General features: G+C 38.5%; 3 protein-coding genes, 1 long non-coding RNA gene and 1 pseudogene across 4 annotated transcripts in view; all 5 read right to left on the minus strand.

Moving 5' to 3' along the window:
* Nucleotides 1–6729: 6729 nt before the first annotated feature.
* LOC140514222 (afamin-like) lies at nucleotides 6730–30845 on the minus strand (annotated as a pseudogene).
* An 8116-nt stretch (nucleotides 30846–38961) lies between these two features.
* On the minus strand, nucleotides 38962–79632 carry AFP (alpha fetoprotein). The gene is made up of 15 exons (XM_072624339.1): nucleotides 79281–79632; nucleotides 76178–76229; nucleotides 75004–75133; nucleotides 73224–73438; nucleotides 68964–69096; nucleotides 62352–62449; nucleotides 58999–59128; nucleotides 54911–55125; nucleotides 51804–51936; nucleotides 50420–50517; nucleotides 48298–48436; nucleotides 45833–46056; nucleotides 43986–44115; nucleotides 39707–39761; nucleotides 38962–39123 (listed from the first exon to the last, which is right to left on the minus strand). The coding sequence occupies exons 1-14, from the start codon at nucleotides 79405–79407 to the stop codon at nucleotides 39717–39719; spliced, it is 1869 nt and encodes a 622-aa protein (XP_072480440.1). The 5' UTR covers nucleotides 79408–79632; the 3' UTR covers nucleotides 38962–39123; nucleotides 39707–39716.
* A 16268-nt stretch (nucleotides 79633–95900) lies between these two features.
* Nucleotides 95901–116850, minus strand: LOC140514225 (albumin-like). Its single transcript, XM_072624342.1, has 15 exons — nucleotides 116726–116850; nucleotides 113201–113258; nucleotides 110773–110905; nucleotides 110222–110433; nucleotides 109081–109213; nucleotides 106565–106662; nucleotides 104945–105074; nucleotides 102822–103036; nucleotides 101776–101908; nucleotides 101080–101177; nucleotides 99912–100050; nucleotides 99323–99546; nucleotides 98733–98865; nucleotides 97593–97666; nucleotides 95901–96067 (listed from the first exon to the last, which is right to left on the minus strand). The coding sequence occupies exons 1-14, from the start codon at nucleotides 116802–116804 to the stop codon at nucleotides 97625–97627; spliced, it is 1827 nt and encodes a 608-aa protein (XP_072480443.1). The 5' UTR covers nucleotides 116805–116850; the 3' UTR covers nucleotides 95901–96067; nucleotides 97593–97624.
* Nucleotides 116851–124490: 7640 nt separating this feature from the next.
* LOC140514227 (uncharacterized) lies at nucleotides 124491–131098 on the minus strand. Its single transcript, XR_011970478.1, has 5 exons — nucleotides 130932–131098; nucleotides 130258–130294; nucleotides 129515–129647; nucleotides 128372–128447; nucleotides 124491–124637 (listed from the first exon to the last, which is right to left on the minus strand). It is a non-coding gene; the product is annotated as an uncharacterized lncRNA (long non-coding RNA).
* Nucleotides 131099–141761: 10663 nt separating this feature from the next.
* The window catches only part of LOC140514226 (albumin-like), a 17933-nt gene continuing 15515 nt past the window's right edge, over nucleotides 141762–144179 (minus strand). The window contains exons 14-15 of the mRNA XM_072624343.1: nucleotides 143455–143530; nucleotides 141762–141932 (exon numbers count right to left, since the gene is read on the minus strand). Coding sequence (XP_072480444.1) covers nucleotides 143489–143530 — 42 coding nt within the window. The 3' untranslated portion in view covers nucleotides 141762–141932; nucleotides 143455–143488. The remainder of the gene's footprint in view (nucleotides 141933–143454; nucleotides 143531–144179) is intronic.

Here is a 144179-nt window from a genome sequence, read left to right on the forward strand (position 1 = left end):
TTTACATGTGACATGGTCAGGAAACTAGGTTGAGGATCTCAGAGAAAATGGACTTGGCCCTGGTTGGGGATAGCCTGAATGAGTTTAAAAGCAAAAGAGTTTAAAAGTCTAAAACTACTTTTAAAATAGTTTTTAAACTATTTAAAGATTTAAATAGCACACTGGCTATTGAGCCTCAGAGCCAGATGGACAGAGGGCTAGCAATAAAGGAATGAATGGAAAGTCATTTATTAAATGCTAACTACATGACAGGCACGGCCAAGTGCTAAGTGTACAAGTATAAAAAGAAGCACTATCTCTGCCCTCAAAGGGCTTGTATTTTAATGGGAGTGGGGGAACACCACCTACACTGCCGTGTTTCCAGGGATGGGGTGTTTTGGTCTAGTGTTATACAAATTCACCAGTTCACTATACCTCTAAGTAGTTTTTAAGGACACAAAGTATAATCACATTGGTTTCTCCAAAGGAGACAGAAAATAGAATTGTAGGGTAACAAATGGACATACCCATTTCAGGAAAGGTCATGTTGGTTTGATTACTGTTTCTAGAGCCAAAAGTGGAAAGGAAGGGGAAGAAAGAACTCCAATGCCCAAGTACCCCATGACAGACAATGAGTAAAGCAGAGTTATGTGCTAGGAAGATGGTGGTGGTGTATCATGGTGGGCATGAGAAAGCCTAGAAAATGGGAAGCAGTCGGATGTTCAGGGTCCCAGAGCAGGAACTAGAATACTGGGTTGAAGGCAGGGAATGGAGCACTGCAGCAGGGCAGAAAACTGGGTCAGTGGGTAGAGGATGAACTAAGCTCTTGATGAAGCTCTGAGACCTTTTCCCTTATGTCCTTGGGAAGTATGGCAAAAAAGGGATAGAGGAAAGACACAAGGTTTCCGGCTTCTTGCAGAGCTGGCTCTATTCTGGATTAAGTTGAAATTCAGTTTCCAAAAGTGTTAGTTACTTTGCTTCTTTATATTTCTACTAAGGCTAACCCTACCCAGTGACCATCTCACTATCTCTGCCGAGTCGAGTTTTCTGACTCCTTCCAATGCAAAAGGGTCACTCATAGCCTAAAAATCCAAAATCCTTTAAGTTTCAGATTCTGAACCACGAAAACATTTTAAATTCATTGGAGAGGCAGAAGTGGGTAAACACTGAGGAGAACATCTGCTCCCCAGGAAAGAAGTAACCTTAGAGGCCAAAGAAACAGAGTCATGGGACTATGGTAACTAGAACTACTCAGGTTGACAATGACAAGTTTAGGTGACTGATCCTACCTTGATCTTAGAGATTTCCTTCCCAAACAGAATATTCTGGTGAGATTAACTACAGAGAAACATCCTTCTGGAACAAACCTGATCTTTGGCAACTCCTGGGATTCTAAGTTAAGTTCTGACCCTTAGGTTAACACATTAGCCCTATGATTCAACCTCCCAAACCTCCCAAATAAGGAATGTGGCTCAGGAGCCTCACCTGATAATCTCAGTCCTTTTACCTGCCATAATGTAGCCCTAAGGCTATCTAAAAACCATTTGTTTATGTGTGTTTTCCTTTGTTTCATGGGTTGTTATCCATCAGGCAACTGTCTAAAAGTTGATGCTAATTAAACATTTTTACCCTCTAGCCTTGCCTCTGCATTAACTGACTTCTAGTTAAATGGACCAAGGTAGAAGGAATCTACCTCTGAGAGGATCTTAGGGCTGCTGGGATGAGGAATTCCTCAAAAGAGAAAAACAAGAGAAGCAGTTTATGCATCTCATGAACAACTCTCATTTTTTTTATTTCTGCCACCTTTCCCTATCTCCTGATTCCACCATCTGATCCTTTGAAAGCCTTTCTCTCTTCTAACGCCACCCTCCACATGTATAAGCTGCTTATGGACTGGGATGGTGACTGTCTTGATGAAAGGCAAAGATTGATAATGTAGTGTAATATACACTAGTACTGTAACATAGTGTAATGCTTATGTTAATCAACAATAAAGGGCACAGTGGCTACAGCACTGGACCTGGAATCAGAAAGACTCATCTTCATGAGTTCAAATCCAGTCTCAGACTAGCTGTGTGACCCTGGGCAAGTCACTTAATTCTGTTTACCTCTGTTTCCTCATCTATGAAATGAGCTGGAAAAGGAAATGACATATCCCACTCCAGTATCTTTGCCAGGAAGACCCCAAATGGAGTCACAAAGAGTCAGACACAACTGAAACAACTCAACAACAATGACAACCAATGACAGGTTTGCACAGAGCTGCAATTAGCAGAAGCATCAGTGACGTGTAGGGAGCCACAAGATATGTCCCAAGCTCCCATCTCCTTTACAATGACAACATTAGTAGTCAAAGATAGTCAAAGTAGGACTAGCCACAGCTTTAGCAGTGCGATTTCCCAATGCATTACAGTAAAGTCAAGAAGAAAGGTTAAATAATATATAGAGCAAGGGTGGGGAACCCGTGGTCTAGAGGTTGCATGTGGCCCCATAGGTCCTCAAGTGCTCACACTTGACCTAGAGGGCCACATGTGGCCTCGAGACCACAGGTCCTCCACCCCTGATGGAAACAATTTTTTATTATTATCACTGTTGTTCCTGTAAATATTGTAATGAGAGTAGTCCAGTCATAGACATATTTTAATCATATAATTAAGCAATAAATATTACTCTGAATCATTTGTCAAACCACCAATCAGCAGAACTTAGTAATTCTATGTTTGTTGCTTGCAGCACAAGGAAATGTTACAGATGAATTCTTCTGTCGTTTTCAGAAAATTGTTTGCCATAAAAAAATCAGTGATAAGTAACCTTTATTCCTTTCTTCCAGCAATCTAGGGAAAGAAAATAGTATTTGAAAGTAGGAAGGCAGTAGAAACTGTTATTTCTTAAGGAATGAGGAGGGCGGAAAATTGCTTTACAGAAATTGCATGTGAAAATTGTTGTTGACTAATGACCTGTCTTCAACCCCAAATATACCTCTCCTCCCACACAGAATATTTGCACAAGTGCTTTATAAATGAAGTAAAAGAAGTAGAGACATGAAAGATGGGGAAAGTCCACAAGACCAAAATTAAAACTGTTCGAAAAAGTTCTGGCATTCATGAATGTGCCACTTCTGCCTACCCCTAAGCAATTTTTCTCCTAATACACTTAGAAAACTTGGTAGAGAGAAGAAAAATTACCTTTGGTGTTTTACAATCTCAAGACCGCCTCAATTTTATTGTGTAATTTTGAATGCTGACAGAAGTGAAAAACACTGGAAGGAAAATCCAAGAATACTGTGTTAACATTAAGGAATCTCTGAAAGAATACATTTCATATATTCTATTTTTCTCCCCCTTCCCTCCCTCTCTCTTCTTCCCACCCCCACCACCTTCCAATTCCTCCCTTCTCCCCTCCCCCATTGCTTCTCCAATGTCTATCTCTGTCTCTCTGTGACTCTCCCTATCTCTCTATCTCATTCTATCTGTCTCTGTCTCTGTCTATCTCTGCCTGCATCTTAGTCTCCTCTCTCTCTCTCTCTCTCTCTCTCTCTCTCTCTCTCTCTCTCTCTCTCTCTCTCTCTCTCTCTCTCTCCCTCTCTCTCTCCATCCTTCTGTATCTCTTTTTATCTCCCACTCCCTTTTTACCCCCATAGTGAGGATAAAAGAATGAATCTAAAAACTTTTCTTTTTATTATCACTGCTGTTCCTCTAAATTTACTTCCCTATCTTATTCTATGTTCTGATGAATTACTGACATATGTTTTTTTTTTTAAATTAATGCTAAAGAAATTAAGTTAAGCCTAGGGAAAAGTAACAATTAACTGACGCAAGAAGCAACAAGAGGAAATCATTGATTTCTATTATATGGGGGAAAGGGAGGGAGATTGGGAAAGAATTAAGTAGCTGAATTGCTACAAAGATCAGGGAATCAATGAGTAGGAACTGAGAGCCAAACAGGTAAATCCCCAAAGTGAATACAAGTTAGGATAATTTTTCCTTAAAAGGTTCACTCTACTCAAGAACTTGGTTGCTTCAAAGGACTAAAATTTCAAAACTGTTGCCACTTTCTCATCTCCTAGGTACCACAGACCCAAGAAGAATAGGAGGGGATGGGAGATTCTAGGCTCCTGGATCAAGATGGAAACTTTGCCCAAACAATCAACTCAGTGTCTATCCTCAATGTCGAGCCAGGCTTTTCCTGCTAAAGGTAAGTAAATCTCCTTTTCTTAACTATACAAGTGTCTCATTTCATCCCAATATCAAACCTAAACTGCCAGGAAAGTGGCATGATTCTGACCAGCCAGAATAAAAAGCCTTCGTGATCACAGCCAAGATTTTGTCCCATGTCATTTGTGAGTGTTGTCTGTTCCACCTTATTTTCTACCCCCTTTCTCCACCCCCCCCAAAAATGCCTAAACAGGGGTTAAAGCAGGAGGAAAGAAGGAAGAGGGGCCTCACACAGTTACCCACCCCCCCCAATCCAGCTCAGTTTTGATTTGGAAAGCCTTCTATTAAAAGTAGACATTAGTTGTTATTTTTTTTAATCACCAATAAAAAAGTAAAAATAGGAGAAGGAAGGAAGGTATGAGAAAGGCGAGTCTTTCAATAGGTGCTTGTAAGGAGAAGTGATAAGAAATCAGGGAAGAAACTTATCCAGCAGCCAGGTTATCTGAATAGTCACTAGAACTGATGTGGGCAGTTGAAGACCTAGAGGTGGGAGGAACATCAGAAGCCATCTGGTCCAAAGCCCTCATTTTACAGATGGGGAAAGTGAGAACCAGAGAGGTTAAGTGACCCACTCAAAGGCACATAGGTAGTACTCCTCTGCGGCAGGATTCAAACCCAGGATTCTTTGACCCCAAAGTCAATGCACATTTAAAAATGTAGCTCTGGTCTACATTGGGGAGAATTTTCAGGGTAAGGACAGTCATTCTACATAAGATAGGATAGGAGAGATATTGGAAGTAAAGGAGTGTCTTTCATTCCAGATTGATTCAACGCCTTTCTGTGCTCTGGTCCTATGCCCCCATATGGTCATGGGCATTTGACATCTAACATTCAATTACCAGATGGAGGGCACTGATTCCTGTACCTCTTCCTTGAAGCAGGTCACCCTCTCCTCTGTTTCACAGCAATTGGGCATCTTGGAGAAATCCAAAAGCACCTGTATCACTTGCTTTGCTGCCAAAAGAGGCTTCTGTTTTACAAGGTTCATGATCAACCTAAAGTTCAAACAGGCACCCATCAGATACCAGCAGATCTCTTTCCCCAAGTTCTTTTCCTTTTCACTTTCCTGGTCACTAGCCTTCTTTTAAGAAATATGAAGAGAAGGACCAAAGGAATAGAATGGGCCCTTAAAGAGTTACCCATAAGTTTCTCTTCCTCCACTTGGGAGGCTCATGCATATGGTTATGATTTTCAGAAGACCATGAGTTCCCGGCAAAATGATATGGGAAAGCAAGCATGGGAGGAGTTACAGTAATATGGGCTGTGAGACTAATTTGATTGAACTGAATAACTGAGGTCAAGTTCATTCCTAAACCCCTTTCCCTCGAGATCAGGGTTTCCTTCCCTTACCCATAGTCTTTCCTATGTTTCCATTTGTACAGACACAATCTGCTTTATTGTGTTGTCAATTTTACATCTTTTTTACTTGTTCCTTTTTATAAGTTTATCTTGTCCTAAAAGGCAAAAACAAATTATAAGTATGTGTTTTCACGTTGTCTCTCTCATTAGACTGTAAGCACCTTCAGAGCAGTTACTGGCTTTTGTCCCTTTTTGCATCCCCATCACTTGGCACATAGGCATTTAATAAATATTGATTGATTGATTTTTTCCCCTTCTATAAGTAAACATTCAATTAAACAAATATTTATTGAACTGTCTATTGTGAATTGAGCACTATGTTAGGTTTTGGAGGGGATGCAAAATGCAGATAAGAAATGGTCCCAGTCCTCATGGAATTTTTAGTCTGGAAGGAGAAATGACTATAATACATAACAGTATGAATGGAACCCATGAAACTCCCCAAAGAGGCAATTCTGTCTAAAGATGTAGGTCAGCACCTTTTCTGAAACTTAGAGTCTTAGTTGTCCAAAGCACTGAGAAATTAAGTGACTCACCGAGGCTCGCACAGCTTTTATATGTCAGAGGCAAGACTTTAATACAGATCTTTGGGACTCTGAGACTGGCTCCCCTTCCGCTATGCAATGATGCTTCTGCATTATTTTTGTTCGACCTTCATTTTTGAAGAGGACCGATGACATCCCAGGATGATGTTTTGATGTGTGTGAATTGGATTTAAATGAGGCAAAGTTACACAAAGTCTTGCACCTCATTCTTTCTTCTAAAGTCAGAGGTGATAAATGCTCATGATCAATGCATTGGACACTTACAAAGTCAAGTACTATGTGACGCCTGAGATGGAAGAGGCCATTACCAACTTAGGACTGTGGGTGTGGTGTGAGGATTTAGGTAGGCTTCATGAAGAGAATGGTGCTTGACTTCCTACCTAAAGATGGGTAAAAATTAGATAGGCAAAAAAAGCAAAGCAAAACATTGGGCCATATGTCCATTGAATATACCAATGTGTTTCTCCAGGAAAAGGGAATTGGAGTCAATCAAAGAATGATATTACCAGATGGGAACTCAGCAATCACACAGGCCAGTTTAATATGTTACTAGCCCATTGAGAGCCTTTCTCCCTACTTCTAGTATATTTTTCTTTCTCCTTTTAAACTGATACACAGCAAAGGGAGAAAACTTAATTGACCTTTATAAACCAAAGGTTTTGGTAGGCCCTGGGTATTTTATTTTGAAATTTCTAGGACAGAGACATGGAAATAGGTGAATTTCATGTTACATCTCTGAAAACATTTTCCTCTTCCTTAATTTGTTGGGTTTTTTTTTTTACTAAGACACGAATCATCACAAAGAACATGTGAAATTCATGAGGATGAAAATGAAAAAGACATTACATACTCTCATCTCTTTCTCTGTTGCTCTGTTTTCTGGCATAAAGTTATATTAAAGGTGAACACCTCAGTGGGGAATGTTGGAGGAATAAATGTTTCATCTGCTGTCAGATTATTAAAACACCATGATCGAAAGACAAGTGACGATTTACAGCAATTATCCACATTTGGGTTTATGGTTCAATTTTTATTTACTCCACAAATCTCTCCAAGAATTAAGTGTACCTGCATGAAGAGAGAATGAGAGGTCATATACAGTTAAAAAATACTGGGTTTTATTTTTAAAAAAAAGTAATCAGCTTAACTATTTTGATGAGCGTAAATTCATTGGTTTATTCATACATTTAACAAATACAGATGTGTACGTGTGTGTATCTGTGTATGTGTGTGTATATGGATGTAATAGTAAGGGGCTGTTGAGACAAATACAGAAAGCTTCGGAAATGTGAGTTCTGAAGGTTCAAGAAGGCTATTAAATCCTAAATGTGCACCTGGGGATTATGTGGTTCAGACTCAGCTTCCACCTGAGTGATGTCCCCTGTGTTCTTTCCATTCTGGTCCCAAACAGAGACAAAATTCAAATTGATCTCTTCTGGGGTTCCTACCTAGGACCAGCAGGATATAGGGAAAAGAGTATTAACCTCTGTGTTAGAGGTCTTGATTTGAAGTTCTCTTTTAAAATCGTATTTTATTTTTTCCAATTACATGGCAATTTTTACATTCATTTTTTAAATTTTGAGTTCCAAATTTTCTCTCTTTCCTGTCCTCTCCCTAATAAGGTAAGAATTTTAAATAGGTTACATATGTACAATCGTGTAAAACTTATTTCCATATTAGTTGTGTTATGAAAGAAGAAACAGTCCAAAAGAAAAAATTGGTTTAAAATTCTGACTGCCATTTGCTAGTGGGTGACCTTAGGCAAATTATTTGGGGTTTCTGAGCCTTAACTTTCTCATCCATAAAAAAGGAGTTCATTAAATTATCTTTAAGGTCCATTTTAGCTCTAATGTGTCAGTAACTTTCTCTAGGACTTTGTTTGTTGGGGAAGAAATTCATAGGATCATAGATTTCAGAATGGAAACGATGCTTTGAGGTCATTTCACTCAACTCCTCTTTTTACAGATAAGGGAAATGAATTGCAAGAAGAGCCCACAGGAAGTGGAGAGTGGAGCAAATTTTTTCTATCCAACCTTACATCATAATTTAGGACATTAGGCAATTTCTCTCCAAGAAAATCTTGAGGGCATTTTCCCCATTTTGATGGGAAGGAAGGGGGGATGGCAGGGCAGACTCATAGAAAAGCTAGATGTTTCCATTTTCTGTGATGAAAACAATGACTGACTCAGGAAAACAGGAAATATACCCTGGAAATGAGCAGAGCTCACTTATTCTGTCATGCATGTTTGTCTCAGTCTATAGCTTTCTTGATTCCTATATCCCACTGGCTTTCAGTAAACTTTACCAGGTCCCTTCATCAGTCAGTCAGTCAAAAAGCATTAATGAGAGGAAATAAATTCTAGATTTTACTACACATGCATACATAAGAAATAAAGACATTAATTTTTCTTCTCAAAGGGTATACCAAAAATGTTGTTCCTTAATTTGTTTCTCATATTCCCAGGAAGTCTGTGCAGCCCGTGCAGGGAACTGTAGGTCTTCCTCTTTCTTCTTCTATCACAAGGCTGAGAATCAGATGGTTCTGACTTTTTATAAATGAAATTCTGGTAACAGAACCATGAGGTGCTTACATATGGTGAACACGGGCAAATGATGGCTCTTCCCCCAGGGGACAGCATTTAGTAAAAGACGCATGAAATTTCTGCATCTGAGAGATGAGCTCTTGAGGTGGAAGTTGGGGTGCTCTTTTGGTGAGGACAAGAAGACACCTAAGGGAATGAGTGAGTATTGATCTCTGGCCCAGATGGCTTTGAGGCTTTCCCACACCTGACATCCCTTCCTTAGACACAAACGGAAGGACTTCAATAGCAGTTTGCCCCATTCCTTCTTCTTTTCCCAAATTATTGCCATGTTTGTCACTACTCTGACCTTCTCCCTCTTCTCTCTGGAATAGTCAATACCTATCACGTATTCCTTGTCCAGACTCACCTGAGACCAAGTAGCTGCTTAACGGTTATTGTCTTTTTAGATGCTCTGAACATTCAGTGTGTCCTGGGAACAATTAACTCCAACAGCAACAGCAGTTCTCTGCTATCCTAAATCATTGTTGTTCATTCGTTACAGTCATATCTGACTCTTCATGATCCCATTTATATGGTTTTCTTGGCAAAGACACTGGAATGATTTGCCATTTCCTCTCCAGCTCATTTTACAAATGAGGAAACTGGGGCAAATGGGGTTAAGTGTGCCCAGGGTCACACACCTAGGAAGTACCTGAAGCTAAATTTGAACTCAGGTCTTCCGGACCTCAGGAAGGGCACCCTATCCATTGTGGCAACTAGCTGCCCCCATCCCAAATGGACTCTTTTTGAACCTGCTAAGCCTCAAGTTTCATTTTATCTCTTTGTTCCTCTTCAATGACAAACTTCTCAAAGAAGTTTTACATTCACTGCCTCTACTTCCTGGCTGTGCACTCAGGCTTTTGATCTGGTTGCCATCCTTGCTCCTCTGCTGCATCTGCTCTCTCCACTATTTTCAGTGACTTCTCACTGAAGCCTATGGCCTTTTCTTCATTCTCCTCTTCATTTTCTGCAGCTTTTGACATTTGCCCACGTGCTTATTCCTGATACTTCCCCACCCTTGGTTTCCATCATTCATTTTGTGCTTTACAATCTCTCTTAGCTCCCCTTGATGCATTTTTCTTCCTCCTTCCAAACTCTAAGTGTGTATGTATCCCCAATATTGGACTGTTGAAATAGCCTCCATTCTTAGCTTCCACACACTTCTTTCTATCTGTCTTCCATTCAGCCATGAAAATCATGTTCTAAAAGCAGAAGAATGCTTTTAGGTGTCTCTCCCCTGCTCAAGAACCTCCAAGGCTCCCTATTCCCTGTAGAGCAAAACATAAACTCTTCTAACTGATATTGAAAGCCCTCCACAGTCTGACACAATCTTGATTTTCCTTCCTTATTCCATGATTCCTCTTCATGTGGGGGAATCTCCTACATTCTAGACAAACTTCCCAAATCTGGAAAGGTATTCCCCAAATTCAAGATTACGTCTCCTGCAATTCTGTCTTTGTACAGGCTGTCTCATATGCCTCAAATACAAATCTTCACTTCTTAGAAACTCTGACTGTCTTCCAGGTTCAACCCATGGGCTCCCTTCTCCAGCCTTTCCTGGATGTTTTCACCATTAAAAAATTATATGTATATGTATATATATATATATATATGTATGTATGTATTTGTATTTGTGTATATGTATATATGTATGTATATGTGTGTATAGTATTTATGTATATTTTTTGTGTTTGTATGTGTATATATATACATATACATATGTAGGTAGATATATAGACAGACAGACAGACAGACAGACAGACAGACAGACAGACAGACAGATAGATAGATAGATAGATAGATAGATAGATACACACACAATTTCTCTTTAGCTGTTGCATTCTACCACTCTCCACCCAGCAGAATTCCCTCCTTGAGGGCAGGATCCTTTGTATAACTTTATGCGCTAGCACAGTGCCTACATGATAACAGATGCTTAACAAACATTACCCAAATAGGATTAAATTAAATTGTATTAATATTGTTCTTCTAATCATTACACAGCACATTGAGATAGATGGGATTTAATTTTTTCATCTATAACTTTGGAAAGGCAAGGGAAAGGGGAGGGGAACTTAATAAACTTGTATTATATGCCTACTATGTGCAACACACACAGTCCTAAGAACTTCACAAATATAATTTGATAAAATAATGTTATAGTGAAGGATAGGTGACAGTTTATCCTGACTCAAAGAGATTTGGGTTCCCTTTTTGTCATTCTCTACGATATCTCTGGCCTATAGTCACCCAGTCTCTACTTGGAAATTCCAGAGATGGAAGACCTCCTACTCCCTGAAGCAATCAGTTTAGTTTTTGGACAGTTCCCTCTCTATATGTGTGTATGTACACATACACACAGATAGATAGAGATAGCAATAGAGACATAGATAAATATGCGTGTATGTATATACATATAGTGTGTATATATATATGTATATATATATATATATATACATACCACACACATATACATATGCATGTATGGATGTGTAAATATATGTGTATGCAAGTGTTTATGTATTTAAATGCATGCATGTATGCATACTCATCTACATAATCTTAATTCCATGTAATTGGGTGCCTTTGTCATCCTAGGTATTTTATTCTATGCATTAAAAAATATTCTTCTGAGAAGGGGTCCATAGACTTTATCACCAGCCTTCCAAAAGGGGCCATGACACAAAAAGATTTAAAACCTCTGGTTTAGAATAGAAGGTAAAGCATTATAATCATGATGCAAATCAGAACAGAATCTCCATAGAGAATACAGCATGCAAAGACTCTGTTGAGGCTGTCCTCTGTTTGCAAAGTAACACTAAGCCCAATGGCAGTAATCACTTCACACAGTGTACGGTGTTTGTTTTTAGTCAGTCAGTGAAATAGCATTTTTAAGAGGCCACTATATCCTAGGCACTATGCTAAATGCTGGAGATACAAAAAAAGGCAAAAAAAAAAAAAAAAGCATGGGCCCTGCCCTCAAGGAGCTCACAGTCTGTTGATGGAGACAGCATGCAGACAACTACATACAAACAAGTTCTGTACAAGATAAAGTGGAAATAATCTAAACAAGAAGTTACAACATTGGGGGGGGGGGGGGTAGGCTTCTTTCAGAAGGTGAGATGTTAATGGAGAACTGAAGGAAACCAGAAAAGACAGGAGGCATCAAGTCAACAAGCATTGTTAAATGTCTCCTATGTGCCAGGCATTGTGCTTGCCATTTGGGATCCAAGAAAAGCAAACCCTCGTGTTCTGGATCTCAAAGATCCAGAAGTCTGAATGCGGACATGCTGTGAAAACAGCTATGTTCAAGTAAGAGCTGTATCAGACAAATTGTTCCTATACCAAATAAATCTCAGTTGGAAAGCTGAGATAAAGGAGGCCCAGGAAAGGCTTCTTGTAGGTGTGACTTCAAGTGAAGCTGGGAGGCAGAGATGAGGAAGGAAGAGAATTCCAGGCATGGGGAAGAGCCAGAGCAAATGCCCCAAATCTGGAGATAGAGCATCATCTCCAAAGAACAGCAAGGGCCCCAACGTGAATAGATTGCAGAATATAGGAAGAGGAGTAAGGGGTAAGATGAATGGAAAGGTAGAAAGGATCTGGTTATGAAGGATGCAGAAAGTTAAATTGGATTTACTATTTGATCCAATAGGATCAAATATCTTCTTTAAATATCCCTGCAGTGGAAGGAGCTACTGGAATGTATTGAATAGGAGAATGACATGGTCAGACCTGCATTTTAGGAAGATCACTGTGAAAGCTGAATTGACAATGGATTATAGTGGGTAAAGGTTTGTGTCAGAGAGACCAACCAGAAAGTCAGGCACAATGGGATGAGGGCCTGCCCCAGGGAGAAAGAAGAAAGAAGAGGGACCCAATGGTGAAGTGGAAAAGTACTGGATTTGGAATGAGGATAGAAGTTCAAATCCTATATCAGACCTTGGCCAAATCCTGTCACTTTTCTGAGCCTCCTTCTCCTCATCTATAAGATGAATGGTTTCTATTAGATTACCTAGTGAGGGGATCTATTGCCTAAGGTTCCACCTTGCTCTTAATCTGTGATCCCATGATTCTAAACTATTTTGGCACTAAACTCAGTTTCTTGATCTCCTTTCTTGAGTTTATCAGATTAATTGACCAAATTAAATCAAAGACACCTACTGATGGAGGAATCCTTCTTCACCTAGCATCTGGAAATAGCCACACTCCTGTTTTGTAATGGCCATGGCTTGTGCAGTTAACCTTAGGAATTCTTCTTCCTGAAAATAAAGTTATCTTTGTGGACATTTCATTTGGGTCTGTAATAAGTTAACAAAATAGATGCATAAGCCTCACTAGAACAAATGTCCTAGAGGATATCCACTCACTGGAACATGGTCAAAATGTGTAACCCTGGCTTCAAGTCTGGAGTATTTGCATGAGACTCTTCTCCTTGGTGGAAAGTGGTGACTTAATATACCTTCCTGAGTGGCTGGGTTACCATTTAAGTGTGAGAAAGAAGAGACAGTATTCTCGCCAGTTTGAAACAGAATGTATATGATTCCATAATCTCTTTTTGGGGGGGGCAATTGGGGTTAAGTGACTTGCCCAGGGTCACACCAGTAAGTAAGTGTCTGAGGCCAAATTTGAACTCAGGGCCTTTTAACTCCAGAGTCAGTGCTCTATCCATGGTGCTATCTAGTGGCTCCTCTATACTCTCTTAAGGAAGAGACCTATGGGGAGAGAGAACAGGCTTTGAAAGACAGACCACTGATTTCCAAAATCTGTTCTTTCTCCATGGGTTTTTCTCTTAAGACAGTCTGGAATCACATGCCCTCTCTTAAAGCTCGAAAAAGAAAGAACTTCTCCCCTCTCTCAAGCTCACGTGCCAACTCATTATTGAGTCATCACTCCCTCCACCAATGAGGAGATTATGATACAAGGGCAGCAGACTCAAAGCCAGAGTTACAAATGCAAACTTTTGCTATTACAGCTTTGTTTTTCTTTCTTCAGTTAAAATTCTAAGTCAAATGAAGAGATTCCCAAAGAAGTCAGTCAGATGAATTCTGATGCCTTCTCCTGACCCTATGCTGTTTCCGTCAGTATGGAGGACTGATAGTAGTGATTTGGAAAGTGAGTCTTTTTGGCAGAGGAAGCAAATAAATAAGGCCAAGGAAGATTAGAGCTTAAACTTGGATGTATCCATCATTTCCAGTGACTCACTGATTACTCTGTGGCACCTACCCCACGGCCATAGCATTCTTTGGGGTTTTCTGTTTTGCAGCATCTTTCCAGTAGTTTTTCATATGGAGCATGTATGCTTAAAAGCATTGCAAGAGGCAACTCTGGATGGTGTCTCAAATATTCATACAGAAACTTGTAAGATGCTTTTTACATTAAACTATATGAAAACTATATGAGAAAAAGCATGTCAGTTTCCACAATTGTGGAGTGTAGTATATATAATACCAATAGTATAAAATGAACACAAGCCTATTAATAATTTTTTTGGGAACCTGGCCAAATCACTTAATATTTTGGAAATCCAGGCAATTCTAAGACTAAAAGAGGCAGAAAAGGCATCAAGACCTGCATTGGTGAAGAGAGTTTCCCCACCTGGGAATCTCATTCCTATTCCTATTCCTGTGATTCTGAAGACTTGATTTGGACACTCAAGAAGGTTAAACTATTTACATTCCTACGTTGGAAGATGATACTTCTAACTCCTAAGAATTTTCTCATTATTAGGGCAATTAGAAGGAGCAAATATAGATAGAGGGCACAGGTATGAGTTGAACATGAAGGGATGATATCTAAAAAAATTAAATTAAGGCATGAGAAAGGAATGCACTGGGAGAAAGGGAAAGAGGGAGGTAAATGGGGTAAATTATCTCTCAAAAAAGAGACAAGAAAAAGCTTTTACAGTAGAGGGGAAGGGTGGGAGGAGACGGGGAGTAAGTGAACCTTACTCTCATCAGAATTGACTCAAAGAAGAACTAAATACATAATCAGTTGGGTATAGAAATCTATCCTACCTGCAGGAAAATAGAAGGGAAAGGGGATAAGAGAAGGGGCAGGGGAGGGGGAAAGATGGAAGGGAAGGCAGGTTGGGGGAGCAAAACATCTTTGAGTAGGGACAGGGTGAAAGGAGAGAGAAAATTTAATAAACAGTATCAGGGATAGCATGGAGGAAAATACAATTAACAGTAGTAATTATGGAAAAAAATTTTGAAGCAAGTTCCTCTGATAGAGGCCTCTTTTCTCAAACATATAGAGAACTGACTCAAATTTATAAAAATAAAAGCCATTCCCCAACTGATAAATGGTCAAAAGATATGAACAGTTTTCAGGTAATGCAACCAAAGCTGTCTATAGCCATATTTTTAAAAAAATCTTCGAACTCACTATAAATTGGAGAAATGCAAACTAAAACAATTCTAAGGTACTACCTCATACCTATTAGACTGCCTAATAGGACAGAAAAGGAAAATGATAAATGTTGGAAGGGATGTGGGGAAAAAATGAGAAAAGACATTGTTAGTGGAGTTGAGAACTGATTCAACATTCTGTAGAACAATTTGGAACTATGCCCAAAGGGCTATAAAACCATGCATACCCTTTGACCTATTAATACCACATCTATGTCCATATCACCAAAGAGATAAAAAAAAGGAAAAGGACATATGTGTACAAAAATATTCATCGTAGCTCTTTTCTGGTGGCAAAGAATTGGAAAATGAGGGGATGCCCATCACCTGGAGAATAGATGAAGGAACTGTGGTATACGATTGTGATGGAATCCTATTTTGCTATAAGAAATAATGATCAGGATGCTCTCAGTAAAACCTAGAAATTCTTACGTGAGCTCATGCAAGGTGATATGTTCTGTATACAAAGTAACAGCAATAATGTAATGATGATCAGCTGTGAATGACTTAGCTATTCCCAGCAATACAAGGATCCAAGACAGCTCTGAAAGATTCATGAACTGATGGTGTCTGAATGAAGACTGAAACATGCTTTTTAACTGTCTATATTTTTCTTAAGAGTTATTTTTTTTGTTTCATGTTTTCTTTCACAACAGGACTAATATGGAGATATGTTGCATAATGACACATGTATAACCTATATCAAATTGTTCACTTTCACAATTGGGGTGGGGGGAGAGGAAGGGAGAGAATTTGGAACTCAAAGTTTTAAAAATGAATATTAAAATTGTTTTATATGTAACTGGGGAAAAATAAAATAATGAAACTCAAAAAAAAAAAGAGCGCATAAGTCTATTAGGTAGTACAGTGGACAGAGCACTAGACCTGGAGGTCAGAAAGTTGGAATTCATATTTGGCCTCAGACACTTATAGCTCTGTGACCATGGGCAAGTTATTTAACATTTGTCTGCCTCCGTTTCCTCATCTGCAAAATAAGGACAATAACGCCTAATTCCTGATGTTTTTGTAAAGATTAAATGAGATAATATTTGTTTTTAAGCATATTTTCACCTTAGTCATCTTGTAACATAGCAGAAACATAACAAAAGGGAAAAGCCACCAAAAAAAGTGAAAGTAGTGTGTTTCGATCTACATACAGACTCCACAGTGCTTTCCCTGGATGTGGAGAGCATTTTCCATCATGAGTCTTTTGGAATTGTCTTGGATCTTTGTATTGCTGAGAAGACCTAAGTCTATCATAGCTGATTATCACACAATGTTGCTGTTCATGTGTAACAAGTTACTGTAACCAAGTTCTCTTGGCTCTGCTCACTTCATTCAGCATCACTTCATGTAAGTCATCACAGATTTTTCTGAAATCCACCTGGTCATTATTTCTTATAGCACAATAGCATTCCATTACATTCACACACTACAACTTGTTCAGCCATTCAATTGATGGACACTCCTTCAATTTCCAATTCTTGGCCACCACCAGAAGAACTACTATAAATATTTTTGTACACATGGGTCCTTTTCCCTTTTTTATGATCTCTTTGGGATACAGACCTAGAAGTAATATTGCTGGATCAAAGGGTACGCATAGTTTGATTGCCCCTTGGGCATAGTTCCGAACTGCTCTCCAGAAGGGTTGGATCAGTTCACAGATGAGATAATATTTGTAAAGAGCTCCTTACAGGGCTACATAATGCTAGCCATTATTATAACTAATTACAAGTGAAGCTTTTCTAGCTATTAAAAAGCTTCATTTTGGCAATTGCAGGGTTTGGTTGAAATTGTTTTGTGCACAGGAGAGCAATATAGGATTGCTGCAGTGGTAGATAGTCTCAGATATCATCTGGTCCCACATCCTCATTTTCGGATGAGTTTAAGTGACTTACCCAAGGTCACACAGGTAGCAGAAGTAGGATTTGTATTCAGATCATCTAATTCCTGAGTTAATGACTTTTGTTGTCCACTACAATATAACTTGATTTCTTAAAATACTTTTAACTGATTTCCCATTCCACCCCTTTCCCCATTCAATTTAATCCAAGCTGCTGAGATTTTCTAGTGTCACTTTGTATGTTCTTTATAATGGTTAGTAAAGTTACATTACTTAGTCAGGAAGTTTTCTTTGTCTTCCTGCAGATGTTGGCAAACATCATCCCCTTCTGTAAATATGTCTGCTCTGAGTGAAGCATGATGCATTCACCCCTCCGGGTACTGCGAGTTGACAACAGTCTCTAATTTTGCTGGAGATGGAGTCTGGTTTGGAACAGAGGTAGTTTGTAATCTTGGCTTATATAAGATCAAGCAGAAATTCCTTTTCTCATTCACATTTGTTTGGTTTCCTTTCATAAGCCATAGCCTATGAGTAAAGCCAACCTGTGACTATCACCTAGAAATTATTTAATCAATAGGTCTCCTATTTAATAGCTATAGAAGTTCTGGTATTGACTCCATAATGAGAGAATTCTTGACTTGAGGCAGGCTTTATTCCTCAGATCTCATGATGGCACAATTTAAGAAGAAATACATCTCCTAAATTTCTAACAATTCTGAATTACAGGAAAGCTGACTCATTATTCTTTTCATTAATCTTCCCCTAAGTCTCAGAGATGTTGGAATCTTGTGAGCTTAATGGAGATCCATTTCCAAAACAGGTAAGAATAATACATTGGGCTAGCGTTTCCATCATTTACAAAGTATCTCCCACAATTCATCCATGAGTCAAGACGTCACCCCATGATGTCAGCGATCCTCTTTGAAAATGGACAACACCAAACAGCAACAACAATTCTTACACTTATTTCATTTGAGACACAATTAGCTTTGCCTTCAGTCAACAGGTCATTTTATTGTCTAGGGTTCAGAGGGCTTTCTTTTGCATGGACTGACTCTTTGTGAGCTTGGATAACATAGCATAGTTGTTTCAGGCTTACAAAAGTCTATGAGGACAAATATTGTAACTATTAATATCCTCACGCTCTAGTTGAGGGAACTGAGGTACAGAGAAATGAAGTGACAAAGTCACATGGCTAACAATGGGCAGAGCTGAGATTTGAAGCCAGACCTTTCCTTCCTCGAGACTTTGTCTTTCTAACATAGAATGCTGCCTCTTTGAGACTAAGGCATTTCAATATAGCTACCCAATGAAAAGGCATCAGGGAAAGAGTCTACAACATAGATCCGTGGATGTATGTGTTCTTACATATTTCAACTTTCTGGAATGAAGGCTGTTCCATACACACTCTCCTTGAATGCACAATTCAGCTTAAGGGGAAAGGTCTGTTTAAATTAGTTGAAAAGTCCAAATTACAGAAAATTTTTGGGACAAATGCAGCTTTCTGTCTTTCAAGTATAGACAGCAACTGGGCTAATAAAATGTTACCTAGGCAATTTTACTCATGAATAGAAAAGAATGATTTGTAATCAGCAGAATTTAAATGGAAAATCTTAAAAATTTAATAACAATATTTTCATTAATGCATGTGCTAATACTTAAATAAATAATATTTTTTTATTTCTAGACTTTTAAGGGGAGGGTTTGCTGACCAAAGTGAAACTTTCTCCCTAGTCTATTGCAGTTTACCAAAATTTGAAATGAGTAGAGTTTGACTTAATAAGGTTTAACTATATATAAAATTCAACCAATACAGACAGCATAGTATAACATATAGTGTTAGACTTGGAGTCATGAAGACCTGGGTGTGAACCTTATCACTACCATTTACTAGTTATGTGGCCCTGAATAAGCCACTTAACTTTTCTGAGTTTCAGCAACTCCTAAGGATTTATTTATTAAATCACAGAGCGGGTACTATCTGTCCCTTGGTGAAACTGCTTCCTCAATGAATGGCATTCCCATGAACAAAGTCTACAAACTGCCCTAAAATACAAGGTATTGCAAAGTATGGAAGGACATGAAGAGGAAGAATCTCCTGTCCACACAGAAAGAGGCCCCAGCAGACCATCAAGGTTTCCCTTAAGTGGCAAAAGATGGCTGTCCCAAACCAAGGAGAATATTGTTCTCCAAAATACGTTAGTGACTACTTACCTTGCTATGCAAACAGTAAACTACATCTCCTTCCCAGCATCCATCAATCATGATAGGAATATCTTTCGGGAGTATATCAAGTTCTTTAGGTCAATCTTGGGAAATTTTTGGCTGATCTCCACAGCTTTGCTGGAAAGAGAATCAATAAATATTGGTTGATAAACCACTAAAATTATTTGAAGCAGGTCAGATGGTAAAATCTATATTGATTTATTAATGTAGTCCTTGGCCAATAATAAAGATGATGATGATAACAATGGCAGCTAGGTGGTACCATGCATAGAGTACTGGGCCTACAGTTGGGAAGATATTTATTATTGTTCAAAAATAATGACCCCCTCAAAGCCCAACACATCATCTCTGTTACAGGAAGGAATATAAGCCAAGGATGATACACAGCAGAGATTCTGTACCCTGAGATCACAAGGTCACTATGGAGGCCTGGCAAGAACCCTGAAATATTGTTGGGTCCAGACCATACTGCTGATTGGATCAGTAGCCCCCTGTGTAATGCAACTGCTTCCAGGAAACTAAAAAATAAAAGGAATGCAGCAGGGCTTCATGTTGGCCCTGTCCCAACTTTCATGACGATCAGTTTGACACAGAAGATACAGAGAGGATGATTACTCCTTTCTCTTCTGGTACCAAAAGAAGGCAAGATGCACCCGTATCAGACAAAATTGACAATATCTCACCCACTTTGCAGTCAGTGCTTCGGTGTAGATGATGCTGTCCACTAAAAATGGCAAACTATGAGTGTTCATGAAATGGACTGAAGATATGAATACTTTCATGATGCTCCAGTATTAAACTGGAACAAAGCCAGAACCTAATCTTACTAATTATAGTCAAAGGTTTCATATTACTTTTTGTTAATGGTACCATCAGGTTCAAGTCACACAACTGATCAATTGCTGACTGACGCAGAGAAAATGTGAAAAAATAACTTCCTCTCACAGCCTAGATCTGATTAAGAGGGAATCAAGGCCCTGCTAAAGTCTAAAGAGACAAAAGCTAAAGACCACAATCACAGAGAAGGCAAAATCTTCCTTTAATGCAAAATCTACTGCCAACAGTAGAATATTAGCAAGGCATGTTTGCTATCTGGAACAACTTGCTAACAAATAATGACTAGAATAAACTCAGAATCTCATGAGCTGACAGATGACAACCCCTCATATGAGTAGAGGTCACAATATATCCAGCTGACTTCAATCATTACATTGTACTGGAAGGAGGCCATTAGCATAAGCTAAACTGTTGCCTACAAGTGCCTGGACATAACATGGATCCATTCATTTCAAACCAATCATGTTTTTAATAGATGTCATCATACCAAATACTTCAAGCTATGTCAAATAAGAAACTTTCAAAGATTTGGGAATTTTCAAGAAATTTAGCTAAGACATATATAACCTATATCAAATTGTTTACCACCTTAGGAAGGAGGAGGAGGAGAGAAGGAGAAAATTTGGAACTCAGAAAAAAATTTGATAGATATTCAAAATTGTCTTTACATGTAATTGGAAAAATAAAATCATTAGTTAAAAAAAAGAATCTGACTAAAGAGATCAAAATCTATGTCTCTTCCACTCTATTTCTGTTCTGTACACATCTACTCCCCTCTCTATAGTTTCTCATACCCAGGAACAAAAATAAATCTATCAAAAACTGTTAGGATTGATCAACTCTTATCATAAAGTGGCAGTTAGTGCTAACTACAGAGAAAGGTAAACAAACTATAAAGAACGGAAATAAGCTTTGGATTTAGCAAATACTCTCCAGGTGAGAGAAAATGTAGTTTGAGCAGACAAATCCTGCTCTCTCTATAGGTCATCTCACGGGGACAGCAACCATCTATTCCTCCCTCATCTCTGTTCTATTGGGCCGATACAGGCAAACAAGGTTAAGTGACTTGCCCAGGGTCACATAGCTAGTAAATGTCTGAGGCCAGATTTGAATTCATGAAAATGAGTCTTCCTGACTCCAGACTTGACCTTCTATCCACTGCACCACCTGTCAAGTCACATTTTAACAACCCTTTCAGGTTTACCAAGTGCCTTTCTCACAATAATCCTGTGAGGAAGATAGTGTAAGTCCACCTTTGCCTCTTGGTCAGTCTCTAGGCAAGGGAGCGAGAGCCAGAAGGTAATGGCTGGGCTCAATTCTGGCCTTCTGGCCTTAGCACTGGCTAGCAAGAGAGCAAGAGCCTTGCTTAACCAAAGTTGCCAATGTATCAATTGTTCCACAGAGCCATAGTCCTCCACTCTGCGAAGAAGGGAGGGAGACTCATTTTCTCATGTCTTTCTGGGACCAGGCTTAATCATTATAATTACATGACATTCAGTTTCCTTTTCATTTCCTTCTCATTTATGTTGTTGTAGGCACAGTGAATATAGTGCTGAGTCCGGAGTCAGGAAGACTCATCTTCCTGAGCTCAAATCCAGCCTCAGATACTTACCAGCTATGTGACTCTGGACAAGTAACCTGTTTGCTTTGGTTTCCTCATATGTAAAACTATCTGGAGGAGGAAATAGCCAACCATTCCAATATCTCTGCCAAAAAACACCCTAAATGGAGTCACAGACAGTCAGACACAACTAGAAAACACCTGAACCACAAGTCATTATGAAAACTGGTTTTCTGGTTCTTCTTTGGTTTGCATCATTTCTTATAATTCTTTCCATGTGTCTCTTTATGCTTCATGGTCATGGTTCCTTAAAATACAGTTACATTCCATTACATTCATGGGTCACAATATATCTTGCCATTTTCCAAATAGCATGCATCTACAGTACTCTGTTTCCAATTCTTTGCCACTACAAAAAGTGTTGCTATAATAAATATTTTCATATATATGGGCTCTTTCTATCTTTAACCTGTATAATATCAGGATCCCATGTCAAAGGACATAAGCATGTTAGTCATTTTTTTAGAATTATTCCAAATTGTTTTGCAGAAGAATTCACAGATTCCTCAATAATGTATAAGTGTGTCTTTACACAGGCATACTCCACCATTGATTATCTCCATCTTTTGCCTTCTTTGAAAATTTTGTGTCTGAGGCAAAACCTCAGATTTGTTTTGATTTGTATTTCTCATTTTATTAGTGACTTGTACCATGGGCTTGTTAATAGTCTGCAATTCTTCTTTTGAGAACGGTTTGTTTATATTCTTGACCACTGTCTATCATGCAGTGGACTTTAGACCTGGCTTCTTTCTTGCATTTTGTTTCCCGTGAATTGCTGGGTATTTCTCTTGACATTCTTTTTTCATCACTGGTGCTCTCCATGGTAGCTAGTTCATTAATTTACTAACCCTAATCCTAATCTTAATCCCACATGCAAATACCTTTCTCCCTCCCCCTTGTTGTTATTCAGTCCTGTCTGACTCTTCCAATCTAAAGCCCCTTTGTTGAAATTTGTGGAAGTTCTAGCAAATACATTTTAATCAGCCCAGTTATTTAGGATCCATTCCTATAGCATAACCCATGGACCAAAAATCCAGATCTCATTAACAGACACCATCTTCTTAGGTAGATGCCTAAGATCTGCATTTGAAGTCCTTAAAAGCCTTCACCTTCCTAAAGAAAAGGAAAGCCCTAAGAAAAACAACTCCTATTTCCATAAAGGCTAGTGTTTCTTGCCCAGGACATTATAATCTTTGCCGATGCTCCCTTTTGTCAGTATATTTGTTTTTGGTGGGAGAATTAGATCTCTGATTTCAATTATGTAGGACCCTCCTATTTGGGGTAAATCCCTCTACCAAAACTGTTAGATACATGATCAACAATTTGTAATCTTAAAGATACATGATCAACAATTTATAATCTTAAAGGGTTCACTGAGAGGTTAAGTAATTTCTCCAGAGTCACACAACCAGTTCATGCAAAGACAAAAATTGAACTCAGGTCTTCTTCACTCTTGAAGCCAACTCTATCCACTCCACCATGTTGCTGACTCTTAGTATCTTTTGAGAACACATTAATCAACATAAATGAATAATAGTTATCTAGCTTGACAAGTCCTGAGGGCTTCTCTGCAATATATAGGATACAAGCCAGTAGAAGACAATGGAACTTCCTATTGTTGTCAGGACAAGAAACCTGAATAGGGAGACACCAACCATCACTACTTAAATTCTTTTTTCTCTAATCCTTATCAGGTAATCTTTCACTGAATGGTATATTTGGACAGATTCTTATCATTTTTTGAAGAACTAGCAGCTGCCTCCTCTTCAGAGAGTCCCCTCTCTTCAGAAAGACCCTCACATCAGAGATGGCACATTGACCTGAGGGAGCCAACAGTCTCTCCTCTGATGCCAGCTGCATCCTCATATGCCTAGTCCATATTTTATTCTAGTCTTTTCTCTCCCTTTTTAACCTCCTCATACTCAAGCTATCTGCATCTGCTTTTACCTTCTTTCCACTGTTAATAAGGAGAAATCAAGAAATGAGGGAAGTGTTAGCTTTATATAGTAAACAAGAAAACCAGACACATAAAAAACTCACTGGAGTTTCACACCTTTGGGTCCAAAATGCATCAATACTCCACAGAGATTTTGCTACTTAGCAGACAGTTCTTTTAAATTATTTGTGATGGTTGTTGCCTGGAGGATGAAGATGAAAGTATGGCAAAGTAACCAAAAGACCAAAAAGAAAAATCCATACTTGGTATTTTTTCATATTACCTCCTATGCAAAGTAAGATTTCTCTACATTAAAAAGAAATAAAGGTATTCTAATTCTGATTAGAATCACAGAAAATGCTTAGAATTTTGCCTTGGAAAAGTGACACATAAAAAGACATGAATTGTGGCATATGATTTATGTCTGACTCATGACCTCTGCTGCAGGGCCTGGCCATTTCTCTTAATCATATAGGAAGGGCAGGTGAGGACTGGAGATGGAACAGTCATACTTCCCTCCCATTATCTACTCCCTGGTATTTGATTAAGTTTAGAGGGACATGTAAGCCAGAAAAGGTCCATGGAAATGAATGTCTGTGGCACACAGAGCTTGTTTCAGATCATGAGAAGATATGGCCAGCAGTTGGCAGTCAATAGATTTATCAGTTAATAAAACAAGTCATTAAGATCACACAGTAATAAAGGCAGAACTTTAGCAATCAGAGAGGACAGTACCCTAATATTTTGTACAGAGAAACTTAAATCCAAAGAGGAAGGATAACTTGTCCAAGGTGACATAAGCAGTGAATAGGAAAGAAGGAATTTGAACCCACAGTCTCTGACTCCAAATCCAGTTGTCTTGTCAAGGGGTCATGATACGTTAGCAAGAAAAGTAGTATCATAAATGAGAAGTCATTTAACAGTTATTTTAAACTGAAGAATTGGTAGGCTGTTAATTTTGACAGAACAGAAAATACTATACCTTTGTGTGGAAGCATCCATGCTTCTTTTCTTCTTGACAACAACTAGTGCTGACTTCTTTGTAGCAAGCAGCCAGAGACAAGAGTGTGGGGGCAAAGAGAAATGGGTTCTGTCTGGCTATTTCGTAGACATAGCTAAATGAAAGGAAGCAAGGAAGGAAGGAAGGAAGGTAGGAAGGAAGGAAGGAAGGAGGGGAGGGGAGGGAGGGAAAAAGGAAGGAAACAAATTGGAACTCAGGTGGTAGGGGTTTGGAGAGAGTAGAAGGTCATGTGCTCAAGGTCATAACTTCAAAAGGAAAAAGCAATGAAGGAAAAGACAGTGAATAGGATCAGGTTCTCTTGACTAAAGTTACAGAATACTTTCCATCGTTCACATTGAAAGCTAACATTCTTGAGACTAGATTCTAGAGTATCTAGGAAGGGGAAATGAGTAAGAAAGTTGAAACATTTCTTGGGAGTATTACAAACTAATGTCAGTGATATAGAAGAATGAATCAGGTGGAGGCAAAAAGGGCAGTGAGCCTCAGGTACGACATCTATACTGTGAAAGGGAAGAACAAAAAAACAGAAAAATAACAATAAACTAAACTTTAAAATAACAGGTAGAAGACAGAAGGAAAAAGAGAGAGTGAAGAAGCCAGAGTCAGATTAAATGTAAACTTGAAAGAGGATTTATAAAGAAAGCTATATACACACCCATCTACATATAGATATATAGCTAGGGAAAGAAAACAGAAACTTACCAATTACAACCATAAATGTGAATTGGCTAAATTCCTCAATTAAAAAGAAAGAGAATTGAGGAATGAATTATAATTATAAAATGCAATAATTTTCTATGAACAAAAATACATTAAAAATCTATGAATACAATACAAAATAAAACTTTTTGTTGTTCAGTCCTGTCCAGCTCTTCTTGACCCCATTTGGGGCAAATAGCAATGATTTGGCCAGGGTCATACAGCTAAATGTGAAATGCCAGAAGAGGGTTTTGAACCTTAGTCTGCCTGACTGCAAGTCAGGCATACTCTCCAAAGGCTATCTTGCCTTTATGCTGCAATAATAATTAACCAACTAAAATGCTCTTTTAAGTTTCAAATGGTTTGAAGATAATGCATCAGTCAAACTTTTAATATCAATAATCAACTCACACGTCTCTAATGTTGTTCTCCAAAAATTTCTGCGTGACATTTAAGTAATCTGAAAACAAAGAATAGTTTTTATAAAATGGTATTTACCAAAGAAGAAATCTAAGTGACCCAATAACAATGTCCAAAGCAAATAATGGGAAATTAATGGTGAAAGAAAGCTCACTAGTATAAGCATTAAGGAGAAAGAAGCAAAACAAATGAATCAAACCTGGCTCCCCACATTACATTTGTTAATCATATCCAGTCATTTATCCCCAGCAAGCACACACACATACATAGGTATGTATGCATGTATATGCATGTGTGTGTATATGTATATATGTATGTGTACGTGTGTGTATGTGTGTGTGTATTCTGACTCATTGAGGAGAGAGATCTGGCTTTATTTTACATTTTTTTATCTCCTCCCCTCCCTATGACCAAAAACCACACTCAACCTCCATGCCTCTGTCCCAGAATTAAAGATGCCAAATTCAAGCCAGATCCTTCATTTCTTTGCCTTAGTTTCTCCATTACTAAAACAACATGATGGTTATTATTTCTATAAAATATTGCCATACCAATAGTTGATCAGGCTCAATAAAATTAACACTGAATTTTAAGCAAAAATGTTTGACTTTGAATTCAGATTCTACTCTTTAGCACTTAGTATGTGCAGGCACTGTGCTCATCACTTTACAACTATCATCTCATTTGATCTTCACAGCAACCCTGGACTATAGGCACTATTATCATCTCCTCTTTACAGATAAGGAAACTAAGCAAAGTGAGGGTAAGTGACACACCCAAGGTCACACAGCTAGTAAGTATATGACGCTGGATTTGAACAGAGGTATTCCTGACCCCAGGACCAGCACTCTATACATGTGGTTCCTCCTACCTTAGCTGCTCCATCTGTACAATGAGGATGCTAGACTAAATGGCTTCTGAAGTTCTTTCCAGCTCTACATTCTTTAACGAGTCTACAATACACATGGTTCAATGACATAACAGGATATAGAAAGGGAGATTATTATATTGCCTCTTTTCCATTCCCACTCCTATCTTCTCAGACTCCCATCACCTTTTGCCTAGACTGTTGTAATAGCCTCCTAACTCATCTTCCTGCCCTGGTCTCTTCTCTCTACCTGTCTCCCATTTTCTTTCATTCAGCTGTCAAAATAATCTTCCTAAAGTATAAGTCTGCCTATGTCTTCCCCATTGACTATGAGGTGAAATATGAACTTTGTAATTTGGCATTTAAATCTCTCTAAGACTAACCTACATTTACAGGGTTATTTCCTATCACACCCTCTAAACACTCTATATTCCCTACAAGCTACCCCCTGATCTTAACCCATAGTCTCCAAGCCCTGTGAAGTATCCTTTTCTCTAGGGACCTTTAAGCTGGCTCCTACCTCTCAATCTAGGAAGGAGTATTTGCATCAGCCCCTATACACAAAGTATGTACTCCTCTCAGTCTATGAGGGAGTATTTGCATCAGCCTCTACATGCTAGGTACGCACTCCTCTCAGTCTATGAGGGAGTATTTACATCAGCCTCTACATGCTAGGTACGAACTCCTCTCAGTCTATGAAGGAGTATTTGCATCAGCCCCTCTGAACCAGGTATGTATTCCCTCTTCATGTGTGCCTATTAAACTCCTTCTCTTCCTTTAAGACACAGCTCCAGGAAACTTTCCCTGACCACTCTAGTTAAGTGTTCTCAAAGTTTTTATTTTAATTTAATTAATTTTTAATTTTAACTTAATTAAAATTCTTTGACTTTTCTGAGTGCTTTGGCTACATTTTCTCCTTTGCACCAAGCACATATTAATTTTCTACATATTTATTAGTTGCTCTTCTCTCTCCATTTAATTTAAGCTTATTTTGGACAGGAAATGTTTTGGTTTTTATCTCATTATTTCCAGTGCCTATAACAGTGTATTATGCATAGTAGGCACTTAATATTGATCAAATTGAACTAGTTTTGGTAACCTTATCAGGTACGTAATGCTGGTCAAATACAGATGTCAATGAGTCAATCGGTCAGTCAATAGGCATTTATTAAGTGCTTACCATGTGTCAGGTGCTGTGCTAAGGTCTGGAGATGCAAAAAGAGCCAAAAGACAGTCCCTGCCCTCAAAGTGCTCACAGTCTAATTGCAGACCAATATGAAGTCCTTGGCATTCAACACCAGGTTTTGCTGCCTGACAGAGACTAATGAGATTGACAGGAGTCCTGGTTAGGCCAGTAAAGAATAAGGAGCTTGCTTCTTTTACCTCCCATAAGCCAAAAAGGATCTTGGGAGTAGCTAACTCCAAATTAGACAGTTCTCTGTGACAGAGGTTTTGATTTCCACCATGTAGGATGTAAAAAGAAAGAGTTAATCTTGCCCTGGTAGTATTCTGCCTGACTTTTCTTAGCTAGATAAAATGTCTATGCCTAAAGAGCTGTCATTTTCCATGATCAGGGAGGAAATCTAGCCATTATGACCAAGAAGACTGAAGTTGAGGTGACTTGAGTGTCTCTGAAGAGAAGAACCCAAAAGCAGGGAGCAATTCTCAGAAGAGAATAAATGTCCAGAGTTACACTCATCTGAGACTATATACCGAAAGTCAACACAAGGAGCCAATAGAAAAATATGGCCCATTAAGATGCCATCCTCAATAGGGATCAGGTCCAATGGGAACAGTGAGATGGCCATCAGAAGACATATTACATGTGCTCCTTTCCTGTGTTTACCCATGGGGTCCCTGAAGCCAGCTTACACTAGTTCAAAGGAGCCAACTGTAAAATTTTCTGTGACAGCATTTAAACCTCAGGGTCAGCAATCTCTAGAAAAAAGAGCATGATTTCTTGTTTTGCTGATTGTCTAGACTTAAGAAAGTGAGGAGAAAATGTTAATTATTCATTTAACTTACTTAATAAAAGTATGTCATAAATATTTTTTCTCTAGAGGGCTGGTTGTTAAACCTTATGGCACACTGCTGTGTATATCTCATATTTAATCATATATTTTTCTTAAATCAAACCTAATCCTGGCTATCCTTCAATTTCCATCCATCAGTCTGGAGTCTTGCTCTGGAGCCAATGAACATCAACCTGCCCATCTTCCATGTACCAGCCCTTCTGATACCTGATAACAGATACCTGTACCATTCCCTCATACAACCACACTCTGCTCCAAGCCTAGTCTTCCCTCAAACTAACCAACCCCATTAAAATCTTTGTTTGTCATGATCCTAAGGCCCTTGACCATTCTGTTTACCTTCCCCTGGTTGCTCTCCAGTTTATGAGTGCCCTTACAAATTCATGACCCCACACAATACTCATTGTCATCTGCCAAAGTGTGGGCAATATCCTGGATGCTGTGTCTCTCTTACTGTTGCCTGAAGTCACGTTGGCATATTAATTTGCCATATCCGTTGTACATTCATGCCATAGCTAATGTAGAAGTACCACATTACAGCCTTACCTTCCTGCTCAGGTGCTTTAGGTAGGGTTAAGGATTCAACCAAGAAGAAGAACAAAATTACAGGACCAATGGGCCTTACTGACATCATGGCTCCAGTGTTGACTTTCATGAGATGAAGAAGAAAACTTTCATACTGTTCTCTAATAGTACCTGTTAAAAAATAACCTGTTCTCAGAATATTATATTATTTCCATATGGTCCACCAATAAAAATAAAAGGACTAGAACATCTTTTTGCTAATTGTTAACTAGGTGGGCATTATCTCTAAATCCGATTGACAAAATGAACATTGATTTCTGCACAATCCCACGGGTTAATGTTGAACAATGTTTAAATCAAATAGACTTTGTTTAAGGAAAGCACTAAAAACACAAGTTTAAAAAAAACAACAAACCTTTGTCCTCCTGCTGCTCAGTCTCATTGGCTTAAGGTCCAAGCACTGTATTAAAAGTGTATTCCAATCTAGTACAAGATACATAATTCATCCAATTTAATTAAATTAAAAGAACTATTAATTGCTTGCTCTGCACAGGGTATTGGGTTAAGTTGTGACCATACAGATTTGAAATAAGGCACATTCTCTGCTTTCAAAGAAGAGGGAATGAATGGAACAACACAAGGAAAGACAGTATATTATCAGCCTGGAATAAGGTCCAGGAAAATGTAGGGAATTGCAGACTAAGACTGGGTACATCTAATAGCCTGGTTTTGTTGGACTATAGATCGCATGAAGGGAAGTAATATAAAGTGAGTATAATGGTGGGTAAATGAAGCCAGAGAATTCTCACTACATAAGCATAGGAAGATAGCTTGGATCCAAGGTATGGAAGAACTCAGATGTCATCCTAAGTAATATAAACTCTGCATTTTCATGTAGGGGGCAATAGGAAAACACTGAAAATTGTTTTTTGTTTGTTTTTCTCCCAGGGGTGTATCATGGTGAGATCTTTACATTAGGAAAATGCTTGCCAAATTTGTAGATGGTGACAAGCATAGAGAGATGAATAACACATAGGATGGAAGAATTAGGAGCCAAAAATAATCTTGACGAGGCAACTATGTGGCATAATAGACAGAGCACCGACCCTGGAATCAGGATGACCTGAGTTCAGATTTGACCTCAGACACTTACTGTGTGACCTTGGGCCTGACTGCCTCAAAAAAAAAAATTATCTTGATAGCCTAGAACAATTGTTGTTATTGCTCAGTCATTCAGTCATGTCCAACTCTTCGTGACCCCATGGACCAGAGTACACCAGGAATTTCTTTCCTCCAATGTCTTCCAAAGTCACCCAAGCTCATGTTCATTACTTTCATGACACTATCTATCCATCTCATCCTTTGCTGCTTTTTCCTTTTGCCTTCAATCTTTGCCAGAATCAGGGTCGTTTCCAATGAATCTTGTCTTCTCATTGTATGGCCAAAATATTTAAGCTTCAATTTCAATAGTTGACCTGCCAATGAATAGTTGGAATTAATTTCTTTAGGTATTGACTGATTGTAGTGCCAATGCAATGTTCACAACACCAACGGTGACTGTGAACATGCTAGTGTAGTGCTGAATCACAAAATACAACCAACTCTCCATATGGAAGACAGAACTAAAGTGTTTACTCAAACAACAGAAAGCTGAATCCCAATATCAGAAAGCTGAATCCATTATAGAAACAAAGAAATCTATACACAATAACAATGCAGAGGGTAACACCATCCCCAAGCCTTGCCCCTGCTAGGGTCTTTCCAAAAATGAATATTCATAGCCAGCTGCCTGCTTTCTCTCTCTCTCCCTCAGTTCTAATTTGCTCTAATTTCTTCTCAGCTCTGCTCCAACCTTCCTTCTATACCCATTCAGCAATCTCCTCCTACCACAGACTTCATGTGACTCAGACTTTCAGGCAACCCAGGCAGTCACATGGATCTGTAAATGAATGGAAAAGCCCTTCCCATTTAAATTCCCATTACACTAATTTGCCCTTTTTGCTGTTCAGGGGACTTCCAAAAGTCTTCTCCAGAACCACAATTTGAAAATATTGATTCTGTGGTGCTCAGCTTTCTTTATACTCCAACTCTCTCAGCCATACATTGTCACTGGAAAAACCATAATTTTGACAATGGTCCATGTATAGTACCTTGCTTTCTCCATAATCCAATGAATGTTGGCAATTTGGTCTCTGGTTCCTCTGCTTCTTTGAAAACCAGCCTGCTATTCTGGTAATTATCAGTTCACATATTGCTAAAGCCCAGGTAAAAGAATCTTAAGAATAATCTTGCTAACATGTGAAATAAGTACAATTGTTGAGTAACTTAAACATTCCTTGGCATTGTCCTTTATGAGGATGGGGACATAAACTGATCTTTTCCAATCCACTATTGGGTCTGAGTGTAATATTTTAACAGTATCCTCTTTTAAGGTTTTAAATAGCTGAGGTGGAATAAGGTTACTGTTAGCAATGCTTCCTAAGGTCCACTTGATTTTATTCTCTAGCATGTCTGGCTCTCAATCAGGAACCACACTATCATGGTTATTGACGATATTAAGAACTTTCTTGTACAGTATTTCTGTGTATTCTTGCCATCTTTTCTGATATCTTCTACTTCCCTTAAATCCCTATCATTTTTGTCTTCTATCATGCCATTTTTGCATAAAACATTTCCTTGATATCTCTAATTCTTTTGAAGAGCTCTCTTGTTTTCCCATTCTATTATTTTATTCCATTTCTTTGCATTGCCCACTTAAGAAAACCTTCTTATCTCTCCTGTTTGCTGGAATTCTGCATTTATTTGAACACAGCTTTCCTTTTCTCCTTTACCTTTCACTTTTTTGTCTTTCCTTGGCTTTTGTAAAGCCTCATCAAACAGCCATTTTGCTTTCTTGTTTTTCTTTTCCTTTGAAATGTTTTGTGTTTCTGCCCACTATACAATACTGTGAACCTCTATTCATAGTCCATCAGGCACGCTATATAAATTTCATCTTATTTAATTCTGCCTAGAATAATGGACAGAATCAAATAAGATGAAATTTGATACAAGTAATTCAATAGAGATAAATAAATCTACTTGGGTAGAAAAAGCCAACTTAATAAGGACAAAATGGAGGAGGATAGACAATAATTTATAGGGAAAAGATATGGGAGTTCTAGTGAGCTGAAAGCTCTACATGAACTAGCAGTAGAATATGGCAGCCAGAAAAGTGAAATTAATCGTGAACTGCAAATGACAGGCATAAATTATGTTCAGAAAGAGAGACATGATTATCCCATTGTCCTCTGTTGTGTTTGACTACACCGGGAGTTCTATATTCAGTTCTGCACACCATATTTTAGGAAGAATGGTGAATAATATCCAGAGTGGATGGACAAAAATGTTTAGGGGCCATACTGAACAAGGGTTGTTTGAAGAAATCATAACCTGGAAAATCAAAGTTTGGATGTTTGTGAAAGTATTTTGGAGAAAGAGAAAAAGGTCATGATAAAAACCTTTGAATATTTGGTGGACTGTCATGTGAAAGTATTACTTAGGCTTATTTAGCTTCTCCCTTGAGAGAAGACATAAGAACAATGGGCAGAAGTTTCACAGAGGCATGTGAAAAAATAATTGGATTTTTTTTTTGTGGAGCTGTCCAAAAGTGGAATGGATTGCCTCAGGAGGTAGCAAGTTCAGCCTTCAATAGAGAGTCACAAAGAGAAAAGCTGTTGTTGAGGATGTTGTAAATTTGATTCTTATACAAGCATAGCTTAAACTAGATGGTCTTGGAGATCCCTTCCAAACCAAACTGATTTTGTAAAGGGTAATTAATCAACTATAAGAAGGATGAATTGAAAAAGGGAGGTTCTAAAAGAAGAAGAACCATTTTAGAGGTATTGATATAGCCTCAGGGAAGGAGACCTGAACTAAGAAGGCAGATATATGAGTGGAGCAACTGGAAGAATTGTTGCACTGGTAGAATCAATAAGAGTTGGAAACTGACTGGGTACTTGAGGCAACTGAGGAGGAAGAGGAAAAAAGACAAAGATACTTCTAAGGTTTCAAGCCTGACTGGGTTTAATCAACCAATAGAGAATTTAGGAGAAACAGATTTGGGGAAAGGTGATGAGTTCACTTTTGAATCCATTGAAATGGAGGTGTCAATGGGACACTTAGGAGGAAATGAGGGCCCAGCTAATTCAGATCAATAGCAGATGTGCTGTCATCTCATTCCAGGAATTCGCTGATCCCTATAAATGGATTATTATGGCTTTAAAGGGCATATGGGTGGCATAGTGAGTAGAGTCCTGGGACTGGAGTTAGGAAGATTCATTTTCTTGAGTTCAAATCTAGACGTAGACACTTATGAGATGTGTGATCCTGGGAAAGTCACTTACCCCTTTTTGCTTCAGTTCCTGATCTATAAAATGATCTGGAGAAGGAAATCATAAATCACTCCAATATCTTTGCCAAGAATACCCCAAATGGGATCGTGAACAATCAGACATGACTGAAACAATTGAGCAACAAAATGTTTTTTTAAATAATTCTTGTTTTTATCTTCTGAGTAAATATTCTGATTATTATTAATCAATTTAACTTGAGGATAAAATAAGAATCCTCTGCTTCTCATTTAAAGCCCTACAGGACTTGGCTCCAAACCTTTTATGAACTCATTAAACATTATTCCCTTTCCTGCATTCTTCAACCCAGTCCAAATGGTCTTCCCTCTGTTTCTCTTGCGCAGCACTCCATCTCCTATCTCTGTGATTCTGCACTGGCTCTCACAAAGTCTGTCTCTTCCTTTAAGAACCAACTCATTAGGGAATGACTAAGAAAATTGTGGTGTATGAATGAAATAGACTATTACTCTGCTGTAAGAAAAAAAAATATAATAAATATAGAGAACCATGGAAAGATTTACATGAACTGATGTGAACAGTCAGCAGAACCAAGCAAACAATATTTACAATGACCACAGCAGTGTCAGTGCAAAGAACAGTCCTAAAACAATCAACCGTGAATGCTGCAAAATTACAAAAAACAAACATGTCCCCTAAGCAGAAATAAGAGAAGACACTCTGGCCCCTCGCTTTTGTAGGGATAGCGGTTCACAGGTAGGGAACAATACATATATTTTCTGACTTTAATGTACTGGACTTTTTTGCTACATTCCTAGACCTGAATCGGTAGAAGGCTTAGTTTAATTCTCAGTTTCCCAAGCTCTATGAAATGATCTTTGCACTGTGGGAATCTCCATAGCTAAAATTCTAGGCAGCAACAGTGCTCCCTTTGGGTTCAGTCCTCTCCCTCTGTCTTTACTGCATCTTCTCCATTTGAGGTAAGGTTGATGAGTTACCACAGAGTTCTAGGACCTGGAGCCAGGGAGTTGTTGCTGTTTCTGTTGTCCAATCATTTCAGTCATATTTGACCCTTTCTGACCCCACTTGGAGTTTTATTGGCAAGAATACTGGAGTGGTTTGCCATTTTCTTCTCCGGGATCCATTTTGTCAGGCAATCAGAGGTTAAGTGACTTGCCCAGGATCACAATGCTAGGAAGTCTTGGGGGCTGGATTTGAACTCAGGTCTACCTGACTCATCTTCCCACAGAGCCACCAGCTGCCTTTTGGTCAGGAAGCCAGGAAGACCTAATTCCAAATCTGGCCTCAAACACTCCCTGGCTATGGATCTCTAAGCAAGTGACTCAACTTCTGTTTGCCTCAGTTTCCTCAACTATAAAATACAAATAATAATAGCACCTCCCTCCTGGGGTTTGTGTGAGGATCAGATGAGATAGTAATAGTAAAGCACTTAGCACAGCACCTGACAGTTAAGAAATACTTGTTCCCTTCTCCTCCTCCACTTTGCTGGAAATGTTACTTTCTGAGCTCCCTTATATGCCAATAAAACTAATAACCTCACTCCAAATTTCTCTCTCTTCCTTCAACTCTCCCACACAGCAACTACCTCTCCCTCAAAAGACTTCTTGTAGGATGTTGGGGAGGTATGGTGCCTTTATTCACACCCTGGGACTTGCAACCCCTGGGTGCTTTTCCTGGTTCATTCATTTTCTAAACATGATAATCCTGAGAAGAATCTGCCCAACCCTGGAGGCCATTCTATGAGTTTAAGACTTCTAGGGATCCTAGGTGCCTTAGTCAGAGAAGCGTGGAGATATTGGGAGAGTTTCTGCATCAGGTTGGAGGAACATGGACAGGATGAGGAGCAATACTTCTGTGTTGGCCTGCCAAAGAGGAGTTGAAGGGAATTATCTGGACAGTCTTACAAACGGTTTCATGTTTTGTAATTTAACTATTTACTTTCTGGGAGACTAACAGTGGTTCAAAGTGACTGTGTGCTACTTTAAGTATTTTATAAATGCACACTTGTGGGTAAGTAGCAATCCTATACCCTATCCACATTCTGCTGGAGTACTTTCCCTCAACTACCTTTTTGAATTCCCAGAATGTGAGTGAAAGGTAATACTTTAAACAATTTTCCCCAGATTTTCAGTATCGGGGTGTAAAAAACCAATGAGTTTGAGAGGAAAAGGTTTGGTTGTTCTTTAGGTAGTCAGGACTGAACTCAGACTCGTTATCATGGGTCAAGTGCAGAGAGAGGCCCCTTAATGGATATGGAAACTGAGCCATAAGCCCTTGGACCTAGCAATGGCTCCAGTTGTTAGATGTCTACATGCTAACACTTCTGTGTGTTTGTCAAATGTCTGTGAAAGCTATTACTACTAGCTTTGAATGTTTTTTCCTGATTTTGGTTATCTTCTTGTGGATGATCTAGGCTGTTGGATGGTGCAACGGACCTGGAGTCAAGAAGACCTGAGTCAAATTCTGCTTCAAATTTGTACTAGCTATGTGACTTTGGACAAGTCAGCTAGCCTATGTCTGCCTCAGTTTCTTCCTCTGTAAATTAGAGATAATAATCACATTTATTCAACAAGATTATTTTAAGGATAAAATTAGATATTTGTAAAGCACTAAATAAAGACTGACTATTATTACCGCTGTTACTGCTATTGCCAGGGACAGCTAGGTGATGCAGTGGATAAAGCAACAGACCTAGAGACAGAAAGGTCTGAGTTCAAACCTTATCTCATACACCTATTAGCTGTGTGACTTGAACAAGTCACTTCCTTTCTGATTACTTTCATTTCTTCATCTGTAAATGGGAATAATAATGGCGCCTTCCAGCCTGGGTTGTTGTAAGGATCAAATCAGACATACGCAAAGTACTTAGCACAGTGCCTGTCAAATAGTAGGTGCTATTAGTAGCAAATAGTAGGATACAAATGCTATTTATACTACTTCTACTACTACTATTACCACTACCCCTACTACCACTACTACTACTACTACTACCACCCCTACTACTACTACCACTACTTCTACTACCACTACTACTACTACTACTACCACTGCTACTACTGCTACTACTACCATTACTACCAGTACTACTACTACTACTTCTACTACTGTTCCTACTACTAATAATAATACTACAACTAATACTACTACTACTACTACCACTACCACTACTTCTACTGCTACTACTACTACTCTACTACTACTACTACTCCTACTACTACCACTACTACTACTACTGATGTGCATGCACCATCAGGATGTACTAGTACCATGCACTATGTCCTACCTGTAATTTAGACATTTGATCACTGAAGTGCCATGTCAAGTGATGCTCTGCATTTTGCCACATCTGTTACATATACTATTAATGTGTATTTACTGTGAATGGAACTATGCAATGATTACATGTATTGTTGGGATACGCACTCCTTTCCATTTAAGTGCTAATAATTCTTTGGATGACTGTGGTTTGTATTTGTACATTTTGAGGATACCTTGGCTGATTTTGCAAAGGAGAGGACTACAAATTTTCTAACTCCAAGGGGAAAATGTAGTAACCCTTTCTCCCAATCCTTCTTATTCTTGTGGTGTTACTATAGGAAATCAAGAGGTAAGATCCTAAGTGTCATTCCTTTAAGATGGCACTGGTAGTCCCAGGGAAACCCTTTTTCAAAGAGGTTCTATCTCTGGATTCATGTGCACTGGGTTCAGCCTTGGGGGAACCTAATTTCTACTATAAGAGATTTGCACTTTTTCTCATAGAATCATAGAATTCAAGGCTCAGATCTCATTATAAAGGGCATGAAAAAGAAGAAGAGATAGACATGTGGAGACTCTAAAGATCTTTAAAGATACTGAGTCAGCAACTCTTCCTGGCTCACACTCCAATCATCTTTAACACAGGTGTCCACCAGTTTCTCTCACCAAATACATCCTTTCTATCACAGGGACTGAGGGAGCAACAAGGAGCCATTGGTCTCCCAAGTCCTTTAGCAGAAGGCCAGGGTACAGGTCTATACCTACCCACACATTTTCCATAGATAGCCCTGACTAAGTACACATTTTTAAAACCAAATTACAGTTCGGAATTTCTGGCTTATGTATGATATCCTTTTTTTTACATATTCACTGACTTAAATGTAGACTTTCATTGGCAGTAATTAAGTTTGTGATATAATCATAATAATAAAATAATATAATAATAATGATAGCAAGAGGAACAAAACTCTCCTAAAGTAAAACAAGTCATTGCATTTCACCATGATGGACCAAGCCATCAACTGAAACTCATGTGTTTTCATTCACATGTATTATCATATCTAATGTGTTCAGAATCATCAAGTGCTTGAGAGATGGAATAGGAAGGCAAGTAGGAAATACTGAACAGTGAAGTAGAAAAGGAAATTCCATTTGGTTCACTCAACTGAGTCCTTAGGGTTTGTCTCTAATGGTAACTTGAGGTTATCATACTGCACCAGAACAGGGGCCCAGGGGGTGGATATCTATCACTGAGAGATGCATATTCAAAGTGTTTGCACAAATGTTGGAGAGTTGGTGGCCCACTTAAATAAATATGGTGTGATTAGCACTCCTTTTGAATGTTGTGTGATAGCTGCCCAAATGGCAGAAGGGGAGACAATGATGCCAGGAGACCTGCCGCTTCTCCCTGCTCCCCTTTAATGGGATTAGGCATAGGTTATATTAGACATTAATGGCATTAAACATAGGATCCTGGCTTTGGAGCTGAAAAGTCCATTAGAAGCCATCAAGTCCCACACTTATCATTTTATAAATGGAGAAACTGAGGCCAAAAGAGGGGAGGTGACTTGTTCAGGGTCATATAGTTAGTAAATATCAGAACCCAGTCTTACTGACCCCATACTCTTTCCACTACTACAACATGCTGTCTCTTCATAATGGTGACACTCTCAGCTCCACATTTAGGGAAGCCTCTGGGTAATTTTACCAGTGATCCATTTCAGACTTCCATATCCTGATGAGTAGTGTTTCTGGGTCTTCAGAGTTGGCATCCTGTCATCCTTTTTGGTTGTGCTGCCACAATTATGAGAACCACTGAAATTTCCGCAATGCTGTCTAAATTAATCCCAAGTTAACTGCAAGCAATCCCCCTGCTGTGTGGGGCAAGTCATTTAACTTTTCAATGCCCTCCATAGCTGTTCAATATTATAATTTACAGAAAATGTGCCAACCTGGCTTGGGAGTTTCCTCATCCAGGAGGTCTCTATTTCAAAGAAACCACAGCTCCTGTCTGTCCGATATCTTACTGTTGATAGAATTAACTATCTGAGTGCTAAATCCAATTTTGAATTCGAATACCATCCTGTTAATGACCCAATGCCATCCTATCATTTTTTATTCTAAGAGAACCTGTTAACACAAGGGTAGAAAATTGTCTCTAGGCAAATGTAAAGTGCTGGGTTTTGTTTATTTTGTTTTTTTAAAGTAGAATAGGAGAAGAGAGGATTTGAAGAATGCTTTATTTCCATACAGAAATTTCACAGGCAAAAAATACTTTTAACCGACATATGAAAATATCACTAAAATGATCATAACTATGTAAGATATATAGAGAGAGAAATAGCACATCCTAGCGGTCTCATTTCATCTTCATCTCTTCCCACTGCAAGGAAGGGACAAAATTAGGAAAACAATAAACACCAGATAACTGTAGAAACATATTATTTTCTCTCTAAGCCAATTGTAGAGATCTTATAATTTTCTCTGAAAAACCCAACAGATTTTTCAAAAAGCAAAAACATGAAGAACACCAAAGCTACTGAAAGAATAAGTTCTGAGTGGGTCTGATATATTCTAGGCTTAATTTGTTTTTAAATAATGAGATTTGATGGATCTACCAGGTCCTTGGAGACAAAAGGAGTGAGATACCTCATTACATTTAGCACCCTGGGAATAATTTGGTTTCTACGTCTATTTACAGATAATAGATTTAGTAGACAGGATCTAGTCCAGCTCCCTCATTTTGCAGATGAGGAAACTGAGGCTCAGAAAGGCAAAGCAACTTTCCCAGAGTCCCACAACTAGTATCTGAGGTAGGATCTGAACCCAGATCTTTCTGACTTCAAGTCCAACCCTCTATCCTCTAAATGATAATGAGTCTCCTGATGACAACTAATCAGCATTTGGGGGAATATCAACAGGAGATTTCTCTTGTCTGGTTTTCTTACTATCAAAGTTGAAATTACCTGAAGTAGCTTAAGCTCCCAAAGCTCCTTGAGTTTTTGCGATCAGTTTTGGACCCTGGAAAGAAAAAGAAGGAATGTATATGGAAAGGAGTCACAGAAAGGAATGAGTGATTTTGTCAACAATATAAGGCTGAAAAGTGTTGCCTTTGAAAGTCATAGAAAGGAGAAATTTGTGTATACTTTTAGTTCATTTGTACAAAATAATGATTATCTCACTTGATATGTGTATCCCTAGCCAGCACCTAATTACATATTCTATACATAGTCCACAGTAGATGCTTAATAAATGTTTGTTGATAATTGATGCAGAATTTAAGACAAAAGACCTGGGTTCAAATCTCTGCTCTTTACCCTTAATACCTGTGTAATCTCAGCCAACTCACTTAATCCCTTTGGGACTCTTTCCTCATTTATAAAATGAGAGTGTTAGACTACATTGTGCCTAGGTTTCCTTCTATCCCTAGAACTATGATTTATACTTCCTACAGCCTCCCAAGCTGTACTCATTAAAGTCTAATTGGTAAAAAAAAAATTATTTACTATAATACTAATTATAAGCTATTTTGCAAGAAATACACTTAATTTTGAGTATCTTTATAGAACCATCAAGGTTTAAAGATCTGCAGTAGAAACAGTCAGATAGTTTGAATGATCGGTCCCTTTATTTTACAGCTGAGGAAACTGAGGGAAAGTGACTTACTTCAGATCACTAGTAAGTGCCATAAGTGAGATCTGAACCCAGATCTTCTGACTCCGAATCCAGTATTTGGAGAAGAAATTTCAAGTTTTAACAGTCTGTAGTCACTGGCAATTAGAATGCTTTATGTATATGAAAGTATTCTCCAGAAAAGCTAGAAAACTTGTTGCCTGGAGCAAGATGAATATCTACCATTCCCCTCCCCATAAAAATCCTGGTTACAACATTCATTTGTTTAGCAAATCCTTCTCCAAAGTCTTACAAAGGTCAACTTCAGTACATCATCTGAATTATTATAATTATTTGAATATTCCAATTTCAAACAAATGAGCTTTTTTGTATATCTTTCAGGTACTGCCTTTTCAAAAGGAAAAGTTTCTGTTGAAAAAACATTCAAAAATTTTTTTGTATAAAGAAAAAATGTCGTATCAACTGCTAAAAGATGTCAGTTATTGCTTCTTTTATAGAGAACTGTTTGATGCCTAAAAAGAGTAGGAAAAAGATTTTGGCCTAATAAAAAAAACAAAATATATTTATAAAAGCCACAGTTTCCAGATGAGATTTGGCAGTTTGGGATAAAAAATGAACTATGGGTACAAATATATAAGTTGAAATTACTTTGTTCAAGGTATAGAGGATATGATTCCTCATTTCATATTAATAATTCAACAAGCATTCTTTAAGCACAGATTATGTGTCTGGCACTGTGATAACAACTGGGGATACCAGGAAAAACAAAAAAATAAGGTCTTTCCCCTCAAGGCACTTATATCTGAAGCAGGGAGATAACTGTAAATAAATATGTACAAGCTGTAGTAACCAAAAAGGGAAGGAACTAGAAGATAGGGAAACCAGCAAAGACCTCCTGGTGAAAATTAAATTAAAGCCAAGTTTGCAGGAAGCCAGGGGTGAAAAGGGGGAGAATTCCAGGTATTGGGAACATGTAAAGACACAGAGTCAAGAGATGGATTGTAGTGTGCAAAACAACAGCTCCAAGAAGCCAATGTAGAAGGAATGTACAGAGGGGAGAAAAGTATAAGAAAATTAAAAAGGTAAGAAGGCCACAGGTTGTGAAAGGTTTTACATGCCAGAGGATTTTATATTTGATGCTGCAAGTCAAAGGGAACCACTGGCGTTTATTGGATTGGGGGGGCAAGGGCAACATGGTTGGACCTGTGCTTTCAGAAGCCCACTTTGGCAGCTTAGTGGAAGATGGATTGAAGTGTGGAGAGACTTGCGGCAGGCAGAACCACCAGAAAGTTACTGAACATTCCCTAGAGTAGTGGCAGTGTTGGAGGAGAGAAGGGAACATTTAATAGGATATTGTGAAGATAAAAATAATGAGATGACAAAATATTGATGAGTGGGAGTAGTGAGAATGAGGAGTTAAAGGGGATACCTATGTGGTAAGCTTGGTTGGCTAAGAAGATGGTGGTTCCCTTGATAGTAATAGGAAAGTTGAGAAAAAGGATGGCTTTGCAGGGGAGGGGGAATAATGCATTCAATTTGAGACATGTTGAGTTTGTAATCAAAATGTCCTAATGATAGTTGGTGATACTGGATTAGGGCTCAGAAAGGAGAACAGAGCTGGATCTATAGATGTTGAGAAATGATCATTGAGTGCATGAGAGCTGATAAGAGCACCAAGTGAGAGAAGAGGACCCAGTACAGATCTCATAGTGCCACATCCCTCCCCAATTTCTAGTGTTGACAGAGTTCTCATTTCTTAGGGACAGTACTACCAACCATTGGTGTTTTCTTTCTTTCATCCCAATTTCTTTAAAATCTGCTGATGCCCACATGACTGGGTGGAAGAACAGGTCTGTGCTTTCAGAATGGTAATGAACCGAGTGGTTTTGGTTGGTGGATTATCTCATTTTCATTAGCTGAGAAGAATGTATGTTGTGTATTCGAATTGGGAATGGATGACTAGAACAGCAGAGATCTGTACAATGATGGGGATTGTTGAGTGATGCTAGTCCTAAAACACTTCAGTCTGAATGGAACAACTCAGGAAAGGGGATAAGAAGTGGCTAAACCAGGTGCCTCCATTTACAAGTGAAAGATGAGTTAATGAATCCCAGATATTTTTAAGGCATTAAGGGTATAGACTCATCTAAAAGATATAATGGTGGAGAAATTGAAGCAATTCAAAATGTTGCCCCTTTCTGGAAGAAACCATTAGCAGGAGCAGTCAACTAACAAGCCTACAGATGCCAATTCCAGAGATAACCAGTTCCAGCCATTGTCTTTTAGCACCACTTAGATCTTAATCGAGGGAAAGTTTCTGAGAAATCCCTGTTGTTCTTTCCTGCCCTCTTCTGTTATGACAGGGAAAAGCAGAAAGAGAAAAGGGGTAATGCACCTATTTTGCTTAATAGGAAGAGATGCTAAGGTCTAATTGGATGATGCAAAATACTGGTGAGTGAAGTCTAGGTTTTCTTGCCTTGCTCCAAGAGTTAACCTGAGCTTTTATGCTGAGAGCTCTATTTGCTATAATCTGATTGGTCCACACAGGATCCTGGTGAGTGAATCACCAGGCTGGTCTGGTCTGTGTTACCCAGCCTGGTGAACTTTTTGGTTTTCTGACTTAAAGGGCACTACTTTTCAAGTTAAAAGGCAACATACTCTTAAGGATGAATATAAGTTGAAAGTATTAGAAAGTCCTACTTCAATTTGAGAAGAGAAAAGAATTTTCCTAGCTGGAGAATGTTGAAGACTAAAAGTTAAGTAGTTAGCAGAAAAATAGTTTTACAGGGTACAAATGTTCCTGAATGGACCATCAAAGGCTGTAGCCCACAATTGTGAGTTATCCTGAGCATATGAGTTTCCTTCCCTCATGTGCATACCTACCAGATTCCTGTAAATGTGAGGCAATGTTCCTCCTTCAAAACTGAGTGTATTGGTGGGTCAGTGTGATCCAAAATGAATTCTTGTGATGCTTTTATTTTTTTTGCCTTACTGATAAGTAAATGGCCATGTGTAAGATTGAAAACAATCACAGTTGTGAAGGACTGATTGTGTTTAAGGAGCTCAAGAGCAAAAGTAAATAAGGGAAAGAGCATTGTCTCTCAACAGGGTTACCCCTAGAAGGCTGAGAGAGTTTGAGTGTAACTGAGTGGTAGTGATCCTTCTCTGAGAACCTATCCCTGCCAACGTGAGGGCAATTTGAAGACAGCTCAGAGAATGAAAAAGTGTCCAAACACCCCATATGATGGGTATGAGAAACTACTGTATGAGTATACATATCACATTATACACACACATTTATCTCATGATACTTTCCATCAAAATAAGAATGATAATACTGACTTCAGTAACTGATCACTTTAAATTGTTCTTATTTTTCTATTTTTTCTTCCTATCTCTTCCTATTTTTAGGATTTTTCCCCAGGGGAAAACTTGTGTTTAGTAAGGAAAAAATCATCAATCTTTGTTTTAATTGAAAATAAAATACGATGCATTTAAAAAGCCACTTGATCTGCTTTCATGTCCCCCTGTCCTGTAGCCATGTCTCTATTTTCACATCATAAAACACCCAACCAGTCATGATAAGGATAAGAGGGAGCTATGTAGACATACCTCTTCTGCAAAACAGGTTTCCGGTTTTCCTTTACAGCACTTCTCCAATAAGCCTGTGAAGTCTGCAGTGACTGCTTTCAGTTGTTCCTCAGTTATGTGTGGCTTTTGCTTGACGAGATTAATCAGAAACCTATGACCAAAATAAATCCACCAGTAGGTAGGAATAATTTCACCCTCTGAAATTTCCCTACATAATAGTAAGTAATACCTGTGCACCATCAACTTTTTGCTGTCCTTGTCTGACATTGGCTTTTCGATCTAAATCAATAACTTTGAGCCTACTGGATCAAGACTGCTCTAGGTACAATAATGCCCAGTCAACCACTGACTTGGCCAAGTGCTCACTATAATTAACTGGTTACTTCAAAGATCCTACATTCTACAGTCTGATTACGAACATCATCATCCCTGATTTCGGTGGTGCACACATGGGAGGACAGATGCCCTGTCCCCTTTTCCAGATGAAATGCCCTCCCTCTTCTCCCCTTCTAAGATTTTCCCATACATGAAAAACCACAATTCAAGTCCAATTTCCTTTGTGAAGCCTTCCCAAATCATTCCAGTTTCCTCCTCTGAAATTGTAGCACTTAGAATCATAGAATTATAGACTCCCAAAGTTGGAAGGAACTTCACAAGCCATCTGCTTCCAGCCCATTCCCAAAGAATTCATTCCTATATGACTTCCTCAACAGTGGTCCATAGTCCATGCATTAAGACTTTCAAGGAGAAGGGTCTTGTCTATGTCAGTCATGGGTGTGGGAGAAAGCCAACTCGACTTTGAATCAACAAGTCTGGCTTTAGGTTCCAATTTTTGTTGTTCTTATTTTTAATGTTCAGTCATGTACGACTCTTTGTGACCCCATTTGGGTCAAAGACACTGAAGTAGTTTGACTTTCCTTCTCCAGTTCATGTTACAGATAAGGAACTGAAGCAAACAGGGTCAAGTGACTTGCCCAGGGTCACAGAACTAGATTTGATCTCAGAAACAGGAATCTTCCTGATTCCAGAGCTGGCCCTCTGGCCAAGCCTGCATTCCAATCTTGCCCTTTCCTAGCTATGTGACCCTGAGCAAGTCACTTAACCAGATGGGGCCACTATTCCTTTTTCTGTAAAATGAGGACAATATCTGTATTAAAGGTCAACCAGTCAAGGGTCAGATCTATAACATGTAACTCACAGGGGAAGTATGAGGGATACATTTTATAAACTTTACAATGCAATCCAAATGTGAGCTATTACTATTATGAGTTAATTGTATTCTTAATGATTTTGTGCACAGAGGTTCTGTCTTCCCACCTGAATCTCTGAGGGCAAAAAACATGTCTGATGCATCTTAACATCCCCAGCACTTTGCACAGGGTTTTCATGGACTCAATAAATCATTTTGATGATTATCATGTGGCTATATCAGGATTAGACTTTCTTACCTACATGACTACCTTATTGCATGAGTCAGGGAATTCCTTTAGCCTTGTAGAAGAAGGTAGCATATGGCCCTCTTCACCCCAGCATGGACTGTGAACCCAGAGTAAGAAACCCTGTCCCTTTCTCTATAACTATACCAGAATGGACGGATATCTTTAGATCTGTTATAAAGTGGATTGCAACATGAATACCAGGAATCACTGCCTTCCCCATCCCCCAAAAAGGATCTCTTCACAAGGAGGCTGAGAAGACACCTGGACAAATATAAACAAGGATTTTTGAGCATTTTGGAAGACAAATGCTCCATCCACAAGCACAACAATTTTAAGCATGAATAAGTGAAGTCCATGATGGCTGATCTGCCATCATGTCATCACTTGGGTTGGGGTTTTTTCCTACACAAGCCCTTCATAATTGCTTACTCTTGCTTCTTCTTCTGGACCTCTTCCCCCTTAGCCTGACAAAGTTCTTGACAGAATTTGAATTGTTCATGAGAAAATGGGGGAGGAACATATTTTTCATCCTTCACCAAGTTGCTGAAACAGGGTCTCCTGTGGGCATAGGATGAATCACAGCAGTGACCCACACCATCATTTATGGGTTGGACTTCATGCCTTGCACATAACTGCCCAATAATAAGGTCAGCCTGGAAGGGAGAATAAGAGAAAAGGGAAAGATAAGAAAAGTAAGAAGAGATTGTACATTAGGTCTCAAAAATGATGCCGTTTTCCTGAAAATAGTAACCAGAATTTAAATTTTCTCCTTAATTTTTAGGGATTATAACTATGCATGTAACATATTTGTGTGTGTGTGTGATACAGCAATTGTGTTTCTATCCTATTTCTATCCTGTAGTTTCTATCACTATAAGCCCCATGTGGGCACAGACTGTTTTGTCTAAATTTTAATCATTCCCAGTCCGTAGAGTAATGCTCTATATACAGAAATTGTTTAATCACTGTCTTTTGAAATTAAATAAATTCATTTGGATTTCTTGATATGTCCTCATGCCTTTCCATTCCATGATATTCACTATTACTCCACATGTTTCAGAATTACCTCAATTTTCCTTCATTTTAGTGGTAGAGACATCATTTGCGATGATTGATTGTGCCTTTCAGATAATCCTGCCTTGTAAAATGAACTTCCAAAAAATAGAGAGGTAGAATGGTATAGTGAAAATATCCCTGGACTTGGAGTCAGCAGAGACATGGGATCAAATTCCATCTCCAATTCCCCCAAGATGTGGGTCAGAAAGTAAGTCACTTAAAATCCTAAAAAGGGTTTCTTCTGCATTTTCTTTGCATCATGGACCTCCTTTGGCACTTCAGTGAAGGTTGTGGACCCCTTTTTAGAATCATGTTTTTGAAACTGAAGGAAATACTAAATTTCATCTAGGGGTTAGTGAAAATAAGGGTATATTTTTTTCAGTCATTCTTATTTTCCCTCTGAAATCTTTCTATGGACTCTTTAAGGGTTTATGGACCCAAGATTAAGAACCCCTATCCTAGAGTCTCCTTTTTCTGAGCTGAGAATAATAGTTGGAGGACTTATCTCATTGTACTTTTGTGTTGCTGAAGTAATGTCATGTATTCAAGCATTTCATATTTTCTGAACTATAATTAGAGATTTTTATATGTAAAATATGCTCTATTCTACAGAAAGTAATTAATGAAGATTGTGTCTTCCTTTCCGTGGGGATCTGAATGAGCTTCCCCCATTACTTTGGGAAGTCAGGGAACCATGCATGCTTCAGAATCAGAAAGAATTGCTTATATGCCCCTGCCTATCTCCACAGAATATTAAAGAGCTTTGCTTTGCTGAAATACAGAATGCCTTCAGTCATGGAAGTCTTCATACATGCATGGACCTTGGAGACTTACTCAATAACTCTTCTACATGAGATAGAGGAAAGAATGAAAAGATGTATAGGAAAAAGAAACCCACTCTGCCTTGGGGAAGGAGAGGGCAGAATCAGAACATTCAGTTGTGTCTTTCCATGTAAATATATATTCATAAAATTAGTGTTAATATATAGGAAGGATTATGCATCTCTAAATTGGGACAGCTAGGGGGCACAGTGGATAGCATTGGACATGGAGTCAGGAAGACCTGAGTTCAAATCCTATTTGAGACACTTACCAAATGTGTACCTGGGTAAGTCACTTGAACTCCCTCATAGGCAAAATGAGGATTTTTTAAAGTACTTACCTCACAGGATTGTTGTGAGGATGAAATTAGATAGTGTCCTACAAACCTTAAGGGGTTATAGGAATACTAGCTCTTGTTAATTATTATTAGAGAAGAGTACAGGGCTCTCAAGAATGAGTGACTTGCTGAATCTCGGAATTAATGTCAAGGGAGCCAATAGCATTGTAATAGCATGAGAAAAAAATGTGATATTAGGAACTGAAGCCCAGAAGGAAGAAAAAAGAAAGAGAGTATTACTGAAAACAACAATTTCCTTCTGTCAAGATAAAACAGGATTTCTTTCAAAGGTTAAAATAAATATTTGGTGAACATAAAAAATATGTCATGAAATGAATATTTTGTTGGCCAACCTGTTAGACCACATTGTTCTTCTTGAATGGAGAACCTGGTATATGTGTTGGGGTGTATATATAAGTAACCTAAAGCTTCCATCAAGCATTCTGGAGGAACTGAAATTGGGGACTCATATAGAAGGCTCAGGGCTGGGACAGAGAAGGCTGGCCTCTTGTTCTGACCTTGTGCCTCCTGTGGGGGCCAAGTTGGGCAAAGATTTTCTGGTTTTACCATTTCCACAAACTATGAAATCCCCTAAATGAACATGACATAGCTGTCTGTCTGTTGCAAGAATAAGAAACTCTGGCCAGAACTGATAGGAAAAAATTACAACAGCTACTCACTGCACCCTCCCCACAGGCCAGTTGTTTATCCTCACTGAGCTGGCAGCATAAAGATGCAGTGGCTGCCATTTTCTTGGTGAAGCCAATCAGTTCTTGAGGGGTCAGCTGTGGGGCTTTCTTGGTGTAAGCCACAAGAAATCTGGAGGGAAAAAAACATTTCCAATTATTATCTTGATTAGCCATGGATGTTTCTGGGACATACTTTTCCTCAAAGACCCTTCATGCCAGGTGAAACAGTGGCAGCATTTGAATTATGGGTACCATTATAAATAATCAATCAATAAACATTTATTACGCACCTACTATATGCCACACTGAGCTGAGTGCTGGGGATACAAAGAGTCAAAAGATTCCCTGTGCTGAAGGAGTTCACAATCTAACGGGAGAGACAACATCCAAACAAATATATACAGAGTAAACTATATACCAGATAGATAAGAAATAATGAACAGAAAAGGCATTAGAATTAAGAGGGATTGGGAAGGGAGCAGTTAGGTGGCACAGTAGATAGAGCACAGAACCTGGAGTCAGAAGGACCAGAGTTCAAATCCAAGTACAGACACATACTAGCTGTGTGCCCTTGGGCAAATCACTTAGCCTTGATCACCTAAAAAAGTGGGGAAGAGGTTGGAGAAAGCTTCCTGTAGGAGGTGAGATTTTAGCTCAGACCTAAAGGAAACCAGGAAAGTCAGGGGGCATTTTAAAGAGGTAGAACATTCTAGGGACAAACAGAGATAATGCTCCAAACTAAGAGAAGGTAGAACATGGTAGAAGAGCCAAAATTGGTAGAAAATTGGTAAAATAGACAAAAGGCCTGTGTCACTGGCTCGAAGAATATGTGTCAGGGAGTAAGATATAAAAAGACCAGAAAGATAGGAAGGGGTTAAATTATGAAAGGCTTTGAATGACAAACACGGCATTTTGTATTTGATCTCTAGAGATAACAGGGAACCACAGAAGTTTATTTAGTAAGTCAAGTGACATGGTTAGACCTGACTTCAGGAAAATCACTTTGGTGGCTGAGTAGAGGATGTATTGGAGTGGGAGAGAGACTTCAGGCTACCAGATCTAGGAACAGGTTATGACAATAATCCAAGTGTGAGGTAATGAAGGCTTGCACCAGAGTGATGACAGTATCAGAGGAAAGACTGGGGTGTAGATGAGAGATATTGAAGAGGAGAAATAGAACTTGGCCACCGATTGGATATGGAAGGTGAGAGAGAGTGAGGAGTCTGGGAAGACTCCTAGGTTGTGAGCCTGAGGAATGGGGAGGATGGTGTTGTCCTCTAGAGAAATAGGGAAGATAGGAAAGGATAGGATTTAGGGAGGAAAATAATGAGTTCAGTTTTGGACATGTTTGGTTTAAGATGTCTATGGGACCTCCAGTTTGAGATGTCTGAAAGGCAGTCGGAGATGTGAGATTAGAAGTCAGCACAGAGGCAGAGACTGGATAAGGTAGATTTGGAATCATCAGCATAGAAATAATGATTAAATCCATGGGAGCTGATGAGGTAACTAAGTAAAATAGTAGAGAGGGAGAAGGGAGGAGGACCCAGGACAGAACCCTGAGGAACAGCCTTGGTTGGAAGCCATGATTTGGATGAGAATCCAGCAAAGACTAAGAAGGAGCAGTCGTATAGGTAGGGGGAGAACCAAGAGAGAATGGTTTCCCAAAAATCTAGAGAGAGGAGAGTATCAAGGAGGAGAGAGTGATTAATAAAGCCAAAGGCTAGAGAGAGCTCAGGGAGAATGGAAATAATAATAATTAATAATAATAACAAGAATAGCTAGCCTTTATATAGTGCTTTGTATATCATGCCATTTTGTCCTCACAACATCCCTGAGAGTAGGGGACCAAAAAGAAATTGAAGGAAGAATATAGAGATGATATTTGTAAAGTGCTTGGCATGGAACTGGCACATAGTAGGCTCTTAATTAATAGTTCCCTCTTCTAGAGAGTAGATGGCAAAAGATATGTAAAAGGAATGGGGACCATTTTCATACTAAACTATGATTCCCAAATTTGCCAAATTAGAGTTGGATTCTGATTAATAAGATAAGCTTTACATTCATCTCTCAGGTTATAGTCAGACCCTGAAAAATAGCTCCCAGAAATACTTACACATTTTGCAAGTGATATTCTCCTAATTTCTGGAAGAGCCCACAGCTCCGTTTGGCCAATGCTTGGCTGTCCTGAACATATTTGTTTATTTCTTCTTCCTGAAAAGGTAAAAAGTATCATATAGATTATTTTTTCTCCTTGAATAGTTCACCACTTATACACCATCAAATAATTCTATTCCATACAACTATGAAAATCACCTTAGGAATAGGGGATGGAGACCACATCTAAATCTGTGATTTCATTGGCATAGGGATGAGGAACCTCCCTCCACCAATATAGGTCAGCACCTTCTCATCAGCATATAGTAAAACTAACTAGCACTTGTTAAGTATTTAGTACACACTGTACTAAATAACTTTACAAATATTATCTTATTTAAGCCTCACAACCCTGGAAGGCTGTGCTATCATCCCCATTTTATAGTTGGGGAAACTGAGGCAGAGGTTAAGTGACTTGCCCAACTTCACACAGCTAGTAAGTGTCTGAGGATAGATCTGAATTCAGATTGCCCTGTCTCTAGACTCAGCGGTCTAACCACTGTACTACCTAGCTCCCTCCTAGAGCTGTGTAGAGTCGAGGGGAGCTGTCCAAAGTACTGAACAGTTGTGACTTGCCCAGGGTATCCTTTGACTGATATTTGTAGACTGTCTTAAGGTTTTTGCAAAGAACATAAAAATTGATCTTCATAATCCTCACAACTATGAGGTTTGCTATACAGGTACTTTTAAATCCTCATTTTACGAATGAAAAAACCAAGGTGAAGTGACTTGACCAAGGTCACACAAGAAGGGGTTCAAAGGACAGGCACAAACCTGAGTCTCTCTAGACCCCAAATCCAGACCTCATTCCATTCCTCCACTACACTACTTGTTTACATCTGATGTTAGACACTGAAAATCAAATTAAAGTATAGGAGGATTATGTCTAAGCTTTAGGAGTCAAAAAATGTTTTCATATAAAATCCAACATTTAGTTTACATATCAGTCAGTCAACAAGCATTTATTAAACTCTTAATATGTACCAGGCATTGTGCTAATTGTTGTATTCACTCTGCACATCAATGCTGCTTTCCTAAGAGTGTTGAATGCCTCCTCAGTCTACATAGAACCAACATGCCTTGGCCAGTATGCTTCGGAGGTGAGCACTCAACGTTCAAAAATTAGAAAATGCATGAAAAAAATGCATACATACATAAACAGTCCTAGTCACTGAAATCAATCAATAAAGCATTTATTAAGTGTCTACTGTTTGCTGCACACTTTGTTAAGTTCTGAGGATATTAAAAGAGGCAAAAGACAGTGCCTATCCTTAAGGAGCTTATAATATAATGGAAACATCAGGAACATTTTTCTTACTACCTCAAAATTCAAAACACCATACCTCTTTGTCCTGACACTCCAAAGGATTCATTTTTTTGGAGCACTTTTCCAGGGCTTCCTGGTATCCTTTTGCAACCCTCAAAATCACTGGGACAGCAAGTTCCTGGTGTCTTCTTGAGTATTCATATACAAACCTAAACACCCAAAAAGTGACAGTAGCTTATAGTTGAATTATAACTGTTTCCCTGACCAGGATGCTTCTTCTGTGCATTTTCATGAGCAGCATGTGAGAGGATCTCATAGGAAACTTAAGAACCCACCAGGATACAAATGAAGTACAATGATGTCCCCTGGAAATTTATTTTTTTGAGGGGTATGTTGAGATCAGCCCCAAATAGCCTTATAACAAATGATGCATCAGCTTAAGATAGCCATTTAGACATAGCCTAACACTGGCTACACTTTAGAAATCCATGTCAATCATATAAGAGGACAATCAGCTTGATCCTTTTTAATGAAAAATGAATGTGTAGATATGTCTTCACATAGAATAGTATACACACCTTGTTTCTCACCCATGAGGTAAGAGTAAGGGGGTACAGATGGACAGTCAGTGTGCTACATTGATTCTCACAGATGTACATCAACTTACCTCTTCCTTCAAGGTCCAACTCAAATTCTATCACTTCCAGGAGACCTTCTCAAAATCATCATCATCATCAACATTGTTAAGTTATACACTGCTTCTAGGCTTGCAAAACACTTAAATATATCTCATTTGATACAACAACTCTGTGAGGTAGGTGCTATTATTATACCCATTTTACAAATGAGGAAACTGAGACTACAAAGGGAAAGTGACTTGCCCAGAGTCACACAATGAATAGGCAGAATTTTTATGTAGGTCTCCCTGACTCCAAGTCCAGTAGCCTATCCACTACACCATCTAATTATCTCTCAAATACTGTTCCAAAGTGATTTCTCACTCTAACACTTAGGTAGCCACTATCTTAGAATTTATGATTTATTGTTTTGCCAGTTATCTTTCCAAGTATATATGTCTTTTCTTCATATCTAGATTATGATCATCTTAAAGGCAGGGACCCTTAGTGCCTAGGATGGAACCATCATACAATTGTTTCTGGATCAATTACTTCATGCATTTATTATATAAACATTAAACTTATTAAACTAAATAAATTTCGCTTTTCTATTTAAAGATATTTGTCTGCCATGCTTTATGCCTTAATCACAGGCTTTAGGATATGGAAGTTTTGATTAAACTTGACTTGCTGTTATAAAATATGTAACTTCTAAATGCAAATATATGTGGGAAACCTAAATGGTCTTCAACATATTCATTGCTACTAAATGCCTATGACCTAGGCAGATACTTCAAATCAAATAATCAGCTTTGGAAATTAAAGTGTAAACAGAATGAAAATTATTCCCTTGTGTTTGTTTTTCATATGTTTTCTTATTATTATTGAGTTGTTTCTGTCATGTCTGATGTTTTGTGACTTTATTTGGGGTTTTCTTGGCAAAGATACTGGAGTGGCTTGCCATTCACTTTTCCAGATCATTTTTCCAGATGTGGAACTAAGGCAAACAGGCTTAAATGACTTGTCCAAAATTACGCAACTGGTAAGTATCTGAGGTGAGATTTGAACTCATGAAGATGAGTCTTCTTGACTCAAGGTCTGGTGCTCTATCCACTGCAGCGTCACCTAGCTGCTCCCTTTCACACATTTAGTATATTTCTATACGTAAATTTCATCTCACTCCATAGAATACAAACTCCTTGAGGGTAAAGACCATTTCATTTTTGTCTTCACATCCCTCAGTGGTTAGCATAGTGCCTGACACATAGTAGGTGCTTAATAAATACTTGTTGATTGATTGCCAGGTTTGCTGATTGTTCTTCCCCATTTAAGGAACTAATTACTCATTTTGGGCTATGACACTGATAATGCCACCTGTCACACCGGTGCACTGACTGTGAATGTTTGTCAGGTCTAACTGGTCAGAAGCCCGGTGTCCTAGGAACATCACTGAACTTGAAATCGGAAACCAGGGTTCTCAACTTGACCACTTACTATGCAGTCTCAGATAAACATCTTATGTCTCTGAACTGTATCCCATCTATAAAACTAGGATGACAGTATTTAAATTCCTATAACAATGAGATATTTTGACAAAAGTGCTTTATAAAGCAAGACAGAAATATGTCCTATTACTTTTATTAATATTAAATCTAGATTCTGTTCCCATTAAGCTCAATAAGTGTTATTAAATCATATTCAAGAGCATACAAAATATGTGAATGCCTATCTATGTTGTAATAATAGAGGAGGGGCTGCTAGATATTGTCCCAATGTTCTTGTTAAGTTGTACCATATGAGGAATCAAATTATACAGGAACGATGTGGTCCAACAAGATTTATAACAGAGTTCTGTCTGTGAAATGTCTATACATATATTGTACTCTGCCTTTTCTATTTACATTCCTCAGAGCCTAGCACAGTGTCCGATAGGCACTTAATAAATCTTCATTGGCTGCTTGATGTGCAAATTTGCAAACTACTTGCTTCTATCAATTAATAAACATTTATTTGGCACCTACTATGTGCCAAGCACTCTGCTATCAATAAGTAAACATTTATCAAGCACCTACTATTGGCCAGGAGCTGTACTAAGTGCTAGGAATGTCAAAAGAGACAAAAGAAAGTCCACACCTTCAGGGAGCTTATAGTCTAATGGAGGAGCTCACAGTCTATGTACCAAGTATGGAACCGTTGCTAATGCCTCCTGATTCCAGTAGAAAAGAAACTCCTAAAGCAATGCTCATTCATAAACTCCAAAAGTCCCTAAATACATCAGAGAGAGCAACAAAAGCCATATTCTCCCTTTTGTCTCAGAGCTCCTGCCCCAACCAACTTGGCCAAAATACATTCTAACAGCACCCCCTGGTGTTTAACCCTAAAATTGCATCCACCACTCTCCCATTTTGTAGAACTCTTGAATGTCAAAATTCTTATAAAGAACAGCAATGTTGGCCGGATCTATGAATATATGAAGTCCAATGCTTGTTCCCCAATGCCATGGCTTCAAGATCATCAAATCAAAGTTGCCTTATTAAAATGAACACATGTTTGTAAAGCATGCTACCTTGCCAGGAAGAGATCTTTTTCCTCTGAAGAATGTAGGTGGAACTTCCTTTCTCCTAAAAATCTTCTCAGGTCAGGAGACAGGCCTTCTGGTCGGTTATCGTTTTCCGCACTAACTATGCATTCACCCTGTTCTTGTAAAGGCAATGTACAGCATTCTTGGATTTTACTTGACAAGCTGTCTTTTTGAGAACAGATGTAGGACATAATTTCATTCTGTAAAAGATAAAATGACATCAGCTTTCACATTTTACTTGACAGTATCTGTTCTCTAGGTCAGCTTGAGGAGGGAGTCAGTGTGGTTAATGGATGTTGCATCAGAAATTAGGAGATCTGGATTATACTCTTGAAGTAAGTAGATGATGAAAAGCCCCCTTCAAATTCCATGTCAGACATTCAATAAGTGTGTGACCCTGAGCTAGTCACTTAACTTTTCTCAGCCTCAGTTTCCTCATCTGCAAAATGGCTCACCTACTTCTCACAGTGTGATGACCAAATGAAATAATACATGTAAAACACTTTTGCAAACTTTTGCAGAAAGTTCTATGTAGATAGTAGCTGTAGTATAACTCTTTGGACTGCAGTTTAATCAGCTGTAAAATGGGAGTCAGTCTAGCTGGTCTTTATGATACCTTGTAGTGCGAACATTCTGTGATTCTGAATCAGTTTTGGTGCACCCTCTCTTCCTCTTTCCTTCCTTTTGGTCCTCCTCCACTAGGAATTTGTATTTTGTACTCTGCCTTCTTTTATCTGATAATCAGCTAAGCTTTGTAAAAGTATTGATTGATAACCCAAGGGATGACCCCCTCATATGGCTATGTGCAATTCCACAAGATCATTATTATGTGTTAGTATTAACACTGTCATTGGGCCCCAACAACTGAATCTCTAACTGTAGAATTTCAAGGACCATAAAGGGAAGAGAGGATTTGGAATCCCTACCCATTCATTCCTCAGATTATGGAGATGATAGACAGACAGACAAACAGACAGATAGATAGATAGATAGATAGATAGATAGATAGATAGATAGATAGATAGATAGATAGATAGATATAGACACAAATCTATATCTATGTCTATATCTATAGTTAGATATAGATATCTATATATGTGTGTATGTAAATATATATGTATGTGTAGATATGTATCTAATACCTTAGTTAACCTCAAAATCACAATTACAACAACTATTCTTTGTCCCTAACATCAGAAAAGTGCCACAGTCAATTTTAGACTTTGCTCTGGTAATGTAGAAAACGTTTCAGTGGCCCTCTTTGGCCACGAGTGCCCAGTGCTGGGCACCTGAGGAGTACGCTCAGTAAATGAACATTTGTTGGTTCATGTGGTGAACTAAGCAGGTTCACAGGGCAAGAAAATGGAACAAATTTAAAATGAGCATCCCTGGAAAAGAAATTCACAATCTGGAAGATAGAACACCTGGAAAGTATGAAAATAACAATTTCACTATATTCACCAAAAATTGGAAAAAGTACAAAAATATCCAAGATATCCAAGGTCAGGATATGAGGTACACATCTGAGTAGAAAACAGAATAAAACAATGCACTTTGCTCGACCCCTGGACTTCATGCTCTGGAAGTGCCCCCTTCTCTGGGGGCCTCACTCTGTGATTGGTTGGTTCCTCCTAAAAACTCCATTTTGAAGAAAACCAAGCCTCACACATCTTCATTCCTTTCCAGGCTTCACACCTGACTCTCCCTGAACTATCTCTACAATGCCCTCCACATCAGGTAGCTTCACTTCTTCCTCACCTCCTACCCATCCCACTCCACATTTCAGCTCCCATAATGCAGGGTTCTTCCTACATTAGAAGGAGGGAATATCTTTCTTTCTGTTGATATTTATATCCCCAGGGCTTAGCACATTCCCTGGCACACAGTAAGCCCTTAATAAATGCTTGTTGACTTGTCTTGATTTGATCTCCTTAGACCTCAAGAAATAATGAAGTAATATTCATGTGGGCATTTCACTTTTTAAATTCCTAAATTGCCAAAATGGAACAAGATTGGTTTTGGACAAAGCTAAGAAGTTTAAACAGAGTTTGCTTGTGTGTTCTCACCTCATTCTCTAGTTGTCTGGTTCATCCCCAATTCATCCAGCTGCAGCTACCTCAGCCTTCTCACTCTGGTTGATTCCCTCAGACTAAACACATTATGTGCGACCCATTCCCATATCCAATTCCCCTGAGGTTTGACCTGTCTTCCACCTGGGTTCAAGGTATCCACTAGCTAATCTGACACACTAAATCATCCTAACATGCTAATGGAGGAGTCTCTTCTGGACGATGTAGTTCCATTCAAGCTAAGACTCAGAGATGATTTTAGGATTAGAGCTCAGATAGACTCATCCTCTCATTTCATAGGTGAGAAACTCCAAAGAGGCAAAGTAAACTACCCAATGGGCACACAATTAATGAGTAGGACAAACAGGTTATAAACCCTGCTCTATGCCAGGAACCACAGTACAGGTCCAGTGATTCTCTCCAGTGGGCTATATGATGACATATGATTGAAAAATTTGAAAGAAATAATCTATTATTGTCCCCAAACAGAAGCTGGCTATAAGCAGGTAAAAGCTACTTGACCTAAATTATTAATGAAAAGAGTTTGGTCAAGAATTAGAAGAATGAAAATAGTCTAATTGTATAAAAGTCTCATAGGTCCCCTTAAAGCTAGTGCTTTCCCTCTGCTGATTATGTCCAATTTGTCCTGTCTCTGTCTTGTGTAGTGGTTTGTATGTTGCCTTCCCCATTCGATTACAAGCTCCTTGAGGGCAGGGACATTTTTTGCCTTCCTTTGTGTCCTCAGCTCCCAACACAGTGCCTGGCACATAGTTATCTCTTAATGAATGGTTATTAACTAACTGACTATAGCTGGAGATGAAAGCAAGTAGCCATGTGGTGCAAAAGCCTCATTTTACTGATGAGGAAATTAACCAGAGATCAAGGGGCTTACCCAAGGATACATTAGTCATAAGTAACCAAGTCAGGATTTGAACTCAAATCCTCTGACTGTAAACCTAGCACCTTTCTACTGCATCATTGTTTCTCATTACCTTCAGTCTAGGTGTCCCAGAGCTTGTCTTCCCTGTTAGAGACACCGGCTAGATTTGTAGTGGCCACTGAAGGAATCAAGTTAGTTAAATACTTAGGCCCAGTGTTTAGACAATGGAGAGGAAGGCAGAAAAGAAACTAGCATCTATTAGGAGCTACTTTGTGCCAATCAGTCAACAAACATTAATTGCCAGACTCTAAGCATTGGAGAAACAAAAAGAGGCCAAAGATAGTGCCTACCCTCAAGGAGATCACAATGTAATGGAGAAATTCACTGTGCTAAACAATTTTCAAATATTATTTCACTAGATCTTCATCAAAAAAACCAAAAACAAACTTGAGGTAGAAGCTATTATTATCTCCATTTTACAACTGAGAAAACTGAGGTAGACAGAGGTCAAGTGATTCGCCCAGAGTTACACAGCTCATGAATATCTGAGGCTGGATTCAAACTCAGGTCCCATAATATAATTAGACTATCCCCAAGCAGCTAATTCTTGAACATTCTCTTTTCAGAAATAACTTCGACCAAATCAGCTTCCTGCCTCCAGGCAGAGCACTCTACTGTACCACCTAACTGCTTCTGAAGCAGGAGGTGTAATGACTAGATTGCTGGTCTTGAAATAAAAAAAAAAAACATGATTTCAGATCCTGCGTCTGACACTAGCTATGTGTCTCTGGGCATTGCTTCAGCTTTTGGTTAAGTAGTCTTTAGTGAAATAATAAGACTGATCCTGCGTCTTTTTTTATTAATTCTATTTACAGTTGATTAATATTGTCCCATAATTCTTTGTCTCTGAACTTAATTCAGAAATTCGGTTATCTTGTACTAAGTTTAGAAATCCAGTTCACCTTCTTGCTGCTCTATTGCTGGGCTAAGTGTACTTCAGACAATCCTTAACATTTATCACCTCAGTCTTAGACAACTTGTCAGTTGGTAGATTATAAATGTGGATTTCCCCCACAATGGGAAAATTGTGAATACTGTCATCCATGGACAACGTGGCTACCTACCCTGTCCTGCACACACTCTGGGACATTGCCATTACAACATTCTTTATGAGCATGGGAACCATCCAGCACCAGATTCTGAATTACAGTAAAGTTGGCCTTCGGGAACTTTTGACTCAACTTGGCAAGCATTCTGGAAAGAAAGAGAATCAAAAACAAAGAACATTCATTTCTCAGAATTCAATTAAGCAGTTAAGTATCTCCATAGCCCAAAAAAGATATAAAAATTTCCTTGCAGTTTTGGGGGGATGCACATGCATTTCTTCCTTTTTTAATGTTTTACTTTTCCTCCAATTACATGTTAAAATGATTTCTAACATTTGGGGTTTTTTAAGTTTTGAGTTCCAAATTCTATCCCTCCCTCTCTTCCTTCCTCCCTCCTTGAGATGGTAAGCAAAGGGATGGAGAGCCTGGGGCCTCAAGGCCAAACTTGGAGTCAGTCAAAGGGCTGAATTTGAGGACTTAGGGAGATATACAGACATGTAGGGGGAGCCAGCTCCTCTGATTTCCAACTTGCTTCCCACAGACTTCAGAGAGAGATTTTCCTTTGGGTGGAATCTCTTTCTCAGACTGAACTGAGATCTCAGTCTGATCTAAAGAATCCATTCACTGACATGCCTTCTCTGGTATATTCTAATCTGCATAACCTCTCCAATATCCGTTTTCTATTTGTTTCTATAGGTGGCACAGTGGGGAAAAGTCTGAAGCCTGACTTGGACACTTACTAGTTGTGTGACCCTGAAAAAAATCATATAACCTCTTTGTGCCTCAGTTTCCTCATCGATAAAATGGAGACAATAGTATCTACCTCAAAGGGTTGTTTTGAAGATTAAATAAAATAACGTGCATAACATTTTGTAAACCTTAAAATGGTATATAAATTTTAGGTAATGTTATTATAAACTGAGTTTATTCACTATTTGCTATTTGTCATGGTCTTTTGTGTAATCGGGATTTGGTAGGAAGGAGCAAAGTCAGCATGGTGTAAGCCCGGAGTTATATTTCCCCCTAAGAGCAACCAGGGAAATGGCTTTCCATATGAATCCCTAAATATTGTACCCATAGACATGTAGCATTTGAGTGAAATAGACAAATTTAGCCTGATTCCCCTCTTGGAAATAGATAGGGGAAAGAAGCTTTTCCATACTCTCCTCAGGGCAGAGACCTTGGAGAGGGGTAAACCAGATTCCAAAGACATCTATCTATGCTGCCCTGAGCCACATTTAGACCACTCTCATGCTCCTTGACTTGGGTATTTTTGTTGTTGTTGTTAGATATGTTTTCAGTGGTGGCCAACTCTTTGTGACTCCACTGGTGATTTTCTTGTCAGAGATACTGGTTTGCCATTTCTTTCCCCAAGTCATTTTACAGGTGAGGAAACTGAAGCTAATAGGGATAAGTGATTTCCCCAGGGTGACACATCTAAGAAGTATCTGAGGCCAGGTTTGAACTCAGGAAGATGCTTCTTCCTGACTCAAGTTCTGGCCCCCCATCCAAAGCAGCAATACCTAGCTGCCTTAACGGGCATACGCATATCTTACAGGAGTTATCAGCCCTTATTTGAAACTCACTGATGGCTCTGAAATCATTTGTGATGTCCATCTCCTATCATCATTCCCTAGAATAAGAAAGATTCTCAGTACAACCTCTCTCTCTAATCTTCATTTCCAGTGTAGAGGATCTGGGTCAATTGTAGCGTGTGACTGAAGAGAACCGAGAAGCTTAAGATGATGAAATGGTGGACGAAGGAAGGAAAGGAGAGGGGTAACAATCACATCTGTTCTTGGATGGAAGTTATTATGTACAAACAAAAGCTTGTTGAGCTGTCCCCTTATTTGTAGCCTCTGTCTTCTCCAGTCCAGTCCATGACCTACCATTAGATTTAAGGTCCTCATGAACAGAAGTCAACACATCAGTCTTCTCAGTTTGGATCTGATTTACCTTTTCTTTCTTATTTTATGTTCTTCCCAAGCTCTTATCTCTCTGCTCATCTCTAGTCTGACATCTCCAGGTACTTATTAGACACCTCAAACCAGATGGCCTGTAGTCATCTTAAACTCAGCATGTCCAAAATGGAATCCATTACCTTTCCCCAAAATATTCAGACTTCTCTGTTTCAGTCAAGAATATCACTCTTCCCATACTCCCCAGACTTGGAACCTAGATGTCATCCTCCATGCCTCATTTTCTCATTACCTCCCCACATCCAATCTGTTGCCAAAGTTTGTAGATTTGACTTACATAACAGCTCTCAAATACTCCCTTTCAGTCCTCAGTTATGCCACAATTTTTGTGTAGTTCCTCATCACCTCTCATCTGGACTACTGCAATAGCTGCTGGGAGGGGTGTCTGCTTGCTACAATACTAGTGTTTCTCCACTCCAGTTCATCTTCCACTCTGTCTCCAAAGTGAGTTTCTTAAATTGCAGGTCCAACCATATCAACCCCTCACCCCACTACTACTCAACAAACTCTAGTGGCTCCCTATGGATTCTGGGTCACACAGCTAGTATCTGATTTGCACTCAAAAAGGTGACAGATCTGACATTCCATCTACTGCACCACCTAATTGTGCCACTAGCAGTAGTAATATTTAAATATTGAGTATCTACAACTTAATTATGTAAATTTGTCCCGCTAAATTAAAAATTCATTATAGAATGGGCATAGGAACAGGACAGTATTTCTGATTTTATGTGTATGTGTTCCCAACTAGTTAATTATCATCAATTATCCAATCAATTAATAAGTGTTTGTGAAATGCCTACCATGTGCCAGGCACTGTGTTAAACAATTTACAGATAAGACTTTTGATCTTCACAACAACCTTGGGAGGTAGGTGTAGTTGTTATGCCCATATTCCAGCTTAGGAAACTGAGACAGACAGGGGTAAATAACTCTCCCAGAGACACACAACTAGCAAGAGAGGCCAGATTTGGATTTAATTCTTCCTTACTCTGGAGGCAGCCAGGTGGGGCAGTGCAAAGAATGCTGGCTCTGGATTCAGGAACAACTGAGTTAGAATACAGCTTCAGATAGTTACTAGCTATATGACCCTGGGCAAGTCACTTCACTCTGTTTGCTTCAATTTCCTCATCTGTAAAATGAGCTGGAAAAGGAAATGGCAAACAACTCCAGTGTCTTTCCCAAGAAAACCCCAAATAGGGTCATGAAGAGTCAGACATGGCTGAAAACAACTGACCAAAAATGAAGGGAATGATTCTTTTCTGAAAAATTGGCAGTCAGCGGAGTAACTACAGTTCCTACACTATACGATAACCAAAGATTTTGCTTTCAACATGCATTCAGTGAAGAGTTCATCCTTTCCCTACTCAGAAATACGAGCTTGAAACTTACATGGCTTTGAAAGTCCGTTCTCCAAACTTCCTCCGGACCCCACATAGATGCTGGCTGATCAAACTGTTTTCTCTTAATTCTTTTGTGACTGGGGCTGCCTGGATTCAAAAGACACAGGATGTCAAAGGAATACATTTTCAAGAACAAGAGTAACAAGCAAACAAGAAATCACATTTTCAAACATGAAGCTTTATGTAGAAAAATAACTAGTGTGTTCTTCTTAAAAGTTCCTTTTAAAATTAAAATATTATTGTGATAAGAATACAGCATGGCACAGTGGGGAAAGGGGACTAAGCGGTGGAGAGGACGCTAAAGAATGCTCAAGTTCAAATCCACCTGGTCAAGTCGCTTAACCTTGATTTACCTCAGTTTTCCCATTCCTTTTGTTTGTAGGCAATGGGTTTAGGTGACTTGCCCAGGGTCACACAGCTAGTAAGTATCTGAGGCCACATGAACTCAGCTTCTCTGACTCCACTGCGCCACCTAGCTGCCCCCTCAGTTTTCTCCTCAAAATGGGGAGAATAACAACACCTCCCTCACAGGGTTGCTGTGAGGATCAAAGGAGATAATGTTTCAAAGAGCTTTGCAACACTTGAAAGTGATATATAAAACTAAGCCCACCCCAGCCCATTGCCAAAAAAGTGTTGGCTCTAGAATAAGATGATATTGATTTGAGTCCCTCTAGGCTTCAGTTTACTCATCTATAAAGTTAGGAGTTGGACCACATCCTCTCAAAGGTCCCTTCTAGATCTAAACTGCAGTGATAAAGTGAGTGCTGAGATGCTTATGTTGAGGTTTATTGTTCAGTCAAGTCCGACTCTTTGTGACTGGCAAAGATACTAGAGCAGTTTGCCATTTCCTTCTCCAGCTCCTTTTACAGATGAGGAAACTGAGGCAAACAGAGTTAAGTGATTTGCTCAGGATCACACAGCTAGTTAGTGTCTGGGACTGAATTTGAACTCACGAAGAGGAGTCTTTCTGACTCCAAGTCTGGCACACCATCCACTGCAACATCTAGCTGCCCTTTATAAGCTGATGACCTTGATTTGTACTAAAAAATCCATTATAGAATGGTCATGGGGATAAAATTAATCCTTTAACAAACATTTCTGATTCATGATACATACCCCTAATGGGTTAATTGTCATAACTGTCAAAAAGTATTTCGACTTAAAATAAAAACCCTGTGTTTCCTTTCAGGACTACTCTGTCTTATTTTGCCAAAGTGTCCACGCTCTGGCAATGAACCTCCTTTTTGCATCAGATACTTCATGTCTGTTCTCAACCCCAGAGCTTATTGCCATCTCCTTGCTTTTGATCTGAGATGAAATGTCCCTCATGCCCATCTGAACAGGAACCCAGCCTTCCTGATGTAACCCTTGATCTGCCCTGGAGCATGAATGAGCCCAGCAGCCCCAGGAAGATTTGGGAGTGACCATGCATGTAGTGCTGGGAGTACTCTCTTAAAAGACAATTATACTCTCCCTAACCCCACACCGTGTCCTGAAGAGCATTCTACCCACAGGAGAGAATCAGTTCTGAGAACATATCTGATTTTATCCCTGCTCTGCCCTTGGCCAAGTTCCCTTTCCAGATGTCATTTGATCAATCATTAAACACTTGTTCAGGGCCTATCAAGAGTGAGAAAAACCTTATCTTCAATGAGCTTATGTTCTAACAACAATAAGACAGTAATCTCAGCTAGCATGTATATAGGGCTTAAAGGTTCACAAAACACTTTTTATATTTTATCTCACTTGACCTTTATATCAGCCTTATGGAGTCAGTGCTCCTATTCTCCCCATTCTGCAGATGAGAAAATAACATCTTATCTAATAAAAAATATGTACAAGATAAATATATAGTGATAGAAGGGAAGGAGGGGAAAGGGGACAACCAAAAACAGAAAAGAATCAGAAAAAAGCCTATTGAAAGACAGAAATGGGCCTTGACTGAACCTTGAAGGGAGTTAGAGTTTCCAAAACATAGGTAATAAGAAAGTAGCATAACCAAGGCATGGGAGACAGCTTGGACAAAGGCACAAATGGAGATATATGGACAGGTTTGGATGGATACCTAGAGAAGTCAGGTGTGATCACTCTGAAAAGAGATGGAGCCAAACTATGAAGGACTCTTAATGATAAATAGAAAAGTTTGCTTTTTTCCTGAAGGCAGTGGGGAGCCATTGAATCTTCTTGATCAGGGGAGTGGTATGGTAAGACCTATATTTTATGTATATCGACTTGGCAGAGGTTTGGAGATGGGAGGGAACAGATATAGGGAGACCAATTAGAAGATAACTGCCATTGTCTAGGTGAGAGATGGTGAGGGCTGAGATGAAGATACTGAATGTATGTGAAGGTGATAGGTAATAGAAGATATTGAGGAGAAGGGATTGCCAAAACTTGCCAAGTGATTGGCTGAACGATGTGAGAGCGAAGACATGAGGATGATTCTAGGTTATGAACCTGAGTGACTGGAAGAATGATGAAGTCCTCAACAAAGATAGGAATGTGAGGAGCAGGAATGGGTTTAGGAGAAAAGATCAGGAATTCTGTTTGTATATGTTGCGCTTAAATGTCTACTGGATTTGCAAGTGGACCTGTCCATCAGAGTCAGTAGTACTGAACTGTTGCTCAGGAGAGAGATGAGAGCTGGGTATATTGAACTTAGATTCATAGTCACAGAGATAATAATTGAACCCATGGAAGCTGATGAGATCATGGAGAGAGGGAATAGAGAAAAAGGAGGAGAGGACCCAGGGGTGGAGTCATAGGCTACATACAAGAGGTTTGAACAAGAGTTCGGAGCCTCCAAGCTGACCAAGCAGGACAGGTCTGGCAAGCAAAAAGTGAACCATAAGAGAGAAGTTTTATCAAAAAATGGAAGAGTGGTGAAGTACTATAGAAAATTCAAGAAGGAAAAAGACTAAGAAATTGCCATAGGATTTAGCAGTAAAGGGATCATTGGTGACTTTGGAGAGAAGAGATTCAGTCAGTGATAGGGAACAGAATCTACACTGCAATGTTTTGAAAAGTGAGTGGGAGGTAATAAATTAGAGGCAACAGGTGCAGAGAAATTTTTTTCAAGGAGTTTTACTTTTGAAAGCAAGAAGAGTCGAGCTAAGGTTTTTATTTTTTTTTTTTAAAGTTGGGAAGATCTGCTTATGTCTGTGGGCAACAGAAAAGCCAGTGAATAAGAAAAGGTTGAAAATTGGGGATAGATAAGGGATGATAGAAGGGACAAGTTCCTGGAAGAGACAGAAGAAGATGGCGTGGAGAGCAGAAGTAGATCGGCTGCCAATGGCAACTTTATCCTCTGAGAGTGGAGCAATACAGAAAAGGGTGGGGGGTGGGGTAGGGTGCAAGTGATGCTTGGGTAATTCAAACCATGGAATTAGAGAGCAGAGGAATGTTGGGATGGCTTCAGATTTTCTTCATTGAGGTATAAGGTAAGTTCCAAGAATAGGGAAGTTTGTGACTGAAGTTGAAGTATGCTACAGTCAGGGAAGAGGAAACACATTGGTGTTCAACATTGAAGGTCTAACTGAGACCAGATAATGGAGAATTGTAGTGGTCCAACTTCTTGAGTGATTTTTTTCCAACCGTGTTAAGCCACAGGGAAGCAGAAATCAAGAAGGTGAATAGTGGAAATAAGACAAAGTTGGTGTTTGGAAGAAATGAGTAGTGGTAGGACAAGGAGATGAGGAACCCAAGGGTTAAAGACAGTGTACAATTCAACTGCTTAACCAAGGGCTCAAGATTCTCGAAGGAGCAAAATAGCCCAGAGTAGAAATGATTAGAGGTTGCAGTGAGGACAGATTTGGCAGGAGGGAGACACAGGGAGACTTGGAAGGAGAGAATGTTTGGATTTTCAGTCATTCACTGCCGAAGGTCCCCACCTATACAAGCCCTCCCTGTTCCTGATCCCTATCTGGATCTCAGCCCTGAACCTTCAGACTTCACTGAAAAAGTCTGAAGCCACCACAATGTCAGCTTCCTCCTCTCCAGTTCCACACTTTGAATCACTGAAGCATCATCCCCTCCATCTTTTCCTGCTTTGCCTCAGACTTAGAGGATGAGATTGCCAATAGCAACCCAACTACCAGTGCTTTCCATCTCATCTTCCCCCGTCTTTTCAATGAGCTTGTCTCTTCTATTATCTCTTCCTGTCTTTCTGTCTCTCTCTTCTCTGTCTGTCTCTGTCTGTCTCTCTGTCTCTCTGTTTCTCTGTGTGTGTCTCTGTCTCTGTCTGTCTCTCTCTCTGTCTCTGTCTGTTTCTCTGTGTGTGTATGTCTCTGTCTTTGTCTTTATCAATTTTCAAGCTTTCTTATCCACTGGATTCTTTTTTGCTGCCTCTATGAACAGGTCTGGAGACACACTGAAGAACGTAGATCCCTCCTGTGGCCTTGAGAACAAGGGAAGGAGCATCCCATCCATCCCCTCAGAGTCCTTCACACTAGATCCCTTTCTCTGACACTTTCTATCTCCTCATAGTCTCAGAAAACTGGCACCTTCTGAAGATACTGCACCCCTGACTACTCTACATTATTAAATGTACCTTCTCTCATTCTTTCCCTTCTTCCTTACCTCCCCTCCCCCCAACAGGTATGCACGCACGCATACACACACATACACACACACACACACACACACACACACACACACACACACACACTGGATCAGGAAAGGGTGCAGGGGTCCTTGACCCCCTCATTATCACTTCCTCGTCACTTAAAATCAGTAGACTCTCCTCGTTTGAGATTTCACTTGACCCAGATATACATGCCGAGGATGTGTGTCAGAGGCTGGCACTAAACCAAAGTCTTCCCGGCTTTAAAGTTGGCTTAGTCACCTCCACCCCTAGGATGCCTCTTTAGCTAGTTATAATTAATGTCATTATTCTTACATACATACAGGATGACCCAAAAGTCTTAGAGCAGTTTTAAGCTTTAATCCTTCTGCATCTTCCTCCAGCTAAAGCTATCCTCACCACACTCTCCAGTCACTCCATCACCTAGGCTTACTTTCCCAGATCATCAGCTAGGCAGCTGGATGGTACAGTGGTGAGAGCACTGGGTCTAGAGTCAGAAGCTTCAAATCAAGCCTCAGACACTCACCAGTTATGTGACCATGGGCAAGTCACTTAATCCCCCTTTATCTCTGTTTCCTCAACTGTAAAATATGAGGGGGTAATAATAATACCTACCCTTATAGGGTTGTTGTGAATATCAAATGGGATGATATTTGTAAAGTATTTAACACAGTGCCTGGAACATAGTAGGTGCTATATAAATGTTAGCTATTATTATATCAGCATCCTGCTTTAGCCCTATTTTCTTCCTCTTCAAAACTTGAACCTTTAATAGCTTAAAACTGCACTAAGAGTTTTGGGACTAAGTAAATAGCATTGTTTGGATTAATATGATATTAATAAGATCATTAACCTTCAAGATGTTGCTGGGTTTTTCAATTGCTATTGGAATTCAGGTAAAACCAATTATATATACCCAGATATAAATAAAGAGAGCCATAAATTTTAGACCTTAGAAGGCGAAAGCCTGCTATGTGTCAGGCACTGTGCTAAATTCTTTACAAATATTCTGTCATTTGATATTCACAACAACCTTGTGATGTTGGTGCTACTGTTATCCCCATTTTACTGTTGTGGAAATTGAGGCAGACAACAGCTAAGTGATTTGCCCAGGGTCACACAGCCAGTAGGTATCTGAGATTGGATTTGAATTCAACTCCTCCTGATTCTAGAGTCAGCACTTGATCCACTGTACCATCTGGTCTAACACCCTTATTTTACAGATGAGGGAACTGAGGCCCACAGTTTTTTAGGCATCTTTAGGACAAATCTAAGTCCAACAATTATTTCCATATCTGTCTGGTTAAATTACATTAAATCCCCTTTAAACCTGCTGAAGATGAGGGTCATAGTCTGACACTCCCAGGAGGTATCAGAATGCTAATGCAAGAGTAGGGAAAGGATGGTACAAGTGGTGTCTGAGCTATTCAGTACCATAACACTGCAGTCTATGAACACTCGTGGTCTGTCTCTAACTTCTGCCTGAATATGTTGCTCTCATGATATTCTGTTCTCTCAATGTCTCTGTCTGTCTGTCTGTCTGTCTGTCTCTCTCTCTCTTTCTCTCTCTCTCTCTCTCTCTCTCTCTCTCTCTCTCTCTCTCTCTCTCTCTCTCTCTCTCTCCCTCTCCCTTTCCCCATTTCCCTCTCTTTCCCCTCTCTTCTTTGTCTCTGTCTCTCTCCTCTTTGTCTATCTCTGTCTCTGCATGTGTGTGTGTGTCTCTCTCTGTCTCTGTTTCCCTCTCCCTCCTTCTTTCCCCAATTCTCCCTTTCCTTCTCCTTCCAATTCTCCTCTTAGGCTTCGTTTTTCTTCTTTCTCCTTTTTTACTTACCCCTTTCACTTCCTCTAATTTCTCAGTCTTTTAGAAAAAAAAGATCGAATGCTAGAACAAGACATGACTTCTAGAAAGGTATGGATGATTCAAAAGGAGTGTTCTAATTTTAACTTTAAACTTTAGCTTTGATGAGTATTAATCTGGGGACAGTCATCAACCACAATATCGAGTTAATGTAGACATACCTTGTTACGGAAGCATTCAACTGCATTTTCAGCTTGGCAACAATTGAATATTATCTTGTCATAACGGGAGGCCAAAGAAAGGATTGTGGGTGCATAGAGGAATGGGTGCCTTCTGGATATTTCATAGATATGTCTGTAATCAAGCACACACGACACCAAGATTTACAATCACATACGAAAGGGGAAGGGGAATTCAGTCAATTCTGGGATATGTTTTAAAGTTTCTGATTGGAAAACATAGATAATTTCAACTTTAATGATGGATCAAGGGAAGAAACAAGCTTATTTTCTTTCTAGCTCCCACTGGTAAGTTATGTTACTTGATTTTTTCTAAATGAAAGCAAAGTAACTTAAAATTCAGATTATGGTTCTTATTCATTCAAAAACATTAAACACCTACTACTTGTATTATACTCTGCTAGGCTCATAGAGTTCATAATCTAGTGTGAAGAAGGAGAAATAAGACATGAATATTGATGACTATAATATACAATGGGCAGTAGGTGGTAAAGCTGATAGAACACATTGGCTCGAGTCAGGGAGATCTGAGTTCAAATTCAGCCTCAGACACTTACTAGCTGTGTAACCCTGGGCAAGTCACTTAGCCCTTATATGCCTCAATTCCTCATCTATAAAACAGAGACATTGGAGAAGGAAATAGCAAACTACTCCAGCATATTTGCCAAGAAGACCTCATAGATTTTGTCCATAATATTGAGTAGAATGAGACATGACTGAACAACAACAAATAATGCATAAGAATAGCCAACCAGTAAAATAGAGAATTGCAAGATTAAGCTCTATGTGAAATCTGCGTAGGCAAAATGGTGTCGCTAACCACATCACTCTCTGTAGGAAGGCTTTGGAACAAAGAATCAGAAATCAAGGACATGCTTCATGGTTCACCAAGTTCAGGCTTCTGATAAAGAAATAAAGAGTTGAATTGCCATATTCAGTACAGGATGTTACTATCCAGCCTGTCCAGAAATGGGGCTGTGTGGGGGTTGGAAGGCAGTCATAAGCACAGAACATATCCTGGGGGAGGCTCCCTCCCTGGAACACTAACCCCAAGAATTTTTAACCTTTGTGAGCTGGTTGGTTTTTTTGGGGGGGGAAGGTGGTTCTTAAATATTTTTATAGCAATTTCAATATAATTTGCTTCTTTTGTTACCCTGTGTATCTCATTTTATACATTTAAAAAATGATTCTAAGAAGAGGTCTGTAGGCTTTACCAGATTACCAAAAAATGGTTAAGAATCCCTGACTTACACTGAAGCCAGGAAACAGGTACAATGAGGAGAAGTTTATAGAATAAGAGCTCCTTGGGATAAAGGACTGGCTTCCTTTTCTTCTTGGATCTCCAACCCTTAGCACAATGTTTTACACATAGTGAGTGCTTAGTAAATGCTTCATTCATTCATAGCATAGGACCTTCCTCTAGGCAATCTGAGCATGCCAGAGAGCAAGCAAGGACAGGGACGTAGGCAATTTGGGGTCCAGTAGAGATCTGTTTTGAGGGTAGTGGAAGAACACTGAGTAAAGTGAGAGCCAGACAAAAATTATTGAGAAAGAAAGTCTCAGAAAGGGGTCATGCTAGCCCATAGTGTATGGCGTCTGGTAGGAGAAGGTGCCCACAGTCGTCTATATCAATTACGTCCTTGGTTTGTGAAGCAACTATGATGAGTGCTGTAAGTCAGACCCAGTCTGATGCATTGGGCATTCTTAGCACAAATTAGTAGTTGGACTTGTATTCAAGCTCACCCTAGAGGAACCCCATACTGCTTTTTCATTCTCATCTGTCACCATTTCCCTTCATGATTCAGCACTATTGTCCAACTGGACCATTTGCCATTCACTATACATGCCCAGTTCACCTTCAACTCACATTGACCCTTTTGCCTAGAATGCCATTCCCCTCCCTAACAGGACCGCAATGCCCACGAAGCCCAGACTGCTGAATTCCTACCATCCCCTTCTAGGTTCAGCTCCAAAGTTCCCCAAAATACCCTCTCCCCCTCCTCATCTCTGATTTTTAGGAACCTTGGCTCCCTTTGAGGCTTAACTCAAGTACTATGTCTTATCTGATGGCTTCCTTATCTCCCCTTTCCATTTCTACATACATACATACACACATACACACATACATATATACATATATGTACATATGTGTGTATATATATACATGCATACACACAGATATGTTAAGTGACTTGCCCAGGTCACACAGATAAAAAGTATCTGAGGCTGGATTTGAGTTCCAAAAGATGAATCTTCCTGATTCCAAGCCCAGTGCTCTATCCACTGTACAACCTGGCTATCCTACATATATGTATATACATATATAAAACATCCATACACATATGTAAATATGTATGTTTATATATGCATACATTTACATTGGTGTATATACAGCCCCTCAGTTAGAATGTAGGCCCCTTGAAAGTAGGAACTATTTCGTTTGTTTTTCTTTATGTCCTGATACTTAACAATGCCTAGTCTATACTGTAGAAGGCTTAATAATAAATGCCTATCAAAGCGACTTCAGTAAATCAAAGGCCTCCAACCAGAAGCAACCTCTTTTTCCTCTGAATTCCCCAGCGCAGTTCACCTCTTATATTTAGAATGACAATTATTGGAATCCATTTTATCTTCTCCACTAGTGTCTAAGGACAAAGAGACTGTCCTTAGGATGTTTTGCATCCATTAATGCCCTGCCCCCTATCATACCTTGTATGTAGATGATCAGTGAACATTTGTTGAGTGAATAAATTTAATAAAGTACCATTTCTTCACCTGCTTCCAGAAGCGTGTCCCGGAGTATTTTCATTCCAATGCCTTCCCTCTATTGAATATCTCCAGTTTATCGTGTGTGTGTGCGCGCATAATGTTTGTACTAATGTGTTTGCATGTTGTCTCACCTATTAAACTCGGAGCTCCTTGAGAAAAAGGATTTTTTTTTGCCTTTTTTTGTATCCTCAGTTCTTAGCGGAGTGCCTAAAGTAAAATAGGTGCTTAACAAATGCTTGTTGACAGATTGATATTTCACTGGCCCCAGAAGGCTAATTTAATGCTATTACATCTCCAGTACCTTATTTATTTATATTTTATATTTATTCTATATTATATTTTTATATCTTATTATTCATATATTTATCTTTTATTTTATTATTTATTGTTATTGTTCATATTTATTTTTACATTATATTTTTTCCTTTTGTGGGCAATTTGAGCCATGATTCAATCCTTACAGAGTTTTCCCTTCCTATCCCTAGCACCTTAGACAGCTCCTGGCATAGAGTTGGCTTTTCATAAGTATTTATTGATTGCCTGAATTTTTTTTTTTTGGCATCTTCATATGTGGTGCTTAAGAAAAAGAAAAGAAAATGGAGGGTGGCCATTTCAGCTCGTTTTTCCATGTGCTTTCTAGCTTGCAAGGGTTTTCTTCACTCAAGCCTCATACCAACCCTGTGAGATAGGTGCAATCCAGAAACGCTGACTTCCTGGCTGTTTCTCACATAAGACACTCCATCTCTCAACTTTGGGATTTTCCCTCACTATCTGCCATGTCTGTATCTAACCTCCTCATTGCCACCTCCTGGCTTCCCCTGACTCCTTCAAGTCTCAGCAAAAACTTCACTTTCTGCACGATGATTTTTTTTCCCCAGTTGTCCTTAATCTTAGTGCTTTCCCTCTAACATTATCTCCAATTTATCCTCTGCCTTGTGTATACAACTGTTTGCTCAGTTTTCCCCACAGACTGTAAGTTTCTTGAGAAATAGCACTGGTTTTTTTGTTTGTTTGTTTTATTTTGACTTGGTTTTGCTTTTAACTTTCTCTGTATTCTCAGTGCATAGCATAGTGCTGGGAACACAGCATCTGACTGTTGACTTGACTTCATTTATTCCCATTTTAGAAATGAGGAGACTGAGATGCAGAGAGGGCACCTAACTTACCCAGAGTCACTTAGCAAATAAATGACCAAAGCCTAAAGAGAATCAGGTCTTCTTGATTCCAAACCAAATTGCCCCTCTAAGGAAATAGCCCTCTCTAATGTGTTTACATTTGGTATATTAGGCAGAGGCTGGTAAAATAAAGATCCATCATAATATTTTATAGTGTGAGATGACTACCTTACTGCTGACTTCACTTTGAGCAAGGGTGAAATAAGTTGGGGTGAGTCCCACAGGCTGAACACAGCATTTTGCCTTTTCAAGAGAACTCATCGGCATCTCTGTAAGTGACCAAACCTGAACTTCTCACCTGTTCATGAAAGTCACTGGATTCTCTTGATGTGCTTTACAGCTCTGGGTAGGTTCTGGAACTTGGAATTCTGGGATGGATGCTGCATTGCCCCTTCTTTTGTGATCCAGCAAACACTCTAATCTGTCACTTCCGGCTTTGCTACAGCAGCCAGCAAGCCCATACTTTTCAGAGATGTCTTTGTCATGACAGATTTCTTCCAAGAAGGCGGGTAGCTTATACAATTAAAAGGGGAGGAGAGATAGGGAGAGAAGCATCTTTAAGTGGATATTCTATAAAGTTCATTAAAAACCCATATGATACCACTTGCCTTCTCCCTATCTCCTAACCCTACCCCCAAACAAATGAGACTGGGAAAATGTCTTGAGGGGGAAGAAAAGGGAGCTTGGGGCATTCCAAGCTATTGATTTCCTCTCTACCTGTTTAGGCGCAGGTGTGGTTGAGCTCAGGGAGCCCAGGTGAGGAGGCACAAGAAGGGGGGGAAGGTACAGCATGGGGGAGGATGATGACGCCATCATAGGTCTGGAATCACCACTTCAGTGCAGCTATATTATGCTCCTGAGTCAGCTGATAGTTAGGGACCTAGGACTGATGCCGGTGGCCCCCTGCATTCAGCTTTCCAAACTCCTAGTCAGTTCCTTTCAAATGTGAAAGAACTCCAACCAAAGATGTTGAGAGCAGCAGGGATTTAGAAAGAGTAAACAACTTTTACTGGGGCTTGAAAAGAAGTGGGAGAGGGAAGAAAAGGACAATTGTGATTGACTTTGAAAAGATAGGTGATTATATAATGGTGTCGCTTGCCTTCTCCATGGAAGGGGGCAAATGGGGCTGGAGGGATGGAGAGAATTTCAACTCAATATTTAAAAAAAAGAATGTTAAAGATAAACCAATCAAAAGAAGGAAAAAAGGTATGTGACTACCTCCTTTCTTAGCAGAAATTGGGGACTATGGGTATGAAATATTGCATCTCCTCTCAGACAGCAGAGATCAGGGGTGAAGAACCTTCATAGTTTGGACTCAGACCAAGGGCCTCATTTGAGGATTTAGAAGACTTCATGTGGCCTTGAGGCTGCAGGTTCCCCACCCCCTGCCATAGAGTTATGAAACAGTTTTGCTAAACTGTTCTTTTCGCTTCTTTTTTTTTTTATTTATTACCAAGTGTGACTCATTAATTAGGAGAAAGGTATATCTGGAAATGAAAGTGGTATAAAAGCAAAAACCATCAATAATATTTTTAAAGATAATATATTACTCCAGAAAAAAAATGGAGCTGGGTATTGAAGGTTTAGTCATGACCACAACTATAATTCAGAAGAGCATTCAATTCAAAAGACAGTTCTGAACCTGAATATGTAGACAAATCTCAAGAGCACCAAAGATCATAGAATCATAGCATGAAAAGTATCTTTGAGCTTACCTATGTCAACCTCTTCATTTTCCCTATGTGAAAACTGAGACACAGAGAAGAAATGAGACTTTCCAAGTACTTTTAGAAAAGAGGCAGGATATGAAACAGTCTCACTTCCATCTTGTATCACAGTCTTACAAATGCTTAGTAATATCTCCTGAAAAGGCAATTTAATAAAAAAAAAATCTTGACTTTTGATTTAAAAAAATACTACTAAAGACTTTTGACTAGACTTGAGACTAAGATGAGGGTGAGGGGAATTAATGCAGAAGAGAAATACAAAGCAGATCTTTTCTTCTTATGAATGAAGGAGGTACTTGGAATTCTTCACCCTAATTTATGCAGCAGAAAGACACTGTGAGTCCTACCTACCTGTTTTTCTAAACAGTCTTTGGGTTTCTCAGCCACAATTTTCTGGAAATCAGCTAAGAAATCTTTAACCAGTTTGCCTATTTCCTGGTAAGTGGCTTCTGGAATAAACTGGGCAAAAAATATGGTGGCACTGAAACAAAAAACACAAAGTCAAAGAGATAAGAGAATAAAGCTTCTGCCTTCTTAAGACGCCTGAGTTTCTAATGACCTGCAAACCTACGCAGTTAGATCATCTCAGGTGAATGAGGATCTCTAGACCTCAAAACAAAACTCCACCTCCCATGGCCCCAGTTAGCCTTTTTCTAAAATACAAAATGAACAGATAGTAAAGATTGGTTTCTCTTTTGTGCCCTACTTGTCCCCCTGAAAAGCAGATTTCCTTCTGCCTTTGGCTCAGTTTACCCCTGAAATTAAATCCTTAGCAAAATCTATCATGAGCAGGACCAAATTCAGTCCTCCAGAAGAGTGCCTTGTTCAATGCCAGATGAACTTCAACGCCAGGTTTGTGTGTAGAGAGCTAATTGCCTTAACAAAAGTTCTGGAGAACATAGGAAATAAGTATAATGCCCCCCACCTTCCTGAAATGCGGGCCAGCATCCAAAAGAGTAATTCATTAATCTCAAGTAACAGGAAATGGCATCTCGTTTCCTTTGAAAATTACTTCAGAAATTTTAAATGTCTATGAAGAAAGAACATGGCTCTTGTCATCCAATTGAATTGGGTGCCAAAAACCTTAATCATTCACCTAGTAAGTCACAGTTGATTAGACACTCAGGGGTCTTGAATTTTTTAAATTGGAGTCATCTACAGAACAAAGAAATGAATGGTATTTAACTGACTACAAAGGTCATTTAGCCTATTCCAGGGTACTTTAAACTTGAGTTTCAAGAAGTCTTGCATCTGACATTTGAAGCAAGAACCAGCAAATGACCCTTTACAGGACCATTTCACTTGAAGTTCAGTGCAAAAGTCTTATGAAACTCTATAGTTAGACACCTATATTTTGCAAACCAATCAGTCTTAAAAGTCTGTTTAGTTTTAAACCTTAAAGGACATCAAGTTACATAACATGAAAAGTTTTAGTAAATTTAAACTGCACTAAGACTTTGGGGACCTTCTGTATATTGATAATTCATAGACACATTGCATTTACATGAATACAAACAAAACTCACGTGTCAGCCAAGTTTCCTTCTGTTGTGCATTGGGGAGAACTTGGTGCTGAAGCTGGAAAACAAGGTTTATTTGAAGTTGTGAAAAATGGCATTTTAGACATCACACTACAACTGGGAAAAATATTAGTTATAAACAAATGAATAAATGTTAGAGCTCATCCAATCTGAACCCTCTCATTTTGTAAATGAGACCTAGGGACATTAAAGGGCTTGTCCAAAGGCACACAGCAAATTAGTGGAAGAGTCAAGTCTAGAATCCAGGTCCCTAAGGTTCTAGACCAATGCTAATTTATCCTAATGTCCATGCAGAATGGATACTCAAAAATCCATTTCAGGTGCCTTTTTGAAGAGGAGAATTCCCAGCTCTTTAAGGCAATGTGATCATAGACTGAGAGCTGGAAAGGACCTGGGGTTCATCCAGCCCTGTTAACTCACTTAACAGAGGAAGAAACCAAGACCTAGAGAAGTTTTTACTTAACTAATGCAGTTAATGAGGCAGAGGATATAGCACTGACCATAGAGTAAGAAAAGCTGAGTTCAAATCCCACCTTGGCCACTTACTACTTGAGGGACCCTGGTTAAGACCTTTGGTGGAGTTTCCTCACTGATAAGATGGAAGAGATCTCTGTGGTTCTGTCCATATCTAAATCTATTACCCTATGAATAGTTACTGAGTGATAGCTGAGATCCTCTCAACTGAGCTTTTTCTACCATGGATAAAAGCCATACCTTACAATGCAAAGCCAACTCCTACTGCTACTACCCTTAGCCAATTTACCTTTAAGATCCACAGGAAACAGAGGAATAGGACAGAAGTGTTGTCTATGCTACGTTTCCCTACTAGTCTTCTTTCTTTCTTTCTTTCTGCCCTCCTCTCCAGTTTTCCCTTCTTCTCTATTCTCATTGTGCACTCTCCTCCCCTCCCTCCATACACACATGCACCTAGTTTTAACTCTTGGTTTCCCCATATTTAGCTAGAGAATTTCATCTACCACTAAGGAATGTGTCTAAGTGGAGGCAGGAGAAAAAAAGGGGGAGAAGAAACTTATATGACAACTGTATTATATATTTAAAAGAATAACAGGTTGTACATAATAGATTTGCAGTTTCCTGTGTGATCATCTTTTTTATTATACTATATTATGGAAATGCTTGTTTTATTCCATGAATTAAAAATAAAGTAAATTTTAAGATAATAGAATTGCAAGGTTTTCATTCAAAAGAGGAGGACTAGAAAATCTTCTGAGACATTATTTAAGTGGTTTGGGGCTTTTTCCCCAGATATGTAAATTCACTTACAAGGAGCCAGGGTCCCTGGAAGTATTCAAGCAGAGATCTATCAAGGATAGGATAAATTCAAAGTATGATGGTCCTAAATTACACCAGTCCCTCACACAAAAGAGGAGACACATAGCAAATGTTTGTTGAATTAAATCATGCACAGGACTGGACAAGATAACCTCAAAGATCCCTTCCAAGTTTATCCATAGGTCTATGAAATTTAAGAATTGCTTCTACTGTTGATTGTACTGATCTAAAGTGTCAGTTAACAAGAAAAGCAACAAAAAGCTGGAATTTTGTATTGACAGGTTTGATGTACTTCCCTAGGAGGCAATATACTATCAACCAAATAATCAGCCAATGAGCCTTTGTTATGTACCTACTGTATGCTAGGCTTTGGAGATACAAAGAATGAAACAATCCCTCCTCTCGAGGAGTTTCTAACAGATGAGTCAATACGTACATAGATAACTATGTCCAGAATTGATATAAAGAGAATGAAGATACATCAATGCAAAGTAGTTCAATCCACAGGCATTTGGGAGGGAAAGCACTAGAAGTAATCTGAAAAGTTTCATGTAGAAAGTGATGTTTGAGCTGGGTGGGAACAGAAGAGAGGAATTCTATTAAAAGAAAACTGTGGGAAAAACACTGAATCTGGAATCACGTGACCCTGGGCAAGCCAATTAACTTCCTCCACCTCAGTTTACTCATATGTAAAATGAGAGGACTTCTGAAGTCTCTACCAACTGTTGATTCATGAATCGATGTGTTTGAAATAAGATCAACATGAAATCTACTGTGAATCCAGCTTCATAACTATCATAAATCATTTTCAGACCAGAGTTTGGGGTGTTGTGAACTTCCAGCAAACCCAAGGAAAATATTTAGCAGTTCTCCAAGTCCATTCATGTCTGAATGATTTTTTTTCTGTTCTGTTGACACATTTAAATATCTGCACTTTGCACACAGGATAAACAGAGTCACAGAACCCTAGAGTTGCAAGTGACTTTAGAGGTCCTAGTCACAGTGATAGCAATTCACATTTCTAGCGTAACTTTTCTATATTGATTTAAAGCTTCCAAAGGGTTGAGAGAAATTCTGAGGTCAGTAAACCAAATAGGATAATGCATGTTAAGCATTTCACAAACCTTAAAGTGTAAACTATTATTAGTTATTATAGAAACCAAAATCTTGCTAGGCTCATTTTTACAGGTGAAGAAGCAGAGACTGAACAACTTGGCCATGGCTATCCAGGGAGTTGTGTGGCAGCTTTATAATTAGATCTTCTAACTCAAAGCCAGTGGCTTCTCCATTGTATTACAGGGATGGAGACTAGATCTGCGATCTCGTTGATCTCATTGGTGCTCCTAGGTAAGGAAAATCTCTCTATTCATGCAGGTCAGCCCCTTCTCTGCCACTTACATGGGAGTTAGATGGGGCACTGAGAAGTTAAGTGATGTTTCCCAGGGTCCCAACTGCCAATGTGTGTTGGGGCAGGACTTAAACCCAGGTCTTTCTGGCTTCAAGACCAGCTCTCTCATATTGTTCTAAATCCCTCAAGCCATTTCATCATGATGCTTATTCATTTTACAGAAGAGAAAACCGAAGCCACAAACATGTAAAATACCCAAGCTATATTATTCTTCTGTGAAAAGCCTTTCTAACTCTAAGAATAGTTTATTGCATTTTCATTATTCTAAACTGAGTAGCAACTGTACCTGTAAGATATCTTAAATTACCACAACCTTTCTTGGGTAGGCTTTCTTATAATTCTACTGAAAAAAAATTAATCAAATATACCCCCAAAGTGGTGACTTACCTATACCCGAGGTACCTGTGTGTAGTATTTTTGATTCAGCAAAACCTAATAGAACCAGCAAGAGAATAGAAGTTTCCCACTTCATGATGTCAGTTGTTCCTCCCAGAAGACCGACTGACTGCTTCATGTTGGAAGTCAACCCGAAATCCTTTTATATTCTTCAAAAGCAATGTCTGTTAACCATTAACGATTTGTTAACCTAGATTTCTTTTTCTTCCTTAGCCTGTTGGTTGAAAATTGGACAATGTAACAATAATTAACAGCCTAAATATTATCTTCATGTTATTTTCAAGGACATAGGCCTCCTCTTGGCAAAAGAAGACCTTGAAAATCCATCCAGTTTTTAAAATATGGACAAATATTCTCCTCATGCTAGACAATATTCAAATAGAATTGGTCATGTCTCTCTTCTAAAGGGAATGACTCTATTCTTAGAAGACCTGACTTGTGCCTAAAGTGCTTAGTAATCATTTTTATTTTTTGCAAAGATACTGAAAACATACAGTATTGTGTGTTTGGGAGATGCCAGATTGTGAATAAAGTCTAAACAGCAAACCTGCTCTACCTATTCAGAATTCTGAATTGCCAAGCACGTCATAAGACCATTTCATTTGTTCATCTGTTAGTATAGATCTCATTCTTGAAGAAATGTGAACAAGTAAGTTTCTAGGCAACTAGTATAGACCCTTTTGATGCCAGATGAAGCACCCAATTTATCTGCCCCTAAGGAGTTGAATTGTTCAATATGAAGGTTTTGAATATATGTGGTTTGTTTAAAAAGAAAATTTACAAAGTGTTTTAAGTTACTAATTTATATTTTAAAGCAAGTAACTGAGCACCTAAATGATAACCTACTGTCATTTCTTTACATTTAACCTATGGCCTAGAACTGAAGACCAAGTATTTACTCAGACAAGGTTCAAAGTTGGGGGCCTCTCTAACAAATATCTCTTTGACTCATGCCCCTACATAAACACAGGGTATCCTTTGGAAACAGCAGGTTTTGGTTCATGTCTAGATCTCTTAAAAAAAAGGAAAAGGTGGGCAGGAAAGGCTACTCAGCTCCCATTCTAACACTCAAAATAAAAAGAAATCAAATATAAGAGGCTGTGTGGTATAGAAAATACAGCACTGGATTTGAAACTAAGAAACCTTTGGTTCAAATCCTGCCTCAGATGCTTATTATCTGTGCAACTTCGGCATGTCACTTTATTTTAGACTTCATTTCTATTTGACTCTGTCCCCTATCTTAGAAATGAGAGGGTTTGACTTAATGGCTTCTAAATTTCCTTTCAACTGATCCTGTGAACATAGACCTTATTTAACTCAATAAAAATGGAAAAACACAGAGGGTTGACATCCAAGTCCATGAAAATTCAAAAACAGCTATCTACCATCATTACATCTAGAGATCCACTTATATCATTTCACTGACTGAGATTCTTCTCCAGAAGAAGGAAGCACCCTGTCTTCCTAATGAGTTGATCCTTCTCTCTGTCCCCATTCCCTAGGGACCACTTACATCCATACTTACAGTACTACCCTAATTGCGATCCTCATCTACCCTGTCTTCTTCTTAAAAGAGGGAGGCATTCAGGCTTACTAGTTAAGCCAACCCCCTTTTCAGATATTCCCTAATTTCCAAGAGAACAGACATGTCCAGATTTACAGTACTACCCTGACTAAGGGTCCCCCTTTCCATAAGCCCCATATTTCCAGGTAACTAAACCGTCGTCCGGATCTATTTTACTACTTTGTCTGTGTTCCAATATCTCTCCACCCTCAATCAGGATTGATGGAAAGTCATTCCCCTCCTCTTCCCAGCCTGCAGTGTCCCTGCAAATCATAATTCCTCTGAGTTGAAATAGTCAAGGTATGAAACTGCTTTTCATAATATGGCTGCATTCCTCAATGCTCCTTGACTCTAGATTCTGCTTGGTCCATTAATTCCTTCTTTATTGACAATGCATTTCTTCATGTTCCTACAGTTCTTGGCTTGGCATCATACCTCTACCACTGCCTCTGGCTACTCTCATCTCTTAGTGTCATGTGGTTCCTCCTTTCCTTAGAGCCGTGTGGTTTCTTGTGTACTGGTGCCATGTGTTTTCTCCTTTCCTGGAAAGGCTCTTGAAAAAGCACATACTTCTCCTTCAAGGATAGGATATGAGTCCAAGTCTTCATGCATAACCCTTCTCCTCCTAGTGCCTCTCAACTATTATTATGTATCTACCTCCCTTTATTAAATACCTGCTACAAGAGAGTAGCCCAGATGCTGGAACAAGCCAAAAATCAGTCATTTCTAATGGTTCAAACATGTTAGCAATGGTTCAAACAACACCCATGGCAAGGAGCAGTCACACACACACACACACACACACACACACACACACACACACACACACACACACACACCCAGGGAGGCATCAAGTCCACAATGAAGACTTAAATGTGGTCTGAATGGAGATGTTGAAAGCTTTGTGTTAGAAGCCACAACTTTCAGAACCCAGAAGAGAATAGTCATCAACCTTCTGCTCTGATTGCTTCATGGGCGGTATTTCCTAAAGCCATATAGGTGAGAAAATGGCCACCACTAGAAGAAGGAAACATCATGCCCAGAATGGCCAGGAGACCTGGAATTTTGGTTGCTACTCGGACAATGCAGACAGAGATGAAAGTGAAATCTCTTCAGCATACCCACACATCTCCTGAGTCCAGTCATGTCCAGATTGTAGTACTATACTAGTTTAGAGCACACCTTTCCACAAGTTCACCCTTCTTGAGGATCTAAACAATTTCCTGAGAGGGTATAATAGAGATGATGGATTATGGCTTATTTCAAGTATGCATTAATTTGCATTTATTAGGCACTGAATTGGGGTATTTCTTTTGTGAGTGAGGCAATAAATAACTGTCTTTTCCCTAATATCTACTACTTTGTACTTTGAGTAACTTTTCTAGAAGGGATCCCATGGGTCTCTTTTTGGGAAATCCTATAAATGAGCCAACATAAGATTTATTTAAGTTTTTTTTCCTCTAGAACTATGGGATGGGAACCACTTGAGGACTGAACGTGGCTTTGAGTCCAGAGTTCTTGTGGGTAGAAGGTTTCCCACAACCCTGCTTCCGTCCATGAGTGACAATAAACTATGATGTGAGATCGTTGTTTACCAGTTGTTGACCATCATTTAATTTCCTCAACACAACTGAAGTACTGGATTTCTTTTTGAAATTGTACTTCTTACTTCTTGCCTGCTAACAAAATGTGTTCATTATTTCTGATGAGCAGATATTGAATTTCTATCAGGGAAAGATCTTTCCCACTAAAAATTGAATCAAGATGTGCACCTCCTTTGAAGCCCACACATGAAAGTAAGTAACTAACATGTTTTCCAAGAAAAATGAGGGGATAATTATGACTCATTTTTTGCCCATTTCCAAGAAAATATTGATCAACCAACAGCATGAAGCCCAGTAAACTTTTGGAACAGTTCCCAAATACAAAGCAAAACTGTCTTCAGAAACCATCCTGATCCTTTGAGCTATGGTTTACTTCATGCGTCTGCTACTCACTAGACAACGAAAGGGGTCCTATCTTGTGATGAATCTTGTGCTCTTGTCTCCTTTTGTTATTTAGATTTTGTATTTCTACTCAATCAATCAGTGGACAAATATGTAGACATGGCTCCCAGGCAACTGCCAAAAAAATGTTCCCAGAAAGAAGTCAGGCTCCAAAATTCATAGTGAATGTACTCTGTTTCAGAATTTACTAGATGGAGACTTTTTCTTGAATTTGACCTTGGAGATTTGTGGGAGAGAGAAGCTAGAGGGAATTGTTCATGTTGCATTCTATGTGGGAGTAAATACACTGCATGTGGTTTCTGGATGCCCACCCCCTCTCTTCTTCCTCCTGCTTTCTAATGGATTGCTGTTGCAAGACCTTGGTAATTGGAACAGAGGGTACATTGACTATACTTCTTGTTCTGTTAGGGGAAGATGGGACAAAAGGAGAGACAGAAGTATGACTGTCCTGCCTATTGACCAAAGGGAGTCACTGATCGTTTATTCTACTTTCCAGTCTTTCACTTTATCATATGTGTCTCTGTATGGGATTATAAACAGAGCACAGTTGTTTTTTAAATCACCTTCACACCTGTATGTTTAATGCCAAAAGAGAGATTTGGGAAGAGGTTTTGATCCTTTCAAAACAAGGCTTCTTAAACTCCTTTGTGTCCTGGATCCCTTTGACAATCTGGTGAAAACCTTTTCTCAGAATGTTACTGTACTTGGTTGTTCTTGTTTAATTGATAATAGAAGGAAATGATAAATTTTAGTTAGAATGTGAAGATAAAGACTAAACTTCTTTTCCATTCAAGGTCATTGACGCCCTGAAATCTTTCCATGTGCCCACTGGGCATCTGTGGACCCCCCAGATTTAAAATCCTTGTTTTAATGAGAAAGAAATCATCCTTCCTTTGGTAAAAGCTGAAGGACTGGAAGAGAATTGGACACTGAGCTTGCTGGATTTCTGACAAGCAAGAGAGACATACTGTGTTCATATCCTTAGACAAATGTAAGAGTTTCATAACTAAAAGCACAGATAAGCAGATACATATAAGCAGTTACCATAGCTTATGTATCCTTTGATCTACCATAGTTAAGCCCTTGAGGCACATAATAGCAGAATGAACTTTACAAGGGGAGAACTTTGAACTCATCTTCATTTGTCCAGTCTCATGTGGAGCAGCATTGGGGCCTCTTTACCCAAAAACCCTTTTAAAAAGGATTTATTAAGTGCCTATGATGTGACAGGAACTGGTTCAAGCCCTTTTCAAATATTATCTCATTAGATTCTCACAAAAAATCCTGGGAGGTAGATATTTTTAAACTCATTTTACAGAAGAGGAAACTGAGGTAGACTATGCTTAAATGACTTGCCCAGAGTCACACAGCTAGTAAGTGTCTGAGATCAAATTTGAATTCAAGTCTTCCTTACTCCAGACCCAGTACTCTATGTACTGCATCATCTATCTGTCTTCTCCTCATCCTTAACCTCTTCTGTCCTATTTTTTGTTTCTGTCTTAAGAGCAAGGAGTGGTAGAGACCGCAATGAGCTTATGAGCTTTGAAAGGTCAGAATGATAAGTCACTAGAAATATGGGAGCCAAAGTCCATGATGGGATGAGCTGGGAGCCAGACTGTGTGGATTTAAGTTTCATGAGACCTGTTTTACCCAACCTAGTGACAGCAGGTTACTGCTATCCTTGGACTATGGTACATTTAAAAGGGAATTGGTAAGGCAAATGCAATGTAGAAAGTCTGTTAAATTTGAGCCCAAACTGCTCAGGGACTAAAGTGGTAGAGGAGAGAGTGTGCTCCACCCAGATGTTAGAGGGAAAGGGATGTTCTCTGTTTGTTACCACTCCACCTTGTTTTTAGCTCTGTGAAGATAATTCATATTAAGTAAACTGCCACACAGTAAGTAATGGCATCTTTTCCTAGGTTTAGGATATTTATATGTGTGTATGCTCAGAAGAGAAAACTCTATTGCTATTCTGCATTTGGTTATGAGTAAAGCTACTGTAAGGCCCTGGCTACTTTTAGATCACTTATGGTATTTGTCAGGTTATACACCCAAGATCAGCATCTTACTACACCATTCCAAATCTAGACTTCTTAGATTCTTGATATATGTTTATCTTTGGGGAGTGCCCATTCCAAGTTACCCTGCCAACTTCCCCTGCTGGGGCATAACTACATCAGGTCCATACCTCATGGGTATGCACTCCTAAAACTGTATCTCATAGGCCCCCATCAATATGATTATTTATTTTTAATTGTTAACCTGGCACAATTAGCTCAAAGCAAAAGTATTTATTGCAGTAACAGCACCTTCCTCATAAATTTAAAATACACACATAGAAGAATTAATAGAATGAATGGACACATATAAAGAGTATATTAGTAGAGAAGAATACTTAGCAAACACACATGACCATGGCCTCACAAGCCTCCTATACTATACAGCCCACATGTCTTTTATCTTTCCATAATGTTATGACTTTCCTCCCCGCTGGGGTAAGGTATATTTGCTGGGTGTTAGTCTGCTGGGCTCTTGGGCCTGTTTCTTTCCACAGTTCAACTCCATAACTGGACACCCTTCTTGACTGCCAGAGATCCTCTCTCAGATGACTCCTTAGAAGATGTCATGTTTGAAGAGCAGGCTGGATTAAGAAAACCCATCAAGGAGCATGGCTAATTTTCAGCCATGAAATGGTCAACTCTCCTACCATTCCTTTGGATTGATGGAGAAATTTGTCTGTATTTCCTAAAGATGCAATGAAGTGTAAGCTCATTATATTAAAATTAAAGTGTAAACATATTATAATTTCTATACTAGCTAATTAAAAAGAAGAGAGAGGAAAATCAAATAACCAAAAATTAAAAACAATTAGGAGAAATCACACTAGAGTAAAAAGAATGATCTGTTAGACACAATTATATGTCAGTTAAGGTAAGAATTCAGAAGATAACTATAAAAAGCTAATATCCAAGTTAACAGAACATGAAATGAAAATGTAAATCCAATTTCAGAAAATGAAATTGAGCTAGTTGTAAAGAAGTGATCAATGGGGGGAGGTGAATACCCTGTTCCATTACACATGAAATCTAACATTTACAGATCAAATGGTGCCAATGCTTCACAAATTCTTCTCAAATTTTGAGAAAGAAAACACTACTGAACTCCTTTAATGTTACAATATAATCATAACACTCAAACTAGAGAAGGCTAAAGCAAAGAAAGAGAACTATAGATGAATATTGGTAATGGTTATTGATTTTTAAATTGTGGATAAAATCAGAGCAAAAAGCATTTTATCAAAAAAACTATTCATTATGATCCAGCTAGATTCATACCAAAGATAGTACATTAGGAAAATAAGTAATCTATATAATCATTTAAAAACCAAAGCCCCCCAAACTGCACAAGTATCTCGGTAGATATGATGGGGGAGCCTTTGACAAAGCACATCACTTATTTATGTCCCAAACCCAACAAAGCACCACATCTATCTAACTCGCAGATGGATTTGAGACCTGTCAGTTACCCTCAACATGCTTCAGCTTGTCTGTAAGATGGTTTTACTGGAGTGTGCTACAGCTAAATTTCCACAAGTTGAGCATGGTGGAATGCCTCCCCTCCTCAGACTGGGAAGCAGGAGACCCATAATACAGCCTCCAAGGGTGCAGAAGCCCCCATAATTGAGACTAGCCCAGCACTGTACTGGAGGATGGGAGAAGTCCAAGTCAGGCATCTTCTCCTCCCATGTCTAATCCCCAGTGGCTGCCCATCTCACCTACCAGCCCCACCTTCCCTTCACAGGGACACCATTTAATAGCTGCCATTCATCAGGCACCTGTATTGTTAATGTTTTCTTTTTGCTTAATTTGAAGATCTTTACCATCCATTAATAAGCCCATGTGACTTGTTTAAATCACTTGGAAGCCTAAGTCACATGTAGTGGGAGAGGGTTGCTGAGCAGGTGGAACAGGAAGGGTGGAATAGCAAGGGGTGAAACTGGAGCAGAGCTGAGGGGAAGTTGGTCAGACTAATCAGACCTGGGAAAGAAAGAGAAAGCAGGCAGCTGTCTGTGGGTGTGAAAAGGGCATTTTGCTTGAGGGTGTTCATTTGTGGGAAGGCCTGATGGTGTATATAGCCATCTTGGTTACTATGATGGATTTCTTTGTTGCTATGATGGACTTGGCTTTCTGGTGTTGGGATTCGGCTTTCTGGTGTTTGAATAAATGTTTTGGTTCTGTCTTCTATGTGGAAAGTCTGTTGTATTTTGTGATTCACAACTGTGCTGGCATATTCATAGCAGCTGTAGGCACTGTGAATATCGCATTGGTGCTAGAGCACTCCATCCCACCTAGATGTGTGCTAGAGTCAGCTCACATTGGGTTCAAAAGAGCCAATTGTTAAATTTTCAGTGTGAACTTTGACACCTTGAAAATGAGCAAACATTGCAAATCAGGGCTTGGTTTATTATTTTGTTGAGAGAGTATAGACTTAAGAAAATGATAGGGAAATTCTTAACAATGCAGATTAAACTTGTGTGTCCTAAGTATATTTATTTGAAGATTTGTTAAACGTTAAGACTAGTTAATATATCTAGTGATCTTGTTATTCTTGAGTAATTCAGTCATGTCTGACTCTTCATGACCCCATGGACCTTAGCACACCAGGCCCTTCTATATTCCACTGTTTTTTAAAGTCTGTCCAAGTTTATGTTCACTGTTTCCATGATACTACATCTTCTGCTATTACCTTTCTCTTTTTCCTTCAATCTTTCCAAATGTCAGAGTCTTTTCCAATGAGTCCTGTCTCCTCATTATGTGGCTAAAGTGCTTCAGCTTCAGTATTTGACCTTCCAGTAAGTGAAGAAAAGAAGATCTCCTGCATCTGGAGGCATCTTCAGTCATCCAACTCTATTGCTTGTCACTGGACCCAGATGGCTCTGGAAGGGAGAGTGAGGCTCATCACCTCGCACAGTCCTGGCTTACTTAAAGCCAATTCTTGCAAGTCAAGACATCACCTTCCTGATGTCATCAATACTCCTCAAATGAAGGACAAACACAACAGTTCAGTGAACAGCCTGAGCTGATTTCTTTAAGTATTGACTGATTTAATCTCCTTGCTCTCCAAGGGACTCTCAAAAGCCTTCTCCAGCATCACAATTTGAAACCATCAATTCTGTGCCATTCACTTTCCTTATCGTCCAACTCTCACAGCCATACATTGCTACTGGAAAAATTATAGCTGTGACTGTACAGATGTTTGTCCACAAGGTGATATCTCTGCTTTTTAGGATGCTGTCCAGATTTCCCATAAAGCTCATTGGGATTCATCTTCACCATACTTTTAAACCCAAATCACTCTGGCTCTCACCAACTGGACAATAATATGACGCAGCCTAAGCCTCACTGACTCATTGCTTGACTTTTGACAGCTTAGAGTGTGTATAAATAGCAATGTTTCTATTCTGACCAGAAACTCTGAGGGTCTTCCCCTCCCTAATTGATTCTTTTGAAAACGTATGTATGTAAAACCCTTCTATATATCTATTTATCCATTATTTCTCTGGATACAGATAACAACTTCCTTCATATGTCCTTTGTAGTTAATTTGGGTATTTATAATAGTCAAAATGACTTTGCCACTCAAAGTTGTTCTTAAAGCAATATTGCTGTTATATATACAACGTTACAAAATTCATTTAGGAGGTCATGGAAAAGGACCTACACATACAAAAAATATTTATAGCAGCTCTTTTTGTGGTGGCACAGAATTGGAAATTTAGGGGATGCTTATCAATTGGGGAATGGCTGAACAAATTGTGGTATATGAATGTGATGGACTAGATATTGTGCTATGAGATATGATGAGCAGGCAGATTTCAGAAAAACCTGGAAAGACTTACATGATTGATACTTACATGAAGCTGATTGAAGGGAGCAGCACCAGAAGAAAATGGTACACAGTAACAACAACATTATTCAATGATGCGCTCTGACAGACTTGCTGTTCTCAGAAATACAATGATCTAAGAAAATTCCAAAAGATTTATGATGGAAAATGCTATCCACATCCAAAGAAAGAACTGTGGACTCTGAATGCAGATCGAAGCATACTATTTTCTCCTTCTTCTGTCGTCTTCTTTCCTTTCTCATGGTTTTTCCCTTTTGCTCTGATTCATCATCTTTTAAGGGTTTAAATAGCTTAGCTGAAATTCCATCATCTGCGTTAGCCTTATTGCTGCAATGTTTCCTAAAGCCCACTTGACTTCATTCTTCAAGATGTCGTGCCCTAGATCAGTAACCACACATAGTTATCAGTGAAGGTGATGTAAGATCTTTCTTGTATAGTTCTTTTGTGTATTCTTGCCACCTTTTCTCGATCTCTTCTGCCTCTGTTAAATCCCTACCACTTTTGTCTTTTATCATCCCCAAATTTCATGAAACATGCCTGAATGGGGACCCAGCTATCTGGGTAACTCAGCTCATCCTCTCTCTCAACCTCTCCCTCTCCCTTTCCTTCTCCTTTCCAAAAGAAGGTAAATTTTGATGACCAGAAGCTGCCCAGTTAAGTTGAGGCTTACTGGATAGATTTCTTTCTTTCTTTGTTTTCTTCCCTTCCTTCCTTCCTTCTTTCTTGTTTCCTTCCCTCCCTCCTTCCTTCCCTCCTTCCTTCCCTTCTTCCTTCCTTTCTTTCTTTTTCTTTCTCTCTCTCTCTCTCTTCCTTCCTTCCTTCCTTCCTTCCTTTCTTCCTTCCTTCCTTCCTTCCTTCCTTCCTTCCTTTTCTTTCTTTCTTTCTTTCTTTCTTTCTTTCTTTCTTTCTTTCTTTCTTTCTTTCTTTCTTTCTTTCTTTCTTTCTTCCTTTCTATCTTCCCTAAAACTTTAGACCCAGTACATTGTGAAACCCATAGACTGAACAACATTGGGTCACCTCTGCCCAAGCTCCACTCAATGGCTGTTTTTTGGACCCTCCTGGCTTGCAGTGAATATCAATCATAACTATTTCTCTTGGAAACAACAGCGTTGAGGCTCCTGGCCCTCCTAGCTTGATTTTATCTATTTATTTATTTTCTATTTAAAGGGGACATCCCCTGACTACTTTTTAAAGAGGTCTATTCACTGAGCACCCGAAAAGTCCTTAGCCTAAAAGGCCAAGGTCTCCCATTGCATCCTGGGCAGTCTCCAGTTATCCTGATGAATATCTGGTCACTGGACCCAGATGGCTCAGGAGGAGAAGTGAGGCTGGTGACCTGCACAGCCCTCCCTCACTCAAAACAAAGTCAAGTGCAAGTCATGTCATCATTTCTCTGATGTCATGGTCCTCTTCGAAAATGAAGGATGAACTCAGCAACAACACAACCACTTTGTCTTTTATTACGCCCATTTTTACATGAAACTTTCTCTTGATATCTCTCATTGTCTTTGCCATTCTATTGATTGCTTTTGCTTCTTTGCATTGCTCATTTAAGAAAACCTTGTCTCTCCTTGCGAATAGAACATGCCTATTGACCATCCTGGTCACAAGACTTTCATCTCGATATGTTTTTTTCAGGTAGATGATAAAACTTAAAAGAAAAAGGAACCCAAAAGTCCATATACATATAACATGTTCAAAATTAATGCTGATGGTCATGAATTCCCAAATATGATGCTGAAGATCTTGATCTGGGGAAAACTGCTTAAGGTGGGAAAGAAAGTCTAATTCAGGCACCAGTAGACCTAGGAAGGATATTTCCTCTGGTACAAATGATCATCACACAACACAGAAAGATCAGTACTAGACCACTGCCATGAGAGCTTATATTTTGTTATTTATTGCAACACTGCAGAAGAATAAAAAAATTAAGACACAATGAATGTTTTCTTAACTCTGCTGGTTTGACACCAACGGGGAAACAAAACAGATAACTTTGTTTTCTCAATTCTGTCTCTGTCTTCTTCCACTGATCAACTACTATATATGTGTGTGTGTGTGTGTGTGTGTGTGTGTGTATGTGTATAATGTGTGTGATAAGCAAAAATATTTTTAAATGATTAAGCAAAAAGGATAGTTTGATATTTGCCCCTGCCTTTTGAAAAAAATACTAATATTTTTGTTTTTACATCACCTATATTTCCCAGTATATCCTTCCCTCCACCCCTTCCTAGGGAAACATCCTTTAAATGAGTAATTAAAAGAAGAAAGTTCAAATAAATCAATACATCTACTAAGCCCAATGACATATGGAAGTTCCACACCCATAGAGTTGATTCCTCAGTAAAGAAGCCTCTTCTAATTTAAAAGACAATGGACTGGTTGATTGAATGAAAAACGAACTACAAAACAATAATGAATTCAGCTAGTGCAAAGAAAACAGTTATCCATAAAAATCTGAAATTTAAAGTGGGTCCTTTCTTCCTGGGGTGAGAAATCCTGAATAGATTTCATATGTACCTGCCTTAGGTACATATTACAATGCTACATCATATCAATTACAGTAGGATTCAGTTCAAAAGAGATCCTTTTCAGCCTCCATATTAAGAGGGATGGTTTTTCTAAGACCACCAACTTCTTTGACTAAGAAGCTCAGCGGTATAGCATTAAATTCAGGGTTCAGTATTGCCCGTATGCCAGGCAATACGGCACAGGACATAGAGTGACAGACTTTGAGCCAAGAAGATTTGGATTGCTACCCCACCTCTGATGCTTATCATCTCTGTATGAGCAAGTTCAACTAAGACTGAGGTGTATCAATCAGCTCTGTAATATGTCAGTAGAGGGTGGTCTCACAAAGTGAAAATCCTATATATGTGGCATACCAACCTATTGCCAATGAAATACTCAAAGAGAATGACCTGAAATGCTAGTGATGACTTGTCCATCTGATGTTCAAGCTAAGGCAGCTTGAGCTGAAGCAACCAGCTGGGGACCCTACATGCAAAGAAATTATAGATGTGTGAGAAAGAGATTCTGGAAAGTCCAAAAAGAAGGTCTCTGAAAAGGGACTCTGTGAGTATTATCCATTAAGATCTGAAAACATGAGGCATTCTTGGAAGATAACAGAATAGGTAAGAAATGTCCAAGGTCTCCAAATTTCCTCCACAATTGGAGAGAATATGACCACAAAAATGAGTGTAGAGAACCAAAACTAAAGGGGTAAATCAGTTATCTTTCTAAGACAACTGGAGAGGACCTCAGGAAAGACACAACCACCAGTGGCTAAAGTTTGGCCTGAGTTAAGTATAAACACCTCTAGGCCAATTCCACTGAATCAACAAATAACAAACCTTGGGAGCAGCACTTTATAGAAGCAGAGCAGGTTCAAGCCTGAACTTTCTCTTCAGGAAGTTTCACCTCACAAAGATGGATGAATAAGGGAAGATTGAAGGATACACATACACATACACACACACACACACACACACATATTGTTTCTAGAAATCAGGTTTTGTGGTACTAACCAGACATGATCTCTGGATGAGAAAGAACGAGCACTTGCCCAGTGAGTATGGAACCACAGGAAATTACATTTTCAGGACAGCATAGCTGGAGGCCCTAACTGTGGCATGGAGAAGAAGAGGGCCTGAGGTTGAGCCCTGAGACAGAATTCAGAAAACAACAGTAAGAAGGATTTGAGACCTGGGCACCATTAGCCACAATTTGGATTAAAACCTAATTACAATAATAAACTGCTAAAAATAAAATAAAATAAATAAAAATGAGTAAGCAAAGAAAAAAATCTCAACTATAGATAGCTACTATTGTGTTAAAGGACATGGATTTATATTCAGAAGAAGATAGTGAGGTTTAAAATAAGCCACTCCTCCCCCAAAGAGTAATGCCAAATAATCAAAAGCCAAAAAAGAATTCTTGGAAGAACTTAAAAAGGAATTCAAAAATAAAATAAGAGAGATCAGGTAAAAATCAGGGAGAAAAAAACAATCCAAGAAAATTATGAAAATAAAGTTAATCAATTGGAAAAAGAAGTTCAAAATCTTTTTTCTTAATATCTTATTTTTCCTCAGTTACATGTAAAAACCAATTTTAACATTTATTTTTAAAACCTTGAGTTCCAAATTAGTTCCCTTTCTCCCTTCCTATACCACCTCTCATTGAGAAGGCAAGCAATTTGATATAGGTCATACATGTGTGGCCATGCAACATATCCATAATAGTCATGTTGTGAAAGAAAATATGCAGAAAAAAGCCTCAAGAAGAATAAAGTTAAAAAAGTATGCTTCAATCTGTATTCAGACACAAGAGGTTTAAAGTCTTAAGGAAGAAAATAACTCTTTGAAAACTAAAATTTGCCAAGAGGAATTGAATGATGTTATAAGACACCAAGAAAAAATAAAATAGAGGAAAATCTGGAACATCCTATTAGAAAAGCAACTGATCTGGAGAACAGATTGAAAAGAAACAACATAAGAATTGTTGGTAAAAATATGGATATATTATTACAAGAAAATATTATGGAAAATTGCCCTGAAGTTTTAGAACAAGATGGTCAAGTAGAAATAGGGGGGGGAAATCTGCCATTCACCACTGAAAGAGATCCCTGAAGGAAAACTTACAAGAACGTTATAGCCAAGTTTCAAAACTCCCAGGTTAAGAAGAAAATATTGCAAGCAACAAGAAAAAAAACCACTTAAATATTACAGAGATACAATCAGGATTACCCAAGACCTAGCAGCTTTCATAGTAAAAGACCACAGGTTTTGTAACATTATATTGTGATGAGCAAAAGAGCTGGGGTTGCAAGCAATAATAACTTACCAATCAAAGTTGAATATAATTCTGAATTTAAAAAATGAACATTTGATAAGCTGAAAGACTTTCAGGCATTTGTAACAAAAAAAGGCCAAAACTCAATGGAAAATTCAATATAAAAGATTCAGAAGAAATATAAGAAAACATTAAAGACTATAAGGGACTCATTAAGGTCAAGCTGTTTAATTCTTTTATATGAAAATGTTATCAGTATTCTTAAGAATCATTATAGCTAGTGTAGCTTGAAAGAAAAGATGGGATTGAGTTGTGTATGATGGAGAGATTCTAAAAAACAAAATTGGGTAGGATAAGATAAAAAAAGAGATATGATTTAGGGAGGTGTAGAAGTCTCCTGGACTTGTAGAGAGGTAAGAGGATGGGGAGAGAGTGTTTAAGAGACTTAGAATGCAGATTAAAATGTAGGAGCAAGGGGGAAAGGATAAGAGAGGATCTTTTAAAGGGGTGGGTGAAATAAGGAATAAATAGGAGGGTAAAGGCAAAGGATAAGGCAACTGGAATGATGTAAAAAGAGAGGCTGAGAAGAACAATAGTGAGTAAAAATAAGATGGAAGGAAATACACAAATAGTAACCATAACTTTGAATGTGAACAGGGTGAACTCACCCATAAAACAGAAACAGATAGCAGAAAGGATGAAAAATCAGAATCCAACAATATGTTATTGACAAGAAACACATTTAAGAATGAAAGATATGCAGAGTTAAAAATGTAGGGTTGGAATAGAATTTCACATGCTTCAGCTGATGCATAAAAGATAGGGATAGCAGGCATGAACTCAGACAAAGTTATGGCAAAAATAGATTTAATTAAAAGAAACAAACAAAGTAAATACATTTTGATAAAATGTACCATAGATAATGAATCAACATTAATACCAAAACTATATGTATCAAATACCATAGCATCTAAATTTTTAAAAGAAAAGGTAAATGAATTACGGGTAGAAATAAAGAGTTGTACCACAATAGTAGGAGACTTTAATCTTCCCTCTCAGAGCTAGATAACTCTAATCTCCCAAAAAAAAGTCAAGAAAGTAAATAGAATTTTAAGACAAGCTAGATATGATAGATATCTGGAGAGAATTAAATGAAAATAGAAAGAAATACACCTTTCTTTGCAGTTTATGATGGCTTTATGATGATTAGCCATATATTAGGACATAACAATTTTATAGTGAAAAACAGAAATATTAAAAGCATTTTTTTCATATAACAATGCAATAAAAATTATATTCAATAAGGGACCACAGAAACTTAGATTAAAAATTAATTGGAGATAATCTAGTCATAAAGAATGAGTGGGTTAAAAAACAAATCATAGAACTGATCAATAATTTCATTAAAGAGAATGACAATAATAAGACAACAGATCAATCCTGAAGGAATACAGCAAAAGCAGTGATCAGAGGAAAATTTGTATCTCTAAATGCTTACATCAATAAAACTTATCCCTGCTATTACTACTATTACTACTGCTACTACTACTACTCTACAATGATCATAAAAATAACCAAAATCATTTATGTAGTGCTGGAAATGTGTCAGGAGCTCTGCTAAGGGCTTCTTAATTATTTTGACATTTGGTCCTCACAAAAACCCTGAAAGGCAGGTGTTATGATTAGTCCCATTTTACAGTGGAATAAACTGAGTCCAAAAGAAGTTAAATGACTTGACCAGAGTTACCCAGGTAGTAAATGTCTGACACCAGATTTGAAGTCAGCACCTCCTCACTCCTGATCCAGGGCTCTATCCACTATATCACCTAGTTTTCTCTCCTTTTTAACAATTCAATATACCTCCTGAAATGAAAAAGCTCAGCCCCCATCATTATGTCTCCCTCTTTGACTAGTTGTTACCATAACTTCAGCTTGGATCTCTTAGTATGGGTCTCAAATCTCTTTATCCAATCTGGCTCTAATTATTCAGTTGCAGTATGCATGCCACAGCCTAACACATTGGCCAAATTTTCTGTCAATGAAGATTCTTGTTACCATATCTAGTAACTAGAACTTGTCTACTGACCATCCAGGTCCCAGGACTCATTTCAGTGTTTTTAGACAAATTAATATCAAATTAAGAAGAAAAAGGAACCCAAAATCCATACCCTTATAACCCGTGCAAAACTAATACTGATGTTCATGAATTCACAAGTATGGAGTTGGGGATCTTTATCTGAGGAAAGCTGCTTAAGGTGGGAGAGAAAGTTTGAGTAGGAGGGTAGCATCCTTGGATACATGTCATTCTCACCAACCACAGAAAGATCGCTCCTAGACAACTGCCACGATGATTATGCTTTTCTTTATTATTTCTTGCAACACTGGGAAAGAATAAACAACTTAAGGCAAAATTGATGTTCTCTTAACTCTGTTGCTTTGACACAAACAGAGAAATGAAACACATGCATTATGAGTCCTCAGTTTCATCTCTGTTTTCTTCCACTGGTCAACTAGAAAACAGAAAAAAAAATATGTTAAGCAAAAACGATTTTAAAATCTCTTAATATTTTATTTTTCTCTGTTGTATATAAAAACAACTTTAACATTCATTTTTTAAAAAATGCATTACGAATTCTCTCCCTCTTTCCCTCCTCACCCCTCCCTGACACAGTAAGCTGTTTTATATGTTATACATGTGAAATCATGCAAAAAATGTTAAACATTAGTCATGTTATGAAAGAAAACACAGGTTCTCCACCAAAAAGAAACCAAAAATATAGAATATGAAAAATGGTACACTTCAATCTTCATTCAGACTCCATTGTCTGTTTCTTGAGAAGCATATAGAATCTGAAATCATGAAACCTTCAGAAATATCTTGGATCACTGTATTGCTGAGAATAGGTAAGTTACTCATAGTAGAACATCACATAATATTGTTGTTCCTTGGTACAGTGCCCTACTGGTTCTACTTATTTCTCTTTGTATAAGCTCATGGAAGTTTTCCAGGTTTTTAAGAGAGCATCCTGTTCATCATTTCTTATGGCACAATAATATTCCATTACAAACATAAACAACTTGTTCAGTCACTCCCCAAAATGATGCACATCCCCTCATTTTCAGATTCTTTGCCACCACAAAAAAAGAGCTACTCTAAATATTTTTGTAGAAATAGGTCCTTTTCCTTTTCAAAAAATCTGTTTCAGATACAGAACTACTAATGGTATTGCTGAATCAAACGGCATGCATGATTTTAAAAACTGCAAAGCAAAAACAGTATTTTAATATTGCCTGCTCCCTTGTGAAAAAAGTATACTTTTTAAAATTTTACATCTTCTACATTTCTCAATATAGCCCTGCCTCCAACTCTTCCTAGAGAGTCATTCTTTATAAGGGTAATTAAAAAAGAAAGGTCTACTCAATTAACACATCTACTAGGTCCAATTCTATATACAAGGTTTTGTACCCATAGTATTCCTTCTTCCACATAAACTCTCCTCCTTATTTAAAAGACAGTGGATTGAGTGAAGGAATACCAAATGAATTCATCAAGTGCAGGAAAAAAAATGTCCATAAAGATCTGAAATTTAGAGTGGGTCCTTTCTTTCTGAGGTGAGAAGTTCTGAAGAGATTTAATATGTACCTGCCTTGGATTTACATTATAATGCTACATCCCGTCAAATATAGTAAAATTCAGTACAAAATAGATCCCTTTGAGCCTCCATTCTAAGAGGGAGGATTTCTCAAGGACCATCAGCCCCTGTGACAAAGGCAACCTGGTGGTGTAGAATTAAATTCATGCTCCAGTATTGTCCGTATGCCAGACAATATGGCATATGTCATAGAGCACTGGACTTTGAGTCAAGAGGATCTGAACTGATACTCAGCCTCTGAGGCTTATCCTCAAATCATTTAAACTTAACTAAAACTGAGGTATCTATCAAATGTGAAATGTCATGGGAAGGTGGTCAAAGCTGAAATCCTAGATACATGACATATCAAGCTATTCCCAATGAAATAGCCAAAGAGAGTTACCTGAAACGTGACAGGTGGCTTGTCCATCTGGTTTAAGCTAAGGCAGCTTGAACTGAAGCAACCAGCTTGGGACCCTGCAGGCAAAGAAATCATAGATGTGTGACAAAGAGATCCCAGACAGCCCAACCCTAAGGTCCCTGAAAGGGACTCTTTGACTACTATCTATTGCCCTTGATTATACAAAACCATCCCTATCAAAGAATATGGAAAGATATTTAATCATAAACATCCTTAAATGTTTAAGAAACATTTAAGCTCAAACCTGCTCAAAGAAAGATCCCTATCTGTATATTTCTCTGGATTTGAAGCTATAAGAAAGCTCCTCTGAAAGACAGCTTAGACTTTTTTATTGCAGCCTAGATAATGGCAAAACCGGAGGAGAAATGGGTAGATGTTAAAGAGACAAGCAGTGGATTCCAGGATCCAAGCCTGGATGATAAATTCTCAGGTAGGGAAGAGAGAGAATTCTGGGGTAGGAATTAGGATACATAAGGGATTCTTAATTGTTTTAGTACTGGTAACCATTTTTAATAGGATTGTTTTCCTTGACACTTGTGTGAGTTTAATTTTATGTATTTCAAAAAAATAATCTGACAAGGGGTCCACAGGATTCAACAGATTGCCAAAGAGGTCCATGAAACAAAAAAGGATCCCTAGGGTAAAAGGTCTCTGAAGTCGTTTCCATCCCTAACATTCTGGATTCAGTGATTGACTGAAACTGGGGGGGGGGGGATAATTACATGTGCACAAGCATTCAGATTGGACTGGGTTACAAATTGGACTTTTTCAAAAAGATGACCAGCTAATAGAACTCTTCTGTTAAATCTTATGCATGCCACACATGCTACACACCTATGATCTTCATTCACCCTGACACATAGGAGACAGGGGAGATTGATAACCATTTGACAAGTGAAAGAAAACTACAAATACACAACAAAATCCAAGCATTCTATGGACTCATAAGAATATTTTAGTCAAAGGGACAAAGGGAATGGGCTCTTGCTTTCAGAATGATCAGGGATGTCACCTTTTAGGAAACTAAGGGAAGAAACCTAAGTATTCTTGCCTAAGCCCACATTTGAGGTATCACCAAAGACTCCCATAGTAGATGAATTAAAAGTAAAAAGAAGTCCATACATCTGCAGCAAAGCAGGCTTCATGGTCGGCTTCTTTGCAGCACTTCTCCACCATTGCTCTGAAATCAGTAATGACGCCCTTGATCTGGTCATCAGTGATCTTGGGTTTGTGTTTCACAAGTTCCACCAGTATACTGGAGTGAAAGAAAACACATAAATGGCCATGAAATGTAAGGAGGGACCAGGCTGGCCAACCATACCTCATCTGTCCCTAGCACTAGGTCACAAATCAGAGGGGAGATGCTAGCATTGAAGCCTGAAATTTGGAGAAAGACATGAGGAAAGATGATCCTTTTGAAGACAGTAGTACCTCCTTGGGCCATTTTCCTGCCTTCCCCTTCAGGGATCCTAAACATCTTACCATAATCTTCATCATACGCATTTTGGTAATCTTAAAGCATGATACTAGTAGCAATCATTGCTATTATAAGTGACTTGCACTTGAATCACTTTCTAATGACTTTTTCCTAAAAGATTCTTGCTCTAAAACAGGAAGGTTTGCTCATGTCAGTAGAGTGTCTTTCTCATGCTCAAGGAAGGGGCAAATTTTGAGGAAAGTTTGAGGAAAGCAGGAGATGAAATGCTCCTGACCTTTGCTTCTTGATCTGCTTCTCCTCCTCAGGAAGTGTGCACAGCTCAGCGTGGAAGGTGAATGTGTCTGAAGAAAATGGCTTGGGCTGATATGTCTCATCAACGCCCAAGGAAGAGAAGCAGGGCCTGCGGTTCACCAAGGATTCTGTGCAGCATTTGGTGACTATATCACTCACTGGGGTCTTCTCATGGTGGCGGCATAGGTCGTCATATACAACACCCACCTAAAGCAAAAAGACAAAATTGGGTGAATTCACCAAATGGGTAAGATGAGACATTAGTATTTTAATGGACTAAATTGAACTGCTATATTAAAACCCACCCTTACTCATTGTCTCCATCGAATTTCAACCATTGAATTTTTAAGCTTCCATTCCATGAGCAATTTGAAACTTCTGAAAATGTAGGGTTTTTTAAAATAAATCAAGTAAAGCGTTTTGATTTGGGATTTTTTTTAGGAGCTCTACTTAAGAGGAGAAGTAATCTACATTTGTGAGGGACACTCTTCTGCCACACATTTTTTTATTTGCATCTCAAGGTAAAAGCTCCCAACAGTAGTATTAAAGTGGAAAAGAAAAGAAAAACTCACGTAGCTCTCAGCACAGGCTGCTCCCTCTGGGTCACTGAGTTTACAGCATTTAGCAATAACTTTTTCGAATTTATGTATAAGGCCAACCAAGGTTGGGGTTGACAGCTGAGGTGCTCTCCTGGTATAAGTGACCAGCACTCTGTAATTATAATGTTCCAAATGTTTGTAGTCACAGAATCAGTTTTTTGAAAAACAATAATGATAATTTTAATAATAATAACAACAGCATTAAAAACTGGTTAAGTAACAAACACCAACCCAGAGATAGTTTGACATCATTAAACTGTCCATCCCTCATGGTCAATACGGCCCTTCCACTTTTCTCTTTTCCTGGCCCTCCACTATCATGGCCTCCATATTTCACTCATCTATTCTACCCAGTTCTGTGTTTTGCATAGTAATGTCAAGCACATTTTATGAGGCTTCCCGGATCCCCTCAATGCTGTTCATATTTTCAATGATGAAAGTTTCCCAAATACCCCAGTTTTCCCCAGTATTGATCTGTCATACAGGGCTCTTTCTTCAACATGGAATTTACATGAGATTTTAGTCTCTACCACCTTTTGGTATTCTACAAGCTCACTATCCACTACAAAGAGTAGTCCAATCATTTAATTGTTCTGAATCATTTTGTTCACATTTCAGATGGTGTCCCAAGCTTCATATTTGCCTGAACAAGCCTGGCATCCTTTACTCTGTTTCTTCCTTTCATAGGTTTTTAGCATTGGATCACATCACTTTTCAAGCTTCAATTTTCCAATCTGAGGAATCTTATTTAGTTGAACATTGAATCATAGACTTAGAACAGGAAAGGCTCTTGGAGGCCATTGAGTTCAACAGCCTCATCTTCTAGAGAAGGAAACTGAGTCCTAGTGACTTGCCCAAGACTAGACAGCTAGCAAGTGTCAGTCAGGTCACAAGCAAATGTCCAACTCAGATCTTCCTGACTCAGAGCCCAGTGCTCTTTCACTGCCTCAGTCTATCAATAGTAGCAAACCAGTGGAAAGTCCAAGTGCTAGCCTTGCAATTATGAGGTATTACAGGAGCCAGAGGCTTTCAGAATACTTTTTGAAGCTTTTGTGTTTTGTGGCCTTTTATAAGAGACAGTCCTCCCATTTATTTAAACATTAAATATTAAGAGCTGATCAAGCTGTGAGGTCCCACTTACATATTTTCAAAATCATTTTCTCCAACTTTTTCATAAAGATCACATCTTTCTTTGAATAAATGGTTACTCTCATCAACAAGAGTTTTCTGTTGTTCAGTCTGAAAGTGAATAAAATGGTGCTTATAATATGTCCTCTGGGGACACATTACATATATTGCTTATTAATTTTTATTATTTATAACCAGTTTAGGAATCATGTTAGAATTAGCCCTCAACAGTCATTCCGTCCAGCTCACTTAATTTCATGCAAAAGCAAACTTAAAAGATCAGACAAGGATTTTCAAGACTTCTACACAAGGATGGTACAATTCCAGTGCCTAATGACCCTCATGCACAGGAGAATTCAGAAATTCTTCTGTACAGCAAAATTGTCTATTAAATTTCACCAGTCACAAAGCTTTTTTTTTCATTCTTAGTGTGAATGGAGAGAAGTAAGACTTCCTTTGTGAAAGAGTTGTGCTAGAATGACAGTCTCATTTCCAACCTTCCCTTCTCTAGCAAAATCTTAATTATTTTAAACATTACTCAAAACAACCTGATTTGAAAGCCCCGAATGAGATAAGAGTCCCAAGGTAAAGTTCAATTAGTATTTGTATGACCACTTTTTTTCCTTTCTTTTAAAAAAATAAGCTGTGCTGTCATTTCCAGATCAAGCAAATAAAGCAGTTTGATTTTTCTTTCTCATGAGAAACCTACCACTTTGGCATAGCAAGCAGGAGGGTCGGCTGTGGCGCAGCACTGCTCCAGTGTGTGCTCGTACTCCTTGGCAAGCCTTACCAGTGTGGTAACAGAAAGCTCAGGATGTCTTCTTCCAAGGTCATACAAATAACTTAAAAATGAACATCAAACAGGAATGAGTATGGTAAGGAACAAGATCAGCCCATAGCATTATTAGTCTGTCCTAAAGTTCCATAAATTTTGGAAAATTACAATAACAAAAAGAATTCTTACGTAAAATATTTAGACTTAACTTTGCCTATTGGTCTTTATATTGATAGATTCACCACAAGGTGTTAAATTTTCCTTTTTTCAAAACAATAGTTTTGTATAGTCCCACTGTACAGCATTACAGCATAACACTGAGTCCAGAGGGCACAGTAATAAATCTCCCAGTTCAACAATTATGACACTTAACTGCATCCTGCCTTCTGTTCTCATTTAGTGATCACATGACTGGATGGCTATCAACTTTTCAATTAGTCGGTATATCCCTGTAATGTTAACATTCTAACTTCTACTTCTCAGTATCCCTTAAAGTTCCTTGCTCAGAATAGTGAGTGGAATATGGACTCAACACATTTGTCCAATCAATGAAAGTGAATGGATGGATGGATCAGTGAATGGTGGAATGCATCAGAACAGCTCAGCAGACAGGGAGCAAGTCAAAGTTTCCCTTTCTTCCTTAATAAATGAATGATAGTATCCTCAAGCCTCCAGGCCACAAAGTGCATTCCTCCAGCCAGAACATGTCCCAAGTAATCTCCAAGTTCCCAGATATCTGTCCTCTCTGGGCCAAGCAGGGCAATCATCATTGGCCTCTTCTTGAGGTTGAAGGAAAGAGAGTAAATTTCATGGAGCCAAAGAAGAGGTACACTTAACCTAAAGTCACAGAGTCATTGACCTGGATCCATGACTAAGTACAGCAGAAGACACAAAGAATAAGTTTTGTCTCTATTTGACCCTAAAATACTTGGGAGAGGAAAAGGCAAGGAACAGAAGAATAAGATGACAAGTTTAATTACGTGGCTAAGAAGACATCTTTTGCTTCTTTGTAGTTTTGGCAGGCGTCCTTGGTTTCTACATATTTAACAAGTAAGTTAGGGAGGTCACCAGGAATGTCATCATTCTCTAATTCAGCAATGCACTGGCTCTTCTCCATTAGAGGTTTGTCACAGCATTTTCCAAGTTTAGAGGAAATTGAATCTTTGTTCTGACAAATGTAGTCAGCAAGAGCCACCTACAAGGTGTAAGAGAGAAGCGGTTAACATAGCTCGCAACACTCTAAGACTCTAGGGACTCCAATCCAACTCTTTCCCTTCTAGAATGCCCTGTGGCGCCTCTCTATTTTAATAAACTCTTCGTCCCTTGAACTCCTTCCTCTGAAGATCCTTCCACGTCCTTGCAGCCTCAGAAGACTGACATTCCCCTAGAGACAGTTCATCCCTGCCCACCTCCTCCAGAATGGGGCATCGCTTCTCTAATTTTTATGTCTGTTCTGGACACACACACACACACACACACACACACACACACACACATACACACACACACACACACACACACACACACATATTGGGACAAGAGAGAGTGCAGGTGTGAAGGGTTCCTTGCCCCCTCGCTGCCACTTTCAGACCCTTACCTTACCACCTGCACTCACTGTCTTCCTTTGAAGTTCAACCCAAACAGATGTATCATCCTGTCCAGACCCTAGTGGGTTTGATCAACCTCCCCCAGTTCATTCTCCCTCCTTTCTTCTGAGATTGAGTATTTGGTTTCAGATCCAGTCTCTCCCCACTCATATCTATCCTCCACTTCACTGATTTTTCCAAGGCTTAGGTCTAAACATGTCACTCCCCTGTTTAGTGACTTAATGGGTCCTTAGTACTTCCAGGATCAAGTAGGAACTCCTCTGTTTGGTATCCAAAATTCTCCACAGTCTTTTCCCTCCCTACCTTGCTAGTCTGCTTACACTTTGCTCCATTCCGCAAGCTCTCCAAACCAGGGACACTGGCCTCCTTTGCACTGGCTCTCCCCCATACCTCAGTGCTCTTTCCCCCTCATCTTTGCATCTTAGATTTCCTAACTTTCTTAAAATGGATTAAGAGGTCCTCCAGCTGTAAGACCTTTCCCTCTTCAGATTACCTTCCATGTACTCTATGTATATCTTGTGTATTCACTGTGCATTTTCCTGTTGCTTCCTCCTACCAGAATGTAAGCTCTTTGAGAACAGGGACTGTTGTTGTCTCTCTCTTTGCAGCCCCAACATATATAGAACAGTGGCCAGCACACAGAAGGTGCTGAATCAATGCTTATTGACTGACCAGCTGACTAGCAGCCACATTTACCCCAGCCTTGATGGGTTTTTTTTCCATGATAACAATCAAAAATAAAAGTACTATTATTATTAATACTTAAGTATACCATGAATAATTAATAAACTATGAAGAAGTAATTTTGGTAAAGGAAGTAAGAGAGAGAGAGAGAGAGAGAGAGAGAGAGAGAGAGAGAGAGAGAGAGAGAGAGAGAGAGAGAGAGAGAGAGATTGAGGATACTAGGAACCAGGGTGTCAGAAAAAAATGGGAAATTTTCTCAAAATGGGGTTGGGGGAGGCAATGAGAACACTAGAAACAAACTTTGTCTAATGTATTTCGCCATCTTCATAATGAACTCCTTTACTATATCCAGCAACAAGCAATTATTAAGTGCCTCCCACTCGTAAGTTACTATGCTAGCTCCAGGAATTTGAAGGCAAAAAGTACTTATCTTCTAAAAGCTTAAGTTCTATCCAGGGAGATAAAAAATACATACATAAGTTGTATAGAAATATATACAAGTCAATACGTGGTAATTTTCTGCTCAAAGAAATGAATGGCTAGAGAGGCCAGAAAAGGTAGGAGGACACTAAATACAGGGGGACACTTAAGCTTAGCCTACTGCTTGGTAGACAGTAGGTGCTTAATAATGTCAATTGACTGGCTGACTGAAAGAATAAATTGAGGTTTGAAAGGAACTACAAATTCAAATTTATTCATCATGATTTCTCTGATTCCAAATTTGTTCAATTTGTGTATAAAAAAACTCATATAAGTACATGATAGAGAAGGTTATATCAAAAATTAATTGGTTAATACCGATAAATACTTACTCTATCATCAGCACACTCCAATAGGTCACCATGGCAACATTCTGTATAAATCTTGATAAGATCATCCACTATTTTATGGAGTTCAGCAAATTCAATCTTAGGGAATTTCTGACTTAGCCAAGCTATGAGGCTAGAAAGAAAATCCACAATAGGTCAATTATTAGAATTTAAAACTTTAAAGAAAATTTCCTGGAAATTATTTTTTAAAATTGCTATGAAGTTCTTGAATGAGTTGACATGTAGAAAGTATCAGATACAGAACTTGAACCTCAAGTCATTCTGACTCAGAGGACAATACTCTATACACTCTGCCATACTTCCTTATTATTAATCTTTGGGAAGCACAAGTATTGCCCAACCTTTTGTGTTAACAGTGGCCATCACTGTTATATCTTTAAGGTCTTAGAAGGCATTAGCCCCATGTTTCACTCTTTTTGCAAGTCCTAAGCACTTAATTAATATGGTTACCTAGAGACTCTAATGGGATACTTTGGGGACCCCCACTACAGTGAGGTACTTCAGGCAATCAAATCCAAGTGGATGAGTACTTTTACAATGGAATGAGAATCAGGGCTTAACTGGGCTCAATGAGACTATATTGTGAGCCAAAGTGGTAGACAGAGGATTAGAGAGAACCAGACACAATAACCAATATGGCAGAAGGAGGAATTGAAACATTAATCTGAGTCAAGCAGGAATGAAGTGAGTGGGGTTGTGGGAAAACCTCACCTCTCTAAAAAGCCTCTCTAATACTCAAGACTGGAGGATAAACATTTTAAGACTTTTCTTATAAAACTGGACTACAAATGCCTGCCACTTTTATTACACAGACTGAACAGGAAATGTCCACTTACGAGATAATTAAATTGATTCTGTGTCAGGTTTAATTGGTTTGAATTTAATGGAATTTACTTGATATTGTCCTGTATCTTCCTAAGTCCTGATTGTTTTGTCTCTGAACTTAGTGCAGAAAAACACTATCCTCTGAGTTCAATTTAGAAATCCACTTCTGCAAATCACTGTTCTATTATTACCCTCAAGGAATTCTGCTATTCATAGGAGAAGAGGTAGAAACAAGGCAAGTTTTCCTTCAAGGAAGTCTGGTTTGCTATGCAAAGAAGTTGGTCCCACTATCTTTTAACCTTGCCAGTGGACTCAAACAATGAACTTTTCTCAGTCATAGGAGAGAAGGGAACTGTTATCCATTTCATTCAATTTCCAACTGTCAATCAATCACATTGCTGCCTGTGTTTCTGTTATGTAACCAATCATGTTGTCTTCAATGCCATGATGTCACCTACTCTGTTCTATACATTGTACTATGCTTATAAAAAGAGTTGCATCTTCAATACTTTGACTTGGCTAATTAAAGCAATCATTAAACCCATTCCCCTGGCAGGTTAATATCCTTATAATAAAATTTAATTTTGCTTGGAGAAAGAGTGTCATTTGACCTTTTTGTTGAATTTCACTTGCATCAGATGTTTTGACTTTCTGCAAGTGATGAAATGAACAACCAAAAGTGGTGATAATTATAGATGTTGGAATACCAGGTCTTTTACATCTTTGCTTCTTTAAAAAATACAAAGGATTTTAGGCAAATGGAACTTAGAAACTTACCCAGCCTTAGCAACTCTCTCTCCAAATTTGTCTAAAGTGGAACATCGAAATCTATGCATGTCACCTTCATGTACTATTTTTTTTCTTAAAGCAGAGAGCTGTAGAAAAAAGAAATGACATTTTTCAAAAATACAGTTTTCCTGTTTTCATTAATATGAAAAATAAATGTCCTACAAAATCCTCATAAATTAATTCCAAGTTTTCTTTATAATTTAAGGTGTTTAACCTGAGTTCCATGACAGAGAGCCAGAGAGAGAGAGAGAAAGAGAGAGAGAGAGAGAGAGAGAGAGAGAGAGAAAGTTGAGAGGCTGTTTTGTATGAAGACTGCTCACCAACCAATAAGGTATGCACTTGGCCTTGTTTTCTCAGAAGCAGTGATAGATTTTTGGACTTAGTCCTTAAAGCTCACTTTCTGGTGCCTCTTATGACCAAGGTGACACAATTAGAAGAGAATTATTCAGAAATAAGAAAAACCATCACAATGTATGTAATACATTGTAAGTTGCAAGAGGAAAAGGGATACCTTGAGTTTTCTATTGGTGCCCTGTGACTTTAATGTTATCTAATAGCGGACTGAGAATTACATGGTGGATTAGAATTGAAGCTAGGATAATCATTTCTAGTAACAAAATGTGTGAATCTATCGAGTTAATTGGCCACAAGCACAACCATTAGTTCACTGAATGCTTAACCTCTCTGGGTCTCGGTATCCTCACCTTCAATAAAATTATTAAGTAGAAGTATCACTAAAGTCCCTCCCAGCTCACAATACCTATTGCTATCTGCAATTTGAAATCTTTCCTATCCTATATCCTGATGGAAAAGTTATTGATCTTTGCTAAATAGGATATACTCTGCACATGTGGAAAATTATATAGCACATGTTCTCAGTTTCAAAACATTTAAGACAAATCTTTTTAACAACTATCAAAGTTAAATTACTTACTGACTAACCAACATTAGATTTGGAAATAAAGTAAACATGTATAAGATTTGAGGAGGATCTCAAAGGAACTCATGTTTAAAACATCTCTTTAAATAGCTTACTGCATGCCTAAAATGTCATTATTGGAGATACATTCCATCAAGTTAAGGAATTGTTTCTCTTAGGATACTCTTTTGAAAATGAAAAGACCATTAGGGTAATAGAATTCAATTATTAATATTTCAATGTGAATTACTTTGTGAGATTATTTTTTAAAGAAGACACCAGAATGAGGGGGAAGAGGACAGGGTATATTTGGATAGAGGAGGAGCCTTTCTTGGGAGAGTGGACTTGGGAACGTTATTGCCCTGGAGGACTTTGGACAATAAAGAGTCAGCATAAGGGTACAAAATACCTTCTGGGGTATGGGAAAGAGCCTAAAGGAAACAAGGAGACAAACTTCACCTGCTTGCCAATTTTTCACAAGGCCAACTACATGACCAGGCAGCTAGGTGGCCCAGTGCATAGAGTACTAAGCTTACAATCAGGAAGACTCATCTCCATGAGTTCGAATCTGGCATCAGACACTTAGTAGCTGTGTGAACCTGGGCAAGTCACTTATCGCTGTTTGCCTTGGTTCTTCATCTATGAAATGACGTGGAGAAGGAAATGGCAAACTGCTCCAGTATCTTTGCAAAGAAAACCTCAAATGGGTTCACAAGATGTAGACATGGCTGGACAATAAGAAAACTATGTCATCAGCTATGTCATCAATCCTACCTAATGTTCCCAATATTGTCAGTCAGCACAACTCAATCTTCTGCCTACCATACTCTGTCCACTCCAAATTCCTTCACAAATATAAATTAACATGAATTTACAAAATCATACACACTCACACACTTACACATATACAATGCTGACAATAGGAATCAGAAAATTCTCAAATGCATTATTACAACTAATGAAATTGTAGAATGGATTGGAAAATTTAAGCATCACAGAGACAGATCCTATCACACTACCATTCACAGACATGAGATCAGTACTGAAGAGGAAAAAGGAAGGATCATGTATTTAGAGTTGGAAAGAGCACCAAGTACTATCCCCTCACATAACAGATTAGAAAACAGAGGCCAGGACAAATTAAGTGATTTTCAGAGAGTCACACAGCCAGTAAGCATTTGAGACAGGACTTCAACCCAAGTCTTCCTGACTTCACCATACCCCTCCTCAACAACCTTCTGCACTGTACCACAGTGCCTCTCAAGCCAAGGGCCAGGACTCAAGTGCTGATCAATCATCATGGTAAGCTAAATGGGACTTCTTAGATCCAGGTCAGAGATTCCACAGTGATTTACTCTCCCTCCCTCCCTCCGTCTCTCTGTCTCTCTGTCTCTCTGTCTCTCTGTCTCTCTGTCACTCTCTCTCTCTCTCCCTCTCTCTCTCTCTCTCTCTCCCTCTCTCCCTCTCTCTCTCTCTCTCTCTCTCTCTCTCTCTCTCTCTCTCTCTCTCTCTCTCTCTCTCTCTCTCACTCACACACACACACATACACACACAAACACATGTATACACACACAAACACACCTACCTTTTCATTGAGGCATGTGGCTTTGTCATCAGCCTGGCAACATTCTTTCACTGTTTCCTTATACCGATGACCGTAGACAACAAGTGCTGGGGCACAGAAGTAGGGTTGTCTTCTGGCAACCTCATGCAGGTAGCTGAAATTAGCAAGGAGAATCCAGTGGTCACTTTTGACAATGAATGTCAGCAAAGCTGTGCCCATCTCACCCAGAACCAAGTGATAGCAGGTTACTCCTTGAACTGAACCCAGCTAGATTTGACTTCTGCTGCCCCTCTAGTCTGGAGCTGTGACTTCAATGGCATTCTTTCAGATCTAACTAGGAATTTCTGTGTCTAGGGCAACCACCACCAACAAGGCCTGGGACAAGTGGTGTAAAAGTCCCCCTGAAGATGAGGAATGAAGAGACTAGCAAGTACCTAGAGAGCATAGCAAAAGTGTCAGGGAAGGCCATGCATCAGGAGTGATTCACCAAGACCCAGAATCTTCTCATAGAAGTTAGTTATTCCACACTGATCAAAGGACTATAAATGTTTTCAGATTTCTCTGAATCCACCTCCACTAGGACTCTAAATCTAGGTCCAGGTCTGAGCATAGAAAATTCTGAGCAGGGAAATTCCCTCTATCTCTGCAGACTGGCCACTTTTCAGTAACATAACAGTTTTTGCTAAGCTGCTTGGGTCACTGGGACCACAGAATTCCAAAGTTAGAAAGGGGTACAAAGACTGTCTGATCTAATCCCCTCATTTCATAGATGAGGTAACTGAGGCCGAAGTAACTTCAATGACTTGCCTGTGCCAACTAGATGGCAATGTGCCATCTGAAAACATAGGGTCTTTTTGCAGGAAGACAGGAGAAACTTAGTAGCTGTGTGAGACTGGGCATGTCATATAATCTTTGTCTGCCTCAGTTGCCTCATCCAAAAATATGAAAATCACAACAGTATCTAAATGATTTGTGGTGGGGATCTAAGAAAATTATGTTTGTAACCCCCTTAGCACAGGCCTAGGCACATAGTAGGTGCTTCATATGTGTTTATTCTCCTTCCCCCTTGGTCACACAGAGTTAGTATATATGACCTATGCCAGCGCTCCTCGTATCCTGTGGTGGCCTACTAGCCCTTCATTCACTTTCTGATCTCACTTACTGTCCTACTACTTTTTTTTCATTCTCTTGGACAGCTTGGCACAGAACTTCAGGTTCAGGGTCAATGATTTTAGGGAGGTCTGGGTGGTCATCTTTGTGGCTCAGGAAGCAATGATTTCTCTCAGGTTCCTCTTTAGCACAACAGTCTGCCATTTCGCCATATACCTCCCGAAGACTTGCCACTTTACATAACTCATCCCCTAAAAGTTGGTGCTAGGAAGAAAAAAATAGTTGGTTAGTCACTGACCATTTAAAGCTCTGGGAATAGTTGACTTTCTTATTTGGATGGAACAAAACTCAGGAGACAAGAACTTAGCAGAGGATGCTGCCTTAACATTCTTCTGTTCCTCTCAAATTATCTTTCTCTTAGTTCAAAGCAATTAGCTATATTTTTTTAACGAGAGGTAACAGTTCCAGACTGGTATTTGGGTGAGAAGTTCAAGAACAAAGAGGGAAATGGGCTTCTTGGTGGGACACATTACTATTGACTCTGATTTGTCTGAAATGAAACGAAGAGAGAAGGTCAAACTCAACCACAGAGCTGATACTCACAAGGGATTTGCCACAATTTTCTGCTGTCTCATCAGCAGCACAGCCTTTTGCAAATTCCACAACCTTAAGCATTAATTCTTTGTGATGTTCATATGGGCATTTCTGGAGGTATTGTGCAAATGTGATCAACAGACTGAAACAAAGAGGTGTTATCATTACTGAAAGCAAAGATAACATTAAATATTTTTTTTGAAACCATTATAAAATGTTTGCTTTGCTGAAGATCCAATCACACCCATGCCACCTCCAGGTTAGCTAGAGGACCATCTATGCCATGCCAAGGTGGGTAGAGTACCGAGGTATCCTGGGAGAGAGAAACAGGGGTGGCATATGCCTCATGGGTGAACCACCACCACCATCACCACCACCTCAACCACCAGCACCTCTACTCACACACAGGTGGAGACAGCCCAGGACTCTACACACAAGAGCCCTAGGGATAGCATCATCCTTCTAAGGACATACCTTGTACCACTCCGACATCCCCACAGCCATTAACAAGGGGATCAACACTTGTACAGATGACCTATGACAACTGACTTTGAGGCTGCTTCCACCCCTGACCTCTTCAGCAGCCTCAGTTACTGAAGCCTAAGAAAAGTTAGTTCTCATCACCAAAGTCCTTCACTCAACACTAGAAACACAGAATGGCTTTTTCAGTGGAAATGTCATTAAACCACATTCATCACTATTTTACGCTAACGTCCATGGAATTTTTTTAAACTGCCTTGTAGCTGCATTCTCTTGGATGTGTTCTCCTTGAGAACAGGGTCTGCTTTGTTTTTCTATTTGTGTGTACCTCCAGCCCTTAGCACAGTGTGTAATGGTTGATTTTTTTCATTCATTCACTCTCCAAGGAGCAATGGATATTATCTCTTCCTCACTACTCCTACAAAAGGAGAGAAGGTAACAAGCATTTATATAGTACCTACTGTGTGCCAGGCACTGCGCTCAGCACTTTCCTAATATTATCTCACTGGATCCTCACAATCTCATACAAACCTGGCTGTCAGAATCTCTAGTCTCACAACATGCTTAGGGACTGAGAAGTTTAAAGGGGTATTCCTCCAAAAGACATTGGCATTTTAACAGTTAAACAAATAACAAAAAGTCTCCAAGTTTTAGTCAGTGGATGAGGATTTTGTGGAGGAAGGAGAGCATCTCCCTAACTGCCCATAAAATACGTACATTCTATGTAAACTACGTATAAGACAATCAGTAACTGAAGTCAATTCAATGAGGCATATAGGACCTCAACTCTAGAAGACATGAGGACAAAGACTGCCCTCAACATTTAGCACATCACTGATTACTAGGCGTGTTACCTAGGGAAAGTCATTCAATCACTGTCTGCCTCAGTTTCCTTATCTGTAAAAATGAGAATGACAAGAGCATCCAACTCAATATTGTGAGAATAATTGAGATCATATCTGACAAGCACTTTACAAACCTTAAAGCACTATGTAAGCACGACCTATTGTCGTTAATTCCACAAATATAATGAAGTGCCCTTTGTATGGTATGTACCAGCAACATTACAGCACAGTCTGAGGTACTGCACGTTTCTGAGCAGCATCCCTGTCAACATACATGACCTTCCATCAAGAACGCTCTGAGTCACAGCAGCCCCCAGTCCATGATGCTAAGCTTCAATTGGGTGGAATGGATGCAGACAAACATAATCCCTAATTGTTCTGCTCCAAACAGCTCCCTTTACTGTCTCTCCATTCAATGCCAGGCTATTAGACTTGGACCTGCTTAGGTCAATACAACATGTCCTCTGTTAGATTTCTGAGTATCTCCATGGAACTCAATATCTCCCTGAGTCCCTTTGAAGGTCAAAACTCCAGTCTAGACCTTCCTTCCATAGGCCAGAAAAGCCAGGATGGAGTGAGATTGAAAGAATATGTCAGATAACATCTTTTCCAAAACAGGTTCTTTCCTAAGTTTTTCATTTCTCAATAATTTATTTTAATGACAATAGCACTTTGGAGCTTCATGATCATATCATATTCCATCCCACAAGCTGTGAAATAACTTCAATATCAAAGGAACAGTATTAGAGAGCATTCACAAGCTGCCCTGTCCCTTGGGAAGGACCACCATGGGAGAGATCCTGAAAGCAAACTCTTAAGTGTAATGATACCCTTCCATTGCCCATAGAGCATGCTCAGCTGCCATTTGTGGTGACCATGTGGAAATGTGATGTGCCTACTTGCAGCCATAAGTGACATCAGGGACTCATAGGGGACATGTTAAATAGTTCTTTAATTAGCTACTGAGCCAGAAACCAATGACAACTGAACATGTTCTGTGGGGGAGATGGCAGAAACAGGGGAAAGGGACCTACTATGTAATGTATAAAGGGATACTGTCACAATCAATATTGATGGGAAAATGAATCCAAATTTTCAATAGTTATACTTACAGGGCTTTCATATTGTCTTCACCCAAATCTCTATATCGTTTGGCAATCTCACTCTTAGCTAAAAATAAAACAAAGAACAATGATTTATATGTGTGTATATATATGTGTGTATATACATGTATACATATTATATATATATAAAACCACCACACATGAAGAATACCTCTTCTTAGGAGGCATAGTTTATTTATCTCTTGCAAAATATGGTGCTTCCAGCAGCACAGAAAAATCTCGTAGAATAATCAAACTCAAATCAATATATCATATGGAGGATTGTTGATTGGCAAAGATACTCTTTGAACCATCACTTGAACTTCATGAGTTTTTTCCTCAAATCTAAGTAGGGATTTTTATAGTTTTTTATGAAAACTTAAATACACAAGAAAAGAAAAAAACATATAGTAAATTTAAATATTGAAACTTAAATACAAAATGAGAATAAAAGGATGTCATATGCATAGGAATAATGTAAGAGAGGATTCAAAATATGCAGCAATAAATTTCCATTTCAAGAAAGCTTCCATAATAAATACTACGCATTGTGTTGAGAACTGTCCATCTTTTCTTTGTTTCCTTGTAAGTATTAATTTGTTCTCTGCTGTATACTTTTTACTTTGTTCTTTTCCCCCTTCCTCCCCACCTCCCCTAGAAAGCTCCAATTGAGCATGGATATATATTGATATAAGTATATACATACACATATACATATAGATACTACATACATACATATTTAGACATATATATTCCCTAATAAATTCTATTCCTGATCTTTGATTTTATGTTTGTGTTATCTCTAATTTCCTATCCCTCCTAATTCCTCTACTTTACTTCTACCCACTACCTTGCACTCCTATTACTTAACCTATTCCTCCAAGGATCCCTCATTCTCCCATTCCCATAAATCTAAACTCCCTTCTATACCCACCTTTGACCTATCACCTCACTCTCCTCTCTGGCAATCCCTCCCTTATCCTCTCCCTGCTCCTTATCCCCTTAGCATTTTATTTCTTTCTCAATTTAGAAGACTTTTATGCTCTTCTAGATATGTATGCATTGTTCCATTTTGAACATATTCTCAATGAAAGTAGGTTTACAGAATTGCCAGCCCTCCTCCCCATCTAAGTTCTCTCTGTCAGTTTTTGTTCTTGCACTTCATTTGTATAATTTAGCTGCTCCTAAATGGTTATAATTTTTAAAGTCATATCATACTCAGGTCTACCTCAATATTTCTTATGAACTACCAAATTGCTAATAACAAACTTAGACATATATTTTACACACATAAAAAGTAAACAGTCTGTCCTTATTGAGTCCTTTGTAATTAGCCTTTGGTATATAACATATTTCTCTTGACTTTTGTATTGTGAATCTTCTATTAAGATCACTTTTGTGTTGTTTTTCTTTTTTAACAATGTCCTGAAAGTCTGACAACTTCATTAAATGTTCAGTTTTTTTCACTGAGGATTATGCTTAGCTTTGCTGGGTATGATACTTTGGGCTAGAACTCTAGTTCTTCTACTTTGTGATATATAGTGTTCCAAGACCTGGGGTCTTTTAGTGGTGCCACTGCTAAGTCTTGTGTGATTCTAATTGTGAACCATCATATCTAAATTGATTTTTTTTCTGGCTACGCATAATATTTTATCCTTGAACTGGGAGTTTCAGAATGTTACTAATATTCCTGTGGGTTTTCCTCATAGAACAGCTTTCAGGAGGTAATTAGTATGCTTTTTTTCTAATTTTACTTTTCTCTCTTCTTCTAATGCTTCAGGATAATTTTTTAAAATTATTTCTTGTATTATTGTACCAAGATGTCTTGTTGATCATGGCTTCCAGATAGCCCAATTATTCTTATGTTTTCTCTTCATGATACATTCTCCAGATCAGTTGTTTTTCTTTTGAGATGTTTCACATTCTTTTCTATTTTTTCATTCTTTTATTGTTTTATTATTCCTTGACATCGTATAACTTTGCTGACTTCCCCTTTCCCACTTCTAATTTTCAAGGAGTTGTTTTCTTCCTTAAGGTTCTGGATCTCCTTTTCTAATTGGTTGACTTTCTTTTCATAAATTTTTTCTTTCTCTTGAATTGTTCTTATTTTTTAGTTTTTCCTCAATCACTCTCATTTGATTTTTAAAGTCTTTTTTTTAAGTGCTTCTATGATTTTTTTTGGCAGGTGACCATTTGATTTGCTGTTTCTTTGCTTCATTATCCTCCTCTGAAGATGAACCCTGGTCTTCTCTATTCCCATAGTCACTCTCTATGGTTAGATTTTGTGCATTTTTTGAAAATTTGTAGTAGCTCAATTTTTGTAATTATTTCTAGTCCTGGGGTGTGGGAAATGGTGCCTCTGTTCTCAGATCCTTCTTCAGTTCTCCCCTGTGGCCCAGAACCTGAAATGAAGACCTCCAGCTTAATGTAAGTGCCCACAGCCAGCAGTGTCCCCAAAGCACTGCTTCTGACTCTTCAGGGTGTGTCCTGGTTCCTTCTCACCCCCAGCTGCATCTCTATGGTGCATTCTTTATCATCTGAGATTCCCTCAATCTTCCGTGACTCAGATGCCCTTAAAAGTTCCTGTGCCTGGGGCCAAGGCAGCCTCCCAACACAGATAAGAGGGGTTTACTCTTCATAGGAACCAAACCTCATCCTGGGATTTTTCTTAAAATCTTCTCTCAGTATCTCAGGAGGATCCCTGCTCTCCCCCTACTCTCATTCATTTTTACTGATCTGTGTTCACCCTGAGGTTCCCCTTTTGTGGGGGAAAATCTTGAGGACTTGGAATTTTCTGACCTACTCCAGTATCTTCCCAGAATCCTTTCATTTTTTACGGTTTATTAGGTGATTTTCAATCGTGTCCAACTATTCATGATTCTTCAAGGATTTTTTTTGGCAAAGATACTGAAGCAGTCTTCCATTTTCTTCTCCAGCTCATTTTAGAAATGAGGAAACAGAGGGAAACAGGATTGAGTGCATGACTCAATACTGTACAAATCAAAAAGTGAATGAAGCCAGACTTGAACTCAGGTCTTCCTGACTGCAGGTCCAGACTCTATTTACCTAACTGCCAAAGTAGGATTAGTTCTTCTATGGCTTCTTCTGAGGAGTGAGAGGAAGGAGGTCTGCCTGAATTTCAAATACTATAATTTGAAACTCTAATTATAAAATTTGTCTAAGGGTTCTAGATTTTTGTATGCTGAGGCAGAACTCATGATATACTAGCTGAGGAAAAAGGAGAAATAAGTGCCATTTTGTCTTTGAGGTTGCACAACTTTAAAAAGTCATGGTGCCTACGTGTTCTCCATCTACAAAAAAAGGTTACTGAAAGTATCCTGTCTAACTCATTGACAATAATAGACAGTCCAATGAAATAACTTCTTTGACATTATATAGATGCAATCACCCTAAAGAATATTTTCCATCTACAAAGGAAATTAAACACAAAGGTACCACAAATCACCAAAGATTCAATCTTCATTTAGCCTCTCTTTCTGCATTAAAAGAGATCATGAATAGAAAGATTCTTACGTGCATCTCGACGGAAGATGTCCCTGGAATGAACAAAGCTGAAGAGGAAAATAAGGGAAAGAAAGGTGATCCACTTCATCTTCTCAACAGTTTGTAGGATTGGTGGAGGAGAGAAGGTAGGATATTTAGAGGAGAAATGGATTAATACACATTTTTAACCAGTAATTGTAAATTATTAACTGCATTTCATTTCCTCCCACTGATTTCAAAATTCAGAATATTCTTGCAAAACTGTGTTTGCCCAAACTTCATACACAGGTTTGCCACCTGGAACTGTCTTCTCAAAAAGACCTTGTAAATTCATTAAGGTTATGTAAAATACCTTATCAAGTTCCAAACAAGAAACTAAAACATTTATGTCTTTTATTCAATACAGTGTCCTTTATCCCAGATTCCCATTTGGACAATTTATTTTGTGATAGTTGTAAAATTTTAACCAACCTGGAAGCTAGATTTGGAGAGTTGAATGAACCAGGGCTCTAAGTTCAGAAATGTGCGTTTGCAAATCATTTGTACTGCTGAACTTACCTAATGGTAATGAAAATCTGGGAAAAAAAATTACAAAATGAAAAGGATTAGAATTCTTCCATTTCATTCATTTCTACTTTCACTCAAGAAATGTTGAAGGTTAAGAAGTCTCCATATGGCCCAGTATGGACAGAATAGCTTCTAGAACATCTAGAATACAGCTAAATGTCCAAGAACTTTGCATCAACAGGCCCTGACCCTCAAAGGCAATTGCCCTTTCTGAAGCTCACTTTATTTCTTTAATTTGGCTTCATTTGTGGTCCTTACAAATGATGGTAGAAAATAATTGAAATGATTGATGATAATAATGATCTTGGCAACACTGAGGTACAAATCAAGTGGCACTTCCTGTAACCTTGAAAATGCTGAGATACCCTTCATTAGACTGAAGCAGCCTGAGTATTCATGGGAGATAGCAACACTGGTAGGGATAAACACTAAGCCCATATTATCAGGGAGCTGTGGATACATATAGGTCAGAGCAAAGCGGGAGGAGAAGAAGAAAAGGTAGGAAAAGAGCAGGATGGAGGAGGAGCGGAGCCAAAATGGTGGTGTAATTATAGTGACTCACATGAGTTCTCTGCCAAACTCCTCCAAATACCTTTGTAAAATGACTCTAAACCAATTCTAAAGCAGCAGAACCCACAGAAAGACAGAGTGAAACAAATTTCCAGCTCAAGAAAACTTGGAAGCTCAGCAGAAAAGAGCAACCCAGTGTAGGCTGGGAACCAGCAAAACCAGAGCAGGCCTTGGAAGTGACATTCTCTTATACTCCTAAGGAAAATAAACATTCATTTTAAAGCCAATTGCTGGCTCTAGCAGACTCTCGCTCTACAAGGAGTTTAGATTCACCGTGGGAGACCTAATCACATAGTCCCAGCATCTTGGTTCAGAGGCAATTTGTCTAATTTGTATCTGACTAAGAATAATGTTTATTTCGTCACAGACAAGTGGTCATCCAGCCCCTGCTTAAAAACCTCTGATGAGAGGAGAACTGCCATCTTTCAGGTCAGTCCATTCCATTTTCAGTCAGCTGTAATTTATATGAAACTTTTCCTTTCCTTGAGTTTAAAGCTACCATTGACACCCAACATCATAAGATGAAGCCTACATGAACATGAAAACCCTCCAAAGACATGTAGTTGCTGTCACCACCCTGATAAGTTTCTTTTCTAGTTTCTTCAGTCAGTTCCCTCACTATTATTGGTGCCTACACTTGGAAGGGTTCTCACTTTCCTGTTGTAGTGAAATGAGCACTGGTCTGGCAGCCAGGATGTCCTGGTTTGAATCTCACCTCCACCATATGCTGGCTGTCTATTCTATGGACCAAGCATTTAATTTCTCTGAGATGTAGTTTCCTTTTCTGTAGAATGGGGATAACGAGACCTAAAGTACCTATCATAAGTGATCATTATAAAAATCAAATAACATGATGTATGCATGTAACATTGAAAATGTTGAAGTTTGACATAAATGTCAATTATTTTACTTATTACTACTACTGAAGTCCTACCAAATTTCTTTTATGAGACAAATATGGTGCTGATACATAAACCAGGAAGAGCAAAGCCAGAGAAAGAAAATTATACATCAATTTCCCTCAAGAATATTGATGTAAAAAAATCCTAAATAAAATACTAATTAGTTGACTATACCGATACATCACAAATATTATGCATTGTGACCAAATTTATAAAAGGAATGCAGTGCTGGTACCCATGTAAATCATCAGTGTTTCTTTTATATCACGGGCAAATCTGTATAAGAAGAGATAATATAACATATTTCATTTAAAATACCCAAAGGTAATGTAAAATAACTGGGAATATACTAGAAAAGACAAAACCAAAAATTGTATGAATAGAATTATAAAGTCAGATTTAAATGACTGTAAAAATTTCAGTTGTTCATGGTAAGCCAAGTCAATATAATCGAAATGACAATTGTACCTAAATTAATTTATTTATTCACTGCCATCTCAATTACATTACTAAAAATTATTCTATTCAGTTAGAAAACTATAATAAAAAATTCATTTGGAAGAGTAAAAATCAAGATATCAAAGAAATTAATTAAAACAACATAAAGGAAGGGGACCTACCAGTATCAGACCTTAAACTATATTATAAGGAGGTAATGATCAAAATTATTTGGCATTGGCTAAGAAACAGATGGATGGATCAGTGGAATGGAGTAGATATACAATATACAAGAGAAAATTATTGTAGTAATCTCATGTTTGATAAATACAAAGATCTAAGCTTTGAGGGTAAGAATTCATTATTTGGTTAAAAAAAGAAATTGCTTGGAAAACTGGAAAGCAATCTGACAAAAGCAAAGTATAGACCAATATCTTTTACCATTTACCAAGAAAATGGATTCATGACCTAGCTCTAAAGGGAGATATCATAAGAAGCTTAGAAGAGTATGGAATCTATTACTTATCAGATTTATGGAAAGGATAACAATTTAAGAATAAGCAAGAGATAGAGAGCATTATAGGATGTCAAATGGATAATTTTGATTATATCAAATTAAAAAGGTCTTGTACAAATAAAACCAATGTAGCCAAGATTAGAAGGAAAGTAGAATAGCCAGTTCCTCAGAATACGGTTTCATATCTCAAATACATAGAAAACAGAGTCAAATTTATAAGAATATGAGCCATTTCCCAATTGATGAGTGGTTAAAGGATATGAACAGGCATTTTTGGGGAAAAGAAATCATAGCTATACATAATCACGTGAAAAAATGCTCTAAGATTAAAGAAACTGATCAAAGAAATGCAAATTAAAACAACTATGAGTTATCATCTGGCACCTATCAGATTGGATGAAATGGTTGGGGGAAATGACAAATGTTGGAGGATATATGGAAAAATTGGGACATGAATACACTGTTGGTAGAATTGTGAACTGATGCAACCATTCTGGAGAGCAATCTGTAATTATGCCCAGAGAGTTATAAATTCTATTTATTTATACCCAGCAATACCACTATTAGGTCTGTTTCCCAAGATAATTAGGAAAAAAGAACTTATATATTCTAAAATATTGGTAACAGCTCTCTTTGTGGTAGCAAAGAACTGGAACTGGAATTTATGCGCATTTAATGGGGAACAGTTAAACAAGTGGTTGTATGTGATTGTGAAGGAATACTACTGTGCTGTAAGAAATGACAAGTAGGTGGATTTTTAAAAAGCATAAAAAGACTTGCATGAACTAATGCATAAAACGTTGAGTAGAGCCAAGACAATGTTGTAAACAGTAACAGCAATGTTGTTTGAAGAATAACTATGAATGACTAAACTCATTTGAGAAACATGATCATTTGAATCAGCTACAAAGGACCTGTGAAGGAAAATGCTATCCACCTTCAGAGAAAGAACTGTGATATATGGACGTGTGCATTGTATGGTTTCACATGCATATGGATATGCATATATATAGATATATACATATATATACACACATAAAGACATAAACATATATGTATGTGTGTATATATGCAATATACATATCCACATACACATAAAGTGTTGACCTTCTCCAATGTGAGGATGGGAGGCAAGGAAGGAGACAGCTCAGCACTCAGTATGTAACAAAATAAATCAATCATTAAAAAAAGGGCATTACCATTTGCTTTGTCACTGTATCTTGAGAATCATGGGGACTTTCCAACTGACACCTAGATGAAACCTTCCATTTGTGTTCTCTTTCTCATTAGAATGTAGCTCTTTGGAAAAAGGGACTGAATTACTTTTCCATTTGCATTTCCGGTACTCTACACAGGATAAGCATTTCATAAGTGCTTCATTCATTTATTTAATTGAGTTTAGCATCTACTGAACTCCTGCACCCCAGATATTTATCTGAATGAACTTCTTCATAACCACCTCACCATCCTATATTAAGAGATTGATTTTTTGTAACCCAAGGAAACAGTTCCATATCAGTCCACGTTAAATGTTATCTTATTAGATTCAACCTATCATTCAAGCCTGCCAGGTTGATTGTGAGAATGACTTTTGTCATCTAACATATGAGTTCTCCATCTCAGCTCCATATCATCTGAAATTTCATGAAAATCTCTTCTGTTAACTTTAGTTAAGTCATTGATAAAAATGTTGAACAGCATAGGACCAAGGACAGATCCCTGGGCCAATCCTCCACAAGACCTCTTTTGAAGTTACCCTTGACTTCTTGGGTGTGGTCACTCAACTAACTTTGAATCCACCTAGCCCATATTTCTTTAATCTTCACAAGAATAATGTGAGGGACTTTGTCAAAAAGCTTTGCTAAATATCAAACATGAAGCTTTCACAAGTTTTTCAATGTCTGTTGCAGTTACATAAACAAAGGCTTTTTGATGATGATGATGATCATATGCTTAAGGTTTATGAAACACTTGACAGTTATTGTCTCATTTTATCCTCACAACAATCCTGGGAAGTAAATGTTATCCTTTGCTTCATTTTACAGATGACAACACTGAGGCTTAGAGAGGTTGACTGATTTGTCCAAGGTCACATGGCCACTAAACACCTGAGGGAGAATTTGAACTCAGGTGCTTCTGACTCCAGATCCCAAACTCTATCCACTTCACCATTCATATATACTCCATGAATGCTGGTTGCACAGGACTAAGAATAAACCATTGTTTCTCAAGCAATAATATGATTTGGTGCAATGATTCTAACTTCAGAGAAGAAAAAAACCCAAATTTTCATATCTGAACAGGATACATACAGATGACTTTTCTCCTATTCCTGCAAAACATCAAAGTAACTTTGGAGCACCATCAGTATTCCAGAATTGAATATACCTGAAAAAGTTAATTTCATGATTTTATCTGACACCTAGTTTTAAGTAAGGTATTCTCTGCATAGAAGGTGCAAAATACAGGTAATTTAATGAGCAAAGTCCTGGGATTCTAAGAATCCAGCCCTATGCTTAGTGCTCATGTTGATTACAAGAGAGCCTTTTCTACTATCAACATGACCTAATGGACCTGAGCCTTTGCCAAATGGTTGGACCATTTAAATGACCTGAGTCACCTTCTAAAAGGTGATACTACTTGGAGAACTTCACTTATACAACTCGGCCTCCTAGAGGTTCTGGCAATTATTTTTCAATCAACAAATCAAAGGATCAAAGGGCATTTCTGTACTATATCTGGGGCCTACCAGGACAATAAAATGAAAAGGAGCTTATGTGCTATTAGAAGAGGAAACTGTGTACAAAGTCCAGCACATATGGAAGAAATAGAGAGGATTGTGTGTAGGATGAAAACACTAGTAGCAGGGGGCCTTGGGGATCAAGAAATGCCTCATGAGGAAGATGGCCTTGTTGCTGAATAAGGAAACTAGAGATCCCAGCAGACAGAAGTGAAGAGCAAGGAAGGCCAAGAATGGGCCACAGCCTGTGCAAAGGCTCAGAGATGGAAAATTGTGTGTAAGGAAATATGAAGGACAGAATGGCTGGACTAAAGAGTGAAAGAAGTGGAACAATGGTGACTAATCCCAGAAAGGAAGATCAGAGCCATGTTGTTAGAGGCTTCAGGGCCATAGGAAAGGTGTGTTTGAATCTAAATGCAAAAGAAGGCAATGAAGGTTGTGGAAGTAGGGGAGTGCCATGATCAGACTTTAGAATCCTCAATGTGATGGTGGTGTGGGAAAGAGACTGAAGAGGAGAGAGATTGAATATAAGGACCCCTGTTAGGAGCGTTCACACTTGTCTGGACCTTACTTTGCTGCACTGTTAGATTCTCATTCCAACCTGGGTCACTGACCGTACATCTGTTCACCAGCTTCATTCTTACTACTGCTACCACTACTACTACTACCACTACTACTACTACCACTACTACTACCACTACTACTACTACCACTACTATTACCACTACTACTACTACTACTACTACTACCACCACTACTACTACTACTACCACTACTACTAGTACTACTACTACTATCACTACTACCACTATCACTACTACCACTACTACTATCACTACTACTACTACCACTACTACTACTACTACTACCACTACTATTACTACTACTACTGCTACCACAACTACTACTACTACCACCACTACTACTACTACTACCACTACTACTACTACCACTACTACTACCACTACTACTACTACCACTACTACTACCACTACTATTACCACTACTACTACTACTACTACCACCACTACTACTACTACTACCACTACTACTAGTACTACTACTACTATCACTACTACCACTATCACTACTACCACTACTACTATCACTACTACTACTACCACTACTATTACTACTACTACTGCTACCACAACTACTACTGCTACCACAACTACTACTACTACCACCACTACTACTACTACTACCACTACTACTACCACTACTACTACTACTACTACTACTACTGCAATAATAATAACCAACAACATTTATGTAGTGCTTACAATGTGGTAGGAGCCATGCTAAGGGCTTCTTAATTATTTTGATATTTTTTCCTCACAAACAGCCAGGGAGGTAGGTGCTATTATTATCCCCATTTTACAGTGGAATAAACTGAGGCCAAAGGAGGTTAAAAAACCTGACCAGGGTTATCTAGCTAGTAAACGTCTGATTCCAGATTTGAAATCATCACTTCTTCACTCCCGATCCAGGGCTCTATCCACTACATCACCTAGCTTCCTATCCTTTTTAACAACTCAATATACCTCCTGAAATGAAAAGGCTTAGCCTTCATCTTTATGTCTCCCTCTTTGACTAGCTGTCACCATAACCTCAGCTTGAATCCTTTAGGTTGGATCTCAAACCCCATTATCCAGCCTGGCACTAATTTTTCAGCTGGAATATCCATGCCATGGCCTTCCACACTGGCCAGATTTTCTCTTGATGAAGATACTTGTTAATATATCTAGTAACTAGAACTTGCCTTCTTACCATCCAAGTCCTAGGACTCACCCCAATATTTTTAGACATATTATCAAATTAAAAAGAAAAGAGAACCCCAAATCCATGTCCTCGTAACCCATGCAAAATTATTGCTGATGTTCCTGAATTCATAAGTATAGAGTTGGGAATCTTTGTCTGGGGAAAACTGCTTAAGGTGGGAGACAAAGTTTGAGTCGGACACCAATAGACCTAGGAGGGTAATACCCTGTGGTACAAGTCATCCTCACACAGCAGAAAGATCACTCCTAGACAACTTCCATGATGAGTATGCTTTTTTTATTATTTATTGCAACACTGGAAAAGGAAAAAAAATTAAGGCAAAATTGATGTCCTCTCAGTTCTGTTGTTTCAACACCAACAGAGAAACAAAGCAGATGGATAAATTTTCAGTCCTCAGTTTCATCTCTGTTTTCTTCCACAGGTCAGCTAGAAGAAAACAATTATGATATGCAAAAACAATTTTTAAAACTCTTAATATTTTATTTTTCCCAATTATATATAAAACAACTAACATTCATTTTTTAAAATTTTTTCATTAAAAATTCTCTCCCTCTTTCCCTCCTCACCTGTCCCTAAGGCAATAAGCAGTTTGATGTAAGTTATATATGTATAATTGAGCAAAATATATTAAATATTGATCACGTTGGGAAAGAAAACACAGATCCTCCACAAAAAAGAACTCATGAAAAAGAACACGAAAAATAATATGCCTCAATCTCCACTAAGACTCCATTCGCTCTCTCGGGAAGTGTCTACCATTTTTCTTATTGAGTTCTTTGGAAATGTCTTGGATCATTGTGTTGCTGAGGACAGTGAAGTTATTCATAGTGGAACATCATATAATATAGCTATTCCTTGGTATGGTGCACTACTGCTTTTACTCATTTCACTTTGTATCTCCTTATGTAAGTCTTTTCAGATTTTTAGGAGAGCATCCTGTTCATCATTTCTTACAGCATAATAATATTCCATTACGGTCATATATAACTTACTCAGCAACTCTCAAATGATGGACATCCCCCCCCCCCCATTTTCCAATTCTTTGCCCACACACAAAAAAGAACTGTTTCAAATATTTTTGTACAAATATGTCCTTTTCCTTTTCAAAAAATCTGTTTTAGACACAGACCTACTAACGGTATTGCTGAATCAGATGATATGCATAGTAAACATGATTTTAAAAATTATTAAGTAAAAACAATATTTTAATATTTCCCCTTCTGTTAAAAAAACTTAGTTTTTTTTCATTTTATATCGTCTATTTTTCCCAGTATATCCCTGCTTGTACCCCTCTCTAGACAGATTTTCTTTATATAGGTAATTTTAAAAAAGAAAGTTGTATTAAATTAGCTTATCTGCTAAGTCCAATTCTATATGCAAGGTTCCATGCCTAGAGTCTTCCTTCCTCTATATAGAGGGCTCTTCTTATTTAAAAGACAATAGATAGATTGAAGTAATTCCAAAAAAAAAAGTACAATGCAGTAATGAATGAAGTTAAGAAGAAGAAAAAAAACATGTCATTGCATAGCAGAATATGAGAGAGGATTCAAATTATGTAACAAAAAATTTTAATTTCAAGAAAGCCTATATAATAAATACTTGTGTTGAAAATGATCCATCTTTTCTTTGCTTCCTTATGAGTTTTCTTTTATTCTCTGCTGTGCACTTTTTTACTTTGTCTTTTTTCCCCTCCACTCATCCCCCTGAACACTACAATAAAGTTTAGATATGGTTGTCTATAGCTATATATACATACACATATACATAAACATACACATGCTCCCAAACATATTCTACTCCTGATATTTTTTTTTGTTTGTGCATATCTCTTGTTTCCTATCACTCCTGCCTCCTCTACTTTACTTCTAACCACTACCTTGCCCTTCTATTACTTGCCTACCCCCTCCAAGGATCCCTCCCTTATCCTCCCATTCCCATAAACCTAAACAGCCTTCTATCCCCCTTGTACCTATACACTCCCCCCTCTAAAGATCCCTCCCTTGTCCTCTCTCCCCTCCCTGTACCCCTAACATTTTATTTCTTCTGAATTTAGAAGACTTTTATGCTCTTCTAAATACTTTTATACTCTTCTAAATATACATATTGTTCCCTCTTAAACCCATTCACGATGAAAGTAGGTCACCAGAACTACCAGCCCTCCTCCCCCCTGATAAAAAAATCTATTCTTCCTCTTGCACCTCATTTGTATAAAATAATTTACTCTTTTTAGCTATTTCTAAATGACTTTACTTTTTAAATTCATATCCTGCTCAGGTTTTCCCCAATCTTACTTATGAGTTACCTAATTATTAACAAGAATCTTGGATATGTGTGTGTGTGTGTTATGTATATCTATCTATATATAGTAAAAAAAATAAACAGTCTGTCCTTATGAAACCCTTATAATCAATCAGTCTTTGGTATACATCTTACATTTCTCTTAGGTCTTGTATGTCAAATTTTCTATTAAGTCCAGGGTTGTTGTTTTTTTTAACAAAGTCTTGAAAGTCTGAGAGTTTATCAAATATCCATCTTTTCTTCATTCAGGATAATACTTAACCTTGTAGGGCATGATATTTTTAGTTGGAGCACCAGTTCTTTTGCTCTTTGATATATTATGTTCCAAGCTCTACAGTCCTTTACCGTCTATGCTGCTAGGTCTTGTCTAATTGTGGCACCATCATATTTAAATTGTTTTGATCTTGATGCTTTTAATATTTTATCCTTAAGCTGGGTGTTTCAGAATTTGACTATGATATCCCTATGAGTTTTTCTCTTTTAAGTGGTAATTGATGGATTTTTTTCTATTTCTGCTTTTCCTCCTCCCCTTTTTCTAATGCCTCAGGACAATTTTCTTTAATTATTTTTTGTATTATTGTATCAAGATTTTTTTTATCATAACTTTCAGTTAGTTGGATAATTTTTATATTTTCTCTTCTTGATCTATTCTCCAAATCTGTTGGGTTTTTTTCTTGTAAGATGTTTCACTTTCTCTTCTATTTTTTCATTATTCATATTTTGATTAATTATTTCTTGATCTCTATAATTTCTCTAGCTTCACTTTGTCCAATTCTAAGTTTCAAGATGTCATTTTCTTTTTTAAAATTCTGGATTTCCTTTGCTAATTGGGTGACTTTCCTTTCATAACCTTCTTGTTTTTCTTGGATTATTCTTATTTTTTCTTTAGTTTATCCTCCGTCTCTGTTATTTGATTGTAAGCTCTTTTTTAAGATCTTCTAGGAATTCTTTTTGGGCAAGTGACCATTTGACATTACTCTTTGGAGGTTTCTGTATTTCAGTATCCTCCTCTGAAGATGAACCCTGGTCATCTCTATTCCCATAAAAACTTTCTATGGTTGGATACTTTCTCCTTTGCCTGTGCATTTTTTTGTGTGTGGTGATAGCTTAATTTTTATAATCACCTCTAGCCCTAGGTTTTGGGAAATGGTGCCTCTTGCCCCAGGTCTTCAGTTCTCTGCTCCTGCCTGTAACCAAAGCCAAACCTTCAACCACCTGTAAGTGCCCGCAGCCAGGACCCTTCAGCTCCACCACTTGTGCACTCACTGGGCATGTGATAGATCTCTCTCACTCTGCTGCTCTTCACAGCACAGCTGGGTCTGGCATTTCTGGTCAGCAGAGTTTCCCTCCATCTTCCCAGGTTCAAATGCCAAACTCCCCACATTACCCCAGGGTTGAAAGTTCCCATGACTGATGCTGAGGCAGCCTCTCAAGCCAACTAACCCAAGGCTTGTCACTTGTTAAAATGGGCTCTCTTGGATTTTTAATACAAGGCTATATCATGTCAAGTATAGTAAGATTCAGTACAAAAAAGATACCATTCAGGCTCCAGTGGGAGGATTTCTCAAAGATCACCAGTCCCTTTCACTAAGACCGCTTGGTGGTGTAGAGTTAAATTCAGGTCCCAGTATTGCCCATTTGCCAGACAATATGGCATAGGTCATAGAGTGCTGGACTTTGAGTCAGGAACATTTGAATTTGTACCCAACCTCTGATGCTTATCCTCAAATCAGTTGAACTCAACTGAGACTGAGGTATCCATTAGATGTGAAATGTGTCACTGGAAGGTGGTTGCACAAAGTTGAAATCCTAGATACTTGATATATCAATCTATTGCCAATGAAATATCCAAAGAGAGTTACCTGAAATCCTACTGGTGGTTCATCCATCTGGTGTTTAAACTAAGGTAGCTTGAACTGAAGCAATCAGTTTGGGACCCTGCAGGCAAAGAAATCACAGATGTGTGACAAAGAGATTCCAGACAGCCCAAGCCTAAGGTCCCTGAAAGGGGGCTCATTGACTACTATCCATTGTCCTTGATTATGCAAAACCATCACTATCAAAGGATATGGGAAGACATTTGAGCACAAACATCCCTGAATATGAAATGTCTGCTCAAGAAAAATGCTTATCTGTATATTTATCTGGTTTTGAAGCTATAGGAAAGCTCCTTCTCTGAAAGAGAGCTTAGACTTCTTTCTTGGGGCATAGGTGCTGGCAAAACCTGGAGGAGAAATGGGTAGGTTTTAAAGAGAGAAGCAGTGGATTCTTCTACCTCAAGGTCCTCAAATAAAGCCTGGATTATAAATTGTCAAGTAAGGAAGAGAGAGAATTCTAAAGTAGGAATTAGAATAAACCAGGTGTTCTTAATTTTTTTAATAATAAAGTTATTTTTATTGCTTCTCTATATAATTAGTTGGAATTCAATTTTGTGTACTTCAAAAACATTCATCTGAGAAGAGGTCCACAGGATTCAGCAGGCTGTCAAAGAGGTCCGTGAACAAAAAAGGTTAAGAATCCCTACTCTAGAAAATCTCGGAGGTCCCTTCCATCTCTCAGATTCTGAATTCAGTGGTTGGTTGAAACTAGGGGCAGGGGGTTTACTACCTGTGTACAAGCATTCAGATTTGACTGGATTACAGATTGGTCCTTTTCAAAAAGATGGCCACCTACAGGAATTTTTCTACTAATTCTTATCCATGCCACAAATGCTACACACCTAAGATTTTCATTCACCCTGACACATAGGAGACAGGGGAGATTGATAACCATTTGACAAGTGAAAGAAAACTGCAAATACACAACAAAATCCAAGCATTCTTTGGACTATAAGAATATTTTAATCAAGGGGACAAAGGGAATGGGTTCTTGCTTTCAGAATGATCAGGGATGTCACCTTTTAGGAAACTAAGGGAAGAAACCTAAGTATTCTTGCCTAAGCCCACATTTGAGGTATCACCAAAGACTCCCATATAGATGAATTAAAAGGAAAAAGAAGTCCATACATGTGCAGCAAAACAGGCTTCCTGGTCGGCTTCTTTGCAGCACTTCTCCATGAATGCTCTGAAATCAGTAATGACGCCCTTGATCTGGTCATCAGTGATCTTGAGCTTGTGTTTCACAAGTTCCACCAGTATACTGGAGTGAAAGAAAACACATAAATAGGCATGAAATACAAGGAGGGACCAGGTTAGCCAACCATGCCTTATCTGCCCCTAGCTCTAGGTCACAAATTGGAGGGAAGATACTGACACTGAAGCTTGAAGTTTGGAGAAAAACATGAGAAAAGATGATACGTTTGAAGGCATTAGGGCCACCTTAGGATATTTTCCTGCCTTCCCCTTCAGGGATCCTAGACATATTACATCATGCAAAGTGACAGTCAATCCTCGTGTTTGACTCTATATTGGGAGGCAGATGACTTAGATGGATGACTGGGTGCCATTATGCAATACACTGTTGAATTTGAAGTCAAGGATACCTGAGCTCAAACATTGCCTAAGACTCTCACTTGATGTGTGACTATGGGCTAGTTGCTTTATCTTTTTCAAACTCTGTTTTCTCATCTGGAAAACGGGGTTCATGATAACCCTTACCTCTCAGGGTTGTTGTGAAGATCAAAGGAGATAATATATGTAAAGCACTTTGGAAATTTAAAAACTCTACCCAAATACTAGCAGTGATCATTGCTATTCAATACTATTCAGTTATAACCATTTGCCCCACAAGTTTCTTCTGAGTGACTTACTATTTCTCTCATCAATAATAATTTTCTGTTGTTCAGCCTGAAAGAAAATAAAATTGTGTTTATAATATGTCCTCTGTGGATTCATTACATATAATTATTGGATACATTACATGTGTTACTTAGTATTTTTCACTGTTTATATGCAGTTTAGAATCATGTTAGAATTAGCCCTCAGTAGTCATTCTATTCAGATCACTTAATTTCATGCAAGTTTTTTTACCTAAAAGATCAAACAAAGATGTGCAGAACTTCTATATAGGGACATTACAGTTCCAGTGCCTAATGACCCTCCTGCTCAGGAATACTCAGAAATTCTTCTATGAGGCTACATTGAGTGTCTCTCTTGAATTCACCTCTCAGAATGCTCTTTCTAATTCTGTCTTAGTGGAAATGGAGACAAGCAAAACCTCCTTTGTCAAAGAGCTGTTCTAGAATGATGGAGTCTCATTTCCAACCTTCCCATCTCTAAGACAGCTCTATGTAATTACTTTCAACGTTTCTCTTAACAACCTGATTTGAAAGCCCAGAATGAGACAAGAGTCCCAAGATAAGGTCCAATTAGCATCATATGACTTCACTTTATTTCCTTCTTTGTTTAAATACACTGTACTATCATTTCCAGATCAAGGGAGTAAAGTAGTTTCATTTTTCTTTCTTTCTCATGAGAAACCTACCACTTTGGCAGAGCAAGCAGGAGGGTCAGCCGTGGTGCAGCACTCCTCAAGTATGTATTCATAGCCCATGACAAGCCTTATCAGTGCGGTGACAACTAGCTCAGGGTGTCTTCTTCCGTTTTCAAACAAATAGCCTAAAACTGAACATCAAGCAAATGTGAGCATGGTGAGGAACAGGATTGACCCTAAGGATTATTCCTCCATCCCAAAGTTCCATAAATTTTGAAAAATTACAATTAAAAAAAACCCAATGAGGTCACAAAGAGTCAGATAGGACTGAAAATGAGTGGACAACCACAAAATTGTGTCGTCAAATCCATCTTCAGCCCTATTTACTACTTCCAACATCATCAATCAGCACAGATTATTCTTCTGCCTACAGTACAGTTAGTCCACTCCAAATTCTTCCACAAATATAAATTAGCATGCTTGGGCACACACACACACACACACACACACACACATACGGGTGCACGCACAAATGCATGCACATACATACACACACACACACAAAATACTGACACCAGGACTCAGAAAGTTCTCAATTGCATTATTACAAATGATGGAACTATAGAGGGGATTGGAATGTTTAAGCAACACAGAGGCAGACCCTATCACACTCCCATTCACATACATGAGTTCAGTATTGAAGAGGAAAAAGGAAGGATCATGTACTTAGAGGTGGAAAGAGCACCAAATACCATCCCCTCAAACTACAGATTAGAAAACTGAAAGACCAGGACAAATAAAGTGATTTGCAGAGAGTCACACAGCCAGTAAGCATTTGAGACAGGACTTCAACCCAAGTCTTCCCGACTTCACCCCATCCCTCCTCAACAATCTTCTCTACATGTACCACAGTGCCTCTCAAGCCAAGGGTCAGGACTCAAGAAGGTGCTGATCAATGATCATGAGAAGCTAGATGGAACTCCTTGGGACCAGGTCAGAAATCCTACAGTGATGTTCTCTCTCTGTCTCTCTCTCCCTCTCCTTCTCTTTCCCTCTCTCTCCCTCCCTTTCTCTCTCTCTCTCTCTCTCTCTCTCTCTCTCTCTCTCTCTCTCTCTCTCTCTCTCTCTCTCTCTCTCTCTCTCTCTCTCTTCCTTTCTTTCTCTGTCTCTGATACCTTTCCATTGAGGCACGTGGCTTTGTCAGCATCCTGGCAACATTCTTTCACCGCCCCATTATACTGAAGAGCACAGGCAAGGAGTGCTGGGGCATAGAAGTAGGGGTGTCTTCTGGCAACCTCATACAGGTAGCTGAAATTAGCCAAGAGAACTCAGTGGTCACTTTTGAGTAACTAACAACCATGAATATCCCGAACCATGTACCCACATCATCCAGAACCAGGTGATAGCAGTTTACTCCTAACCTAACTAGATTTGACTTCTGCTGCCCCTCTAATGTGGAGCTGCGACTTCATTGGCATTTTTTCAACTCTAGAAATTGGTGGATCTAGGGCAACCACCACCAACAAGGTGTAGGACAAACAATGTAAAAGCTCCCTTTCAGTTGAGGAATGAAGAGACGGACAGCAAAAGCAACAGTCTCAGAGAAGGCCATGCATAGGGAATGATTCACCACGACCCAGCATCTTCTCATGGAAGTTAGTTATTCCTACTAACTCAGGATTGGGTGCTGCTATTTCCACACTGATCAAAGGACTAAAAATGTTTTCAGCTTTCTCTGAATTCACCACCCCTAGGACTCTAAATCTAGGTCCAGCTCTGGACATAGTAAATGCTGAGCAAGGAAACTCTATCTCTGCAGATTGGCCACTTTTCAGTAATGTAATAGTCTTTGCCAAGCAGCCTGGAGCACCAAAACCATAGAATTTTAGAGCTGGAAAGGGACTCAAAGACCATTTGATCCAAACCCCTCATTTCATAGATGAGGTAACTGAGGCCCAAGAAACTTCAATGACTTGCCTCACCAAGGAGAAGCTCCACTGTGCCATCTGAAAACACTGGGCCTGGTTGCAAGAAAACATGAGAAACTAAGTAGCTGTGTGACACTAGACATGTCACATAATCTCCATCTGCCTCAGTTACCTCATCGAAAAATAGAATCAAATAAAATTATATTTGTAAACCTCAGCACAGGGCCTGACACGTAGTAGGTGCTTCATACTTATTTCCATCCTTCTCAGTCCTATACATACCATAGTATGTATGACCCACATCAGGGATCCTTATCTCCTGCAGTAGCCCACTACCCATACACTCATTTTCTGATCTCACTTACTATCCTACTACTCTGCTTTCATTCTTTTCGAAGTTTTGGCAAAGAGTTTCAGGTTCAGGATCTACAATTTTAGGGAGGAATGGGTTGTCATCTTTGTGACATGGGAAACAATGATTTCTCTCAGGTTCCTCTTTAGCACAAGTCTGCCATTTCGCCATACATCTCCTGAAGACTTGCTACTCTACGTAACTTATCCTCTAAAAGTTGGTGCTAGAAGGAAAAAAATAGTTGGTTAGTCACTGACCCATTTAAAGCTCTGGTCATAGTTGACTTTCTTATTTGGGTGGAACAAGACTCAGGAGACAAGAACTTAGGAGAGGATGCTGCCTTAACATTCTTCTGCTGCTCTCAGATTATCTGACCTTCTCTTACTTCAGAGCAATTCCATTTATTTTTTAATGAGAGGGCACAGTGCTGGACTGGTTTTTGAGTGAGAAGTTCAAGAACAAATAGAGAAATGGACTTCTTGGTGGGATACATTACTATTGACTCTGATCTCCTATCTGAAATGAAATGAATAGAAAAGGTAAAATTCAGCCACAGAGTTGATACTAGCAATATTTTGTGAGTTGTCACAATGTTCTGTTTTCTCGTCAGCAGCACAACCTTTTGGCAAATTCCACAACCTCACCCACGAATCTTATATGATCTTCAAAAGGGCATTTCTGGGGGTATTGAGAAAATATGATCAACACTCTGAAACAAAGAGTTCTTATTGTTACTGAAAGCAAAGATGATATTAAATATAAAAAAGCCATTATAAAAACATTTCCTTTGCTGAAGATCCTATCACATCCACACCACCTCCAGGTTGGCTAGAGGACTATCCACACCATGCCAACTTGGCTAGAGTACCAAGGCATCCTGGGAGAGAGACAGGGATGGCATTTGCCTCATGGGTGAACCACCACCTCAACCACCACCATCTCTTCTCACACACAGGTGGAGACAGCCCAAGACCCTGCACCCAAGAGCCCCAGGGATAGCAGCACCCCTCTAAGGACACACGGTCTACTCTGACATCCCCACAGCCATTAACAAGGGAATCAATACTTGTACAGATGACCTGTGAGAACTCGCTCTGAGGCTGCTGACACCTCCCCACCGCTTCAGCAGCTTCAGTTACTAAAGACCCCAGAAAAGAAAATTCTCATCAACAAAGCCCTTGGCTCAACAATAGATGCAGAGAATGATTTTTTCAGTAGAAATGTCATTAAAGCACATTTTTCACTTTTTACCCTAAGGTTCATGGGATTTTTTAAAACTGCTTTGTAGCTGCATTCTCTTGGATGTGTTCTCCTTGAGAACAGGGTCTGCTTTGTTTTTCTATTTGTGTGTACCTCCAACCCTTAGCACAATGTGTAATGGATGATTTTTTCATTCATTCACTCTACAAGGATCAATGTATATTCTCTCCTCCTCACTACTCCTACAAAAGGGGGGAAGATAAAAAGCATTCATACAGTACTTACTACATGCCAGGCACTGTCCTCAGCACTTTCCTAATATTATCTCATTGGATCTTTACAATCTCATACAAGCCTTGCTGTCAGAATCTCCAGTCTCACTACATGCTTAGTGACTGAGAAGTTTAAAGGAGTATTCCTCCCATGGACATTGGTATTTTAACACTTAAACAAATGAGAACAAGTCTCCAAGCTTTAGCCAGTGGATGAGGATTCTGTGGAGGAAGGAGAGCGTCTCCCTAGCTGTCTGTAGAATAGGTACATTCTATGTACTCTACATGTAAGACAGCCACTTAGTAAATGAAGTCAGTTCAATTGGGCATCTGGTACCTTACCTCTGTCTAGAAGACATGAGGACAAAGTCTGCCCTCAGCCCTTATTACATCACTGATTCCTAGGCTTGTTACCTAGGGGAAGTCATTCAACCACTGTCTGCCTCAGTTTCTTTATCTGTAGAAATGGGGATAACAAGAGTACCCAACTCCCAGGGTTGTTGTGAGAATAATTGAGATCATATCTGACAAGCACTTTACAAACCTTAAAGCACTACGTAAGCACGACCTATTGTCGTTAATTCCACAAATATAATGAAGTGCCCTTTGTATGGTATGTACCAGCAACATTACAGCACAGTCTGAGGTACTGCACGTTTCTGAGCAGCATCCCTGTCAACATACATGACCTTCCATCAAGAACGCTCTGAGTCACAGCAGCCCCCAGTCCATGATGCTAAGCTTCAGTTGGGTGGAATGGATGCAGACAAACATAATCCCTAATTGTTCTGCTCCAAACAGCTCCCTTTACTGTCTCTCCATTCAATGCCAGGCTATTAGACTTGGACCTGCTTAGATCAATACAACATGTCCTCTGTTAGATTTCTGAGTATCTCCATGGAACTCAATATCTCCCTGAGTCCCTTTGAAGGTCAAGACTCCAGTCTAGACCTTCCTTCCATAGGCCAGAAAAGCCAGGATGGAGTGAGATTGAAAGAACATGTCAGATAACATCTTTTCCAAAACAGGTTCTTTCCCAAGTTTTTCATTTCTCAATAATTTATTTTAATGACAATAGCACTTTGGAGCTTCATGATCATATCATATTCCATCCCACAAGCTGTGAAATAACTTCAATATCAAAGGAACAGTATTAGAGAGCATTCACAAGCTGCCCTGTCCCTTGGGAAGGACCACCATGGGAAAGATCCTGAAAGCAAACTCTTAAGTGTAATGATACCCTTCCATTGCCCATAGAGCATGCTCAGCTGCCATTTGTGGTGACCATGTGGAAATGTGATGTGCCTACTTCCAGCCATAAGTGACATCAGGGCCTCATATGAGTCATGTTGAATAGTTTTTTAATTAGCTACTGAGCCAGAAACCAGTGCCAACTAAATATGTTCCGTGAGGGAGGTGGCAGAAACAAGAGAAAGGGACCTACTATGTAAGGTATAAAGGGATACTGTCACAATCAATATTAATGGGAAAATGAATCCAAATTTTCAAGTATACTTACATGGTTTTCATATTTTCTTCACCCACATCTCTATATCATTTGACAATCTCACTCTTAGCTAGAAATAAAACAAAAAGCATATGCATGTATATGTATATATGTGTATATATATAAAATGTGTATATACATATATGTGTATGTGTGTGTGTATATATACATATATGTATATATGTGTGGGTATGTATGCATTTTTAGACCACCAAGTGAAGAATCTCTCCTCAGTCTAGGCACAGTTTATCTATCTATCTGATGCAAAAGATGGTGCTTCCACCAGCAGAGAAAAATCTTTGTAGAATAGTCAAACTCAGAACAGTGTGACGCCTGGAGAATTGTTGAATGGCAAAGATATTTCTTGAACCATCATTTGAACTTTACATGTTTTTTCTCTCAAATGGAATGTAGGATTTCTATTGCTTGTTTAGTCATTTTCGGACATATTAAACTCTTTATGACATTTTGGAGGTCTTTTTGATAAAGATACTGAAGCATTTTTCCATTTCCTTCTCCAGCTCTCTTAACAGCTGAGGAAACTGAAACTTGCCCAAGGTTGCCCAAACTAATAAGTGGCTGAAATGAGACTTGAACCTGGTCTTCCTGACTCCAGGTCCAGCACTCTATTCACCTAGCTGTCAAAGTAAAATTAGTTCTTCTATAGCTTCTTCAGAAGAATTTGCCTGAAATTCAAGTACAATAAACCCAAACTATAATTATAAATTTATCTAATGGTTCTACATTTTTATATGCTGAGGCAGAGTTAATGAAATCCTAGATGAAGAGGTGGGAGGGATAGGCTCGCTTTCAGTCTTTGAGATTGTGCTACTTTAAGAAGTCATGATGGCTAGATTTGCTCCATCTGCAAAAGAAGATTACAGAAACTATCCTGTCTAGCTCATTGACAGTATTGGATTGACTAATGACTCTTTTAACACTGTATAGATACAATCATCCTGATGACTATTTTGCACCTCCAAAGGAAAATATGCATGATGGGATCACAAACCCCCAGAGACACAATCTTCATTTAGCCTCTCTTTCTGCATTAAAAGAGACCATGAAGACCAAGACACATGCATCTCAATGGAAGATTTCCTTGGAATGAACAGAGCTGAAGAGAAAAATAAGGGAAGTAAAGGTGACCCACTTCATCTTGTCAGTTGGTTGTGGGAGTTGGTGGAGGAGAGAAGGTAGGATATTGAGAAGAGAAATGAACTAATACACTTTTTTAACCAATGATTGTAGATTATTAACTTTGCACTTCATTTCCTTCCACTGATTTCAAAATTCAGAATATTCTTGCCAAAACTTTGCCCAAATTTCTTGCATGTGTTTGCCACCTGGAACTCTCTTCTCAAAAAAAATCGTGTAAACTCATTAAATTTATGTAAAATATCTTATCAAGTTCTAAACAAGGATCTAAGCAACTACTACTTTTTACTCAGTACCATGCCCTTTTTCCTAGATTTCCATTTGGACACTTTGTTTTGTGTTAGTTGTACAAATTTAACCAACCTGGAAGCTAAGTTTGGAGAGTGGAATGAACCAGGACCCTAAGTTCAGAAATAAGTCTTGGCAAACCATTTGCACTGCTGGACTTACCTAAAGGTAATGAGTTTGGAAAAGGCATTAGCACTAGAAAAAGATTCGAATTCTTCCATTTCATTCATTCCTACTTCATTCAGGAATTGTTGAAGACTGAAAAAATCCCCACAGTGCCCAGAATACAACAAATGGAGAGAGAGGCATCTAGAACATCAAGAACACAGCTAGATGTCCAAGAATTTTGCGTTATCAGCCCCAAGCCAGACCCTCAAAAGCAATTGTCCTTTCTCTAGTTCACTTCACTTCTTTAATTTGTCTTCACTTGTGTTTCTTAGAAATGATGGTAGAAAAGAATTGAAATAATTGGTAGCAATAATGTTCTTGGTAATACTGAGGTACAAATCAAATGTTCTGTAAATGCTGAGATACTCACATCAGACTGAGGAAATCTGGGTATTCATGGGAGACAGAGCGACAAAGGTAGAGACAGACACTTAATTCATATTTTCACAGAGTTGTGGACGCATATAGGCCAGAGAATAAGGGGAGGAGAAGAAAAAAGGTAGGGAAAGAGAAAGAAGGATAAGGAGAATGATAAGAAGAAAAAATTTAAAATAAACTTGAGTGGCCAATTTAATTAGTATCATCAGCCAAATTATTCTACCTAAACAAATATGTGTTTCTGGTAAATTTGTCTTTCTTAGAAAGAAAAAAAACGGAACCTTTCCCCAACTTTTCTTGCACCCAAAGGAAAATACTGTTCATTTTTAAGCCAGTTGCTAGCTCCAGCAAACTCTCCCTCCACAAGGAGTTTAGATTCACCCTGGGAGACACAGTCTCAGAATCTGAGTTCAGAGACTGTCTCGTCTAATTTGTATGTAATAATATTGCCTATGATATCACAGAGAAGTGGTAATCTAACCCCTACTTAAAGATCTCTGATGAGAGAAGAACTACCATCTTCCAAGTCAATCCATTCCATTCTCATTGCTATGAAGCTACCATTTTGAATTACCATCTTCCTATTTCAAGCCATTGACATCTGACATAATAAGATGACTCCTTTGTTAACATGAAAACCCTTCAAAGACTTGAAGTTGCTGTCGTTACCCTCATAAGTCTCTTTTCCAGTTTCTGCATTCAATTCCCTCACCATCACTGTTGCTCACTTTTGGAAGGGATCTCACGTTTCTGGTATAATGAAAAGAGCACTGTACTTGCCATCAAGAAGTCCTAGGTTTGAATCACACTTCCACCAAGTGCTGACTGTCTACTCTATGGGTCAGCCATTTAATTTCTCTGATTCTTAGTTTCCTTTTCTTTAAAATGGTGATAACAAAGCCTAAAGCACCTATCTTAAGTGATTGTTATAACAAATAACATGATTTATGTATAACATTTTGCAAATGTTGAAGTGTGATATGTCAGTTATTTTGCTTACTGCTGTTATTACAGCCTTCCCAAACTCCTTTTATTAACAAATATGGTACTGGTACCTAAACCAGGAAGAGCAAAACAGAAAGAGAATCGTAGCTCAATTTCGCTCATGAATATTGATACAAAAAATCCTAAATAAAATACTAGCTAGTTGACTACAGCAATACATCACAAATATTGTATAGTGTGGCCAAATGGGATTTATATTAGGAAAGCTGCTTCAATATGAGGGAAAATATTAGTATAACTGATTGTATTAATAACAAAGCCAAAGAAAATCATATAATTAAATTAAAAGATGCAAAAAGGCTTTTGATAAAGCAATACTCATTCTTATTAAAAAAGAAACACTTGAAAGCATAGGTACAAATGGATTTTTTCCTTAAAATTATAAAAAAAACCCATCTACCTAACACAACAGCAAACATTATCTGTAATGGGTATAAGCTAGATACTTTCTTAGTAAGCTCAGGAGTGAAATAAGGATGCCCATTAGCACATCTATGATTCAATATTATATTAGAAATGGTAGCAATAGCAATAAGAGAAGAAAAAGATATTGAAGGAATCAGAATGATCGATGAGTAAATAAAACTATCTCTTTCTGCAGATAACATGATGGCTTACTTGGAAAGTCCTAGAGATTCAACTAAAAATTAGTTAAAACAATAATTATAGTGATGTAGGATATAAAATAAATCCACATAAATTTCTATATTATTTCTATTCTATCTCTATATGCTATACATATTTTCTATGTGTACTTCCATATAATTATTTCTAAAAAAAATAGTCAGATTTAAATGATTGGAGAAAGTTTAATTGCTCATGGGTAGGCCAAGACAATATAGTCAAATTGACAATTTTAATTGTAAATTATCTATTAATTCAGTGCCATCCCAACAAAATTACCAAAAAATTATTTTATTTAGGTAGAAAAAAATAATAATGAATATTCATTTGGAATAACAAAAAGTCAATATATGAAAGGAATTAATGAAGAATATGTGAGGGAAGGGGATCTGTATAATAAAGAGTAAATTATTAAAACTTTAATACTGGCTAAGAAACAGAAGTATGAATCAGTGGAATTGAGTAGGTATACAATACAGAATAGTAAATTATTATAGTAAGTGTGTGTTTGATAAACACAAAAATCTCAGGTTTGGGGATGAGAATTCAATATGTGATTTTAAAAATTCCTTGGAAAACTGAGAAGCAATATGACAAAAAATAAATATAGATCAATATCTTGTACCATTTACCAGGAAAAGGTCAAAATGGATACATGACTGGGCTCTAAAAGGAGATATCACAAGTAGATTAGAGGAGTATGGAACATATTATCCCTCAGATTTATGGATAGGAAAACAATTTATGACTAAACAAGAGACAGAGAGCACTGTAGGATATAAAATGGATAATTTTGATTACATTAAATTAAAAAGGTTTTGTATAGATAAAACCAATGTAGCCAAGATTAGAAGGAAATCAGAATATTAGGGAAATTTTTTAATAACTAGTTTTTCAGATCAAAGCCTTATATTCCAAATATGTAGAACTCTGAGCCAAATTCATAAGAATATGAGTCATTCCTCAATTGATAAGTGGTCAAAGGATATGAACAAGCAGTTTGGGGGAAAAGAAATCAAAGCTACATATGAACTTGTGAAAATACTATAAATAGTTATTGATTAAAGCACATTAAGTCAAACAAGGTGTCATCTGACACCTATCAGATTGGCTAAAATGATAGGGGGAAATGACAAATGTTAAAGAGGATGTGGAAAAATTGGGACACTAATACACTCTTGGCATAATTGTGAACTGATCAACCATTCTGGAGAGCAATCTGTAATTATGCCCAAGGAGTCATAAAATTGTGTGTACCCTTCGACTCAGCCATATGACTATTAGGTCCATTTCCCAAGGTAGTCAGGAAAAAAAATAAAAGAATGTATATGTTCTAAAATATTGATAACAGCTCTTTTGTGGTAGCAAAGAATTGGAACTGGAATATGTGCACATCTGATGAGGAACAGCTAAACAAGTGGCGGCATATGATTGTGATATGCAATAAGAAATGAAGAACAAGTTGGTTTTAGAAAAGTAAGGAAAGACTTGTATGAATTAACGCATAGTAAAATGATCAGTCAAGAGAATGTTGTAAACAGTAACAATAATATTGTTTGAATAGTACCTGTGAATGACTAAGATATTTTGAGTAATGTGATCATTTGAATCAACAACAATTGCTGTTGAATGGCAATTGAGCTGCAATATCCATGCTATGGCCTTACACCTTGACCATATTTTCTATTGATGAGGATACTTGTTAATATATCTTGCAACTAGAACTTGCCTACTGACCACTCAGGTCCATGACTCACCCCAATATTTTTAGACCTATTATCAAATTAAAAAGAGAAAAGGAACCCAAAAGTCCATATCCTTTTAACCCTCTCAAAATTAATGCTGATGTTCCTGACTTGACCAGTATGGAGTGGGGAATCTTTGTGGAAAACTCCTTAAGGTAGGAGAGAAATTCAGGCACCAGTAGATCTAAAAGGGTAACACCCTCTCATACAAGTCATCATCACACTCCACAGAAAGATCAGTCCTGGACAACTTCCATGATTGTTTATGCTTTTGTTTTATTACTTATTGCAACACTTGGGAAGGATAAAAAAAATTTAAGGCAAACTGATGTTTTCTTAACTCTGGTGTTTGACACTAACAGAGAAACAAAGCAGATGTATGAATTTTGGGTCCTCAGTTCAGTCTCTGTTTTCTTCCACTGGTCAACTAGAAGGAAAAAAAGAGAGATATCATGAGGGAAAGAAAATGCTTTTAAAATATTAGTATGCAAAGATAATTTTAGCATTCACTTCTTTAAAATTTTGAGGTCTAAATTCTCTCCCTCTTTACCTCCTCACTATTCCCTGATACAGTAAACAGTTTGATATGTTATATATGTGCAATCACATGAAACATATTTCAATATTAATTGTGTTGTGAAAGAAGGCACAAAAAAAGAAACCATTAAAAATGTGACAAGTGAAAAATAGTATGGTTCAATCTGCATTCAGACTCCATTAGCTCTTTCTTTTGAAGTGGATAGGTTTGTTGATCATAAATCCTTAGAAGTTTTCTTGGATCATTGTATTCCTGAGAATAGCTAACTTATTCATTGTAGAACATGATGTGATATAGTTCTTACTAGTATAATGATCACCTGATTCTACACATTTCATTTTGCATCAGTTCATTTAAGTCTTTCCAAGTTTTTCTGAGAGCATCCAGCTCATCATTTCTTATAGCATAATATTATTCCACCTATCATATACAACAACTTGTTCAGTCATTTCTCAACTGATGAACATCCCATCAATATCCAACCCACTATGACCAAAAAAAAAGAGCTGCTATGAATACTTTTGTATAAATAAGTCCTTTTTCCTTTTCAAAATCTCTCCTGGATTTAGACATATTAATGACATTGCTGAATCAAACAGTATGCATAGTAAGCATGATTTTAAAAATTAAAGGAAAAATAGCAGCTTAAGATTTCCCCTCATTTTTGAAAGCAAAAGTATAGTGAATTTTTAAAAATTTTACATCATCCACATTTCCCAATATATCCTTGTCTCAACCTGTTCCTAGAGAAACATTCATTACATGGGTAATTAAAAAAAAAGAAAGCCCTAACACGTTACTTAAACTAACAAATCTACAAAGTCCAATTCTCTATGCCAAGTTCCATTCCAATAGTCTCTCTTTCTCTATAAAGAGGCTTCTCCTAATTTAAAAGACAATGGATTGGGTTCTTGAATCAAAAACAAAGTACAAAGCAGTAATGAATTCAGCAAGTACAAAGAAAATAGTTATCCATAAAGATCTGAAATTTAAAGTGGGGCCTTTCTTCCTGAATAGATTTCATATATACCTTCCTTAGATACACATTACAATGCCATATCAGTAAGATTCAGTACAAAACAGATCCCCTTCAGGTGCCATCCTAAGAGGGAAGATTTCTCAAAGACCACCACCCCCTTTGACTAAGACAGCCTGGTGGTATAGAATTAAATTCAGGCTCCAGTACTGCCCACATGCCAGGCAACATGGGATAGGTTAGAGTGCTGGACTTTGAGTCAAGAGGATTTGGATTGGTACCCAACCTCTGATACTTGTTCTCAAATCATTTAAACTCAACTAAGAATGAGGTATCTATCAATTGTGAAATGTCAGTGGAAGGTGGTCACACAAAGTTGAAATCTTAGATACTTGACATATCAACCTATTGCCAATGAAATACCCAGAGACTTACCTGAAATGTTAGTGGTGGCTTGTCCATCTGGTGTTTAAGCTAAGGCAGTTTGAACTGAAGCAACCAGCTTGGGACCCTGCAGGCAAAGAAATCACACATGTGTGACAAAGAGATTCCAGACAGCCCAAGCCTATGGTTTGTGAAAAGGGGCTCTTTGACTACTATACATTGCCCTTGATTATATAAAACCATCCCTATCAAGGGATATGGGAAGATATTTGAGCATAACCATCCCTGAATGTGAGATTTCTGCTCAAGAAAAACTGCCTATCTGTATTCATTTGGTTCTGAAGCTATAGGAAAACTCCTCCTCTGAAAGAGAGTTTAGACTACTTTCTTGGGGCCTAGGTATTGGCAAAACCTGGAGCAGAAATGGATGGATGTTAAAGAGAAAAGCAGTGGATTCTTCTCCCTCAGAGTCTTCAAGTGAAACCTGGATGACAAATGGTCATCCAGGGAAGAGAGAGAATTCTGGGGTAGGCACTGGAATACAACAGCATTCTTAATTTTTTTAATATTGATCACTGTTTTTCTATATAATTGGTTTCCTTGACACTTGTTTGAATTTAATTTTGTGTACTTGAAAAACATTTATCTCAGAAGGGGTCCACAGGATTCAGTAGGCTGCCAAAGAGGTCCATGAACAAAAAAGGTTAAGAACGCCTAGTCTAGAAGGTCTCTGAGGTTCCTTCCATCTCTCAGATTCTGGATTCAGTGACTGGCTG

The sequence above is a fragment of the Notamacropus eugenii genome, chromosome 7 (assembly GCF_028372415.1).
Source record: "Notamacropus eugenii isolate mMacEug1 chromosome 7, mMacEug1.pri_v2, whole genome shotgun sequence".
NCBI classification, from domain to species: Eukaryota; Metazoa; Chordata; class Mammalia; order Diprotodontia; family Macropodidae; genus Notamacropus; species Notamacropus eugenii.

Bases quoted from the DNA above. Each gene is read 5' to 3' on its own strand.
- AFP (XM_072624339.1), bottom strand. From the start codon at position 79,407: ATGAAGCAGTCAGTCGGTCTTCTGGGAGGAACAACTGACATCATGAAG. The intron at 76,230-79,280 runs GTAAGTCACCAC...CTTGTTTTCCAG, and splicing joins CACAGGTACCTCGGGTATAG to CTTCAGCACCAAGTTCTCCC. The intron at 51,937-54,910 runs GTAGCATGCTTT...TTGGGTGTTTAG, and splicing joins AAAGATCTCTTCCTGGCAAG to GTTTGTATATGAATACTCAA.
- LOC140514225 (XM_072624342.1), bottom strand. From the start codon at position 116,804: ATGAAGTGGATCACCTTTCTTTCCCTTATTTTCCTCTTCAGCTTTGTT. The intron at 110,906-113,200 runs GTAAGTATAACT...TCTTTGTTTCAG, and splicing joins GAAGACAATATGAAAGCCCT to TCTGTTGATCACATTTGCAC. The intron at 101,178-101,775 runs GTAGGTTTCTCA...ATTCACTTTCAG, and splicing joins CTGCTTGCTATGCCAAAGTG to ACTGAACAACAGAAAACTCT.